The 144179-nt window shown below is 49.4% G+C and overlaps 1 protein-coding gene across 1 annotated transcript; it reads left to right on the top strand.

Moving 5' to 3' along the window:
- Window positions 1–68291: 68291 nt before the first annotated feature.
- On the top strand, window positions 68292–143604 carry LOC141108902 (class I histocompatibility antigen, F10 alpha chain-like). The gene is made up of 6 exons (XM_073600871.1): window positions 68292–68394; window positions 111675–111935; window positions 113309–113587; window positions 139936–140211; window positions 141916–142007; window positions 143554–143604. Exons 1-6 carry the CDS (start codon window positions 68292–68294, stop codon window positions 143602–143604), a joined length of 1062 nt encoding a protein of 353 aa, XP_073456972.1.
- Window positions 143605–144179: the final 575 nt, after the last annotated feature.

Below are 144179 nucleotides of genomic sequence, written 5' to 3'. Positions count from 1 at the left end.
TCAAACTTAGGCAGGATGGAACACTGGCCCTTGCAAAAGCAGATCTGGCCACGATGGAAAAGTCCAAGGACCCCCTACTGCCATCCTTACGATCTCCGCATACCAGGTTCTCCTAGGCCATGCTGGGGCAACTAGGATTACCAGCTTTCGTTCCTTTTTGATCCTGTGTAGAAGTCGTGGTAGCAGCTGAACTGAAGGGAACACATAACTCAGTGAGAACTGATTCCAATGAGTCATTAATGCATCCGTCCTGCAAGCGAGCGGATCCCTTGTCCTTGATACAAAGCTGTACAACTCTTTGTTGAACCTGGATGCCAATAGGTCTACGTCCGTGTGCCCCATTTCGGCATATGGCCAGAAAGATGTCGGGTTGTAGAGACCATTCTCCTGGGGCCAATTGTTGGTGGCTCAAGAAACCTGTCTGCCAATTCTCCACTCCCAGAATGAAAACTGCAGATATGCAAGGCACATGCTCTTCTGCCCAAGCCAGAATATGGTTCACCTCTTTCTGGGCTGCATGACTTCTGGTGCTGCCTTGGTGATTGATATAGGCCACTGCTGTGGCATTGTCGGATTGAATCCTGACAGGATAGTTCCGTAATCTGCCCGTCCAGGCCCTTAGTCCCAGACATGCTACCTGAATCTCTAGAATGTTGATGGGCAAGGCCTTCTCGGATTCTGACCACTTCCCCTGGATAGTGTTCTCTTCCAGGACTGCTCCCCAGCCAAAGAGGCTGGCATCGGTCGTAACTATCCTCCAGGTAACTGGTATGAAAGTTTTCCCCTTCTGCAAATTTTTGGCTATTAACCATCAATTGAGACTCTGGCAAGCGTTTGGAGGCAAGTACATTGGACAATCCAAGTCTTGGCTCTTTTTGTTTCAAGCAGACAGGATACTGTTTTGCGATGGTCTTGAACGGAATTGGGCATAGGGGACTGCTTTGAATGAAGCTACCATCTTTCCCAACAACCTCATGCAAAGGCAAACGGAAGGACCCTTCCTTGTCTTTACCATGTGAACCAGTTCTCTTATAGTGCTAAACTTTGCCTGAGGTAAAACACTCTTTTGTGGGCTGTGTCTATAACCAGACCCAAGTACTCCAGCCATTTTACTGCCCGTAAGGACAATTTCTCTAAGTTGAGAATTTAACCTAGATGTTCCAGATACTTGACCGTGCTGACCACACTTTGGTCTAACCATGCTATGGGCTGATCTATCAGCAGTAGGTTGTCTAAGTATACCATTACCCCTATACCCTGGGCCCTTAGTCTTGCCAGAAGCTCAGACAGAACCTTTGTAAACACTTGTGGTGCTGTAGCCAACCCGAAAGGCAAGGCCACAAACTAAAAGTGTTGTTGTTCTACTGCGAACCGCACAAACCTCTGGTGAGCGGGAAATATTGGGACATGTAGATATGCATCCTTGATGTATATTGACCCTAGAAGTTCTCCCCGTAGGGTGGACACTACTGACCGAATTGATTCCATGCGAAAAGAGCGGATTTTTAGGAACCGATTGTTAGAGAACTCACACAGCAAGTGCTCATCCTCACACAGCAGTAGGGTGCGCACATGTCCCGGATTGCCCAGGACATTCCCGCAATTTGCAGGTCTGTCCCGGGCACCATCATTCCGGGACAATACAGTGTCCTGGAATGAAACTGATGCAGCCGTTTGCAATTTTCCATTGACTGCCGAATGTCGATGTCATCCGGCTGAGCCAGCCCAGTGGTGTAGCATGGGGGTGGGCAGCCCAAGTGACTTCTTCCAGGCTCCAGCCCCTATAATCACCATACACCTCCAATGAGGCAGAATCCTCAGCACCCGGGTCTCCCCCTGCCCAGGGACTCCAGTGGTCCAGCCTGCCCTGTCCCTCATGATTCCTCAGATGCGTTCCACAGGCAGCCCGTGTGTGTGAGGGGGAGGGGCGGGGCTTGATGCAGATGAGCATACAGCGGCTGCTGGTGGAGTTCCCGGCCTGCGGGGGATACCGAGGAGAGACTGGGGGATAGCAGACATCTATGGATGATCTTCATGGAGTCCTGGCCTGGAGTGGTGAGTGAAATCCACCGATCTACCTTATGTTTGTGTGGGGGAGTAGTCAGTAGTGTGAGTAGTGCCGGAAGGAGTGTAGTGGTCAGGGGGGTCAGGTAGATCAGTGTAGTGGGCAGGTAGGTCAGTGTAGGGGTCAGTGTAGCGGACAGGTAGGTCAGTGTAGTGGACAGGTAGGTCAGTGTAGTGGACAGGTAGGTCAGTGTAGGGGTCATTGTAGTGGGCAGGTAGGTCAGTGTAAGGGTCAGTGTAGTGGGCAGGTAGGTCAGCGTAGGGTTCAGTTTAGTGGACAGGTAGATCAGTGTAGGGGTCAGGGTAATGGGCAGGTAGGTCAGTGTAGGGGTCAGTGTAGTGGGCAGGTAGGTCATTTTGGGGGTCAGGTAGGTCAGTGTAGTGGGCAGGTAGGTCATTTTTTTTTCTATAATCAAAATTTTATTTTCCATTTTGGTGATACAACATATCCAATCCTACTTGTACAGTTTACATCCATAAACCTTATATATATACAATTACATTACATTCATTCCACAATCCTACATACAAACCCCTTCCCCACCCAACTATACAAAAACCAACAAAAAAAATGTTTCCTTTCCCTTTCCTCTTCCCTTTCTTTCAAGGGGGGACTCTCTGTTCCCCTCCCCCCTTGCCCCAAGTTCCTCTGTTGCCAATCAAGGAGCCTGCTGGTTACTTCCCTCTATATCCTTGTGGATGTGCCCTATTCTCCACTCCTCTTACAAAAATCGAGAGGGAGAAACAGAAAAAAAAAATTCTCTTTTTTTTTTTTCCATATCAACCTCTTAATTTATGTGGGTTCCTGGGGACTGTTCCAGTGCACGATACTACACGTCACTGGGCTGACTCTTCCCAGCTCACCTTGTGTTCATGAGTCTGTCTGTCTGTCCGTCCGTCCGATTACATGTCTTGCAGCTTCTCCGTGCGTGGTGTTCGTCTGCGGTTCTCATTTGCTGTTGCAGGAATATTGAAGGAATCCCTGGGAGCATACTTCCACATCAGGGTCCCCGTTGCTGTGGGCTGCCTGTCTGATGAAGAGAGAGAGAGTTCGGAGGGTCCATCATCCTTGGATATTTCCACTACTAAGCCTGTTTTGACCCCCCTGAATAAGGGCAGTCGCAGGCTTTTCGGTAAGCCTTTAATTTTACCATTTGGTGGTGGGCCGCACGAGAGGTGGATCAAGTAATCCCGAACCCTGCAAAAACATCTTTTCTGGATTTGGAATTAACACATTGTTATCTGGGACACTTTTTAAACTTTTATTTCACATTTTTAATTTTAATTTTTCACATAACAATTTGCTTTTATATATCATTTTGGGTATGGACCCACACCAATAAGGAACATCACTCATAAGATTTTCACTATTTATCATATGTAGATAAAAGCCCTAGATGAGTAATCTATGTGTGTTTATAGTATACATTTTGGCATTGTATTATTAGTTTAATGCTGCACTTTTTATTATACATATATTTTTTCTTCACTGAGGATATCTTATTCATTGATATCTAGTAATATTAGAGATTGTGCACAATATCTTTTGGTCACTAGTCACATTGATTGTTTGTTTTTTATGTCCAGCGCTACACTGATTATTATGTACTTGGTCTTTGCCTTATATCGAGGTTTTAGTGCTTAGCAGCAGGATTTTTTCAAATTTTGTCATTCACGATTCACTTATCCTTTGTTTTCATTATTTATGCATGCAGCGCAGCTCTTTATTTATTTTTAGTTCCTGGGGACTGTACCATTTCTAATCTCCACTATTCAACGGTACTTCCCTACTACCCTATCTTCCTCTACCAGGGCTGGACTGGGACACAAATTTGGCCCTGGACTTCATCCAGACCGGCCCACTTTGACAGGTTTCTCAAGATTAGGCAGAAGTGAGAAACTCCCAGGCCATAGCTGTTGAGTCAGCTGTCTGTCCCCTTCCCCATGCTCCTTGTGGTCCCCCATGCTCCTCTGCCCCCCTATGCTCCTCTGGTCCTCCCCCTGCTTCTCTGTTCCCCCCCAAGCTTCTCTGTTCCCACCCATGCTCCTCTGTACCCTCGTGCTCCTCTGGTACCCCCCCTGCTTCTCTGGTCCCCCACATGCTTCTCTGGTCCCCCACATGCTTCCCTGGTCCCCCCCAAGCTTCTCTGTTCCCCCCATGCTCCTCTGTATCCTCGTGCTCTTCTGGTACCCCCCCTGCTTCTCTGGTCCCCCACATGCTTCTCTGGTCCCCCACATGCTTCTGCATTCCTCTCCTGATCTTCTGTTCCCCCCAGGCTGCTCTGGTACCCCTGTGCTTCTCTGGTCCCCCCATGCTTCGCTGGTCCCCCCCATGCTCCTCTATTCCCCCCATGCTGCTCTGGTCCCCCGTGCTCCTCTATTTTCCCCCCATGCTGTGCTGGTCCCCATGTGCTCTGCTGGTCCCCCACCTGCTCCTATGGTCCTCCATGTGCTCTGCTGGTCCCCCCATGCTCCTCCCTCCCCAATGCTGCTCTGGTCCCCTGTGCTCCTCTATTCCCCCCTTTTTCTGCTCAGGTCCCCATGCTCCTCTATTCCCCCCATGCTGCTCTGGTCCTCCGTGCTCCTCTATTTTCCCCCATGCTGCACTGGTCCCCCATGTGCTGCGCTGGTCCCCCATGTGCTGCGCTGGTCCCCATGTGCTGTGCTGGTCCCCCATGTGCTGCGCTGGTCCCCCATGTGCTCCGCTGGTCACCCGCGTGCTCCGCTGGTCCCCCATGTGCTCCGCTGGTCCCCCATCTGCTCCTATGGTGCTCCATGTGCTTTGCTGGTCCCCCCATGCTCCTCCCCCCCAATTCTGCTCTGGTCCCCCATGCTCCTCTATCCCCCCCCTTTGCTGCTCAGGTCCCCCATGCTCCTCTATCCCCCCCCCTTTGCTGCTCAGGTCCCCCATGCTCCTCTATCCCCCCTTTGCTGCTCAGGTCCCCCATGCTCCTCTATTCCCCTTCCCCCCATGCTGCTCAAGTCCCCATGCTCCTCTATTCCCCCCCATGCTGCTCAGGTCCCCATGCTCCTCTATTCCCCTTCCCCCCATGCTGCTCAAGTCCCCATGTTCCTCTATTCCCCCCTTGCTGCTCAGGTCCCCATGCTCCTCTATTCCCCCCATGCTGCTCTGGTCAGACCCCTATGCTCCTCTATTCCCCTTCCCCCCTTTCCTACTCAGGTCCCCATGCTCCTCTTTTCCGAATGCAGCTCTGATCCTCCATGCTCCTCTATCCCCCCCCATGCAGCTCTGATCCTCCATGCTCCTCAACCCCCCCAATGCAGCTCTGATCCTCCATGCTCCTCTATCCCCCCCATGCAGCTCTGATCCTCCATGCTCCTCTACCCCCCCCCCATGCTGCTCTGGTCCCCCGCAGCACTTACCTCCTCTCCCTGCCTAGTTATGAAGTGGACTGAATAATGACATGCTCCTCTGGAGTTGGCACTGAGAAGCTCATCATACGATCCAGAAGGAGGGCTCAGGGCAGCCACACACAGCTGTGACATAAGTTTCCTCTGCACTCGTTCTCCTGCTCTTTTCTTTCCCCACTCTCCATCTAGATTCTCCGCGGCAGCAGACAGGATGGAGAGTGGGGAAAGAAAAGAGCAGGAGAACGAGTGCAGAGGAAGCTTATGTCACAGCTGTGTGTGGCTGCCCTGAGCCCTCCTTCCGGATCGTATGATAAGCTTCTCAGTGCCGACTCCAGAGGAGCATGTCATTATTCAGTCCACTTCATAACTAGGCAGGGAGAGGAGGTGAGCGCGGCGAGGAGGGGGAGACAGATGAGCGGAGGGGTGGCGGTCCGCTGTCACTGAAGCCAGCCCACTGAGCCATCGGCCCACCGGGAAACTCCCGGTAGTCCCGATGGCCAGTACATGCCTGTCCTCTACCCTATCTCCATAACATAGAATATCCACCCTGCCCAGGTCTTTTCAAATTTATCTTGTTGGTCCTTTACTACATGTAAATCTCTCCCATCTCTCATCTTCCATTATTAAATTTACATCATTCTTCCATTCTAACAGTGTGGGACATCGGATCTGTCTCCAATATTTAGGCATAACTAATTTTGCTGCGTTTAATAAATGCGGAGTTAAACTCTTCCGATATACTTTAGTAGACCCATAAGAGTAGTCCATAAATCATCCTCAAGTGCGAGCAGACATCACGTTTGCAGAGAAGTGATTCAGGAAGCCCACCACCAAGATATAAGATGGCCTCTCACCTGATGGAATGGACCCTTTAATTACAGAGGGTCACAAAGCGCCTTTTCATATAACCAAGTGGGGTGCAGCATACATAGGCATCCGTCAGGGCTCCGGTATAAGACACTCCAATATGACCGTGATAAAAATAAAATGGCAGAAAGATAGTGCTCTCTGTATATACAGTTTTATTGTTAAATACATCTGCTGATGAAATCCCCGCCCACTGGGACGCAACGCGTCCAGAACGAGTATACGCCGTGACGTCACCCGCGGCCACTGCGCATCCACACTGCTGTACGGAGGTTCTCACCGCTCCTGTTTGTTTTTACTTGCACTAATCGAGTGCTTTACATGTGAGTGTCACATTTTTAGTATTTAACAATAAAACTGTATATACAGAGAGCACTATCTTTCTGCCATTTTATTTTTATCACGGTCATATTGGAGTGTCTTATACCGGAGCCCTGACGGATGCCTATGTATGCTGCACCCCACTTGGTTATATGAAAAGGCGCTTTGTGACCCTCTGTAATTAAAGGGTCCATTCCATCAGGTGAGAGGCCATCTTATACCTTGGTGGTGGGCTTCCTGAATCACTTCTCTGCAAACATGATGTCTGCTCACACTTGAGGATGATTTATGGACTACTCTTATGGACTTATTGATTTGACACTGTGGTGGATTTCATTGTTTGATTTGGTCTTAGCGCTGCACTATCTGATATTTGAGATCATATAGCAGTTTCTGGTCTGCACTAATATGTACCCCCAAGTAAACCATGGAATCTCTATTCCAAATAAATGGATATGTTTGGTGCAGTGACCTCGCCAATACTGAGGGAACATGACTAGGCAGGAGAATGGATTTTTCAAAATTAATTTTGAAATTTGATAGATTACCAAATCTCTTTACTTCCGACATCAGTGTTGGTAAAGATGTCTGTGTGGCAGAGAGAAAGAAGAGGAGATCATCCACATAGGCTGATACTTTATGTTCCTCAGAGCCAATGTACATCCCTAATATCTCTCTATTACACCTAATCTTAAGGAGTAAGGGCTCCAATAGTATAGCAAAAATTAATGGGGACAGTGGGCACCCCTGCCTCGTACCGTTTCGTATATTAAAGTAATCTGACAATGAGCCATTCACTTTGACCCTTGCTCTTGGTTCCATATACAGGGACATTATCCAACCCATCATCCGTTCCCCCAGGCCTACCCCCCTCAACACTTCTCTCATAAAGTCCCAGTTCACCCTATCAAACGCCTTTTCGCCATCCATTGACAGTGTGATCCTTGGGGCTTTATCCGGCCCATGTTGCATCCACTGAAGGACGTGAAGCGCACGAATAGTATTATCCCTCGCCTCACGTCCCCTTATGAACCCCGTCTGGTCTGGATGAAGTAATTCACCCATATGCTCTTAAAGTCTGAGAGCCAAAATCTTGGCTAGCAATTTAGTGTCTGAGTTGAGTAGGGAGATAGGCCTGTAATTAGCACAATATTGGGGGTCCTTCCCCCCTTTTGGAAGAACTGTTATATAGGCCAATAAGGCTTCTGGGGGTAATGGATTGGATGCAATAATTGAGTTAAAGTAGTTACATAATGGTACTGCTAATACTGAAAGAAATTTTTTATACTATAAATTCGTCAGATCATCCGGCCCTGGGCTCTTACCTGGTGGCAAGGCTGCTATCACCCCACTCAACTTCTCTACCGATATTGGGTGTTCAATTTCTTCTATAATTGTATTGGATAATGTGGGCATTGACGCGTTTTCAATGTAATCCCGTATCTCGTCCCTACGTCGTCCCTCTTTGTCCCCTAATTGCTGTGTGTCTGTCATTAGGATATTATATAGTGCCTTGTAGAATCTACAGAATTCTGACGCTATGGCTTAAGTTTCAACAATCTTTTTGCCCTGCGATAGTAAATTATGGACATGTCTGGATTCCTGCTGTTTTTTAAGTTGTTTAGCCAATAACCGCCCACACTTATTCCCCTGCTCGTATGACCTATTTACAAAATACCTAATTTTATTTTTAAGAGATCTGAACATAAGCTCTCCAGTTGCCTAATATCTGCAGGGTCAAGGTTTTTTGTGTCTCATCTCCAATACATTAATTTTCTCCAATAAATCCTTTATTTCTTTCTTCCTTTCTTTTTTAATATATGAGCCATATGCTATCAAATCTCCTCTTATAACTGTTTTATGTGCTTCCCACACCGCTTGCTCTGACACTTCTCCTGGCTCATTTATTTCAAAATAAGCTTTTATTTTAAGGAGTAATTCCTCCACTATATCCTTTTTATCCAATAATGACTCATTCAGTCGCCAAGTTCGCTCCATATGACCCGCTTGGATTGGATAAAGAGTCAAAATTATAGGGGCATGGTCCGAGATCGTTATGGATTCAATTGTACTCGTGAGGACATTCTCCAGGTAAATTTGATCTACCAAAAATAGGTCCAAATGCGAGTACATACCGTGTGTTTTAGAGTAGTAACTATAATCTTTAACGCCTGTATGTGTTACCCGCCAACTATCTACAAGATGTTGAGAACGTAGAAGTTGTTTAACATGTTTTAGAGCTCTAAATGACAACACAGTTCTACCTGTTGATGTGTCCATACTTGGGTCCAATGTAAGATTAAAAACCCCACCCAAAATCAAACATCCTTCTCTAAATTGTTCCAACAACCTCAAGGTCTTAGCCAGAAAATTAACAGTCTCTTCATTCGGTGCATGGATCAAAGCGAACATATATCGTACACCATGCAGTGTACCTTTCACAAATAGAAAACGTCCCTCTGGGTCGGCCTGCAACGACTCCGTTTTCCATGGGCACGATTTCCTAAAGGCAATCGTAACCCCTCTTGCTCTTGCAATCGGTGACACTGCATGGTACCATTGATTCATTATGTGTTTAGGCAAACTAGGTATGGAGCTTCCCCTAAAATGTCTCTCTTGTAAGAAAACCACATCAGCTGCGTGATGACGCAGTTCCAACCAGAGGCGCCACCTTTTATTTGGTGAGCGCAGCCCCCTTACATTATAAGATATGACCTTCAATACTGCGACCATTATTTACATTTTCCCCCCACCTTCCAGTACCACTCCCATAGAACCGCCCCCAAGACCCATCTGTCCCTTATGCTCTGTTTACTGATCCTACTATCCAATTTACACATAAAACATAATACAATAAAAAAACACAAAGCCCATCATAATCACCATACAAAAAAAAATTCAAAACCCTCTTTCACTACTATATACTACCCCCTGGAGTATGTCAACTACTCGGGGGTAAGACCTGTGCAAGGAAACACACCTCCTGCCTAGGACTCCCCCTTTCCCTGCCTTTTGCAGGTTACCTAATCCCTTAAATCCGGACCGACCTATTGACCATAAAATGGTCCCCATTTCCCACCGTATTCATTACCTCCCTCCTCCCCAGGCATATGCCTTTAGTTCCCTTCCCTGGATCTATATAATCTTATTCCCTCAAAAGGAGGAGAGAAAAGGGGGGAAAGGGGGCCAGGGGATACCGCCCATTTTCCTCACATACGTCTATATCTAATACATTACTTCACTTATTACATTTATATTCAATCTTGACACTCCCCCGCCCCCTCCCCCCCAATCCCAAACCCATGTCTCCCTTCAAGGAGAAAAAAAAAAAGAGGGGGGGAGGGGGAGAAAAATAAATAAATAAATAAATAAATAAATGTGCTAATGAAAGTAATGATCAAAAACCCCCCCTCCCTCCTCCCTCCACCATCAGATCCATTGAGATCCCCTTCTCCGTGTAGTCCCTATGCAAGCCTATCTATGTCTTCTTGAGCGATTTCCAAGATTGCTTTTTGCTGAAATCTCTTGCGATCGCTCAGGTCGCTGTACAGGGGATCCTAGATAGTTTATTCTCCAGTCTATAAAATCGACCATGGGAAGGTCCAAAATTTCCACAAACGATTTTAAGTCGTCTTTAGTGCGCAATATTGCTGTTTTACCATTCCTAGAGGCTGTAAGACTAAATGGGTACCCCCATCTGTATTTAACCTCCGCTGAGCGTAAGGCTTCCAACAAGGGTCAGACCAACCGACGCTGATACAGAGTCCGACGTGATATATCTGGGTACAATGCTATTTCTATACCATCAAAAAAAATTCCATGCTCACTACGGGCCATCTTCATTATGCTTTCTTTTACTGTATAGTTATGCATTTTACAAATGACATCTCTTGGTATCTCTCCTTTCTGAGCCTATTGGGGTGGGGTCCTGTGGGCCCGATCTATCTCTATAGTTTCTTGAGCATTGCCCCCCAAAATCTGACCGAATATTTTTTGGATTGTTGAATCCAACTTAGACATTTGAATTGATTCTGGCAATCCCTTTATGCAGATGTTTTGCCACTATGTGTACCATTGTCTCCTGGTCATTCTCTAATTTCTCTACTCTATGTCCCAGAGCCCGGGTGTCCTCCTTTAAGCCTTCCACAGCTTGCAAACAAGACTGTTCCACGGCACAAATTAATTTTTGGATATCCATTTTTGTGGGAAGGGCCCTCAATAATTCCCTGATGTCCGTTTCAGGATCTTCCAGTTTCTTATTTAGTCCTGGGGGCTGTCTTTCCCCATTTTTTGTGCTTAAGTTGTTTAAATTTAAGGTTTAATTATCCTCCTGCACACCAGGACAAGAGCCTGCATCCACCAATATTTGTTTGCCCTGTGCGTCCATCAAACCCATATTGGGGGCTGGGGCATCTCTCCCTGTTGTTCTTATGGCCTCTGTACAATATAGAGCCTCTAATGCCCCCTCCTCAGCCGCCAGGTGGCCCGGTTTTCCCTGACCCATTGTCACTGGATCTTGTTTGTTTAAAGATTTAAAGGAATTAGTATCCTCATGCCCTGTATTACCATAGTCCACTATTAGGGTTCCTATACCGGGACTTAAATGGCCCTGCTCCTTGGCCCTCGCCTCTTCTCCGGTCTTCCCAGGACCATGTCTGTCTCCTGGGGAACCCTGTTCGGGGGCTCTCTTCCCCCTTCCTGCTGCAGGGGATCTCCTACCATGCTCCACAATGCCTCTCCCCACCGCCTGGGTGCCATGGTTCCTTGTTGGGACTCCCCGCTCTACTCTGTCCATGCCAGCATTGTAGCTTGTTCCGCTGCATTTTTCTCCTCCTGCCTCTCCGTTTGCCATCCCACCCTGGGATCTGAAGCCCGAGGGGACAGATAGGCTCGGATTCCATCCGCCGAGCTCTGGCCTCCTCCAACAGGCTGCAGCGCGGCTTGTCTGCGCGTCGTCATAATCAGCTGACCGGCTGATCAGCTGCTTCGTTTGTGATTCTGCCCAGGAATCTTGAGGGGGGTGGAGCGCTCACACACGCTCCTCGCAGACTCTGCATCTCTGGAACATGATTTAATATCATATTTCTGGAGTTTCTTTCCGGTTGATACAACCAAGCCTTTGCTTTCTTGGTGGCAGTCTGGAATGTCTTTGTAGCATATCTGAAAGAAGAGATCAGGCCTCCATCAAAGCTGAACAACGCTTGGCTCAGGACTGTCTGTTGTTATAACACTGCAAGCAATCTTGAAAGGGACCATAGCTGACAAGATGATTGATGAATGTCCTGCTACAATAGATCAAAGGACCAAAAGGCATTGAAGATATATAGACAGGATACATGGACAATGCTGCCCCTAGAGGCCAATACAGCAGGACAGACGGTAATATAACATATTGAGGAGGACTGCCCCATAAGTATTGTGATTCATTAAAAGTCTAGATGGGATGGCAATGGGGTTGGGTACGGATGGTGTATGATTGAAGTATAAAGGGCTGAACGAGTCAGAGAGCTATCCCTCTCTACCCCTTTTCGCTCTTGGCTTGTGCCTGAGCCTCATGGCTCTCTTTTGCCATTCTGAGCCCAGCCAACGAAATAATATCTTGAGGAAAGCATTGTGATAAGTATCTTTGATGTATTATATGTTCTGTAGTTATATGCTTTGTAATATCTTTCTTTAGTATTTTCATGTTAGCGTTTTCCTATTTTCTTGGGAAATAAATAAGACTTTGTTTTATTAAGCAGTGTGCTTGGGTTCACAGCTAATCTTGTATTATTGTGAAATCAACAGTAACATGTAATCAGAGTTTTAATAGAGTAGCAACTATAGGAATAGGCAAGGTAATACATATATGCAATAAATAGAGGGAATCCGTAACCACCCTCGAATAATATTTATGGTACAAATTACTTCAGGTGGGCAGGGACCATTGCCCTAAATCTCTGTTTTTGATACATGAGGCGAGAAAGAGCGAGGCCCCAGTCGTGCTACTATCGATAGAGGCTGAAAAGGCTTTCGACAGAGTGGACTGGGGCTTTATGTTAGGGACCATAATGCCCCGTACACACGATCAGAAATTCTGCCAGCAAAAGACGGATGTGAGCTTTTAGTCAGAAATTCCGACCGTGTGTATGCTCCATCAGCATTTTGCTGGCAGAATTCCAGCCAGCAAAAGATTGAGAGCAGGTTCTCTATTTTTCGGTCGGAAAAAGTTCCTATCCGAAAATGCGTTCGTCTGTATGCAATTCGGACACACAAAAAAATCACGCATGCTCGGAAACAATTTACTTAATTTTCTCGGCTCGTCGTAGTGTTGTACGTCACCGCGTTCTTGACGGTCGAAAGTTCAGAGAACTTTTGTGTGACCGTGTGTATGCAAGGCAAGCTGAGCGGAATTCCATCGGAAAAACCATCCAAGTTTTTTCTGACAGAATTTCTGATCATGTGTATGGGGCATAAGACATTTGGGTATTGGGGAAAGCATGATGCGATGTATATCTGCATTTTACCATCACCCAACAGCTAAAATAAGAATAAATGGAAGTCTATCCCCTCACTTGAACTATTTAATGGCACAAGGCAGGGGTGCCCCCTCTCACCAATGCTATTTGTAATGGCGTTGGAACCCCTGTTAGCTGCGATTCGTAAGAATGCAGATATCAGGGGGGTGAGAATAGGGGAAAGGGAGTATAGAGTGGCTGTATATGCTGATGATGTGCTATTCTATATCTCCAATCCCAGGATAATAATACCAAATATACTAGAGGAATTGAGCCGATACGGGAAGTTGACATACTTTAAAATCAACATGTCTAAATCCAAGATCCTGAACATAACCTCCCCAAGGGAGGAACAGCAGGCAATTCAACCTAAATTCCCCTTTGTATGGTGTAGAGAGGAACTAGGATACTTAGGAATAAAACTAACCGCATCTCTAGAGACGAAATATAGGATCAATTATATCCCAATGCTCAATAAGGTTAAAGAACAACTAAACTACCTGAGACATAAACCCCTCTTTTGGCTAGGGAGAATAAACGCATTAAAAATGATAATTTTGCCAAAATGAACATATATATTTCAAATGATGCCAATAACACTACCTCAGGAATACTTTAGGAAATTAAGATCTATAGTATTAAAATGCATATGGGCACATAAATGTCCTAGGATCTCATATGCGACGCTTGTAAAAGCAAAAAAGACAGGGGAACTAGCAGCACCTGCTTTTAAGAAATATTACCAGGCAATCACTATATCACAGATAACAGACTGGATGAAAAATAAGGAAGGGAAAAGCTGGGTAGATATTGAGAAGTCACAAAGCAAAGTAGATTTAGGGAAGATGGTATGGATAGCAATTTTGAGAATTAGCCAGCAGCACAAATCCATTGACCAAGAACACTTTCAGGATATGGGATGAACTGGGTAGGCTATATCCCTGGGAAAGCACCTTTAATCTCTTTATTATACACAAAGGATTACGTATACTTCACTAGGTGGGCAAAAAAGAGAAAATATTATTGCAGGATGTGTTAAAAGGGAAAAGAATATGCATGTTTACTGAAATTACACAAAAGTGGGAAAATATGCCATTAGATAAATGGAGGTACACACAACTACAGCACTTCGCACAAACTTAACCACAGCCACTGTAGGGAAAAGGGAACATGAGGTTAATAGAGAAGCTGTTTAGTTCCCCTCTGTGTTTAAAGCAAAGTATATCCAAAATATATAAAATATTGGTAAAGGAAACATAACCTAAATACCCATTTTATCTGGGAAAATGGGAGGAGGAAATAGGAGTCCTCCGAGATGAGGAACATAAGAGGAGGATCTTAAGATTAGCCTGTTTTTCTTCGAGCGACGCTAAGACAATGGAGATGTGCTATAAATTACTAGCAAGATGGTATGTGAACCCACAGAGGGCGCGGAGGTTCGGAGGGGATGTGAAACCCTGGGGACCTAGTGCACCTGTGGTGGGAATGCACAAAAATCCAGCTGTATTGTGAGGGAACTATTAGGGTGATACACCAAATTTAAGGAGAACACATTCAGATGGACCCCTGGAAATGCCTGTTCCATGACAGGGGAAAAAACGGTAGCTCAGTACAAGAATACCCTAGTTCCACACTTATTAAACGCAGCAAAAAGCCTGATCCTGAGACGATGGAGAACCCCAGAAGTGCCGACTATGAAGGAATGGGTAGGAAAGGTCGAATTGTTGAGATCAATAGAGGAAACAATACATACTGTAGAGGATTCCCTAGAGGCATTCTTCATCATATGGAGGAAATGGCTGAAGTTCAAAAAACCTTTAGAATATACGATCATGGTAGATGCCTAAGGGGGCAAGTGAAATAAGGGAGATCAAAATGTAAAAAGAGAGACTGTATAACATGACTTGCATGAGGGAAGAACTGCCCTAGAGGGACGGGGGGGGGCCTAACGGGGCTGAGGAGAGAGAGAGAAAGAGATTGAATTATTGTTGTTAATTATTTTTTGGGGGGGGTGGAGTATGGGAAATGTATATGTTGTAATGAAATGATGCATTGAGTAAGCTGAAGAGCAGATATGTTTATCTGCTTTGCAATTGCTGTGTTTTTCTATGAATCTATTAATAATAAAAAGATAATATACAAAAAAAAAAAATGTTCTCTACTTAGTGGAAAATTGCATAGTGATACCAAAAGCTGATTCTTATGGTCTATCACAACAGGTTTATCCATATCTTCTCAATATGTTTTGTGGCAGTAATAGCTTCCCCAGGAGTATTTTAGAGAGCAAAATAATTTATAAGAAAACATTGAACATCAAAATACAGGAAAAATATACGATACAATATAGATAAATATGTCCAGATATAGAGATCCAGGTATACAATTGCGTGAGAGCTTACCAATCATCCATGAAGTTGGGCAGCATGTATAATGCCAAAAGGGTATGGGAGCACCAAAACAAGGGGTATGTGAATCCTACCTACTAGTGCCTAGTAGCTTAAGAGAACCTGTCATTAATTGAAATCCATTTGTTAGGAATGGTATAATCCTGAGCTAGAAAAACCCATAATTGGAAAATATAAGTGCACTTTCAAACAAAGCTCACTTAATATTTTTGCTTCCCCCCACTTTGCTAACCTATCCCCCTTCCCATAAGCATACTACTTATCTTAAAATTGTGCCTATGGTCTTCAGGATTTGTTAACACTCCATTGCTGATTTATGCCCTGTACACATGGTCGGACATTGATCGGATATTCCGACAACAAAATCAATTGGTTTTTCCGACGGATGTTGGCTCAAACTTGTCTTGCATATATACGGTCGCACAAAGTTGTTGGAAAATCTGATCGTTCTGAATGCGGTGACGTAAAACACGTACGTTGGGACTATAAACAGGGTAATAGCCAATAACTTTCGTCTCTTAATTTATTCTGAGCATGTGTGGCACTTTGTCCGTCGGATTTGTCTACACACGATCAGAATTTAAAGGATCGGATTTTGTTGTCGGAAAATTTTATAGCATGCTCTCAAACTTTGTGTGTCGGAAATTCCGACGGAAAAGGTCTGATGGAGCCCACACACGGTCGGAGTTTCCGACAGCAAGCTCCGATCGCATATATTCCGTCGGAAAGTCTGACCGTGTGTACAGGGCATTAGAATGTTCCAGCCATGCTTGTGGAGTAGCTTCCCATAGGGTTCTATAGGGGCATTTCCTGAGGCAAGCTGGCACATCTTGCAGGCCATGGGCATGATTTCAAATGGGGTGGAGGGTTAGGTGAGCACAAAAGGGTGGGTTGAAAGGATAAGTGCTCACGCTAAATTGCAACAGAATTTGAAATGTGTCACTTTCTCGCCAACACAGCTGACTATTTTCTATGTTTTATGCTCTAACCAGTATTTAAATATAGAATTTATGTCGAGATAATCAGCTTAAAGGGAATGTATAGTGTTTTCCATATATTTCTTTAATTATGCATTATGCTAAAAGGCATACTTGTTTTTTATTAGGATTACATAGGCACTCTTTTGCTTTAAGAAAGGCCTGGATTCTTTCCTAAATGTACATGATATAACTGGGTACTAACATTTATAGGTAAAGTTCCAGGGAAAATCTGATTGCCTCTCTGGGATCAGGAAGGAATTTTTTTCCCCTGTAGCAAATTGGATGCTGCTTTTCTCGTGTTTTTTTCGCCTTCCTCTGGATCAACTGTGGGTATAGGATTGGGTATATGGGATTGTATGATATTTTTTATTTTATTTATTTATTTATTTTTAATGGTTAAACTAGATGGACTTGTGTCTTTTTTCAAACTGACTAACTATGTAACTATATATGTATGTAACTCTTTTTCTGCCCCCATGTGGTGGTGCCTGAGCACCTCCTTACCAAGCACCAATCACGTGGGAGGAAAGAAAGCGAGTCACATGCTCCCCTATAACTAAAAGTACTGGAACTTCATTCCCAGAAGGGAATAGAGCAGTGTGGAACCAAGGGAAGCTGAGTATATTTAAAATGTGAGACTGGACATTAAAGTGAACCTTTAAAGTGTGCTAAAATTAAATCTGAGATTATTTTATTAGTAATACCTTAGGTGGACTAAAAAAGAAAAAAAAACAACCCTAAATTAAACTTATATTTAAAGCGGGAGTAAACTCCTATGGGTGATTTTTACCTACAGGTAAACCTGTAATAAGGCTTACCTATAGTTCAGTTGGAACTTGGTGGAACTCAGTTCCACCACTTCTGGCTCAGACCCTTTGGTGCCTGCTCACCACAATCACTTGTAAACACAGAAGTCTGGTTTCTGTTTTTACAAGTGACAGCTCTGCACTATGTATGTAATGCAATCCTGGTATTTATTGCCCCTTTAGGACCCTCCAACTGTTCATGAAATTTGACTGAACACACCCACTATTTAATGTGATTTGGAGGGTTTGTGTAGGGGGAGGGGTTTTGGGGGGGTCGTGGTTGAGTTCCAGCACCTATTGTTTGAGAAAAAAAAACCTGCACATACTTCATGTAATTAGATAATATTTTTTTGGTGTATTTTGTAGATGGAAAGTACTAGTGTACTTTCAGTAAGAGCATATTTTGAGTCATTATTGTAGTTGATGTTATTTCTCTATTTTACAACATATACAGATATATACATTATCCAGTAGAATCAGGGTACATTAGTGTTGATTGTGATGATTCTGCCTTACTGCTTATCAGCCACACAAGGAATTCACTGGCTTCAATCAGTAGGCCGACAGCATTTTGAAAAGGAGCGATAAAGCACAACTATTGTGTAGCACAGCAAAGAAGGAAACTATGACAGGAATAAGAAATATATAAGTAAAAATGGCTTTCCCCATGTATATATATAATTAGAATGATATAATTACAAACTATACAGAAACATAAGGTATTTTAAAAAAGTGACCCTAAACTCTGGTGTAAAAAATGATATTAAAGTATGTATTAGAGCTGCATGATTAATCGTTAAAAAATCGCAATCTCAATTCAACCCCCCTCACGATCTTAATCAGCCATTTCCACGTAAACAGTGCAGAGCCGAGCTGTCAAAAAAAAAGCCAAAAAAAATATTTAGCAACATTCCTCAGTGCTGAGAGATAGAGAAGAGAAGCGATACAAAGTATATTTTAGTTCTTTTAGATCAAAGAGAAGAACTTCGGTCTGTAAATGAGGTCAGTTTAACCACTTAACAAATTCCCACCCGGCCACTGCAGATGAACGGCCGGGTGGTCCTCAGAACGAGTGCTCGCAGCGCGGCCACGAGGCACACTGTGGTTCGATCATTCTGATCACAGGATCCAGCTGAGCAGTTGTGATTGGCCCTCCCGATCACCTGACGGCTGTGTCCAATCACAGCCGTCACAATGTAAACAGTACACCAAGCACCACTGATATACCCCTGTCCCTATACTCATTTATTGTCCCAATAAAAAATCTGTCTGTCCCACATCACTGCCAACACCAAATAAACACCGATTTGGGTTATTTTTACCAAAGAAATGTAGCAGCATCATTTTTGGACAAAATTTATCAAGAGAAATTACTTATTTGCAAAATTTTATAACAGAAACTAAGAAAAATGCATTTTTTTGGAAATTTTTCATTCTTTTTTTATTTGTAGCATAAAAAATAAAAACCCCAGCGGTGATTAAATACCAACAAATAAAAGCTCTATTTGTTTGAAAAAAATGATAAAATTTTTATTTGAGTGCAGTGTTACATGACCGCGCAATTGTCATTCAAAGTGTGACAGCGCTGAAAGCTGAAAATTGGTCTTGAAAGGAAGGGGGTGAAAGTGCCCAGTATTGAAGTGGTTAAAGACTTAAACCTTTTTTGACAGTTGTTACTTACAAGTTAAAATCAGCATTTTTTGGTAGAAAATTACTTAGACCCCCCAAAGATTATATATATATATATTTTAGCAGAGACCCAAGAGAATAAAATGGGGGTCGTTGCAATATTTGATGTCAAACTGTATTTGTGCAGTAGTCTTTTAAACGCAATTATTTTTTTGGGGAAAAATACACTTCAATGAATTAAAAAAAAATAAACAGTAAAGTTAGCCCAATTTTTTTGTATAATGTGACAGATGACGTTACCCTGCAAGAATCGTGATCTTTATTCTAAGAAAAAAAAATTGTGATTCTCATTTAATCCAGAATGGTGCAGCTCTAGTATGTATACATAACCCCTTCCCGCCGGCTGCCTTTAATGGTTATAAACGACCGGAGGCAGGCATTCGGGTTATATGACCGCTGTGATTGGCTGTCACAGAGGTCACATGATAGGAAAGCTCCTGATCGCTAGTATGCATCGGGAGCTTTCCGGTAACCGTTGGCTACCGTGCTGGAAGGGAGCGCACTCTCAGCATGGTAAGTGGTTTACACAGGGCTGCATACATGCGGCCGCTCAGGGTGAAGGCCTACACGCTGAGAGGCCGCATATGTGCATTCGGCGTGAAGAGGTGAACTCAAAAAAAGCACATTCTATTGCTCACAGACGCCTCCAAATCTCCAAATTTCTTTTTCTGTTTCAGTGATCTGACTTTCTGTTAAAGGGTAGCTTCATTTGTTTTCCATAGTCCTGTTGTGGACTATGGACCATGGGATTTGTAGTGTGCATAGATCAGAACACATTACCACTATGACCAATATGCACTGCTCGTTCTAAACAAACAGAAGTGAGGGAGGAAAAGGAGAGGATCAGGAGCCCATGGAGGACATCACAAGAAGGCAGAAAAAACAGTAAACTATTTAATGAAAAATAGATTACAGGGCCATTAAGTAGTGAATAATATAGATATTTTTTGTGTCATTTTAAGACACACTAATAATATTATTTATGCCAAGTTGGTCTTTTGTACATGCATATCATTAGATGTACAATACCTTTGACTGGAGATGGGCTTAAAGGATGATATTGATTTCTAGAGTGTAAGCATGTATATGCAGGGCTCTTTCTTGTATTCTTTTATTGCTGTGCATTTTTCATTATACAGTTGATGAACTTTTTATTTAAAAGATAATATTTTAAAATGCTTTTTACATATTTGTATTATCTATATTTGCCTTGTTTTCACCTAAAAGGTAAATAATTAAAGTTTTTGTAAAGGCAATTTAAAAAAAACAACAAGTCCAACCACCTCCGAGTAGACTATACAACAGATCCCCAACTTCAGGGACTTGAGGCCTCAGCTCCAACGTTTCCTTCCTGACGGCCATGGTCGCCGGGAACCATCAGTCAGGATATCCCACAGGGGGATTGGAGGGTACTCCCTGAGCACAGCATGATCCCCAAAAGGGGTGCCCAGAGTATTCCCCAGATCCCCTCAGTCGGTTTCCCAACAATGAAAACTGGAGCATCACAAGATTCTCAGGGCTAATCAGCTTGATTGTACCATGTCCATTTACACCACCTAAATGTATTCCGAACTTGTCTGATATTGTCACACAGCTATAAGTGTATGTATTATAATTTTTTTTATTTCATTGGAAAATAAAAACCTTTTGAAAGTAAAAAAAATAATAAACACGTCCTACTTACCTGCTCTGTGTAATGGTTTTGCACAGAGCAGCCCTGATCTTCTTCTTCTCAGGTCCCCTGCCAGCGTTCTGGGGCCCTCCCCCCTGCCGAGTGCCCCCATATCAAGCCACTATGGAGGCCCTCCTGCTGCTCTATCTCAACCAATTAGGAGGGAGAGACCTGATAGAGCTGCTGCTCTTGTGTACATCGCTAGATTGAGTTCTGGCTCAGGTAATTATTAGGGGGGGAGGGGGTGGGAGCTGCACACTGAAGGTTTTTTACCTTTCTCCATAGAATGCAGAAAGGTAAAAAAAACCTTCAGCCTTTACAACCACTTTAATATGTCTTATGCATAGGATGGCATATCTATATCTACATCTCCTACAATATTGCCAACTGCATAAAGAACAAACCGTGTACACTTTACATGAGATATGCCATAAACAAATCAAAACAATGATACTTTATTTAATAAGTACAAATATATTAAAAAGACATTTTGGATGATACATAGAATGTGTGTCATTAAAAAAAGAGACTCTTCTTTGCTATGTTTGTAGGCAGGTTGCCTACAGGTTTTAGTTAGTGGCTGGCCCAGGCTGAGGGCAAAAGAGTTAAAAGTGTGTGCTAAGCTTACCAAGCTTTTTGGATCCAGCCTACCCACTGGTGATATAAATATGTGGGAAGGCTGGATTCGGGTTTTTTGGATGGGACACATTGGGAAGGACATGCCATAACTAATGTGGAGGATGACTGCTGTGCCTTGTGGTCTGTCAGAGGCACTGGGGATCCAGAGATCAGCCAACACTTGGAGGATGCCAATATGGACTACTACCTTTCTGAGTATTGCCTGGGCAGCCAGCCAGGTATAAATAGGGAACTTCTAATGTTAATGTTCATCATGGACTGCAATGCTGCAAGACCTTTAAGTAAAGTTACATTAATCATTCTGAGCCTGGTCAGAAGATATTCAAAGGGATACTGTTGGTTTGGCGCATTAAAAGAACTTGGGTCAGTAAAGCACATGTGGGGTACGAAGACAAGTCTCTACTAACAGTCTTCTTGGCAAGGCAGACAAGAGGAACAAGGCAGTAGCTATGGGTAACCAAGGTCGAGAACAGGCTACAATGCAACCAGCATGGTACCTGGTATAGGTTACTGGTCCTCTTGTAGCGAGGGGGTTGATGTTCTGGCTCCCTCACTAGTGGTCAGTTTCCAGTAGCAATCGGAACTGAACCCGCATTACCGTGATCCATGATGTGGTCACATAGGTACGGGAAAGGAGTTATCAAGTGCACACATGAGGTCAGCGCTATGTACATAGCAGGCCCTCATTCTGTTACTGGGAGTGAGGTAATAGAGGTAAGCAGGACTGGTGGAGAGGTCATGTGCTCAGTGGTGTTCCTGTTAATGCAACCTACACTAAGTTACAGTGTGTAGTGACATAGGATGGTACTTTTCCAGATGAATTCTGCACTTTTTCTACACACAGTGTGATGGCTTATCTCTTAGTCAGGGAACTGCCTTTTCACATGACCGAAGTCTGACCGAAGGCATTGATGAGAGTGCTCCGCATGAAAGGTACCCCCAAGTGCATGTTCAGTTGACCCCTCCCACTGCCTTGTGAAGCCCAAGAACCCCTGTGTTTCTACAACTTGGAGAAGTAGGCAAGGATACGCCACCTGCCGCCCACATGTTGGACATGCTTGGGGACACATATGTCTGGTGCTTTACCATTGGGATATATTTGCCACCTTCTTCCATGATATGAAGTCATCATGACTCTGCTGACCCTGGTTTCTCAGCCCCCTCCCTCAGCTCCTGAGACAGACCTCTGCTGTTAGCCCTAAGAGTTGCTTTTTAGGCCTCATGTACACTGCTGCTGGTAAACAGACATTCAGAGGCAGTTGGCTGCTTTTTTCTGCTGTCCCTGAACTCATCCAATGTTATCTTATATGTACATGTACACAGGTTTGTTTAATGTAGTTTATAGGCAGTTGCCTGTAGAGGCTTTTCTTTGAAGGCAAAAAAATGAGTTTGGACGCCGAAGTTTGACATTTCAGACGCTAAACATGGTACCGGTGTTCAGCCGCGTTTAATTTATAGCCGTTTTTTCATTTTTGGCTATTTTGAAAAAAAATTAAAAATGTTTTTTTTCAAACGCTTCTAAACGCAAACGCGGCAAAACGCAGCTAAACGCCGGTGGACATGGCATGTAAATGCGGCAAAACAACGTCCCGTGTACATTAAGCCTTAGTCTTTACTTCTTTCTACAATATAGTTTACAATCCACCAGTCACATTTTCTCCTGATAAAATGAACTAGGATTCACGAAAAGCATTAAAGTGGTTGTTAACCACTTAAGGACCGAGCCTCTTTTTGAGATTTGTTGTTTACAAGTTAAAAACATTTTTTTTTGCTAGAAAATTACTTAGAACCCCTGAACATTATACATTTTTTTTCTAACACCCCAGAGAATAAAATGGCAGCAGTTGCAATACTTTCTGTCACACCGTATTTGCGCAACGGTCTTTCAAGCGCACTTTTTTTTGGAAAACATACACTTTTTTGAATTAAAAAATAAGACAACAGTAAAGTTAGCCCAATTTTTTTATATTGTGAAAGGTAATATTACGCCGAGTAAATTGATACCCAACATGTCATGCTTCAAAATTGTGCCCGCTCGTGGAATGGCGACAAACTTTTACCCTTAAAAATCTCCATTTAAAAAATTCTACAGTTTGCATGTTTTGAGTTTCAGAGGAGGTCTAGTGCTATAATTATTGCGCTCACTCTACCGATCGCGGTGATACCTCACATGTGTGGTTTAAACACCGTTTTCATATGTGGGCGCTAGTCACGTATGCGTTCGCTTCTGCACACGAGCTCGGCGGGACAGGCGTGTTTAAAATTTTTTTTTCTTATTTATTTTACCTTTTATTTTTTTATTTTTACATTGTTCTTTAAAAAAAATGTACATCCCTTGTAATAGAAAAAAAGCATGACAGGACCTCTTAAATATACACTAAAATGCAATAAAAAAAAATGTGTCATAAAAAAAAATGGCCCTCTAAGAGCTATGGGTGGAAGTGATGTTTTGACGTTGCTTCCGCCCTGCAATGTTATGGAAATGGGTGGGGGGGCCATCTTCCCCTCACTCGTCTCCATACCCAGCAAGGGGAAACATCTGATCGCCTCCGCCGCTGCCGACGGATCCGGTAAGAGGGCACCAGATCGTTGCTGGAGGGAGGGGGGCCCCTCTCCCGCCACTGATAAAAGTGATCTTGCAGCGAATCTGCCACAGAGACCACTCTTATCAGAAATCAGACCGCCGGCCGAAGAAGAGGATACCGGGGTTATGGCAGCTAGCTGCTGCCATAACAACGATATCCTTCTTCAAAATTAGGACGTATATCGGCGTGCGGTGGTCCATAAGTGGTTAAGCCACTCTAACCTGTATACACCATCAGCACTGCCTCCTATTGTAGTATCTCCCTCTGTGTGTGATTTATAAAAATAAATGCTGCAAATACCTAATTTCACTGCCAAGATTGCAATCACAGGACTGGCCAGCTTTCTCCTTTTCTCCTCTGAGAGATGGAGTGGGTGGGGCTGAGATTCCTCTGCTGATGTCAGTCTGGAGGGGAGGAGGAGAGAGCTGGCTGGTCATGTGATCGCAATCTTGCCTCTTAAATTAGGTATTTACAGCATTTATATTTATAAATAATTCACAGAGGGGGACACTGCAATAGGAAGCAATGCTAATGGTGTTAAAAGGTTAGTGTTATCAGAGTAACAGGAGGGGGGAGGGGCGGCTCACACACAGACAGAGAGGGGAAGGGGAGGAGGACACAGGAGCAGAGAGGAGAGCAGAAGGCAGGCTGCTGTTGACAGAGACACGTAAACTGACCACGGTGTCTGGTATCAGCAGCCATAATACACTGTGGTCAGTTTACAGAGGAGTGGGGAGAAACTGGCAGGATCAGCCAGGTTATTTAGGTGTTACAGGGGGCCAAATGACACAGGACAAGCACTGTGTCATATAACATGCTTTAAAGGAGCAGGATCCTTTTTTCTTTTTTGATGATGATGATGGGATGATGATTGCCTATATAATGGGTGGAATCCACTCTCCCCTGCGCACCTTACTGACACCCATTCATGACGTTGGCGGGGACACGCCCCCAGCCCGGGGCATATAGCGGTGGCCTCTGGCTGGTTCACTCCACATGCCGCCTTGGCCTGTGTTGGGATGGTTGGCTTGTGCACCACTTGCACCTCACAGGTAAATCCCCTCTATTTGTCCATTGCCATCCATGCTTTCATCATCCCATTATCACCCATTTGACATGCATACATTCTCTTCACTGATAAGTTTGTACCTCCTTCCATTTTCCACTCTTTTCCCTGCTCACTCACCATTGTTTGCTCAGCCATGGATGGCTTTTCCTCTCATACCTTCACTTTCACTCATATTTCTCCTTTCCCCTCACAGCATTCCACGTGTGTCACAGCCCGGTTCTCCCTCTCTTGCTTGATGTCCATCATGTGGGGTGTCCCGGCATAGATGGCTGCCTCTGTCCCTTGGTTTATTGGGGGCTGGTCCTGGCCTCAACCCCGGGGGAGACTTTGTTGACCCAGACCACCAGACAGTCCCATTGTAGTGGTTATTGTTCAATCTGTGAGTACTATCTTAGTCTATGTCTCTTTCGGTACCTATGTATCAATCATTAGACTAATGGCTGCCCTATTATTTTATTTATCTTTAGTTATTACGCATCTGAACTCCTGATGATTGGTTATAATCCAAGAAACGCGTTGAGTTAACAATTTATGGATGCCTATATCTTAACAACCATCTGTACTGTAACTGTATTTCTTGTATTTATTATGTCTATTGATTGATTTTATATTGATTCTTTCATGTCGAATGATGAATTAAAATGATATTTTTGATGAATACCAGATGTAAATCCTTTGTGATTACGCCCATTGTTTCCTATTGTCATTGACTTCTGAATTATAGATTTACATTGGATACAGGCCAACCCTATTTGAGCCTGACCAATTAATTGTTATTTACGTGCTGACATGTCTCATGCAAAGTCCCGCTTTTTGTTCTCTTTCTGCTTTTCATACCTTTGGGAAGAATTAGAGTGGAGACTGTGAGCCAGGCCTTTTTGTCAACATCACTGTCTGACCTCATTTTTAAATAGTTTTTCTCGCTCACAGGTGGAGAGGAGGAGGAGCCGGATGTGGGTGGGGTCGGGTCGGAGCTGAGCCTGGGCTGCTGGGTGTCCCTCACACCGTGATGCCTGCTAAAACAGGCCCGTGGACCATGCACTAGTCTCTGGCCGCCCCCCCCTTCGCCCCTGTCCGAACGGCGTTGTCGGTTCCGGCGGTCTCAGCTCCCGGTCTCTCGTCCTTGGGCTCCAACGGAGGAGGGTGGAAACGGGGGGAGCGGTGCCCTGACTCCTTAGCTACAGCGGCCGCTGCAGACGGGATTTTGGACGGCTCCACTGAACCTCCGCAAACGGGTGCCGGTATTTGCCGGGAGGAGGGGGGAGAGGAGGGGAGAGGAGAGGAGACATGCACGGACCATTACCCATCAGAACCTAATGGGACGGCTCGCCGGGATCGAAGGGGAGAGGAGGGATTGAGAGCAGCAGAGAGTGATAACCCGATACAGAACCTGATACAGAAGCTTGATGGTAAAGTCAAAGAAATCGCATGGAACAGGCGCATGCCCCAGGAGAGAAGAAAGTGGGTAAGACTCTGGTTCTTTTAGCTGCCTGAAGATGGGTAAGTGATGCATTAAATCACTTGTTGCTAAGGTGCAAGGATACCTGCTCATATTGTGTCTGTTACTGCGACTTTCCACTTGCGACTATATCGCATCAAAGTAGCATCAAGAATAACATCATTCCCTACACTAATCTTGGTCTGCTGTTGTATTTAAGATGGCTAAGTGAGGCCTCGGACTATTTCCAACATTGCTAATCTGCCAAGTTGTATAGAAACATTGCCTTATATGTGTCTTTATATTGCCTTATTAGTATACGTGACTCTACCATAACAAGACTCCTCTCTCATATGAAACTATTTCATACTAATAAGCTGGTTTATATCGGTGCTGGGGGGTGGGTAAGGGACGCAAAGAAGTACTCTCAGTAGTGTTAATCTGCATGGATACTGCACACTTCTGTTTGACCAGTACACCGCCGCACCTGCATATGCGACTTTGCTGCAACTTGAGATCACAAATACACAATATCACACTATAACAATAGGCTGACTTATTCCTGTGTCGGAAGTTGGGTGTATGATATAGCGGACTAATCCCATTGATGTAAGCGGTATGGAAATAATCGCATTCTAGGGGACTGCCGTACTGATCCACATACAAAAGTGACTGTAGTATAATAATATATCGCTAAAATATAACACTATAAGTGGAGTAACTACTACGGTGCAACGAATTAAATATTTTGGGGGATCAAGGTAATCCCCAGTGCCATAGGGAAAGTCAGAAAACACACCACACATAATAGAGGAGGAACCCCTAACCAGGTATAGGTAGAAAAAATGAGAGGAAAATCAACAAAAGGACCTGCAAATCCACCCAGAACAAGTGCAAGCCCGGGAACCATCAGAAAATATATGATGAATGAAAGTAACAAAGAAAGTAATTCAACAGGTGCAAAGAATAAAACGCCAGATCGAACGGCTAAAATGGGTACAAGAAAACAAATGGCGGAGATGGATTCAAGACCCCCCAGTAACGAGGTAGAAGTAGAAACTACAGAAGAGATCCAGCAGGCAAACCAGCTCCCTACCAAGGGAGAAATCGCTGAAATGTTTACGAAACTGGAGGCCTCAATCAGAGGTGAGATCAGCGCTGTAAATGAGAACATGAGCCACCTATTAACCAGAGTGGAGGAAGTTGAAACAACAGTGGACAAACAAGGAGAAGAAATAAGAAACTTGAGACAGCAGATAGAAGTGCTGCAGAAGGAACAGAGGTATATAAGGTACAAAATGGAAGACCAAGAAAATCGCAGCAGAAGAAAAAACCTCCGGATTAGAGGCCTCCCGGAAGCGCAAGGTGAAAAAGAAAACCTACAGGAAAAAATGGAGGAAATTTTCAAAGATTTGAAGAGCCCTTGCAATATCAGCGGTAATTTAAACCTAGACAGAGTCCATCGAATTAGGAAACCAGCCGAAATTAGGGGAGACACTCCGCGGGATGTAATAGTGCGATTTCATAACTTCCGGGACAAAGAACAGATTAGCATGAATTTAAGGAGAAACCCACAGGTGAAGTACGGTGAAACAAATTTACACATCTTCCAGGACCTAGCCACAGAAACTCTAAGCAGAAGAAGAATTTTGAAGCCATTACTAGCTGCCTTAAAGGCGAACGAGGTCCAATACTCCTGGGGCTTCCCTGCCAATCTTACTGGACGTAAGGACGGCCGAAAGGCGGTGCTGAGATTTCCGGAGGAGACCCAGAATCTCTGCGATCGACTTGGAATCCCAGTAATGGAGATCCCGGGGTGGTGGGAGAAAAGCGGAAGTCAGGAACACTTAGGGGACCCTGTCACTTGGAAACCAATACTAATGACAAAAGAACACAGGGACTGAAAGAGGCCTCGAATGTAAAAAGTGATTGAAAATGGATTTGTCTTTCTCTCTCTCTCTCTTCCCTCTTTGTTTCTCTCTCTATACGATCTATTGTCGGTGGGGGCGGGGGGGGGTGGGGTGGGGTGGGTGGAGGGTGTGTGGGAGGGATGGCTGGGATTACACCCAGGGGGAAGCTCTTGGCCAGACTAGACCCTCCTCCGAGCTCAACCTCTGGGGAGTAAACCGTGTGGCCAGGTGGAGTGGGTAGGCCAGGGTTTCTTTTTTCTTCATTTAGGGGGCTCATGTGGCACCCCAATACTCCCCCCAACTTGATGGGAAAGGGGAAAAGGCGAGGGGCTGGGCGGGAGGGATTTGGGGGGAGGGAGGTGGGCGGGCAGGAGGGGGGGGGGATGGGGGGGGGTACACGGGTGGAGAGGGAGGAGGGGGGGTTAAGGGTAGGACGAGACCAATCCAATCCTTGGTGGATCCGACTATTCAGACAGGAGGGGCTACGTAAAGGTGTAAATGGGGCTAAAATAACAGGATGGTTGGGATAAATATAGTCACATATAATGTGAGGGGCATCAACTCCCCCATAAAATGTGCGAACATAATGGGAGAATTGAGATCCCTGAAAGCAGAGGTGGTCTTCCTTCAGGAGACCCACCTATACCTAGGCAAAAGCAAGAGAATAGCTACAAGCGAGTTTCCGTACTGGATCTATGGAGACTCCCCGATAAGAGGGGCAAAAGGAGTGGCGATTGGTTTTGCAAAGGGAGTTGGGTTCACAATAGGAGAGAGTAATTGACCCGGAGGGTCGCTTCTTGTTCATAAGAGGTAGCTTGAAAGGGATGGAATGTTCCCTGGCAAATATCTACTGCCCAAATAATAACCAAGCAAGGTTCCTAGTGGGAATCTTGGCAAAGTTTGAAACCTTTAAGAGAGGAAGGGCCATTATCGCAGGAGACTTCAATATATGTTTAGAGCCAGGTAAAGACAGTACGTCGCGTGCTCGGGGGTCCGAAGGCAAGTGGATGAAAAAACTCAGGAAAAAACTGCGTCATCAGCAGCTGGTATATATATGGAGGATGCAACATCAGAACATAAGAGATTATACCTTCTATTCCCCCGTTCACGCGACATACTCTAGGCTGGACTTATTCTTCGTGGAGCATCGCTATGTGGAAGAGGTTGAGGGTACAAGCATAGGGCCAATGACGTTCTCGGACCACGCCCCGGTTAGCCTACAAATAAAATTAAGCAAGCATGAAACACGGAGCAGTAGCTGGATACTTAATGAGGACCTCCTACATGATGAAAAGATAGACAAACTTATTAAAGAAGAACTAGAATTTTACTTTAAAGTTAATACCGCTGAGGAAACATCAGAAACTATGGTCTGGGAGGCCCACAAAGCCTACATCAGAGGGATCATGATTAAGGCGGGTGTAGAGAAAAAGAGAAGCCAGGGAGAGACCTTTCGCGTGCTTCAGGAGGAAATCATTAAATTAGAGCAACATCATAAGAAAAAGGGGGATAGCGAAACACTGGCAAAACTATTTAGGAGCAGGGAGGCTATACGGCAGTTAATTGAACAGGAAAATAGGAAGAAGTATAACCTTGTTAAAAAAGAAAGGTATGTAGGCAGTAACCGACCTGGTAGACTCCTGGCAAAGATATTAAGTAAAAAAAAAAATAACAAATATATCGACAAGATAAGATCTAGAACAAACGAGATCCAATATAGGGATCCAGATATTGCAAGGACGTTCCAAGAATTCTACAGTGAGGTTTATTCCATAAATAGAAATGTAACAACTAAGGGAACAAAAACAAGCGAAGATCAAAAATTACCTAAGTGAAGTGGGAATGACTAAATTATCGGAAAATGAGCGTACCACACCGGAGTCCCCTATTACAGAGATTGAAGTTAGAAAGGCAATTAGAGAAACACAAGTAGGTAAGAGCCCAGGACCGGATGGGTTGACAGTGCTTTATTATAAAAAATACCAAGACTATCTAATCCCTAAACTGTGTGCCTATATGAACGACATAGGAGACAAGGGGGAAATGAGCAAAGAAGCCCTGGCAGCCAATATTACGGTTATTCAAAAAGAGAATAAGGACGCGACAGTCTGTTCAAACTATAGGCCTATTTCCCTGCTAAATGTGGATACTAAATTATTCGCAAAAGTGATTGCGAGCAGAATGAAGCAGGTAATAGAGAAGATCATACATCCGGACCAGGTGGGGTTTATTAGAGGTAGACAGGGACGGGATAACAGCATCAAAACCCTCCTAGTAGCCCAGGAAATCAAAAAGAGCGGAGTCCCAGGTCTACTTCTATCCATAGACGCTGAAAAAGCGTTTGATAGAGTAGACTGGGACTTCATGATGAGTACGCTTGAGGAGGTAGGCTGTGGGGAGAGGATGTGTAAATGGATTAGGGCCTTATACTCAAGACCATCGGCAAGAGTGAAAATAAATGGGACCTTCTTGGACCCAATCGACATGTACAATGGTACAAGGCAGGGGTGTCCAATCTCCCCCATGCTCTTCCTGTTGACGTTAGAACCCCTTCTAGCAAGGATAAGACAGAATAGGGATATTAGTGGGGTCGTAATAGGGAATATGGAATACAAACTGGCCGCCTTTGCAGATGACATCCTGCTGTATATAACCCAGCCAAGGATATCCCTACCAAATATCAAGGCTAACCTAGTAGAATACGGAAAGTTATCAAATTTCAAAGTAAACCCAACTAAATCTGAAGCACTTGAGATAAACCACTTCAAGGAGAGTGACCACTCCTACCAAAAACACTTCCCCTTTGTGTGGGGGAAAAAAGAACTGAATTACCTGGGGGTCAAAATCACTACATCAACCGAAACGCTATACCAAGCGAACTTTATAGCACTGTTAAACGAGGTAAAAGCTGAATTGAGTAGAATTCATCTGGGTCAACTATCCTGGGCGGGAAGAATCAACATATATAAAATGGTTATACTGCCGAAAATAACTTATAAAATGCAAATGATACCAATAACACTCCCACATACATACCTCAGAAGGCTACACTTAATGTTTTCAAAGTTTATTTGGAGGGGAAAGTCACCTAGATTAAAATTCTCACAATTGATTAATACTAAAGGTAAAGGGGGATGGGGAGCACCAGATATAAGGAAATATTACGAAGCTATCGCTATAGCCAGAGTGATTGAATGGGTCAAAAACATAGAAAAACAATGGGTAGTAATAGAAAATAAAATTAGTGACACTAAACTGGATAAGATTATATGGATTTCGCCTCAACAGAGAAAGTACAGCACTGAAACGCATGCAATCACTAAACACGCACTTAAGATATGGGACACCCTTCACAGAAAGGAACACTGGGAGTATAACTCACCCTTAATGCCACTTAAAGATTTAGAACAGTTTGCACCAGGGAAAGAGGAATGGTTTGGTAAATGGTTACTAGAAAAAAATATACAACTAAAAGACATAATGCATAGGGGTCGAATATGCTCATTCCAAGAGATGCAGGACAAAAGAGATATGTTAGTCATTAACCCCTGGCGCTATAGCCAATTAAAACACTATGTTGGTTCACTCCCACAGCCAATAAGATCGGTGGATAATTTAACACCACTAGAAAAAATATGCGTGGATAGAGAGGGGAGGGGGGGCTTCTCCCGGATATATAAAGTTCTAGTTGATTTAGAAAGGTTAGAAACCCCGGACTATATAGGGAAATGGGAAAAGGAGTTAGGGAGAAATCTTACAGATACAGAAGTCTCCCTGATCTTGAAAAGAGTCTCAGCTACTTCAGTTAATAGTAAACTCCTAGAATTAAATTTTAAATGCCTGACCAGAATGTACCTGACCCCCGATCGGGTGCATAAAATACATAGGGATAAGTCGCAATTTTGTTGGAGGGGCTGCTCAGAGATGGGGTCAATGGCCCATATCTGGTGGCTATGTCCGGAAATGAAAAGGTTTTGGGGCGAAGTAAGAAAATTTATCAAAGTGATCACAAACTTGGACGTCCCAAATGACCCTTGGATCTGTTTATTCCACTTGAGTGATATGCCGACTAAAACATATCTCAGAACACTTTTACCACATCTTATTGATGCAGCTAAGAGCTTAATCCCTAAGTATTGGCAAAGGAAAGAGAGGCCAAAGATGAGGGAATGGTTTAATAAAATTAATGAGATTCAGTGCTTGGAGTACCTAAGATTTAGCGAAGGGACAAAAATGGGGGCCTTTGAAACAAAATGGAAAGACTGGGAAAAATTTAAAGAATCCCCAAATGCGGTTGAGATGTGGTCTACATAAGTAGAGGAATGCAGAGGACTGGATGGGTATGGTCTCGGGGAGGGGTAGGGGGTGGGAGGGGGGGATGGGTAAGAGGGAAGCATTCGCTATCGTTGGGATAATTATGTATCCTCTTTTGTTTTGTAATATACTAAATTGGAGTACCAAGCAAATGTAAAGCCACGATGATGTGACGATAAGATAGGAAAGAAATTTGAATTTTAATATTTGAAAAATCTTTTCCCGGGAGAAACCTTCAAGCTGAAGTGGCAAAAAAAAATAAATAAATAAACATCAGTGTCTGACCTCACAAATGCGCTTCTGGATCAATGGTCAAACATTCCCATAGAGACACTCCTAAAGCCAACAAGATTTGGCTGCTTTTATGATATCCCTTGAACCCATGCTTCTTATGATTTCCTATAATATAGAGACCATATCAAACTGGTAAGAGGCTTATAAACTATATTACCAAAAGTATTGGGACGCCTGCCTTTACATGCACATAAACTTTAATGGCATCCCAGTCTTAGTCTGTAGGGTTCAATATTGAGTTGGTCCACCCTTTGCAGCTATAACAGTTTCAACTCTTTTGGGAAGGCTGTCCACAAGGTTTAGGAGTGTGTCTATGGGAATGTTTGACTAATTTTCCAGAGGCTTTGTCTGCGGAAAATCCGATCATGTGTACAAGGCTTAAAGCTTCGTACACACAGTCGGATTTTCAACAGGCATTTTGTCCGAAGGGTGTTGGCCAAAAACTTGTCTTGCATACAAATGGCAAGCAATTGTCAGCCAAGAAACACAAACATAGTGACGTACTACGAGCCGATAAAGAGGAAGTTCAATTGTCAGGTGCCACCCTTTGTGCTCCTTTTGCTAATTTTGTGTTAGTAGAAGTTTGAGTGTTGATTCGCGTTTTTCATTTCGCACTTTTCAGTTTGCACTTTTCAGTTTGTTTCTGAACGGCCGTTCGTCAACCAGCCATGTTGCGGAATCAGAGGAGATAACGTGTTATTTATTATTGGCCTTGGAGTTATTGCTTTGACCCAAGTCCAGTCCAGGAACAGGAGGAGGAGGATTTCTTGGACCAAAAATCGGTTGCTGTAATAATCGTGACCAATTATGTCATATGCCTTTGCTGCGGGAGCTCCAGGAGAATAATCTGGATGATTTTCGGAATTATCTCTGGAGGACGGACCCCTGCTTTTACCAAGTCTTGACATTGTTGACCCCTTTTATTAAGAAGCAGGACACATGCATTAGGCTTTTATTTTATTTTTTGGTTGAATAATGATTTGATTTGTTATATTTTCTATATTTTTGGATGCATATAATGCACTTTTTGGTTAAGTTCTATTGGCAGATAGCATGTCTAATTTTATTTGTTTTCTTTTTTTAATGCACAATATAAAAATTGTGGAGAATAAAACTTGGCTATGTGTTTTACTTCAAATAACAGTTTGGGAGTAGGCAGTTACATAAAAAAAAACAATGTACAATTGACAAGGGACACCAACATAGTTGGTGTCCCTTGTCAATACTCAAACATATCTTTGATCTTAAAAAGTACCGGATAATGGTGTTGTGGTAACTTGCACCAAAAATAAATAACAAGCATAATAATATTATTCTTGATATCACTAGAAAAAAAGCCTTTGAAAATTAGTTTGCAATAACTCCATCAGTATCAGCAGCAAAGCAGCTTCATTATTATCCCATTAAAGAAGAAGAGAATTGTGCTCTGCATTTCGAAATTTCATAATTTGCAGCGTCATGAATGTTAATTCTCCATTACGAACGCTAGTTTACAAGACCGAACACTTCTGGCTCGTCCTTGCTTCCGAGCATGCATGTTTGTACTTTGGACTTTTGTCTGACAGACTTGTGTAACACAATCGGAAAATCCGACAACAGACATTTGTCTGCAGAAAATTTATAAGCCTGTCATCCAACATTTGTTTGCGGAAAGTTGGCCGAAAATTGGCCAATGGAGCGTACAAACGGTTAGATTTTCCACCAACAGCCCGTTATCACACAATTCCTGTCAGAAAATCCAACCGTGTGTACGAGGCTTAAGACTGGGATGCCATTAAAGTTCATGTGCATGTAATGGCAAGTGTCCCAATACTTTTGAAAATATGGTGTGTATGTATATATATATATATATATATACATATACACATATACACACACACACATATATATATATATATATATATATATATATATATATATATATATATACATATATATATATATATATATATATACATATATACATATACACACACACTTTTTGTTTTCAAGCTGGTACCTTTTTTTTAACTTGTTAAATCATGTCATTGTATTTTGGTTAAAGAATATGTAAACCCAACATTTTATATTCCTGATATGTACCTGCTGTACCATGTACTTGTATGAAGAAGTATCCTGTTCTCTTTGTATTTCTTCCTTTATGTGAAATCCCTGGTGTTCCTGCCAGTCCCTCTTCTATTAAAAACTGACCACACCAAGCTGGAGAACACACCATGGTCAGTTCTCTAGCTATGCTGGGAACTCAGCCTGCTCTCCTCCAATGATCAGACTTGTCCTGACATCGCTACTGTTTCTTCTCCCCAGCTCTTATGCATCTGAGAACAGAGGGAATGTAATCACTTATAAGAAAGGGGGAAAGATATATAATATGTTTTTTTTTTTTATATCTGTACACAAATATTTTGCTTTTCATTTCTATTTTAAACTGAATAGATAGTTTTACAAGGTGAGGATTTCCAATCACTTTAAACAAACCAGGCCACAGCTAAATGTGGAAATGTGAAATGTGTAGCTTAGATGTAACTCAATTTTTGTACGTGGGTAATACAGGGAGGAAATGAGGCACTCACTTGTCTTATTAAGAGAACAAGCAATGACAATTATCTGCAAAAAAATAAGCTTTACCACTTCCTTCCTGTTATACCTAGCTTACACCATATATATATTTACTGTATACATATATATTATATAAGAGAATGTAAGGAATGTATTGTATATTTTTTTTCAGGACATAAATGGCATTGTAAGAAATTTCCCCCTTTTTAGTTATTTACAAGGGATCATATCCTTGAATTTGTTGATAAGAATAGTTTTATTAGTAGTAACCGGCATGGATTTAGGAAAGATTCCTGTCAAGCAAACCTATGAACATTCTATGAGGAAGTAAGCTGTAATCTGGACAAAGGACAACCTATGAATGTGTTGTATCCAGACATGCCAAAGCATTTGACATGGTACCCCATAAATGCTTAAACCACAAATTGAGGTGTACAGGAGAGTGTCCAGACAGTGGTGATAAATAGAGTTTATAGTCAGAGTCTTCACTTGGAAATGTGATAACCCTAACCACCAAGACCTGAGGTGTGCCTTGGCCTAGATCAGCGGTTCTCAACCTGGGGGTCGCGACCCCCTGGGGGGTTGATTTTTAATTCTCCAGGGGGTCGCTAATGCTGCCTGAGATGCTGGCCAAGACGGACCCGAAGTAACTGCCGGAGTCCGTCCGTCTCGGCCAGCAAGATGTCACTTCCTGGAGAGGAGAGACTGCACGGAAGTGACGTTTCATTGCCGCCATCTTGGTGCTCTCGTCCGCAGTAAGGCTTATGCCGCGTACACATGAGCGGACTTTCCGGCATACTTGGTCCAGCATACCGGAGTCCGTCGGACAATTCGATTGTGTGTGGGCTTCAGCTGACTTTTTTTCCCCAAAAGTTTGACGGACTTAGATTTGAAACATGTTTCAAATCTGACCGACGGACTCTGCTTTCTAGCGTACAAACCGGTCGTCTGTGTGCTAGTCCGACGAACTCAAACTCACGCATGCTCTGAAGTAAGTACAAGACGGAAGCGCTCGATCTGGTAAAACTAGCCTTCGTATTGAAGCTAGCACATTCCTCTTCTGTGATCTTTTAATACAGCGCTTTTTGTTTCTTTATAATGCGAGAGGAATAAAGTTGTTTTGCTGCTTTATATTCACACAAACTACTTTCTTCATGATTTATCCTCATGCCATGACTAATATAATATTTTTAAAAAGCCAGATCTCCAGAAATAATGTATTAAATTCGATTTTGGACTCATCTTTCTTTTTTTTAGATTTAAACACTTATCTATTTTACAATGTGAGCTAAATTATACAAAATGTAATTTTTTCTTTTTTTTAGTTTTGGAGTTTCAAGTTACCACAATAACCTTAATATTTTGTGTTGTTTTAATGAACCATAATGAGGTTGGTGTCCCTTGTTAATTAGACATAGGGGGGTTTATTTTCCAAAGGCGAATTCATTTTTCACTACAAGTGCAAATTGTACTTGGAATTGCACAGAAAGAGCATTTGGAAGTGCATTCGCTGTGGATCCGAGGGGCACATGCAAGGAACCACAAAAAAAACCTCTCTCTTGCACATGATTGTATGATAAAATCAGCAGAGCTTCCCCTCATTTCAGATCTTCCCCTCATATTTACAGCCAGGGCCGGACTGGGAATAAAAACCAGCCCTGGAAATAATTTCATACCAGCCCCATAGCATTTTAATATCAGCCCAACCGCATAACGTCGTTAATTTCTTGTTCACAAAAGGGAAAACCATGCATTTTAAAGCACATTTGAAGAGTGTATTATATATAGATAAGAGAGACATGGAATTTACAAACAGCAGCAATTTTTTTCTGGCAAAAATCATGGCATTTACTGGCACATTTTTTATTGACACTGCAAAAAAAAGGTGCCGTAAATGGCAGTTTTCAGGGCAAATATCAATATTTAAGCTATAAACTGCTATTAGCAATGTGTTAAGTTAAACAAAAGTCAAAAACCATATTTCTCCATTTACATGAAAGTCAGATTAATATAACCCAACACAGAGTCCCCCTATATATCAGGAGGATTCCCCTTTACAGTGCAAGGGAACTCTGACATAAAGGGGAACATTGCAGATCATTATCTAAGCGGGAACTCTAATATAAAAGGGGGGCACTGGTGACCAGAGACCCCACTTATATCAGAGTCCACTGCATTCCCCTTTACATAAGAGTTCTCACTTACATCAGGGTCTGCAGCATTCCCCTTTACATCAGAGTTCCCCCTTGCACTGTAAGGTGGAATCCTGCAGACTATGATGTAAAGGGGAACTCTGGGAATGTGGGGAGGACTCTGGTGACCAGAGACCACCTTCCGCAGAAAGAGAAAACACTAAGGTAAGGGGGTTTACTGATATAAGGGGGAAACCTTTATATCAGTGCCCCCTTACAATATTGTATTGACCCCCCCTCTCAGGCTGGCCTGGCGGCGATGTTACTGACCTCCTCTCAGGTGCACCGTACAAGGCTCAGTCCGTCGGCTCCAGCTTGTTGGCTCTGGTTTTATCCCATAGTTTCCTCTCCACAGTCCATACATGTCTGACTTCTCCCATGGCCCCCATCCCTGTGGCACTCCCACACTTGACTCCACTCCAGACTGCAGACGTGATATAAGACAAGAGATGGTCAGAGGCTGCGGATGGTACAGGAGAGGTCAGAGGCTGTGGATGGTACAGGGAAGGTCAGAGGCTGCGGATGGTACAGGAGAGGTCCGAGGCTGCGGATGGTACAGGAGAGGTCAGAGGCTGTGGATGGTACAGGGGAGGTCAGAGGCTGCGGATGGTACAGGAGAGGTCAGAGGCTGCGGATGGTGCAGGAGAGGTCAGAGGCTGTAGATGGTACAGGGAAGGTCAAAGGCTGCGGATGGTACAGGGAAGGTCAGAGGCTGCAGATGGTACAGGGGAGGTCAGAGGCTGCAGATGGTACAGGGAAGGTCAGAGGCTGCGGATGGTACAGGGAAGGTCAGAGGCTGCAGATGGTACAGGGGAGGTCAGAGGCTGCGGATGTTACAGGGGAGGTCAGAGGCTGCGGATGCTACAGGGAAGGTGAGAGGCTGCGGATGGTACAGGGGAGGTCAGAGGCTGCGGATGGTACAGGGGAGGTCAGAGGCTGCGGATGGTACAGGGGAGGTCAGAGGCTGCGGATGGTACAGGGAAGGTTAGAGGCTGCGGATGGTACAGGGGAGGTCAGAGGCTGCAGATGGTACAGGGGAGGTCAGAGGCTGCGGATGGTACAGGGGAGGTCAGAGGCTGCGGATGGTACAGGGAAGGTCAGAGGCTGCGGATGGTACAGGAGAGGTCAAAGGCTGCGGATGGTACAGGGAAGGTCAGAGGCTGCAGATGGTACAGGAGAGGTCAGAGGCTGCGGATGGTACAGGGAAGGTAGAGGCTGCGGATGGTACAGGAGAGGTCAAAGGCTGCGGATGGTACAGGGAAGGTCAGAGGCTGCAGATGGTACAGGGGAGGTCAGAGGCTGCAGATGGTACAGGGGAGGTCAGAGGCTGCAGATGGTACAGGGGAGGTCAGAGGCTGCAGATGGTACAGGGAAGGTCAGAGGCTGCGGATGCTACAGGGAAGGTCAGAGGCTGCGGATGGTACAGGGAAGGTCAGAGGCTGCAGATGGTACAGGGGAGGTCAGAGGCTGCGGATGCTACAGGGGAGGTCAGAGGCTGCGGATGCTACAGGGGAGGTGAGAGGCTGCGGATGGTACAGGGGAGGTGAGAGGCTGCGGATGGTACAGGGGAGGTCAGAGGCTGCGGATGGTACAGGGGAGGTCAGAGGCTGCGGATGGTACAGGGAAGGTCAGAGGCTGCGGATGGTACAGGGGAGGTCAGAGGCTGCAGATGGTACAGGGGAGGTCAGAGGCTGCGGATGGTACAGGGGAGGTCAGAGGCTGCAGATGGGACAGGGGAGGTCAGAGGCTGCGGAGGGGACGACAGGGGAGGTCAGAGGTTGCGGAGGGAACAGCAGAGGAGGTCAGAGGCTTTGGAGGGGACGACAGAAGGGGTCAGAGGCTGTGGGGGGGACAACAGGAGATCAGAACCTGCAGAGGGGATGACAGGAGAGGTCAGAGGCTGCGGAGGGGACGACAGGAGAGGTCAGAGGCTGCGGAGGGGATGACAGGAGGTCAGAGGCTGCGGAGGGGATGACAGGAGGTCAGAGGCTGCAGGGGGATGACAGGAGGTCAGAGGTTGCGGAGGGGACAGCAGAGGAGGTCAGAGGCTTCGGAGGGGATGACAGAAGGGGTCAGAGGCTGTGGGGGGGACAACAGGAGATCAGAGCCTGCAGAGGGGATGACAGGAGAGGTCAGAGGCTGCGGAGGGGACGACAGGAGAGGTCAGAGGCTGCGGAGGGGATGACAGGAGGTCAGAGGCTGCGGAGGGGATGACAGGAGGTCAGAGGCTGCAGGGGGATGACAGGAGGTCAGAAGCTGCAGGGGGATGACAGGTCAGAGGCTGCAGGGGGATGACAGAAGGTCAGAGGCTGCGGGGGGGACAGGAGGTCAGAGGCTGCAGGGGGGACAGGAGGTCAGAGGCTGCGGAGGGGAGGGGGGCGGACAGGAGGTCAGATGCTGTGGAGGGGAGGGGGGCGGACAGAGGCTGCAGAGGAGATGACAGGAGGTCAGAGGCTGCGGGGGGGACAGGAGGTCAGAGGCTGCGGAGGGGATGACAGGAGGTCAGAGGCTGCAGGGGGGCAGGAGGTCAGAGGCTGCAGGGGGGGCAGGTCAGAGGCTGCGAAGGGGATGACAGGAGGTCAGAGGCTGCAGGGGGGGCAGGAGGTCAGAGGCTTCGGAGGGGATGACAGGAGGTCAGAGGCTGCGGAGGGGATGACAGGAGGTCAGAGGTTGTGGGGGGGGCAGGAGGTCAGAGGCTGCAGGGGGGACAGGAGGTCAAAGGCTGCAGAGGGGATGACAGGAGGTCAGAGGCTGCAGGGGGGCAGGAGGTCAGAGGTTGCGGAGGGATGACAGGAGGTCAGAAGCTGCAGGGGGGGCAGGAGGTCAGAGGCTGCAGAGGGGATGACAGGAGGACTGAGGCTGCGGAGGGGACGACAGGAGAGGTCAGAGGCTGCGGAGGGGATGACAGGAGGTCAGAGGCTGCGGAGGGGAGGGGGGGGCAGGAGGTCAGAGGCTGCGGAGGGGATGACAGGAGGTCAGAGGCAGCAGGGGGATGACAGGAGGTCAGAGGCTGCGGAGGGATGACAGGAGGTCAGAGGCTGCAGGGGGATGACAGAAGGTCAGAAGCTGCAGGGGATGACAGGTCAGAGGCTGCAGGGGATGACAGGAGGTCAGAGGCTGCAGGGGGGGGGAACGGAGGTCAGAGGCTGCAGGGGGGACTGGGGGGGACAGGAGGTCAGAGGCTGCAGGGGGGGACAGGAGGTCAGAGGCTGCGGGGGGTGACAGGAGGTCAGAGGCTGCAGAGGGGAGGGGGCGGACAGGAGGTCAGACGCTGCGGAGGGGAGGGGGGCGAACAGAGGCTGCAGGGGAGATGACAGGAGGTAAGAGGCTGCGGGGGGACAAGAGGTCAGAGGCTACGGAGGGGATGACAGGAGGTCAGAGGCTGCAGGGGGGGCAGGAGGTCAGAGGCCGCAGGGGGGCAGGAGGTCAGAGGCCGCAGGGGGGGCAGGAGGTCAGAAGCTGTGAAGGGGATGACAGGAGGTCAGAGGCTGCAGGGGGGCAGGAGGTCAGAGGCTGCAGGGGGGCAGGAGGTCAGAGGCTGCGGAGGGGATGACAGGAGGAGAACTGACCACACCAAGCTGGAGAACACACCTTGGTCAGTTCTCTAGCTATGCTGGGAACTCAGACTGCTCTCCTCCAATGATCAGACTTGTCCTGACACCCTCCTGACCATTCACTGGGAAGATCAGTATGCTGCTGTTTCTTCTCCCCAGCTCGTATGCATCGGAGAACAGAGGGAATGTAATCACTTATAAGAAAGGGAGAAAGGTATATATTATGTTTTTTTTTATATCTGTACACAAATATTTTGCCTTTCATTTCTATTTTAAACTGAATAGATTGTTTTACTAGGTGAGGATTTCCAATCACTTTAAACAAACCAGGCCACAGCTAAATGTGGAAATGTAAAATGTGTAGCTTAGATGTAACTCAATTTTTGTACGTGGGTAATACAGGAAGGAAATGAGGCACTCACTTGTCTTATTAAGAGAACAAGCAATGACAATTATCTGCAAAAAAATAAGCTTTACCACTTCCTTCCTGTTATACCTAGCTTACACAATATATATATTTACTGTATACTAGGGATGAGCCGAACACCCCCCGGTTCGGTTCGCACCAGAACCTGCGAACGGACCGAAAGTTCGCACGAACGTTAGAACCCCATTGACGTCTATGGGACTCGAACGTTCGAAATCAAAAGTGCTAATTTTAAAGGCTAATTTGCATGGTATTGTCCTAAAAAGGGTTTGGGGACCCGGGTCCTACCCCAGGGGACATGTATCAATGCAAAAAAAACTTTTAAAAACGGCCGTTTTTTCGGGAGCAGTGATTTTAATGATGCTTAAAGTAAAAAAAAAAAAGTGAAATATTCCTTTAAATATCGTACCTGGGGGGTGTCTATAGTATGCCTGTAAAGTGACGCGTGTTTCCCGTGTTTAGAACAGTCCCTGCACCAAATGTCATTTTTAAAGGAAAAAAATCTCATTTAAAACTGCTTGCGGGTTTAATGTAATGTCGGGTCCTGGCAAACGGCATGGGTACCCCCCAGTCCATTACCAGGCCCTTTGGGTCTTGTATGGATATTAAGGGGAACCCCGCACCCAAATTAAAATAAGGAAAGGTGTGGGGCCACTAGGCCCTATATACTCTGAACAGCAGTATACAGGCGGTGCAAACAAGACAGGGACTGTAGGTTTGTTGTTAAGTAGAATCTGTTTGTAATTTTGAACGGGTACATTTTTAACGTGTTTAGCTCCAGCCAAAAAATCTTTTTTAAGCTTTTTGGAAAACATAGGGAAGGGTTATCACCCCTGTGACATTTGTTTTGCTGTCTTTCCTCCTCTTCAGAAGATTTCACCTCACTTTTTGTCCCAATGAAAAATGTTTTTTGAAAATTTGGGTTTTTTGTGGAACAAGGATTGGAAAGCATCAGTGGAAAGGAGAATTTTTTTTCCCATATTAACTCTTACAGGAGAGAATTTCCCTTCCTAGGGGTAGATTTCATCTCACTTCCTGTTGTCTCCTTCCGTTTGCAAGTAGGAGTCGTTTGTAAGTTAGATGTTTGAAAGTAGGGTCCTGCCCTATATACTCAGCAGAAATTTGGGCCTTAGGTGTTGCTGTGGCCACAACACTGTAAGCCCTCACAGGGCCCTGCTGTGAAATATTAGATCAAGAATTGTAATTACACGCCCCTGTTGAACAGGAGCTGAAAAATTAGGCCTTAGGCACTGGTGCTGGTGCCACAACACTGCAACCCCTCACAGACACTCTAGTTGGAACGCAGGAACGAGCCCTGCTGCAAAGTATTGCATCAAAAATTGTAATTACACGCCCCTGTTAGACAGGGGCAGAAAAATTGGGCCTTAGGCACTGGTGCTGGTGCCACAACACTGCAACCCCTCACAGACACTCTAGTTTCAACGCAGGAACGAGCCCTGCTGCAAAGTATTGCATCAAAAATTGTAATTACACGCCCCTGTTAGACAGGAGCAGAAAAATTGGGCCTTGGGCACTGGTGCTGGTGCCACAACACTGCAACCCCTCACAGACACTCTAGTTGGAATGCAGGAACGAGCCCTGCTGCAAAGTATTACATCAAAAATTGTAATTACACGCCCCTGTTAAACAGGGGCTTAAAAATTGTGCCTTAGGCACTGGTGGTGGCGCCCAGAACCAAAAATGTTCTTACAAGCTATCAGCATGATGATTGAGGAGGAAGAGGATAATTACTCAGGGATAGTCACTCAGCATCAGCATAGGCAGTCTTTGAAGGGATCTGAGATTTCAAAAAAAAATATTCGGTTACATCAGCATCAGGTGCTTGGTAGCTGGTGGTGATCCAAGACTGATTCATTTTTATGAAGGTCAGTCGATCGACCGAGTCGGTGGACAGACGCACCCTGTGATCGGTTACCACGCCTCCAGCAGCACTGAATGTGCGTTCCGAAAGAACGCTGGATGCAGGACAGGCCAGTAGCTCAATTGCATACTGTGCAAGCTCTGGCCAGTGATCCATCCTCAAGACCCAGTAACCCAGAGGATTTTCGGTGGGAAAGGTGTCCAAGTCTGATCTTGCCCCTAGGTATTCCTGCACCATGTAAAACAGATGCTGGCGATGGTTGCTGGAACCGATCATACCTTGGGGCTGCGGACCAAAAAATTGTCTGAACGCATCGGTCAGATGGCCACCTTCTCCACCGCTCCTTCTTTGACTGACCGAAGCCTCAGCAACACGTTGTCCAGAAACAGGAGTTTGTAACCTCCCAGTCTCTGGGAACGCGTTGCACAGACCTTTCTGCAAGGCCTCCCAAAGATGTTTCATCCTCTGCTCCCTCTGCGATGGTAAGATAAGGTCCGCAACCTTACCCTTGTAACGTGGATCAAGGAGGGTTGCCAGCCATTATTGGTCCTTCTCCTTGATACCACGAATACGAGGATCCTTCCGCAGGCTTTGCAGGATCAGGGAGGCCATGCAGCGTAGGTTTGCTGAGGCATTCGGTCCGGAGTCCTCTGGGTCACTAAGGACGACATGGTCCGCAGCCACCTCCTCCCAGCCACGTACAAGTCCATGTGTTTCTTGGGACTGATCCCTTAAAGACTGCTGCTGATGCTGAGTGCCAGGCTCCACCTCCATACTGACACAATCTTCCTCCTCCTCCTCCTCCTCGTCCTCTTCCTGTGTGATCGGCGGGCACGCAGGAACACTGTCTGGATAAAGGGGGCCTTGAGAGCTAAGGAAGTCCTCCTCTTCCTGCCTCTGTTCTGCCTCAAGTGCCCTGTCCATTATTCCACACAGCGTGTGCTCCAACAGGTGGACAAGGGGGACAGTGTCACTGATGCATGCACTGTCACTGCTCACCATCCTCGTGGCCTCCTCAAATGGTGACAGGACAGTGCATGCATCCCTGATCATGGCCCACTGGCGTGGGGAAAAAAAACCAAGCTCCCCTGACCCTGTCCTGGTGCCATAGTCGCACAGGTACTCATTGATGGCCCTCTGCTGCGTGTGCAGCCGCTGCAGCATGGCCAATGTTGAGTTCCACCTGGTGGGCATGTCACAGATTAGGCGGTTCTTGGGCAGGTTAAACTCCTTTTGGAGGTCCGTCAGCCGAGCACTGGCATTATATGACCGGCGGAAATGCACACAGACTTTCCTGGCCTGCCTCAGGACATCCTGTAAGCCCGGGTACCTGCCCAAGAACCGCTGCACCACCAAGTTAAGGACGTGAGCCAAACAGGGCACATGGGTCATTTGTCCCTGTCGGAGGGCAGAGAGGAGGTTGGTGCCATTGTCGCAAACCACCATTCCTGCCTTAAGTTGGTGTGGCGTCAACCACCTCTGAACCTGCCCCTGCAGAGCTGACAGAACCTCTGTCCCAGTGTGGCTCCTGTCCCCCGTGCACACCAGCTCAAGCACCGCATGGCATCTTTTGGCCTGCGTACTTGCGTAGCCCCTTGAACGACTACGGAGCACCGCTGGTTCCGAGGAAGAGGCCATGGAGGAAGAAGAAGAGGAGGGAGTGGAGGAGAGAGGTGTGTCACAATCATTAGCATTTTGGAGGCATGGTGGCGGAACAACCTCCAACACTACTGCACCTTGTCCTGCATCCTTCCCAGCTGCCAGCAGAGTCACCCAATGCGCCGTGAAACTTAGATAACGTCCCTGTCCATGCCTGCTGGACCATGAGTCAGCGGTAATATGCACCTTACCGCTGACCGCCCTGTCCAGCGAGGCATGGACATTGCCTTCCACATGCCGGTAGAGAGCCGGAATCGCCTTCCGTGAGAAAAAGTGGCGTTTGGGTACCTGCCACTGAGGAACCGCACATTCCACAAACTCAGGGAAGGGGGCAGAGTCTACCAACTGAAAAGGCAGCAGTTGAAGTGCTAGCAATTTTGCCAAGCTAGCATTCAACCGCTGGGCATGTGGATGGCTGGGAGCAAACTTCTTTCGGTGGTGCAGCAGCTGGGGCAGGGAAATTTGCCTGGTACAATCTGACGTTGGTGTACCAAAAGCAGATTGCCCACAAGTACTTGGCTGTGACACACCTAATTCTACACCTTCATTCCTCTCAGTGCAGGTCTCAGAGAGGACTGAAGGTCTAGCGGGGTTGGAAATCTCAGCTGATGAGGAGCAAGGAGAGGTCCTCTTTGTTCTTTGGTGTGGGTCTTTTAGATGCGCTTGCCAATGAACTGCATGGCAGGTCAACATATGTCTGGTCAAGCATGTGGTACCCAAGTGGGAGATGTTTTGGCCACGTGAGATACGCTTGAGACATATGTTGCAAATAGCAGCGGTGCGATCTGATGCACTCGTCTCAAAAAAGGCCCACACCAAAGAACTTTTTGAATAACGCGCAGAGACTGCAGCGCCCTGCACATGTGATGCAGTCAATGTGCTGCCCTTAGGCTGGCCCCTGGAGGGCATCCTGCCTCGTTGGTGATGTGCCGCCGCCTCCTCCTCCTCCTCCTCTCTCCTATCAGGCACCCACATTGAGTCAGTGACCTCATCATCCCCTCCCTCCTCATCACTGGAGCAAACCTGGCAGTATGCTGCAGCAGGGGGAGCATGACTGCCAGATTGCTGTCCTTCTTGGGCACCCCCTCTGTCCGTGCTCATGTTATTGCCTTCATCGAGCTCAGTATCATCATCAGAGCCTTCCAAACGCTGGGCATCCTCCTGGAGCATGTACCCAACACTGTGGTCAAACAGTTCGAGGGACTCCTCAGGAGGACATGGTGGCGCTAGGGAAGGAGTCACTGATGACATTGAGCCGAGGGAAGAGGCCGCTGCTTTGCCAGACAAAGCACCCTGGGCATGGGTGAGAGAGGATGAGGAGGATGAGGACGGCTTGGTCATCCACTCGACCAAGTCTTCCGCATGTTGTGGCTCAACACGGCCAGCTGCTGAAAAAAAGGCCAAGCGTGTCCCATGGCCACGCGCTGATGAGGATGCACCGTCTCCATGACCAGCACTAGACACAGAGCCTGCTTGCCCTCTCTTATTGGCTTGTGACTGTCTGCCTCTCCTTCTTGGCCTTCCAGACATACTAATGGCCTGTAGCTGCACTAAGCTGGGATATTATATATATATATATATATATATATATATATATATATATATATATACACTGCAGCTAGCAAAATCAACTGCCTGCCTGTAGTATGAGAACACCACCAACCTTCTACAGGTAGCTTTAGCTGAACACTGTGAGGTGGACGCACCCCACTAACTTGTAGGTTTAGCTGAACACTGTGAGCAGGACGCACTGCACTAACTGTAAATAGTCTAGCTGCCTGACCGTGGTACTAATAGGATCAAAAGAACACCAGTAATTTTCTTCAGGTAGCTTTATATACTGTAACAAAACAAGCCTGCCTGTCAGTAAGAAGATAACAGGAACGGATCTAGCTGAACACTGTGAACAGGACGCACTGTACTAAATGTAAATAGTCTAGCTGCCTGACCGTGGTACTAATAGGATCAAAAGAACACCAGTAATTTTCTTCAGGTAGCTTTATATACTGTAACAAGACAAGCCTGCCTGTCAGTAGGAAGATAACAGGAACGGATCTAGCTGAACACTGTGAGCAGGACGCACTGCACTAACTGTAAATAGTCTAGCTGCCTGACCGTGGTACTAATAGGATCAAAAGAACACCAGTAATTTTCTTTAGGTAGCTGTAAATACTGTAACAAGACAAGCCTGCCTGTCAGTAGGAAGATAACAGGAACGGATCTAGCTGAACACTGTGAGCAGGACGCACTGCACTAAATGTAAATAGTCTAGAAGATAACAGGAACGGATCTAGCTAAACTGAATACAGTGTATATATATATATGCAACACCTGGGATGCATATATATATACACAATACACTTTTAGTGCAGCTAACTGACTGACTGTCCTGTCTAATCTAGCTAACTCAAATGAAATGACACTGTCTCTCTCTCTCTCTAAGCACACCGGAACACACTGCACAGGGCCGCCGTGTAGGCGGCCTTATATAGTGTGGGGCGTGTACTAAATCCCCTGAGCCATAATTGGCCAAAGCCTCCTTGGCTTTGGCCAATTACGGCTTTCTGTTCAGGCGGCGCTGTGATTGGCGAAGCATGCGGGTCATAGTGCATGCTTGGCCAATCATCAGCAAGCAATGCACTGCGATGCCGCAGTGAATTATGGGCCGTGACGCGCCACACGAAATTCACAATTCGGCGAACGACCGAACAGCCGATGTTCGAGTCGAACATGGGAAGCTCATCCCTACTGTATACATATATATTATATAAGAGAATGTAAGGAATGTATTGTATATTTTTTTTCAGGACATAAATGGCATTGTAAGAAATTTCCCCCTTTTTAGTTATTTACAAGGGATAATATCCTTGAATTTGTTGATAAGAATAGTTTGATTAGTAGTAACCAGCATGGATTTTGGAAAGATTGTTCTTGTCAAGCCAACCTATGAACATTCTATGAGGAAGTAAGCTGTAATCTGGACAAAGGACAACCTATGAATGTGTTGTATCCAGACATGCCAAAGCATTTGACATGGTACCCCATAAATGCCTAAACCACAAATTAAGGTCTGTTGACATTGATGATAGTGAATGTACCTGGAAATAAAACTTTGTACAGGAGAGTGTCCAGACAGTGGTGATAAATAGAGTTTATAGTCAGAGTCTTCACTTGGAAATGTGATAACCCTAACCACCAAGACCTGAGGTGTGCCTTGGCCTAGATCAGCGGTTCTCAACAGGGGGGTCGATTGCCAATTCTCCAGGGCTCGCTAATGCTGCCTGAGATGCTGGCCGAGACGGACCCGAAGTTACTGCCGGAGTCCGTCCGTCTCGGCCAACATGATGTCACTTCCTGGAGAGGAGAGACTGCACGGAAGTGACGTTCCCTCGCCGACATCTTGGTGCTCTCATCGGCAGTAAGGCTTATGCCGCATACACACGGGCGGACTTTCCGGCATACTTGGTCCGGCGTACCGGAGTCCGTCGGACAATTCGATCATGTGTGGGCTTCAGCTGACTTTTTTTCCCCAAAAGTTTGACAGACTTAGATTTGAAACATGTTTCAAATCTGCCCAGAGGACTCTGCTTTCTAGCGTACAAACCGGTCGTCTGTGTGCTAGTCTGACGGACCAAAACTCACGCATGCTCTGAAGTAAGTTCAAAACGGAAGTGCTCGGTCTGGTAAAACTAGCCTTCGTATTGAAGCTAGCACATTCCTCTTCTGTGGTCTTTTAATACAGCGCTTTTTGTTTCTTTATAATGCGAGAGGAATGAAGTTGTTTTGCTGCTTTATATTCACACAGAGTTCTCACAAATTACTTTCTTCATGATTTATTCTCATACCATGACTAATATGATATTTTTAAAAAGCCAGATCTCCAGAAGTAAAGTATTAAATTAGATTTTGGACTCATCTTTCTTTTTTTTAGATTTAAACACTTATCTATTTTACAATCTGAGCTAAATTATACAAAATTTAATTTTTTTTTTTTTTTAGTTTTGGAGTTTCAAGTTACCACAATAACCTTAATATTTTGTGTTGTTTTAATGAACCATAATGAGGTTGGTGTCCCTTGTTAATTAGACATAGGGGGGTTTATTTTCCAAAGGCGAATTCATTTTTCACTACAAGTGCAAATTGTACTTGGAATTGCACAGAAAGAGCATTTGGAAGTGCATTCGCTGTGCATCCGAGGGGCACATGCAAGGAACCACAAAAAAAACCTCTCTCTTGCACATGATTGTATGATAAAATCAGCAGAGCTTCCCCTCATTTCAGATCTTCCCCTCATATTTACAGCCAGGGCCGGACTGGGAATAAAAACCAGCCCTGGAAATAATTTCATACCAGCCCCATAGCATTTTAATATCAGCCCAACCGCATAACGTCGTTAATTTCTTGTTCACAAAAGGGAAAACCATGCATTTTAAAGCACATTTGAAGAGTGTATTATATATAGATAAGAGAGACATGGAATTTACAAACAGCAGCAATTTTTTTCTGGCAAAAATCATGGCATTTACTGGCACATTTTTTTATTGACACTGCAAAAAAAAAGGTGCCGTAAATGGCAGTTTTCAGTGCAAATATCAATATTTAAGCTATAAACTGCTATTAGCAATGTGTTAAGTTAAACAAAAGTCAAAAACCATATTTCTCCATGTACATGAAAGTCAGATTAATATAACCCAACACAGAGTCCCCCTATATATCAGGAGGATTCCCCTTTACAGTGCAAGGGAACTCTGACATAAAGGGGAACATTGCAGATCATGATCTAAGCGGGAACCCTAATATAAAAGGGGGGCACTGGTGACCAGAGACCCCACTTATATCAGAGTCCACTGCATTCCCCTTTACATAAGAGTTCTCACTTACATCAGGGTCTGCAGCATTCCCCTTTACATCAGAGTTCCCCCTTGCACTGTAAGGTGGAATCCTGCAGACTATGATGTAAAGGGGAACTCTGGGAATGTGGGGAGGACTCTGGTGAATAGAGACCACCTTCTGCAGAAAGAGAAAACACTAAGGTAAGGGGGTTTACTGATATAAGGGGGAACCTTTATATCAGTGCCCCCTTACAATATTGTATTGACCCCCCCTCTCAGGCTGGCCTGGCGGCGATGTTACTGACCTCCTCTCAGGTGCACCGTACAAGGCTCAGTCCGTCGGCTCCAGCTTGTTGGCTCTGGTTTTATCCCATAGTTTCCTCTCCACAGTCCATACATGTCTGACTTCTCCCATGGCCCCCATCCCTGCGGCACTCCCACACTTGACTCCACTCCAGACTGCAGACGTGATATAAGACAAGAGATGGTCAGAGGCTGCGGATGGTACAGGAGAGGTCAGAGGCTGTGGATGGTACAGGGAAGGTCAGAGGCTGCGGATGGTACAGGAGAGGTCAGAGGCTGCGGATGGTACAGGGAAGGTCAGAGGCTGTAGATGGTACAGGGAAGGTCAAAGGCTGCGGATGGTACAGGGAAGGTCAGAGGCTGCAGATGGTACAGGGGAGGTCAGAGGCTGCAGATGGTACAGGGAAGGTCAGAGGCTGCAGATGGTACAGGGAAGGTCAGAGGCTGCAGATGGTACAGGGGAGGTCAGAGGCTGCAGATGGTACAGGGAAGGTCAGAGGCTGCAGATGGTACAGGGAAGGTCAGAGGCTGCAGATGGTACAGGGGAGGTCAGAGGCTGCGGATGGTACAGGGGAGGTCAGAGGCTGCAGATGGTACAGGGAAGGTGAGAGGCTGCGGATGGTACAGGGGAGGTCAGAGGCTGCGGATGGTACAGGGGAGGTCAGAGGCTGCGGATGGTACAGGGGAGGTCAGAGGCTGCGGATGGTACAGGGAAGGTCAGAGGCTGCGGATGGTACAGGGGAGGTCAGAGGCTGCAGATGGTACAGGGGAGGTCAGAGGCTGCGAATGGTACAGGGGAGGTCAGAGGCTGCAGATGGTACAGTGGAGGTCAGAGGCTGCGGAGGGGACGACAGGAGGGGTCAGAGGCTGTGGGGGGGACAACAGGAGATCAGAGCCTGCGGAGGGGATAACAGGAGAGGTCAGAGGCTGCGGAGGGGACGACAGGAGAGGTCAGAGGCTGCGGAAGGGATGACAGGAGGTCAGAGGCTGCATGGGGATGACAGGAGGTCAGAAGCTGCCGGGGAATGACAGGAGGTCAGAAGCTGCAGGGGGATGACAGGTCAGAGGCTGCAGGGGGATGACAGGAGGTCAGAGGCTGCGGGGGGGGGACAGGAGGTCAGAGGCTGCAGGGGGGGACAGGAGGTCAGATGCTGCGGGGGGTGACAGGAGGTCAGAGGCTGCGGAGGGGAGGGGGCGGACAGGAGGTCAGACGCTGTGGAGGGGAGGGGGGCGAACAGAGGCTGCGGAGGAGATGACAGGAGGTCAGAGGCTGCGGGGGGGACAGGAGGTCAGAGGCTGCGGAGGGGATGACAGGAGGTCAGAGGCTGCAGGGGGGGCAGGAGGTCAGAGGCTGTGAAGGGGATGACAGGAGGTCAGAGGCTGTGAAGGGGATGACAGGACGTCAGAGGCTGCAGGGGGGCAGGAGGTCAGAGGCTGCGGAGGGGATGACAGGAGGTCAGAGGCTGCGGAGGGGATGACAGGAGGTCAGAGGCTGCGGAGGGGATGGCAGGAGGTCAGAGGCTGCGGGGGGGCAGGAGGTCAGAGGCTGCGGAGGGGATGACAGGAGGACTGAGGCTGTGGAGGGGATGACAGGAGGACTGAGGCTGCGGAGGGGATGACAGGAGGTCAGAGGCTACGGAGGGGATGACATGAGGTCAGAGGCTGTGGAGGGGATGACAGGAGGTCAGAGGCTGCAGGGGGGGGCAGGAGGTCAGAGGCTGCGGAGGGGATGACAGGAGGTCAGAGGCTGCAGGGGGGGGCAGGAGGTCAGAGGCTGTGGAGGGGATGACAGGAGGTCAGAGGCTGCGGAGGGGATGACAGGAGGTCAGAGGCTGCAGGGGGGACAGGAGGTCAGAGGCTGCGGAGGGGATGACAGGAGGTCAGAAGCTGCAGGGGGGACAGGAGGTCAGAGGCTGCGGAGGGGATGACAGGAGGTCAGAGACTGCGGGGGGGACAGGAGGTCAGAGGCTGCGGAGGGGATGACAAGAGGTCTGAGGCTGCGGAGGGGATGACAGGAGGTCAGAGGCTGCAGGGGGGGGCAGGAGGTCAGAGGCTGCGGGGGGGGCAGGAGGTCAGAGGCTGCGGGGGGGGCAGGAGGTCAGAGGCTGCAGGGGAGGCAGGAGGTCAGAGGCTGCAGGGGGGCAGGAGGTCAGAGGCTGCAGGGGGAGCAGGAGGTCAGAGGCTGCAGGGAGGGCAGGAGGTCAGAGGCTGCAGGGGGGGACATAGGAAGAGGCCACCAGACGAGTACTCACTGCGGTGAGCGCTGTAACTGCTTTACTTTTAAAAATGGCGCCACTCGGCGCCTTCGTGTCACTGCGCATCCGCCCGGATTTCCGAGAATTGCTGAGTGTGTAAGGGCTTTCCCGAGCACGGCTAGCTCGGGAAAGCCCGTACACACTTCCGAGAACAATCCAAGCCCGCATTTCTGAGAACAGAGCTGGCGCCTGCGCAGTTGCATGCCCCACAGCCATATTTCTTTCAGGCGCCGCTGCCCTCACAGCGGCCCCAGGGGCAGCCAGACAGCCGGCCCACCGGGGGATTTCCCGGTATCCCGGTAGGCCAGTCCGGCCCTGTTTACAGCGACTGCACTTCCAACAAGTGCACTTGCAGTGCTATTTCTAAAGTGCACTTTTCACTAGTACTTTGCACTTGATGTTCAAAATGATTTAGCCTTTTGGAAAAAACCCACATAGTCTTTTTGACCTGTACCTGCCTACTCCCAAACCAAATGTTGTTTTTGAATCAAAACACATAGTCAATAATGTAAGGTAAAGAAAATATCCATTTATTTTGGAAAAAAAACAATGAGGAAGGCAACACTGGAGACACTTTTGGAACCTGTGAAGCCTTTCGTCCCCCAGGACACACATCAAGTTTTAGGACAAGAAAATTGGTCTCTTGCGACTAGGGAGCACAGGGAGCACAGTCAGACCAGACAGAAGCCAGGCAATCATTTTCAACTCTTCCATGGACCCTTCCCTGCATGCTTCTCTGCAGCCTTCCCTCCAGGCTTCTCTGCAGCCTTCCTCAGAGGCTGTGCCTCTGGTGGTGTACTTGGGGCAGGAGGAGGAGTGGCTTCATCTGCTAGATATGTTTTAGCAGTAAGCTCCCCTCTCAAGCCCTTCTGATACGCCTGAAAAATCAGACCCTCACAGGGGAGGCGTTGCCCCTTTTCGAGTTCCAGCAATCTGGTGGCCATATATGTCCCATACGCCTCCTTTGCATTGGGTGGTGTGCTGAGGATTTTGCTGGCTTCACGAATGAGGGCTAGTGATTCCTCCTCAGTTTGGGTAATTTTTCTGGGCCTTTTGGTTGTAATGTGTGTCAGTAGGGCAGTGGACAGTGTCAGTAGTTTTATTTTATTCTTTTTAAATTATTTTATTTTGTAACATTTATTTTTTGGATGAAATATTAGTGGTCTAAACAGGGGGGAATATGCACCACACAAGGTGATTAGGGTGTGCCCAGGCGGGGAGGCACCTGACACTCCGTTCGGCTTCTACTGGGCCCAGCCACAGCCTCCTCCTCTCTCCCACTGGGCAAGGCCTCCTCCTCTCTCCCACTGTGCAAGGCCTCCTCCTCTCTCACACTGGTCAAGGCCTCCTCCTGGCTGAGCTCATCCTGGGTAAAAAAAAGGGACATAGTTGTAATTTTGGGTTACGCAATCACACACAATTTTCAGCTCATGACTTGCAAATATTCTAAACAAATAGTAAAGGCTATCTATTTGACCCCACCATTATTCTAGCTGCTCACCAATATCTGAAGTACATAGGCGTGCGCACAGGGTGTGTCAGGTGTGCCTGGGCACACCCTAATCACCTTGTGTGGTGCATATTCCCCCCTGTTTAGACCACTAATATTTCATCCAAAAAATAAATGTTACAAAATAAAATAATTTAAAAAGAATAAAATAAAACTACTGACACTGTCCACTGCCCTACTGACACCATCAGTACATATACACATGCATATGTATTTGAGCTTTGGGGTGCACACCCTAATGCAATAGGCTGCACACACCTATGCGGAAGTATATTTTTGGCCACTACTGTCTAGTGATATGTCTACATATTAATATTTGTGATGAAGTCATTTTTGGTGAAGCACTTAAAAATTTGAGACGTTTACATCATTAATATTTACACAATCACAAATTCAAAAAAAAGTATACCTGGCTGAAGCTGGGCGCATCCATCAAGGATGAAAGGGCCCAGTTCTTCCTGGGACTTCTCAGCTGGGGTGGAGGTGGAGGGAAGGCTGGAGGGAAGGGTCGAAAGTGATTGCCTTGCTTCTGTCTGGTCATCCAGAAATCACATTTTTTGGTAGTACCACAGCTTGGGGACATAAACCTGGTCGGCTGCTGCTCTGTCAGGAGCCAGGGAGCGTCTCCGCTCGCCGGGCTCCGGTGCGCATGCGCACGGGACGAGCGCTTCGCCGCACACCCGTCCGCGGCCTGATGGTGCAGCGCGCGCGGGTGCACGGCGGTCCCTGTGTGCGCGCCGTAGCCCGTGCGGGTGCCCGGTAGCGCGTCACACTGACACGCTCGCCGGGCAGGGGGGCTATATCTGACGGCTCCAGCACCCAGTCGGGTTGCTGGTTTGTCGTCAGCTCTCCCCTGTTCTCTGAGCCTGTGTTTCCTTGTACCTCTGCCTGATCTGTGTACCGAACCTCGGCTAGCCTGATTAACCACTACTCTCCCGGATTGTCCCTAAGTACCTTTGCCTGATCTGTGTACCAAACCTCTGCTGACTGTTAACCACTACTCTCCCGGATTGTCCCTAAGTACCTTTGCCTGATCTGTGTACCAAACCTTTGCTGACTGTTAACCACTACTCTCCCGGATTGTCCTTTGTACTTCTGCCTGATCTGTGTACCGAACCCTGGCCTGTTTAACCACTACTCTGCTGGACAATCCTATCAATAACCTGCCTGATCTGTGTACCAAACCCCTGGCCTGTTTAACCACTACTCTGCTGGACAATCCTATCAATAACCTGCCTGATCTGTGTACCAAACCCCTGGCCTGTTTAACTACTACTCTGCTGGACTATCTTGTTTATACCTGCCAGATCTGTGCACCGAACCCTGGCCTGCTTAACCACCGCGCTGCTGGATCTTGTGACACCCTGATTATTACCTGCCTGTTCCCTAACCTCTGCTTGTGTTTTCAGCCCTGCTCCCTGCGGATCCCAGGACACCCGATTCCAGCTTCTGAACCTACTATCCTTCCGGAAGCCCGTGCCTCCGCATGCCCTCAGCCTCCTGTACCCATTTCGGGGGTCTGGGTGCGCGTGGTCGTAAGGGCGAGCCGCTCTCGGCATCTCGGCCTCGGTGAGTACTTGTCCGTGACATGCTCCTGATCTGAGCGACTCCTGGATCTTATTGTGTTTCCACTTGTGAATATTGCGCAAGATACCAATTTTCTTGTCCACAAACTTGAGGTCTGCCTGGGAGACTCGAGTCTTCACAAATTCCAAAAGTGTGCCCAGTGTTGCCTTCCTTACATCTCTATTGGAATATAATGGGTGTTTGACCTGCCAGAGGTTTTTGTTTTCCTGATACAAATCAATGAATCTTGACAAAAATTCTGCCTCCTTAAAGGGATTCATTTTTGCTGAAAGACAAGACACAAGATAAAAAAACGGTAATGTCAGTCAGAACTCCCAGGATTATTTTTGGCAGAATCTAGGGGACACATATACACACACACACACACACACACACAAAACACATTCACCAAACACACACACACACCCCCATGTTTAATCTTACCTTCGTTTCTAACGCTCGCTACTTCCGCACGGACATACGTAGGCCATCGTAATAGCTTTATAAACACTGCGCATGTGTCATGCTCCGCCTGCGTCGCCCCTGACGTTCTTTAGTATGATTTGTCCCCGCCCCTTCACTCTTCGTTGCGCAGTGGGAGTATATAGAGAAAGATGGCAGAGAGATTATCTGCAACTAGCGCGGAGGAAAGCCCGGAGCCACAACCATCCACAACCAGGAGGAGATATAAGGCCACCAACATGGCTTTTGAAGAGATGGTGGAGATGGTGTCCATATTGAGAAGGGAGGACTACAATGGGAAAAAAGGACCATACACACGACCCAATATGTGGAAGGACAAAATAATAGCCTCAGTTGTCACCGCTCTAGAAGAAAAATTTGGCACTAAACGGGCTAAAGAACAATTGAGGAAGCAGTGGTCTGACCTCAAAAGTAAGGAGCCTGAACAATATTGGCGAATAAAGAAGCTGCTTAAAAAAAGTAAGTACTGTATTTATTGGCGTATAACACTCACTTTTTCACCATGAAAATCGGGTGCAAATAGCGTGTGCGTGTTATACGCCAATACTTCAATTTCAGCTGCCTTGGAGGCAACGGGGGGGGGGACGAGTGCCATCAGATTACATACAGTGAGAATCTCCTGTTTACTTGGCGGCCTCTGTAATAGGAAGTCAATAGATGGCAATGGCGAGGCTGCTGCATTGATGGCAATGGTGAGGCTGCTGCATTGATGGCAATGGTGAGGCTGCATTGATGTGGACTAATAAGGCTACATTGATGGCACTTGTGAGGCTGCAGGTGGGCATTAATCAGGCTGCATTGATGGCAATGGTGAGGCTGCAGATGGGCACTGACCCTTATTTTGCTTCAAAGTTCCTTATTTAATATTTAAGTTTTTTCCTGAAACTTCCCTCTTAAAATGAATGTGCGTGTTATACGCCTGTGCGTGTTATATGCCGATAAATACGGTACTTGTTGTGTGTTCCTAGTGAGATACTTAACTTGCATGCTGATCCATATGTTTTTCATTTATACAGCATCGTACGTAAAGACCGTTCTTTGTAAAATACATATGATACTAAGAAAATTACGTTTTTTTTTCGCCAAAAAAGATGGTACAGGGTTGGACATACATTTAGGTCTTGAGAATTTGTCGTATTTCAAAAATGTGGTGATGTTGTGTAGATGTGTTTGAAAATATAATGGTTCTTAAAAAATGATTCAGTGTAATGTAAGGACAGGACACAGCAGCTGTTTCCACGTCTGGACTCACGAGCACTAGTGTACTATGTGACCCTAAAGAAATTTTTTAGGGGTAATACACATAGGAGATCATTGAGGTGTCTGCATCTGTGAAACTTGCATGAAAATGTGTATTGTTTATAATTTTTGTTCAGAGGGAATTTTCATCCTGTCTTCTAAATTTTTGTGTCAAAAAAATGACAATTGTCCCCAACTCCTAACCAACGTTTCATATTATTTAAAAAAAAAAAGAAATATCACTGTGTTTTAACTATACCTTTTGTTTAATTATCATAGGGGAGAAAAGACTCAGACAACAGTCCAAGGATCCCAGGACCCCCCAAGTCACCAGCCTGAAGCTGAATATGCCCCAAGCCCCAGCCCAAGACCACGCCCACCCGACAACCTGGAGTGACTGACACCATAGTTTAAGGTAATCTATTTAGGTGTGCATATTTTAACCAATTTTTTTATCCACACATTTTAGGTGAGGTTCTGGTTGTGGAAGGCCAAGCGGCGGAGCCATTTAGCACAAACAGTGCACAAAGAGTCATTGGCCAGATAATGGTGTGGAATGGCCAAATTGATCGAATGCGTGACCAAATTGACAGCATGAGAAATCGGCTGGACACCATGCAACAGGAAATGAAGAACATGATTGATGTTTTGGGCAGAATCTAATAACTTTTTGCCTAAAAACATCAATCATGTTCTTCATTTCATTGTCAAGTTTCTTTTTTCTTAAATTTTGTAAATTGAAAAAAAATAATTCAAACAATTTGCAGATGCACACGGTGTGTCATCATGTGCTATCTTCCATCAGGGGATATCAATGTACTTGTTTTGTGTTTGCAACCCCTTCATCATAAAAATGTTAGTTTGTGAGAGGAACAAAGGGATTGCACACACTAAACACGTACATTGCTCCCCCATGATGGGAGATAGCACATGTTAACTTGAACCTTTTTTAATCCCCAATTTTGAGCATCTGCAAATTTTTGGCTTTACATCACCAGCACCGTTATTAACATGTTAAACTTTGTAAGTTCCTTTTTTTTATGTATGTTTTTAAAAACCCTGTTGTTAATTTAAATTTTGTAAACAAGGTATATTTTTGTTGAAATATGCCTAAAATACCAAAAAAAAAAAAAAAAAAAGATTGTTTTAAAAAAAATAAAAAAACAAAAAAAAAATGAGCACGTTAACAAAAAATGCACCTTTCAATGTGCACACAGTAAAATATTTTTACTACTACAATGTGTGTGGCTGATTATTTATCAATAAGATTTTTGATAATTTTTGTGTGGTAACAGTGACAAAGGGCCTTATTAACTAAATGGAAATGCACTTGCCACTCCAAGTTCACTAGGAGACAGACAAAACTTAATGCAAACAAGAATAAAAACAAAATATTTTTGCAAAAATTTATTTTCTTTATTTTTGTAATAAATTATAGCTCTTGTTGCATTGCAATGGCCCCCCAACCATTAAAATAATTAACATATCGGTCGCGCACTTGAAGTGCGGTTTGGGGGACCAAGCCAATACAGCCACTTTCCAGGCCTGTGAGTGGTTGTTCAACTCCAAGTCCGGCCTCGGGCCCAACAGAGGTCATATATGTAGCATAATGTCTTCTCAAATAATTATGTAGAATGCAGCAAGCCATTATCACATGATTTATTTTATATTCAGCCAGATTTATGGCCGAAAGGAACAAATGGAACCGGCTGGCCAGAATCCCAAAGGCATTCTCCACAACTCTTCTTGCTCTGGCCAGCCGGTAATTAAATACCCTCCTCTCAGGGGTGAGTGTCCTTTGGGGGAACGGCCTCATCAAGTGCTCGCAGAGAGCAAACGCTTCATCAGCGATAAAAACTGAGGGGAGTCCATCCACATTCTGGTCATCAGGTGGCAATCCCAGGCCACCAGTCTGGAGACGCTGGTACAGCTCGGTCTGTGCAAAGACTCCTCCGTCAGACATCCGGCCGTTCTTCCCCACAACCACGAACATAAATTCCAAATGTGCCGAGACCACCGCCATCAAAACTACACTATGGAACCCCTTATAGTTATAGAAATAAGACCCCAAATGGGGTGGCGGCACAATGCGGACATGCTTCCCATCAATCGTGCTGACACAGTTGGGAAAGTCCCAATGGTCAGCGAACTGGGAGGCCACAGTCTGCCATTCCTGTGTACTCGAAGGAAACTGTGGAGTGAAACAAGAAAAAAAATAAGATAAGTAAACATAACTTGGATATCAGATTACACAAAAACATTCTTGAACAACAGCAGTCGAACATTATTAATATGTGTTTTTTTTCTAAAAATTAAAAAAAAACATTAGGCCCACTTATAAGATTACTCACCCCCTCTGATGGCCCATTGATCAATTTGAATGTGGGGGGAGGGGTTCTAATTTGGTTAAAAAACACACCTGACAGTTGCAAACATTTGTGGGGGTGGGGGAGGGGTACTAATTGGGGCCAAGAACGCACCTGACAGTTGCAAACATTTGAGGGGGTGGGGGAGGGGTACTAATTGGGGCCAAGAACACACATGACAGTTGCAAACATTTGAGGGGGTGGGGGAAGGTAAAACAGTACAATGGAGCTGACAATATACATTGTTCAAGGGACTATAGGCTAGAGATATAAATGGACCCAGGATTGCATGGTGGGGAGGTACATAGTTGCCAACAGTCCCGATTTTCCCGGGACAATCCCGATTTTGGGACCCTCGTCCCGATTGGAGAGTGTCCCGAATCGGGATTTTCCATAAGGAAAATCGGGAATGTTGGTTTTTTTTTTTTTTTTTTTTTTTGGAGCAGCGGGCTCCAGCAAAATGGCGGCCGGCGCTGCCGCTCTAGCTGCCTCTAGTGGAGAGGGGAAGGGGGCTCGATCCGTGCAGCCAATGAAGCGGCTTCTTTGGCTGCACGGCCCCTCCCCTCTCCACTGAAGCGAGCAGAAGACACGGCGCCGGCGCCGTGTCTTCCTGAAAGTTCCCCAGCCCCGTACTGCGCAAGCGCTGCGCCTGCGCAGTACAGGGGGTCCGCCATTGCCGAGGGGAACTTTCTCGGCAGAACACCGGCCGCTCCTCCACTGAGCGGGGGCCGGGCTGCATTGAGGGGGGGAGGCTGCACTAACTGAGGGGGGGCTGCACTAACTGAGGGGGGGCTGCACTAACTGAGGGGGGGGCTGCAGTGAGGGGGGCTGCACTAACTGAGGGAGGGCTGCAGTGAGTGGGGCTGCACTAACTGAGGGGGGGCTGCAATAACTGAGGGGGGGCTGCACTAACTGAGGGGGGGGCTGCACTGAGGGGGGGGCTGCACTGAGGGGAGGCTGCACTGAGGGGGGAGGCTGTACTAACTGGGGGGGGCTGCACTGAGGGGAGGCTGCACTAACTGGGGGGGCTGCACTAAGGGGGGGAGGCTGCACTAACTGAGTGGGGCTGCACTGAGGGGGGGCTGCATTAACTGAGGGGGGGGCTGCATTAACTGAGGGGGGGCTGCACTGAGGGGGGGCTGCACTGGCGGGGGCACCTGATGCAAGGACAGACTCTGGCGGGGGCACCTGATGCAAGGACAGACTCTGCTGGTGGCAGGCGACGTGGCTAGTGACACGCTCAGGGATCCCACTGATTCTGCATTATGGTGAGTTGAATGATTTAATTTTATATTACAATGTAATAATAGAAATAATGCGCTTCAATCATCCTGGCACCATAACAACCATGGTGCCGGGATGATTGAAGCGTTAACACCAGGTGTTTGGAGTATCTTTATCTGCTGATTGTTAAACTTTCTAGAATACACATATTTCTATTGTTGTGTAGGACCTGGGGCTGCTGTCCCGTCATTCCCCTCTCCCCCTTTCCCTCTCCCCCTTTCCCTCTCCCCCTTTCCCTCTCCCCCTTTCCCTCTCCCCCTTTCCCTCTCCCATTCATCTCAGACTCTAACCATACCCTCTTGAGCCACGCCCACTTTCCGCGTAAGCCACGCCCACTTTCCCCGTAAACCATGCCCACTTTCCGCGCAAGCCACGCCCATTTTTCACCGCGGCGCGCTTCGCGCGCCGCAACTATTATTTTTTACTAGGCCACGCCTGCAAACGAATGCCCCGCCTCCTAATTATTGATTGGCTCCGCCTACAGCAAAAAAAAGTGTCCCACATATTTTTTTTTCAATGTTGGCAACTATGGAGGTATTGAAGGTAAATATGGATGTAGGGCAAAAAATGATTAATGTAAAAAAACAGGCATGCATGAAGATAAAGGGGACATTCACAGCATATTCCAAGCATGGTAATTAGGTAACGAGGACATTTAGACAACACATTAGCAAACATTAAATACATATCATGTAATGTTAAAGGAGAAAAATTACCTTCATATAGTCCTTCTGCAGGACCTGAATAATGGCAGAACAAGTCTCTGGGATTATTATCCCCAGAGCCTGGGGGGAGATGCCTGTCGAGAACTTCAAGTCCTGAAGACTTCTCCCAGTCGCCAAGTAACGTAAAGTGGCAACTAGCCTCTGCTCCGCAGTGATGGCTTGCCTCATGCAGGTATCCTGCCTGCTGATATAGGGGATCAGCATAGCCAGCAGACGTTCAAAAACGGGGTGCGTCATCCTGAGATAATTCCTGAAATCCTCAGAATTATTCTCACGGATCTCACGGAGCAAAGGCATGTGACAGAACTGTGTAAAAAGTATCCTTCGCGCTATCACTACCGTGTACAAAAAATATTTAAATTGTTAAAATAGAATAAATGCAGCAAAATCTCAAATGTGTACTGTGACACATGTAAAAAATAAAAATACTTGAAAACCGTGATCTCGCGCAATAATCCTATACCCCGGGATCCTTCCTCTAGGTAAAATGGTGTTTGGAAAGGTGTATACAGTAAATTAAATGTTAATAAATGGTGGCGTGAAAATACTATTAATTAGCATAGGTGCTTAAGTATACCAACATTCTATCGTGAACTCTTAAGTGGTGAAACAATAATAATAAATTATATTGACTAATGATCAATAAATATGAGTGCAAAATAAGTGCTACCATACACAACAATACAGATACTCTGGTATATCATAGAAAGCCAATAATGGATAGAGAAATAAAGTCCTTAATAGTGGATGAATTATAGTGGAAAGTCCAAAATGCAGATATATTGTGAGTCCAATATTAATTATCTCAGTGGAATAATAATAATAATAATGGCCATCTGGAGTTTCTGTAAGTATGGTCTCTCAAAACTCTCACCTCAAAGCTGTGGTGTCATGGCTGTTTGGTGTCTGGGGACCCAGATGAAGACATGTGACGTGTCGTAACGCGTAGGGATTGGCCGGAGCAAGAAGAGCACAGGAAGAGAAGTGAGAGTGCGCTGAAAGCGCCACACTAACTCAGTTTTGCTGTATCTGCTTTTTAACTTTTGTTGAAATGTAAGAGTCTATTCTTATACTTAATAAATGTCCCCATTATTTAACATACTACACTAGTGGAGCAACCTTTCTTCCCTCACTTTTCCACCCCAATGCCGAGCTGATCTTACTGCAGCTATTTTAGAAGCTACAGCAGGCGACCCTAGAGGAGAGATCCATTACCAGCAGCATTTACCAACAGCGGTGACAACATCTATGGATTACTACTCACAAACAGCCATGACACCACAGCTTTGAGGTGAGAGTTTTGAGAGACCATACTTACAGAAACTCCAGATGGAAATTATTATTATTATAGTTCTCCACTGAGATAATTAATATTGGACTCACAATATATCTGCATTTTGGACTTTCCACTATAATTCATCCACTATTAAGGACTTTATTTCTCTATCCATTATCGGCTTTCTATGATATACCAGAGTATCTGTATTGTTGTGTATGGTAGCACTTATTTTGCACTCATATTTATTGATCATTAGTCAATATAATTTATTATTTTTGTTTCACCACTTAAGAGTTCACGATAGAATGTTGGTATACTTATGCACCTATGCTAATTAATAGTATTTTCACGCCACCATTTATTAACATTTAATTTACTGTATACACCTTTCCAAACACCATTTTACCTAGAGGAAGGATCCCGGGGTATAGGATTATTGCGCAAGATCACGTTTTTCAAGTATTTTTATGTGACAGAACTGGTCACGCTGGCACAACCAATTCTTGGTCCATGAACTCCTCCTCGCCCTGTTCATGGACTGGACTCGGGTCAAAGTATTAACCCCAACACCAAGTCCCCACGCAGCACGAACTCGAGAATGAAAACGGTCGGCTGGTCAAACAAACAAACTTATAACAAACGCACTAAAGAACAGCAAGGCCTATGAAGAGCGACCTGAAAATCAGGAACGTGCGGACCAGAACGGTCTGCTAGGCAGGTTACGAACTGACCAACAGGCACTGAAAAGCAGATGCAAACCTCACAAGCACAAACTGAACCGCAGAAAACAATCGAAATAAGCTGAAGTGTGAAAAGCGTGAATCGTCTCTAACCAACTTCTACTAACACGAGATTAGCAGAAGGAGCCCAAAGGGTGCCGTAGTGGGGCTTGAACTTCCTTTTTCTAGTCCCGTCGTACGTGCTGTACGTCACCGCGTTTAAAACCATCGGACCTTTGGAGTGATCGTGTGTGTCGAAGTCCATCCGTTTTTAAGTCCGGCGCACCTAGCGGACAAAGTCCGTCGGAAAGACCGCCGGACCAAGTCTGCCGGAAAGTCCGCTCGTGTGCACGCGGCATTAGACTTAGAAGTCGGCAAGCGGACATCTTTTTATACCCACCGAAGCCTGCTTGCTGCGGACGAGTGTACCAAGAGGGAGGGAACGAAACATTACTTGCTGAAGAAGAACACCTGTGACTTCTGGTAAGTCAGGCACACAGGAAAATCTGACAAGACAACATTTTTTTTTATTATGGTACTTAACATTTATATATATAAATGTCCCAGTTGGTTCCTCAAAAGTGGTTATTCCGTGCCAGTGCTAGATACATGTTTGGGTGCTATACACTTTGTATATCTAGCACTGACACGGAAAAACCACTTTTGAGGAACCAACAAACTGAAAAAATCAGAAAAAAAAACCCTATTAAAACGCTGCAACTGTGCCATCAAATGCAGCCACTGTGCCCATCAATTGTTGCCACTGTGCCAGCAAACGCCGCCACTATGCCATCAAATGCAGCCACTGTGCCCTTTAATTGTTGCCACTGTGCCAAACGTAGCCACTGTGCCCATCAATTGTCACCACTGTGCCAACAAACGTCGCCACTGTGCAGCCACTGTGCCCATCAATTGTCGCCACTGTGCCAGCAAACGCTGCCACTGTGCCATCAAATGCAGGAACTGTGCCCTTTAATTGTTGCCACTGTGCCAAACGCAGCCACTGTGACCATCAATTGTCGCCACTGTGCCAGCAAACGTCACCACTGTGCAGCCACTGTGCCCATCAATTGTCGCCACTGTGCCATCAAACACAGCCACTGTGCCCATCAATTGTCGCCACTGTGCCAGCAAACGCTGCCACTATGCCATCAAACGCAGCCACTGTGCCCTTTAATTGTTGCCACTATGCCAAATGCAGCCACTGTGCCCGTCAATTGTCACCACTGTGCCAGCAAACATTGCCACTGTGCAGCCACTGTGCCCATCAATTGTCACCACTGTGCCATCAAACACAGCCACTGTGCCCATCAATTGTCGCCACTGTGCCAGCAAACGCCACCACTGTGCCATCAAGTGCAGCCACTGTGCCCATCAATTGTCACCACTGTGCCATCAAACGCAGCCACTGTGCCCTTTAATTGTTGCCACTGTGCCAAACGCAGCCACTGTGCCCATCAACTGTCGCCACTGTGCCAGCAAATGCGACCAATGAAAATAATTTTACTGTTAGGGGTCCCCACAACTTGGGAAATTTTATCAAGGGGTCACGGCACTAGAAAGGTTGAGAACCACTGGCCTAGATGGTCAGTAAGCCTAAAAGAGGGCATACCCTGAATGTATGAATATGAAAAATGTACATTGTGTATATGTATATATGAAGGTTTGGGGGAAACGGGTGGGTGGGAACCATGAAAACAAGCCCTAGACAGAGGAGAAGGGATATATACCCTTCAGACTCCTCCTACAAATGCAAGCTAGCCTCCAGCCAGCCTTCTAACTTGTAGTCAGTGTCTTCATTTGGAAATGCGATAATCCTAACCACCAAGACCTGAGGTGTGCCTTGGCCTAGCTGGTCAGTAAGCCTAAAAGAGGGCAAAAAAGACACAAAAGTAGTTGTGATATGAAATCTTGATGAAAGGGCGCGTAACAACAATCAGTCTAGTGAAGTAGCAAATACCCGGATGACTTCAGTATAGGGTTCTGGTATGTATCAACATAACAGGAGGAACGCCAGCGCCCTATGTACTTAAAGATATGAAAAAGGGGCCCCTGTTTAGAACCAGCAAAAGCTGCCCCGATACTAAAGAAATGTGCAGAAAATGGTTTTGGACTTGAGCTTAATTTGGCGAGTAAACCTGAACATGAGAATGAACTGGTTGTAGTGAGAAGAAGCGTAGGAAAAGGGAGCAAGAGCTGTCCAGAGAAACCACTGCAAGATAATTGCAAAGATCAAAAACACTCCAATCGGACACCAGTCACTGTCGTTCTTGTAAATAATACCACTGACCCCTGGCCTGTCTCTCTATGCTTTTTATTGGGAAGTTGAGAGGGTGAGCCTCAAAAATGGATGGACTATCAGGAGTTTTCAGGGGCCTGAAGTGCTGGACCCTGATAGATACACTTGATAGTGTTGGCGGATAAACCTTCCCACCCTTGGTACAAGGGCCCAAGGGGAGATTAAGTCGAGATAATGCATCGGCTGCGCCATCGAGATTCGCACTGATAAACACTCTCAGGACGTGAAACCTGTACATCAGGCCTAATAAATAATGTGCCTACTGCACAAGAGAGGCTGCAACTGAGCTACACAGTTTAATGAACCCGTACCCCACAGCCTGGAGTGGACACATCAGAGATTACCTCTTTATACCTGTGGACATCTGAGCTCCGGTTTGCTTGTTGCATTACATCCCCTGTGATCTCAACTTGGCTGTCTTGGGAGGGAATACCTGCCCGAGGATATCGGTCCAGAGTCCATTCTACTATTTAAAAAAGCTTGTTTGACACGCAGAGCGTATGCCCTGACTTGTTCAAACTATCCGGTAAGCCTCCCTTTTAACCGGTGGTGGTTCTTCTCACATTCTGATATATTAACCGTTTTCAAGACTTATCTTTATCCCTATTCAGACGAGGAATCTGTTTATGGACATTTTTTTCAGTTTGTCTGTTGTATTGCAATCCCTGCATGCGACTTACAGGCTACATTCAGACTGAGATTATATATATTTTTTCACTATTTATAGATAATTCTGAAGGATTATTTATAATAATGTATTCATTATTTATGTACCTATTGTATTTATAATTGTCAGGTTTAGTGCTGTTTAAATTCACTTGTGCACACTGCACTAGGCACGTTATTTATTAGCACTACACTTTTGTTAAATTTGTTTCTAAATACCATTATTTCCATATGTGGTGTGTTAGCTGCTGTCTTTGGAGCAGCACAGAATTAATTGGTTTATATTCTGTACGTCAGGCCTGACCATGTCAAAACCTACGCATGAAGGACATGATAAGAAGGGACCCAAAACTACCTTAATAATAATGGCTGTGACCAAACCATCCGTAAGAAAAAAACAAAACACTGAGCTCCCCGACCAACCGGTCCCCATGTGACTGTTAGTGCCAGCATTGGTGCAAATAATACACAATGCCAAAGTATGCACAAACTAGGGCAAATGGAAAAACTCCCGGGGGGCCAACTACACACGTCCTAAGATGGCCGAAAACCAGCTGAGTCAGCGGCGTCTGAAACACTCAAGAGACCTTCTCGTTGATTGTGGAATGAACATGGAGATACCAGTCCAGTCACATAGGAACTGGTCCCAAGTGATGACTTTGGCCCGGAACTTCCACTTTGTGGGCAGCCAAGGGGACGTTAGCTCAGATCTGAGAGAGACTGCAGATCCCTGGGTGATGACCAAGGTCAAGCAGGAAATCAACTAGGAAAAATTATCCCCTGACTCCATGCCGTTACCCAAGATTCAATGGAGTAGGCAAAGGTGTCAAAAAAGGAAGGACTTCTTTGACCCGAAAAGTAGCCTGGTAGTAAAATAACGTTTGCGCCATTTACCATACCATACCAGAGGGCAGGTCTGATGGAAGTAGCTTCAACACATTGATAATATCAGCTTTGGACAGCCAAATATCCCCGCCTAACTGTAGAAAGAGCTGGATTGCCAGAGGCATGGACGAGTACTACCACAAACAACTTCCGCGGGAATGAGGGCAGCCAAATCGTAAATCAAAAGATCTTGGAAAACTTGCCACTGACCACCCCGGTTGGCCGACCCTACACATTCAGAAGGATGGAGATAGAAACGGACCAGTCACAAAACCCCTTGGAAATTCCTACCTCCAGTAACTGATCGACAAACGGAAACATGACTGTCTGCTGAAGCCAAGTTACTATATTCGAAAGACTCTGACAGAACAGTGACAAGGCCCATGAAGGCCTACTGAAAACTCCTCCAGCAGGAACTGTCTGAAGACCTGGGATAGGAGGTTTACTAAATAAGCCCCTATCAGAGAAACATACCTGGCTTAGTCATGACGAACAAGAAGACCTGGCAAAACAGGTAGCCTTGGGCGATGCCGACATTACCTGCAGGAGTGCTAAGAATAGCAGGAGCTGGGGGTGCGGCTGACACCTCAGCTCTAGCCGAGCGGGCTTCGATCACCTCGATCCTATCTTGCAACTGTAACATGGATGTGGAGAGCATATTTAGCACCACATGAGTTAAAGAATTATGATGGATGGAAGTGGCTCTGATGGAATTGGGAATAACAGTCTGGAGAGTCGTGCCTTCCTGGCTGTGCCTGAGAAAGGAACCCACCCCATGACGAAGCTCCACTGTGAGCTTAGGTATAGTCTAACGCCTTAATGACAGGGTGCTACCAAGCTCTGAAACCCCATGTGGGATGGATGGATGAACGCGAATTAGTCGCTTTCTGAAATGTACGACATGCCCAAATCTAAGGAAAGCACAAACTAGAGCACGTGACAACAGAACATGAAAAACAACAATACCCCTACGTGCCTACCTTCGTATTTGGACATGGGTGTAGTAATGACAAGACCAACAGCGCATGAACATGAACCTAATAACAATTACCACCCTAATGTGTGAAATAAGCGAGCCCGAGTAACCTGCAGCGCAAAGTCAGGTAACTATAAACGACACTCAGGGCTGATGTACCCACAGACCATGGTGGGTAGTTGTACAGGTGTAAGAAATGAACGTGCATCGTATGACGTATAGTATACGGGTTAGAAAATTGTGGTCCAACAATCATTTAAAAACGAAACCTCAGCCTGTATGAATCTGTAGACGTGACAGATCCTGAGATGTGAGCACTAGCTAACTAAACCCAGGTGAATGAATGAATGAATGAAAGATTTTGTATAGCGCTGCAAATGCGAACTGAATCGCCTCAGTTATACAAAAGGTATACAAAGAAACAACTGAACGAAAGGTATGATGAGACATGGAAATGCATGAAGATGGAAATGACCACTGGTATATATGCCGTAACTGCATGATACTCAAGACAAAACACAGAGATGAAATACGCCCAATGAGAACTGAGGATATGGGCCTACCCGTATACCAGCCCTGCATCTGTGGGATGCAAGATGCTGCCCCCCCCAGAACTAAGGGTGCACAGAAGCGAGCTACATGGGCCCACCACACCCTCATGACCGCATGGACGAATGGTACAGGAGATAAGGAGCTGTGAGCAACTGTGGCCAGTAGGACTACCAGTCCCAGCACAACCCATCCTGGTTGAAAGGAAACTGCGGCTAGCATCACCCCCCTCAGAGACAGATGAGGCCCCCGAAAGCCTGAGCAGAGGTCCTGACAACCCCCAGGACTGCTGAATGAAAAAGACACCAAAAGCAACCCCAGACTGACAGAAATGATTGCTATCAGCTTTAACTCAGAACGCATCTCGCTGACTATGAGGTAAAACAGATATCCACCTGTGAATATAACATGGTAAATGCAACTATAACCAGTAAGGAATCAAGCTGATAACAGAAATGATATGACCAAAATGATATGACAGAATAACATGACAAATCGCATGAAATGACCGTGACAGCAGAGCTGAGCCACCAACCAGCCTCCCTATTATTATTTCTTACAGCCTGAAGACATCTGGCCAACAGATTCATGACTTTCAGAGAGATGACCTGTGGTCTGCAGCCGCCCCCCTAGTGATCCATGCTGCAAGGCCCAGACCTGGATTACAGAAATGCTACAATCGAAATGCTACTACAGAAATGCTACAATCGAAATGCTACGGCAGAAATGCTATGATCCAAATTCTACAACAGAAATGCTACAATCAAAATGTTACGATTGAATGCTACGATTGAATGCTACGATTGAATGCTATGACAGAAATTCTACAATCAAAATGCTACTACAGAAATGCTTACAATAGAATGCTATGACAAAAATGCTACAATTAAATGCTACAATAGAATGCTACGACAGAAATGCTACGATCTAATGCTATGACAGAATGCAATGACACGATCGCGTGAAAAGACCATGACAACGGAGCTGAGCCACCAACCAGTACCTCCCCCGTTTTTTTGAAAGACATCTGGCAATCACACTTTACCAACTTATCAAGAGTGATAACTTGCGGGCCAATGACCCCCCCACGAGCCCTGACCACAAGGCATGACAGATCAATGACTGATGCTGCCAGATTGTGGACTCCAGTAAAAAGAGAACTGGGCATCTCTGCCCCCCAAGGCCTTGCCCCAGGAATGGAGGCATGCTGAGCGTGGGCAGACTCCCCTTAGTGGGTGGGTGGGCGGGCGGGTACTATATATTGATGAATAGTGTGTTTGAGACAGCCGCAATGCTTTATCTGAAAAAACCCACATCTATCCTTCCTGTAGCTAGCAACAGACATCAAAGCTTGGATCCAAAGTGGGCCCCCCATTGATGGCCTCCGCCCACACCTCTAGAACCGCAAGTACTGGGAGAGGGGAGCCAACATGAGACCCCTGCAGCCGACCTCTCTGCTAATGAAAAAACAGAAGTGACGCGATGACCTGTGAACCACGGAAATTACGTGTGTCAGCTAACCACGAAAACGAGCTGACGCAGCCCCAGAGGAGGAGGGATATATACCCGTCTGACTGCTCCTACAAATGCAGGCTAGCCTCCCGCCAGCCTTCTAACATCTTCTGAATGGTCTGGAGTTATAAGTACTCCAGGGCTCTGTCCTGGCACCGATTCCGTGTAACATATTCATACATAGAATAGAGATTGGGATAGATTGTTTAATCTCAGTGTTTGCTGATGATACAAAGATAAGCAGGGCAATAGCTTCACAACAGGATATAGAAACTTTACAGGAGGACCTCATTAAAATAGAGGAGTGGGCAAACACATGGCAAATGAGGTTCGATGTAGGGAAATGTTAAGTAATGCACTTGGCGGATAAAAATACGAATGCAAGTTACATGCTAGGGGGAGAAACTCTGGGGGAATCGAGGATGGAAAATGATCTGGGGGTCCTAGCTGATGACAAGAGCATGCAATGCCAAGCTGCAGCAAGCAGGGCCAGCAAAATATTAGCATGCAATGAAAAAGGTATTTACTCAAGAGATAAGACTATAATCCTACTACTTTACAAAACTCTGGTCTGGTCCCATCTTAGGTATGCTGTGGTCTGTTCTGATCACCAGTCCTCAGGAGGGATGTGCTGGAACTTGAAAGAGTCCAGAGAAGGGCAACAAAACTGATAAGAGGACTGCAGGACATCAGTTATGAGGATGGAACGACTACAAGCCTATTCTCCTTGAAGAAGAGGGGATATGATAGCAATATGCAAATATCTTAATCGTGATTCCAACATTGGGAGGAAACTATTCAGTCTCAGGTCACTTAAGAAGACACACGGCCACTCAATGGTGTTGGATGAGGAATAGTTTAACCTTGAGATTCTTTCCTGTTAGAGAGGTATGGATGTGGAACTCCCTTCTACAATCAGTGTTTTCAGCGGGAAGTGTCGCTAATTTAAAAAACAAACTTTTAGGTGGGCATCTTATTGAACACAATATACAGGGATAATTGATAGACCCATAAATACACAACACACAAACAGACACACAGGTTAAACTGGATGGACTGCTGTCTTTATTTAACCTTACCAACTATGAAACTATGAAACATTTAAGGCCAGAATACATGGCAGAGAGGGTGACATCACTTCTTCCTCAAGGTATTGACACTAGTGGATAATGGGTATGTGGTGCCAGCTTTGATGGAAGAATGAGCACTGGGGAAGTACCAGTGGGTCAGGGGGGCTTTTTACACTTCAATACCATGTAGGCAGGTGCCTAGCAAAGGTTTGCTGCTGTTGTATATAGTTACTGGGCTTCTGGGGTCAGGAGGGGGTTAATACGAGTTCTGCATTTTCCCAGGCTTTTCTGGGTTCTGCCCTCCACCCTGCTCTGTATCTAAATAGAGGGAAGGCAGAGCTCTGAGAGCAGAGAGGGGACTGCATGGGAAAGAAATGAGAAGTCAATCAAAGAAGATCCAGCCTCCAGCAGCCCACAAACTTCCCAGCACAGTAATCTACCTCACAAAGGACTCTTCCAATTATGGACTACTACCTGGAAAGCTGGAGATTAGTTAGTTAGGGACAATCCGTGTCCTGCACTTTGAGACTGTATACTGAAAAAAGTTCCAGTAAAGGTTATCAACTGTTTCATGCCTGGTCTGGAGTTATTCAAAAGTGTGCATGCTGGTACATGGTGTATATAGAAAAACAGGGCCTGTAGAACACATACGTGGTTAGAGAGAATGGAAGACCACCACAAAGGTTTAACTCTGCAGGAGAACTGGCAGAAGGAGAGAAGTTGCTATGGGTAACCGTAAACTGGTGAGAATGTTTAGCAGCCAGACAGCGAAGAGTGGTACTGGGTTTGGTTGAAAAGTCATCTGGTAGCGAGGGAGTCAGTGCTCTGACTCCCTCCCGAGCAGTCGGTTCCCCCAATGGTAATTGGGACTGAACCCGCAGTAAAGAAACCCCATGAACCTGGACACATATTACAGAAGATATGAAGAAATTAACAAGTGCATCTGGATGCATGGGCAATGTCCAGTAAGGGTGCATGGGCACTGTGTCCCCTATCCATGGGTCCAGCCCCTTGCATGACACCGGGCGAATGAATTACAGTAATGGGGGCGTTTTTTGAAGCACTGATTAGAGCCAAAGGCTCTAATAGGCTTCAAATTAGGGTGGACTCCAAACGCAGAGAATGCGCTCACAGCCCACCCAGGTGTGTTAGAATAGCGAATGAATATTCGCCACTGAAGTGCATGTATGTCTGTGCTAGTGCACGGCAGGACCTCATTCTGCAACTGGGAGTGAGGTGGCAGAGTTATGCTGTTCTGATGGAGCGGGACTAGGGTTCATCAGTGTCCTCCACATATTGCTATATTCAGAAAGCAAGGTGTGCTGTGATATGGGGCAAATAGACTGTGCACTTTGCAAGAACAGTTGCTCCAGAGCTTAGTAAATGTGCAGAAGCTCTGCTGACTTCCATCAGCCAGTCATGTGCAAGCAAAAGTGCTGCTTTTCTTATTTTCCTGGCACGTGATTGGGTATTCTTTGCAAAGTGAAGCTTTACCTCAGTTACTAAGCTCTGGAGCAACTGCACTTGCAGAGTGCACAGTCTAGTTGCCTTTTAGTAAATCCACCCCAAAGTGTTTCACAGAAGGAATCTGTATGCTTTTACACAGCTGCACACAGGCCCGGATTTACTCCCTTTGCCGCCCCAAGGCCGGGTCCTTCAATGCCGCCCCCCCCCACACTCACACACACACACCACCATTGTCCTTTATCGATGACTGCTACAATAGATCAGTTAAAAACATATCTCTACACACGAGAACACTGAAAATAACTGACTTTAATTGTACACACTAAAAATACTTCAGGGTAAGCGCGCGAGGGGTAAGGATTTTTTGCAGGCAATTTTTCAGGGCAATGGCTGGTGTTAGTGCTTCAATCATCCCCGGCACCATGGTTGTTATGGTGTCAGGATGAATGAAACACATTATTTCTATCATTACATTGTAATATAAACTGAAATAGTTCAACTCACCATAATGCAGAATCATTGGGAGCCCTGAGTGTGTCACTTGCCACTATGCCTGCCACCAGATGGGGATGTCACTTGCCACGCTGCCACCAGATGGGGATGTCACTTGCCACACTGCCACCAGATGGAGATGTCACTTGCCACGCTGCCACCAGATGGGGATGTCACTTGCCACGCTGCCACCAGATGGGGATGTCACTTGCCACGCTGCCACCAGATGGAGATGTCACTTGCCACGCTTCCACCAGATGGAGATGTCACTTGCCACGCTGCCACCAGATGGAGATGTCACTTGCCACGCTGCCACCGGATGGAGATGTCACTTGCCACGCTGCCACCGGATGGAGATGTCACTTGCCACGCTGCCACCGGATGGAGATGTCACTTGCCATGCTGCCACCGGATGGAGATGTCACTTGCCACGCTGCCACCGGATGGAGATGTCACTTGCCACGCTGCCACCAGATGGAGATGTCACTTGCCACGCTGCCTGCCACCAGATTGAGATGTCATTTGCCACGCTGCCTGCCACCAGATGGAGATGTCACTTGCCACGCTGCCTGCCACCAGATGGGGATGTCACTTGCCACTATGTCTGCCACCAGATGGGGATGTCACTTGCCACGCTGCCACCAGATGGAGATGTCACTAGCCACGCTGCCTGCCACCAGATTGAGATGTCACATGCCACGCTGCCTGCCACCAGATGGGGATGTCACTTGCCACGCTGCCTGCCACCAGATGGAGATGTCACTTGCCACACTGCCTGCCTGCCACCAGATGGAGATGTCACTTGCCACACTGCCTGCCTGCCACCAGATGGAGATGTCACTTGCCACGCTGCCACCAGATGGAGATGTCACTTGCCACACTATGGAGATGTCACTTGCCACACTGCCACCCTATGGTGATGTCACTTGCCACACTGCCACCCTATGGAGATGTCACTTGTCACGCTGCCTGGCTGCCACCAGATGGAGGAGGGTGGAACAGCGGTGCGGGCAATGAGAGATGTCATCTCTCTCCCCCGCCGCCGCACCGCTGACATTACTCCTCGATCTTTTCAAAAATGGCGCCGGGCAGCGTAATCACGCTACTGCGCATGCGCCGCCCAGCCGAGCACGTACGAGCTTTCCCGAGCCCGGCCGGCTTTGGAACGGCGCATGCGCAGTAGTGGGCGGCTCGCGGCCATCATTTCTAAGGGCACCGGTGCCCTTAATCGGCTCAACGGGCAGCCTGAAGGGGGGGTGGCCGCGAAGTCACCGCAGGAGCGGCGCCGCCCCTGCACCACTGCCGCCCCGAGGCCTGGCCTCGGTGGCCTTGTGCCAAATCCGGCCCTGGCTGCACACAGTGTACAGCACATCTCTAAGCACTTTACAGAGTATACCCAAACACATACAAGGAAAAAAAAAAAGCATTTTTGCTTGCACGTGATTGGATAATGAAGTCATCAGAGCTTCTGCTCATTTACTAAGCTCTGGAGCAATTACTGTACATTTGCAGTGTGCACAGTTTACTTGCCTTTAGTAAAATCATTGGCTGAAATCCAGTGGCGGCTAGTGATTTTTAGTTTGGGGGGGTGGCTAACAACCACTTACCCCATCGGCGGCGTGGATCAGTGGGCACATCAGGCAGGGATCAGCAGGCAGAACGGCGGGCACATCAGGTGGGCATCAGCAGGCGGGTCGGCAGGCACATCAGGATCAGGCTGCGGCTTCCTCTTCTCTTCCCTCGTGCATCTCCTCCCCTCCTCCTATAGGCATCCATTAGAATCGCCTGTCCTATTAGCCAATCGGGTGATGGGTATCAGACCCACTTCTTGATTCGCTGGGAGGATGATCAATGATGAATATTCGCTGTTGCAACACACCTGGGTGGGCTCTGAGCCCATCTTATTTTGAAGCCTATTAGAGCCTCTCAGGTCTCTAAAGCTATAAAAATGCAAAACTACTTCAATGAAAATGGATGCCCTGATCCTGCCTGTGAAGTGGTGCACCTCTATGATGTCTAAGGGTTATGGGGTCCGAGCAGTATATGTCAAGCAACTCTGCAACAATGTTATACTTTGACATAATTTTTATGTGTTTTGTTAGATTTTAAAAGCAAAGACCAATTGCAATAGTTGCAATACCGAAGGAAGCCTTCTACTTCCTTAGTCCTATGGTGGCCAAACACAATTACATTTTTTTTTTGTCTAGTCAATGTGCAATTTAATCCAAATAATCTAATCAGCAAACACAATCGAATAGACAAAACCACCTCCTGATCTATTTAGTCTCAATTTGCATTGCATTCAATCCAACCAAGTCGATCAGTCAATATGGAATATTATCGATTGTTTTGCATTGATCTGCCACACTTTGTTTATGAATACAATCATGTTTCAAACGATCAGATTATGAGTTTACATGGTGGAAACAGAAATGTTATCGATAATTTATGATTGCAAGCTAGGATTGTATCTTAAAGCAGAGCTCTAGGCTCCTTCAGTAAAAATTAAAAGTCAGTAGATACAAATACTGTAGGTGTTAACTTTTATTATTAGTACACATACCTATCCACAAATCCCAGCGGTGTCTTCACCTGAGCCGATTTTCTGCCGCCGCCATTTCGGGTAATGGAAACCATCAGTGAAACCTTGCAGCTTCACAGCCGGTTCCCTACTGCACATGCGCAAACTTTGTGAATGGCCCGGCAGAGGAGAAAGGAGGAGGGGGGGCTGAACCTCCAGATGTTCTTCATAGTGAAGTCATTCGGAAGTGGGAAAGGGCACCTAACAACACCAGGTACCTGCTCCCCCCCCGAAAGGTGCCAAATGTGGCAGCAGAGGGGGGAGGAGGCAAATAAGTGAAGCTTCCCCTTTTGGGTGGAGCTCTGCTTTAACCACTTAAGGACTAGCCTTGTTTTAGAATTTAGGTGTTTACATGTTTAAAACAGGTTTTTTTTGCTAGAAAATTACTTAGAACCCCCAAACATTATATATATTTTTTTCTAACACCCTAGTGAATAAAATGGCGGTCATTACAATACTTTTTTTCACACCGTATTTGTGCAGCAGTCTTTCAAGCGCGCTTTTTTTGGAAAAAATTCACTTTTTTGAATAAAAAAAGAAGACAACAGTAAAGTTAGCCCATTTTTTTTATATTGTGAAAGATAAGGTTACGCCAAGTAAATTGACACCCAACATGTCATGCTTCAAAATTGCGCCCGCTCGTGGAATGACGTCAAACTTTTACCCTCAAAAATCTCCATAGGCGACATTTAAAAAATTCTACAGGTTGCATGTTTTGCATTTACAGAGGAGGTCTAGGGCTAGAATTATTGCTCTCGCTCTAACGATTGCGGCGATACCTCACATGTGTGGTTTGACCACCATTTTCATATGCAGGCGCTACTCACGTATGCGTTCGCTTCTGCGCACGATCTTGTCGGGACGGGGGTTTAAAAATTTTTTTTTAATTTTTCTTATTTATTTAAAATGATTTTATTTATTTCTACACTGTTTAAAAAAAATGTGTCACTTTTATTCCTCTTACAAGAAATGTAAACATCCCTTGTAATAGAAAAAAGCATGACAGGTCCTCTTAAATATGAGATCTGGGGTCAAAAAGACCTCAGATCTCATATTTACGCTAAAATGCAATAAAAAAAAGTAATTTAAAAAAATGACATTGAAAAAAATGTGCCTTTAATACGCATGGGCGGAAGTGAAGTTTTGACATCGCTTCCGCCCTGCAGTGTCATGGAGACGAGTGGGTGCCATTTTCCCCTCACTCGTCTCCAGGCACAACAAGGGGACAGACGCGATCGCCTCTGCCGCTACCGACGGCTCCGGTAAGCGGCGGAGGGCACTGGATCACGGCGGGAGGGGGAGGCCCTCTCCCGCCACTGATAAAAGTGATCTCGCAACGAATCCGCCGCAGAGACCACTTTTATCTGAAAGTCAACCGCCGCAAGAAAACGGGGATACCGGGGTTATGGCAGCTGCAACAAAAATGTCATTTTTGGTGAGATATTTCCAATAGGAAAACGTCTAAAGGGATGCAGGCCCAGCAGCTTCCTCATTAGTGCCCTGCAGCTGCCACAACTGACAGATAATTATGAAACCACTCCCATTAGACCCACTCTGTGCAGAGGCACAGACAAACACACATGGATTTCTTCAGAATAACAAAAGGTAGGCATATGCAACAAAGGTTGTTATAATCCTTGCAATATACTTACAGGTAGATCACCCAGAGGGGAATGTTTTTTTTCTCAACAAAAGTGGAGTTACCCTTTAAGTATTGATTGAAGTCCACCTCCAGTCTGTGGTATATCAACTGAGTGGGATGTAAAACTTTAGATCAATTATTCCAATCAGAAGAAATTGATCATTTATCGAAGTGTATTTAACCACCATTAGAGTAAAGCTGGATATACACTATACTACCAAAAGTATTGGGACGCCTGCCTTTACATGCACATGAACTTTAACCTCCCTGGTGGTATTCCTGAGTGTGGCTCGGGGTGAATTTTCAGTACCAAGAGCGGTAACCTCGAGCCACACTCGGGACTGCATCAATATCCTGGTACAGGTTATTTACCTTGTCCCCAGAATCTTGCGATGTCCCCCCACTGTATCCTCCGCCCGATTCTTCAATGTTCTGGGCTCTGTTCCCTGCGAGCGTCGCAGCGTATGGGGCGGAGCCCGGCGGCAAATTAAAAAAATTGCACAAAACATAACACATACAGTACACTGTGATCTGTAAGATTACATTACTGTATAAAATCATTTCACATCCCTTTTGTCCCCAGTGCTTGGTCCAGTGCCCTGCATGCAGTTTTATATTATATATACTGTTCTTTATACCTGGAAACTGGAGATTGTCCATAGCAACCAAAAAGTGTCCTTTTAGGTTAAAAGCTGTTTTAGACCAGCTAGAAAACAGCGATAGTAAATTAGAATCACTTGTAGAATTGAGCGATAGTGAATTGTGGGGAAATTTGTCATCAGACACTGAAAGTAAGGACAGAGACGATTCTGCAAGCAAATTTCAGTGTTTTTGATTTGATTACATTATTGAATAAAATGTATAATTATTATATTATTATATTTTTTATAAATACCGTATATACTCGAGTATAAGGCCACTTTCAAACGATCGGACCGTTCAGGTCTGCCTGTCAGTTTTGACGGCGGACCGTTCAGGTCCGCCTGTCAGTTTTGACGGCGGACCTGAACGGGCGCTCCATGTTAGTCTATGGAGCGTCGGATGTCAGCGGAGACATGTCCGCTGACATCCGACCCGGTCCGATCCGCTGAAGAGCAGACGGATGGCCCTACGTCCAGGTCCATCGCTGGCGGATCGGATCGGGGGAGATCTGACGAAAACGGACACGCTGTCTGTTTTCGTCCGATCCCTCCATAGGCGGCAGCGGCACCTGACAAGCCCCTCCCCGCTCAGTGAGCAGAGAGGGACCTGTCATCCGCCGGCTCAGCGGAGATTAACGGACAGATCTCCCGCTGAGCCGGCGGACCAAGGCGGGCTCCATAGAAACGGAGTCCGCCTCATGTGAAAGGGGCCTAAGTCGAGTTTTTCAGCACATTTTTTTTGTGCTGAAAGTGCTCCCCTCGACTTATACTCGAGTCAAGCACTTTTCTGCAGCAAAAAATTTCATTTTCTGGACTGACTTTGGGGACCCGTATCTCAGGGCCACTTGGTGCTAGGAACCCCAAATGTGGTTTGCATACCCAGTGGACCTGATACCATAACATATCCAAAGCTGGGGTTCCTAGTCCCAAGTGGCCCTGAGATACGGGGCCCCAAAATAGGTTCTGAAAATGTCATTCTCTGCTGCAGAAAAGTGCTTGACATTTTCTGAACCGATTTTTGGGGCCCTGTATCTCGGGGCCACTTAGTGCTAGAAATCCCAGCTTTGGATATTTTATGGTGCTACTTCCACTGGGTTTGTACACCAAATTTGGGGTTCCTAGCACTAAGTAACCCCGAGATACTGGGACCCAAAATTGGTCAACTGTGTCCATCTGCAGCAATGTCATTTCGGGACACTTTGGGTTCAGAGACCCCAAATTTTGGCTGCAGCTAGGGGGCATCTAGGAACCCTTAACTACCGAGTTTGAAGTTCGGGGGACCTGTGGCTGAAAATGGGCACAGTGAGGCTGCAAATGGGCAGAGTGAGGCATGCAAATAGGCACAGTGAGGCTGCAAATGGGCATTGTTGACCCTCTTTTCCACTTACAGTAGCTGTGCATTTCTCACCCTCTTCTTATACTCGGGTCACTAAGTTTTTCCCGTTTTTTGTGGTAAATTAGGGCCTCAAATTATACTCGGAACGACTTATACTCGAGTATATATGGTATTTATTATATTGTAATTTATGATTTTGTGTTTAAAACTTTATCATACCCGGGATATCTACTAGACTCTGGTTTGAACAGATTTAAGTGTGTTATTCCTAAGAATTACAGGCCTACAATATAAAACGCCAAATTTCCATGCAAAACATGCTTTGACATTCAAAAATCTGACATAATCATACCGCCAGGGAGGTTAATGCCATCCCAGTCTTAGTCCGTAGGGTTCAATATTGAGTTGGCCCACCCTTTGCAGCTATAACAGCTTTAACTCTTCTGGGAAGGCTGTCCACAAGGTTTAGGAGTGTGTCTAAGGGAATGTTTGACTATTCTTCCAGAAGCGTATTTGTGAGGTCAGGCACTGGTGTTCGAGGAGAAGGCCTGGCTCGCAGTCTCCACTCTATTTCATCCCAAAGGTGTTCTATCGGGTAGAGGTTAGGACTCTGTGCAGACCAGTCAAGTTCCTCCACCCTAACCTCACTCATCCATGTCTTTATGGACTTTGCTTTGTGCACTGGTGCGCAGTCATGTTGGAACAGGAAGGGGCCATCCCCAAACTGTTCCCACAAAAGTTGGGAGCATGAAATTGTCCAAAATGTCTTGGTATGCTGACGCCTTAAGAGTTCCCTTCACTGGAACTAAGGGGCCAAGCCCAACCTCTGAAAAACAACCCCACACCATAATCCCCCTCCACTAAATGATTTGGGCCAGAGCACAAAGCAAGGTCCATAAAGACATGGATGAGTGAGTATGGGATGGGGGAACCCCAGTTCTGACCTCAACCCGATAGAACACCTTTAGGATTAATTAGAGTGGAGACTGTGAGCCAGGCCTTCTCATCCACATCAGTGCCTAACCTCAGAAATGCGCTTCTACCGAAGCTGATCATTAGACCAGCTTCTGTAACGTGGCCCTGCTGGAAAACCAACATTCTATCAGCCACTGCCATTGGATGCAGTGCTGATCAGTGTATTTGAATGGAGGAGAGTCCCCGTTGTCAGATTACAATAGCATAGCAGGGGAGAACCCTGTTTTTACATCGCTTGTGTGGATTCAGTGATCTGTGAGTTTTTTTTGTTCAACCTGCTGCTTGAATGAAAAAAAAAATACCCAGCTTTATTAAAGAAAAAAAAAGGGTAAAAAGAGGAGCAGGCCATGCTGTGTTTGTCCTCTTAGTGCCGGTTCACACAGGGGCGACTTGTCAGGCGACCTAGCCGCTTGACAAGCCGCCTTCCGTTCTGTACAATGGAACCGTTCTAATCGGAGCGATGCAAGTCACTCCGACTTAGAAAAAGGTTCCTGTACTACTTTGGGGGCGACTTGAGGCGACTTGCATAGACTCGCCCTGGAAGTTGTGTGCAGGTGTGCCGCCCCTGTGTGAACCGGCACTCACTGTCCTGCCTAGTTCTATTCTTAGTGCAAATATTCCACATATCCCTTTCACTTTTGTTTCTAAATGAAAAACACACACCCACACACACGCCCCTCCCATCTGCAGAGAGCGTCAGACACACTTCAGCATTTTTCCTGACTCACTGGGAGTGTTCGGCTGGGCCTAAACTATATTACACCCGGAGAGTGAAGATGACCCCCCTTATCCCAATTATCCTGATTACTGTACTGTTGTCAGGAGTGTGCGGTGGTGAGTATGTGGATCAGTGACAGAATATTGACAAACTACAAGATATAACAGTCTGTATGCCTCTCTCTCTGACAGTCACACTGTGCGGTTTATATATAACAGTCTGTATGTCTCTCTCTCTGACAGTCACACTGTGCGGTGATATATAACAGTCTGTATGTCTCTCTCAGACAGTCACACTGTGCGGTGATGTATAACAGTCTCTATGTCTCTCTCTCTCTCTCTCTCTCTCTCTCAGACATTCACACTGTGCAGTGATATATAACAGTCACTGACTAGGCTGCATTTAATTGGCACTGGTGATATATAACAGTCTGTATGTCTCTCTCTCTCAGACAGTCACACTGTGCGGTGATATATAACAGTCTCTATGTCTCTCTCTCTCTCAGACATTCACACTGTGCGGTGATATATAACAGTCTGCATGTCTCTCTCTCTCTCAGACAGTCACACTGTGCGGTGATATATAACAGTCTCTATGTCTCTCTCTCAGACAGTCACACTGTGCGGTGATGTATAACAGTCTCTATGTCTCTCTCTCAGACAGTCACACTGTGTGGTGATATATAACTGTCTGTATGTGTCTCTCTCTCAGACAGTCACACTGTGCGGTGATATATAACAGCCTGTATGTGTCTCTCTCTCAGACAATCACACTCTGCAGTCCAGACATCTCAAGTCTCCAGCGTTTGGCTGCGGGCTCCCGGACAGCCGCAAACGCAGGGCGATCTCCCGGCTGGGCTAGGGTTGCCACCTTTTCTTCAAGCCAAACCCAAACACTTTAGCGGCACATGGCAATTTTTTTTAAGGGGAAACATTGTGGAACTCTGATGTATGGGGGTTTCACCAAAGCGCCCACTTGCATCAGAATTGTTAGCATTCCCCCTTAAATCATGGTTCCCAAAGCCACCCTTACATCAGAGTCCACAGAGCACCCCTTACATCTGAGTCCCCCTTACCATAGTGCACTCACTTGCTCAGAGTCAGGAGAAAGAAGGGAGGAAGGCAGCCTATGCACTTGGCGTTGTTGTACTTGGTTAGTTGGGGAGCATACTGTAGGTGTGTGCAACCCAAGCAGAAGAGGGAACCACACTGGGTGATTAGGGTGTGCCCAGGCACGCCTAAGTTGGGGGGCCACAGTCTAGTCTGAATAATGTGTCTGGGTTTCAGGGAGTCTGAATCCTGGACACATGAATCAAAACCTGGACTGTCTGGGTGAATACCAGACAGGTGGCAACCCTAGGCTGGGTCTGTGAATAGAGTATGGCCACTCTGTCTGTGGCTGAGTGACAGGCAGATGTAAGGCGCTGCGAGCTTATATATATATATATATATATCCTGGGGCCCTTTACTACAATCCCACAATGGGCCCTTTCACATGTTCTGCATTGAGCTCTCTTCCTACTGTTTTGGGGCCCCCCAGGGTGGCAGAAAACAAGAGATATTTGTCACCAGCATACCAAGAAAATATAAGGGTTCAAAACAGTGGGAGAACTATCAGGGTTGCAAAGGTTGTCTTGCCACCGGACCCTGGTGTTCTGCCACTGTGGGGTTCCCCAGCCTTCTCTTGCTGTCCTGCCCCTGCTATTGACAGCACTGGTCTGGCATCTCTTGGAATTTACAGGCTCGTTCTTCTGTCCTAAGGACAGGAGAAATCAGTCTGTTTTTTCAGTAACTGAGAGTCCTGGTGGAGACCTTCCTGCAACTCGCTCTTCTTCCTGCCAATGAGGATTCAGGGGAAGGAGCAGATCGGGTGGCCATGGTCGTGTGAGCGCTCGCATTATGCAGTGTCAGCGAGCAGAGGGAGGGGGGAGGAATCACCCGCAGGAGCTGACTGGGGATGCTCTCCCTCTCAATAGAGACTGTGTTACTCCAGTGGCGGCCCGAGTAAGATGTGGCACATCCGCTACGAATGCAAACAAAAAGACATAGCCTTTTTGTTAAAAAAAAAATTTAAATTGGGGGGGGCACATGGTGAGGCACAGCATAATGTTGGGGGGGGTCAAGGCCCCCTCTGGCTTCCCCCTAGGGATGCCATTTCCGCAGCCAGATACCTGGCCCCAGCAGCCAGATCCCTGGCCCCAGCAGCCCAGCTCCAGCAGCCTGACCCCTGGTCCCAGCTGTCAGACACCAGGCCCCAGCAGCCGAACCCAAGGCCCCAGCAGCCAGACCCCAGGACCAGCAGCCCAGCCCCAGCAGCCAGACCCCTGGCCCCAGCAGCCAGACCCCTCGGACCAGCAGCCCAGCTACAGCAGCCAGATCCCTGGCCCCAGCAGCTAGACCCAAGGACCAGCAGCCCAGCTCCTGCAGCCAGACCCCTGGCCCCAGCAGCCAGAACCCTGGCCCCAGCAGCCAGACCCCAGGGCCAGCAGCCCAGCTCCAGCAGCCAGACCCTTGGCCACAGCAGCTAGACCCCTGGCCCCAGCAGCCAAACCCCAGAACCAGCAGCCCATCCTCAGCAGCCAGACCCCTGGCCCCAGCAGCCAGACCCTCAGGACCAGCAGCCCAGCTCCAGCAGCCAGACCCCTGGCCCCAGCAGCCAGACCCCTGGCCCCAGCAGCCAGTCCCTTGGCCCCAGCAGCCAGACCCTTGGCCCCAGCAACCAGGCCCCATCCCCAGCAGCCAGACCCCAGGACCAGCAGCCTAGCTCCAGCAGCCAGACCCTTGGCCCCAGCAGCCAGACCCTTGGCCCCAGCAGCCGGACCCTTGGTCCCAGCAGCCAGACCCCAGCAGCCAGACTTCAGGACCAGCAGCCCAGCTACAGCAGCCAGATCCCTGGCCCCAGCAGCCAAACCCCTGGCCCCAGCAGCCAGACCCAAGGACCAGCAGCCCAGCTCCTGCAGCCAGACCCCAGGCCCCAGCAGCCAGACCCCAGGCCCCAGCAGCCAGACCCCAGGCCCCAGCAGCCAGACCCTTGGCCCCAGCAGCTAGACCCCTGGCCCCAGCAGACATATACCAGGACCAGCAGCCCAGCCTCAGCAGCCAGACCCCTGGCCCCAGCAGCCAGACCACAGGACCAGCAGCCCAGCCCCAGCAGCCCGACCCTTGGCCCCAGCAGCCCGACCCTTGGCCCCAGCAACCAGGCCCCAGCCCCAGCAGCCAGACCCCAGGACCAGCAGCCTAGCTCCAGCAGCTGGACCCTTGGCCCCAGCAGTCGGACCCTTGGCCCCAGCAGCCAGGCCCTTGGCCCCAGCAGCCGACCCCTTGGCCCCAGCAGCTAGACCCCAGGACCAGCAGCTCAGCTCCAGCAGCCAGACCCTAATGGGGCTTTGGACAGCAGTGTGGGCATAATCAAATTTATAACCAATGTATGGAAAATTATTTATTCAAGAATTTATCAAGAATCACAGTATGGTTAAAATCCAATGTAAAAAATCTGGCCAATGGTGTAATACATATTCCACAACATGATAAGCAATCAACATATACAAAAAATGATAATGAACATGATTACATAGCAGAGGCTATGGGTAGTTGTATCCCTCACGCGTTTTGACCATAAGGTGGTTATCTTCAGGGGGATCGTAGACTCTAAGAGACATACAAGTTATCTTCAGAATTTTTAAACATATCCTACATCACAATATGGTTTACCGTGGTAGTATATTTACTGTATAGTTGTGGAGTAGATGATCACATGACCTAAGATGTTGAAGGACCATGAGATGATCCTGGGGGCCACGTAACTGCCCCCACCTCCCCAGAGGGAAAGGCGGAGGAGAGTAGGGGAGAGAAACAGCACCTGCAACAAGTCTCCAATTGATGACCCTATATAAAGTAGAGGGATTTGGTAAGATTGACTCTTTGCTATTTGTATGAAAGATAAATTGAGATATATTTTAATATATGGGCAGGCAGCAACATATTGTTATGTGCACAACAGTTTATTGTAGGATTCTGGGTGTGGGATTAACCAATGTATGTCTATTTGTAGGAAAATTGAGGATATTGGAAATGGTGATGAATGTTGTAAGATGTGGGCAATGTTGAAATAATATTAGTAATAGCAGTGCAGTTCAGTGCATTTTAACCATACTGTGATTCTTGATAAATCCTTGAATGAAAAAATTTCCATACATTGGTTATAATTTTGATTATGCCCACACTGCTGTCCAAAGCGCCATTAGGGAAAAAAACTATTTTCTATACCAGTATTCCGGGGTGTGCAGCTCATACATCTCTCCGTTATGTGTTTTTTTTTCTTTTTTTTTTCTTTTTCTCAGCAGCCAGACCCTTGGCCCCAGCAGTCAGACCCCAGCAGCCAGACCCCAGGACCAGCAGCCCAGCTCCAGCAGCCAGACCCCTGGCCCCAGCAGCCGGACCCTTGCCCCAGCAGCCGGACCCTTGGCCCCAGCAGCCGAACCCCTAGCCCCAGAAGCCGAACCCCTAGCCCCAGAAGCCAGACCCTTAGCCCCAGCAGTCAGACCCCAGCAGCCAGACCCCAGGACCAGCAGCCCAGCTCCAGCAGCCAGATCCTAAACCCTGCAGCCAGACCCCTGGCCCCAGCAGCCAGACCCTAGGACCAGCAGCCCAGCTCCAGCAGCCAGACCCTTGGCCCCAGCAGCCGGACCCTTGGACCCAGCAGCCGGACCCTTGGCCCCAGCAGCCGGACCCTTGACCCCAGCAGCCGGACCCTTGGCTCCAGCAGCCAGACCCTTGGCCCCAGCAGCCGAACCCTTGGCCCCAGCAGCTAGACCCCAGGACCAGCAGCTCAGCTCCAGTAGCCAGACCCTTGGCCCCAGCAGCCAGACCCCAGGACCGGCAGTACAGCCCCAGCAGCCAGACGCTTAGCCCCAGCAGCCAGACACTTAGCCCCAGCAGCCAGACCTCTGGCCCCAGCAGCCAGACCCTTGGACCCAGCAGCTGAACCCTTGGCCCCAGCAGCCAGACCCTTGGCCCCAGCAGCCCAACCCTTGGCCCCAGCAGCCAGACCCTTGGCCCCAGCAACCAGACCCTTGGCCCCAGCAACCAGGCCCCAGCCCCAGCAGCCAGACCCCATACCAGCAGCCCAGCTCCAGCAGCCAGACCCCAGCAGCTGGATCCTTGGCCCCAGGAGCCGAACTCCTGGTCCCAGCAGCCAGACCCTTAGCTCCAGCAGCCAGACCCTTAGCTCCAGCAGCCAGACCCTTAGCCCCAGCAGCCAGACCCTTAGCCCCAGCAGCCAGACCCATGGCCCCAGCAGCCAGACCCCAAGACCAGCAGCTCAGCTCCAGCAGCCAGACCCTTAGCCTCAGCAGCCAGACCCCTGGCCCCAGCATCCAGACCCCAGGACCAGCAGCCTAGCTCCAGCAGCCAGACCCTTGGCCCCAGCAGCCGGACCCTTGGCTCCAGCAGCCGGACCCTTGGCTCCAGCAGCCGAACCCTTGGCCCCAGCATCCAGACCCTTATCCCCAGCAGCCAGACCCCTGGACCCAGCAGCCAGACCCCAGGACCAGCAGCCCAGCTCCAGCACCCAGACCCTTGGCCCCAGCAGCCAGACCCCAGCAGCCACACCCCAGAACCAGCAGCCCAGCTCCAGCAGCCAGACCCCTGGCCCCAGCAGCCAGACCCCTGGCCCTAGCAGCTGGACCTTTGGCCCCAGGAGCCGGACTCTTAGCTCCAGCAGCTGGACCCCTGGCCCCAGCAGCCGAACCCCTGGCCCCAGCAGCTAGACCCTTAGGCCCAGCAGCCAGACCCTTAGCCCCAGCAGCCAAACCCCTTGCCCAGCAGCCAGACCCCAGGACCAGCAGCTCAGTTCCAGCAGCCAGAACCCTGGCCCCAGCAGCCATACACTTGGCCCCAGCAGCCAGACCCCAGGACCAGCAGCCCAACTCCAGCAGCCAGGCCCCAGCCCCAGCAGCCAGACCCTTGGCCCCAGCAACCGGGCCCCAGCCCCAGCAGCCAGACCCCAAGACCAGCAGCCTAGCTCCAGCAGCTGGACCCTTGGCCCCAGCAGCCAGACCCTTGGCCCCAGCAGCCGAACCCTTGGCCCCAGCAGCCAGACCCTTGGTCCCAGCAGCCAGACCCCAGAACCAGCAGCCCAGCTCCAGCAGCCAGACCCCTGGCCCCAGCAGCCAGACTCCTGGCCCCAGCAGCTGGACCCTTGACCCCAGGAGCCGGACTTTTGGCTCCAGCAGCTGGACCCTTGGCCCCAGCAGCTGAACCCCTGGCCCCAGCAGCCAGACCCTTAGGCCCAGCAGCCAGACCCTTAGCCCCAGCAGCAAGACCCCTTGCCCCAGCAGCCAGACCGCAGGACCAGGAGCCCATTTCCAACAGCCAGACCCTTGGCCCCAGCAGCCAGACCCCTGGCCCCAGCAGCCAGACCCCAAGACCAGCAGCCTAGCTCCAGCAGCCAGATCCTTGGCCCCAGCAGCCAGACTGTTGGCTCCAGCACCCGAACTCTTGGTCCCAGCAGCCAGACCCTTGGTCCCAGCAGCCAGACCCCAGGACCAGCAGCCCAGCTCCAGCAGCCAGACTCTTGGCCCCAGCAGCCAGACCCCAGCAGCCAAACTCCAGGACAAGCAGCCCAGCTCCAGCAGCCAAACCCCTGGCCCCAGCAGCCAGACTCTTGGCCCCAGCAGCTGGACCCTTGACCCCAGAAGCCGGACTCTTGGCTCCAGCAGCTGGACCCTTGGCCCCAGCAGCTGAACCCCTGGCCCCAGCAGCCAGACCCTTAGCCCCAGCAGCCAGACCCCTTGCCTCAGCAGCCAGACCCCAGGACCAGCAGCCCAGTTCCAGCTGCCAGACCCCTGGCCCCAGCAGCCAGACCCTTTGCCCCAGCAGCCAGAACTTAGGACCAGCAGCCAGACCCCTGGCCCCAGCAGCCAGACCCTTGGCCCCAGCAGCCAGACCCTTGGCCCCAGCAAGCAGGCCCCAGCCCCAGCAGCCAGACCCTTGGCCCCAGCAACCAGGCCCCAGTCCCAGCAGGCAGACCCCAGGACCAGCAGCCCAGCTCCAGCAGCCAGTCCCTTGGCCCCAGCAGCCACACCCCAGGACCAGCAGCCCAGCTCCAGCAACCAGACCCCTGGCCCCAGCAGCTGGACCCTTGACCCCAGGAGTCGGACTCTTGGCTCCAGCAGGTGGACCCTTGGCCCCAGCAACCAAACCCCTGGCCCCAGCAGCCAGACCCTTGGCCCCAGCAGCCGGACCCTTGGCCCCAGCAGCCAGACCCTTGGCCCCAGCAGCCAGACCCTTGGCCCCAGCAACCAGACCCCAGGACCAGCAGCCCAGCTCCAGCAGCCAGACCCTTAGCCCCAGCAGCCAGGCCCCTGGCCCCAGCAGCCAGACCCCAGGACCAGCAGTCCAGCTCCAGCAGCCAGACCCTTAGCCCCAGCAGCCAGACCCCAGGACCAGCAGCCAGACCCTTGGACCCAGCAGCTGAATCCTTGGCCCCAGCAGCTGAATCCTTGGCCCCAGCAGCCCGACCCTTGGCCCCAGCAGCCCGACCCTTGGCCACAGCAGCCAGACCCTTGGCCCCAGCAGCCAGCCCCTTGGCCCCAGCAAGCAGGCCCCAGCAGCCAGACCCCAGGACCAGCAGCCCAGCTCCAGCAGCCAGACCCCAGCAGCTGGATCCTTGGCCCCAGGAGCCGAACTCCTGGCCCCAGCAGCCAGACCCTTAGCTCCAGCAGCCAGACCCTTAGCCCCAGCAGCCAGACACTTAGCCCCAGCAGCCAGACCCTTAGCCCCAGCAGCCAGACCCTTAGCCCCAGCAGCCAGACCCCTGGCCCCAGCAGCCAGACCCCAGGACCAGCAGCTCAGCTCCAGCAGCCAGACCCTTAGCCTCAGCAGCCAGACCCCTGGCCCCAGCATCCAGACCCCAGGACCAGCAGCCTAGCTCCAGCAGCCAGACCCCAGCAGCTGGATCCTTGGCCCCAGGAGCCGAACTCCTGGCCCCAGCAGCCAGACCCTTAGCTCCAGCAGCCAGACCCTTAGCCCCAGCAGCCAGACACTTAGCCCCAGCAGCCAGACCCTTAGCCCCAGCAGCCAGACCCTTAGCCCCAGCAGCCAGACCCTTAGCCCCAGCAGCCAGACCCCTGGCCCCAGCAGCCAAACCCCAGGACCAGCAGCTCAGCTCCAGCAGCCAGACCCTTAGCCTCAGCAGCCAGACCCCTGGCCCCAGCATCCAGACCCCAGGACCAGCAGCCTAGCTCCAGCAGCCAGACCCCAGCAGTTGGATCCTTGGCCCCAGGAGCCGAACTCCTGGCCCCAGCAGCCAGACCCTTAGCTCCAGCAGCCAGACCCTTAGCCCCAGCAGCCAGACACTTAGCCCCAGCAGCCAGATCCTTAGCCCTAGCAGCCAGACCCTTAGCCCCAGCAGCCAGACCCTTAGCCCCAGCAGCCAGACCCCTGGCCCCAGCAGCCAGACCCCAGGACCAGCAGCTCAGCTCCAGCAGCCAGACCCTTAGCCTCAGCAGCCAGACCCCTGGCCCCAGCATCCAGACCCCAGGACCAGCAGCCTAGCTCCAGCAGCCAGACCCCAGCAGCTGGATCCTTGGCCCCAGGAGCCGAACTCCTGGCCCCAGCAGCCAGACCCTTAGCTCCAGCAGCTAGACCCTTAGCCCCAGCAGCCAGACACTTAGCCCCAGCAGCCAGACCCTTAGCCCCAGCAGCCAGACCCTTAGCCCCAGCAGCCAGACCCCTGGCCCCAGCAGCCAAACCCCAGGACCAGCAGCTCAGCTCCAGCAGCCAGACCCTTAGCCTCAGCAGCCAGACCCCTGGCCCCAGCATCCAGACCCCAGGACCAGCAGCCTAGCTCCAGCAGCCAGACCCCAGCAGCTGGATCCTTGGCCCCAGGAGCCGAACTCCTGGCCCCAGCAGCCAGACCCTTAGCTCCAGCAGCCAGACCCTTAGCCCCAGCAGCCAGACCCTTAGCCCCAGCAGCCAGATCCTTAGCCCTAGCAGCCAGACCCTTAGCCCCAGCAGCCAGACCCTTAGCCCCAGCAGCCAGACCCTTAGCCCCAGCAGCCAGACCCCTGGCCCCAGCAGCCAGACCCCAGGACCAGCAGCTCAGCTCCAGCAGCCAGACCCTTAGCCTCAGCAGCCAGACCCCTGGCCCCAGCATCCAGACCCCAGGACCAGCAGCCTAGCTCCAGCAGCCAGACCCTTGGCCCCAGCAGCCGGACCCTTGGCTCCAGCAGCCGAACCCTTGGCCCCAGCATCCAGACCCTTATCCCCAGCAGCCAGACCCCTGGACCCAGCAGCCAGACCCCAGGACCAGCAGCCCAGCTCCAGCAGCCAGACCCTTGGCCCCAGCAGCCAGACCCCAGCAGCCACACCCCAGAACCAGCAGCCCAGCTACAGCAGCCAGACCCCTGGCCCCAGCAGTCAGACCCCTGGCCCTAGCAGTTGGACCTTTGACCCCAGGAGCCGGACTCTTAGCTCCAGCAGCTGGACCTTTGGCCCCAGCAGCCGAACCCCTTGCCCCAGCAGCTAGACCCTTAGGCCCAGCAGCCAGACCCTTAGCCCCAGCAGCCAAACCCCTTGCCCCAGCAGCCAGACCCCAGGACCAGCAGCTCAGTTCCAGCAGCCAGAACCCTGGCCCCAGCAGCCATACACTTGGCCCCAGCAGCCAGACCCCAGGACCAGCAGCCCAACTCCAGCAGCCAGGCCCCAGCCCCAGCAGCCAGACCCTTGGCCCCAGCAACCGGGCCCCAGCCCCAGCAGCCAGACCCCAAGACCAGCAGCCTAGCTCCAGCAGCCAGACCCTTGGCCCCAGCAGCCGGACCCTTGGCTCCAGCAGCCGAACCCTTGGTCCCGGCAGCCAGACCCCAGAACCAGCAGCCCAGCTCCAGCAGCCAGACCCCAAGACCTGCAGCCTAGCTCCAGCAGCCAGATCCTTGGCTCCAACACCCGAACCCTTGGTCCCAGAAGCCAGACCCTTGGTCCCAGCAAGACCCCAGGACCAGCAGCCAGACCCCAGGACCAGCAGCCCAGCTCCAGCAGCCAGACTCTTGGCCCCAGCAGCCAGACCCCAGCAGCCAAACCCCAGGACAAGCAGCCCAGCTCCAGCAGCCAAACCCCTGGCCCCAGCAGCCAGACTCTTGGCCCCAGCAGCTGGACCCTTGACCCCAGAAGCCGGACTCTTGGCTCCAGCAGCTGGACCCTTGGCCCCAGCAGCTGAACCCCTGGCCCCAGCAGCCAGACCCTTAGGCCCAGCAGCCAGACCCTTAGCCCCAGCAGCCAGACCCCTTGCCTCAGCAGCCAGACCCCAGGACCAGCAGCCCAGTTCCAGCAGCCAGACCCCTGGCCCCAGCAGCCAGACCCTTTACCCCAGCAAGCAGGCCTCAGCCCCAGCAGCCAGACCCTTGGCCCCAGCAGCCAGACCCCTGGCCCCAGCAGCCAGACCCCAGGACCAGCAGCTCAGCTCCAGCAGCCAGACCCTTAGCCTCAGCAGCCAGACCCCTGGCCCCAGCATCCAGACCCCAGGACCAGCAGCCTAGCTCCAGCAGCCAGACCCTTGGCCCCAGCAGCCGGACCCTTGGCTCCAGCAGCCGAACCCTTGGCCCCAGCATCCAGACCCTTATCCCCAGCAGTCAGACCCCTGGACCCAGCAGCCAGACCCCAGGACCAGCAGCCCAGCTCCAGCAGCCAGACCCTTGGCCCCAGCAGCCAGACCCCAGCAGCCACACCCCAGAACCAGCAGCCCAGCTACAGCAGCCAGACCCCTGGCCCCAGCAGTCAGACCCCTGGCCCTAGCAGCTGGACCTTTGACCCCAGGAGCCGGACTCTTAGCTCCAGCAGCTGGACCTTTGGCCCCAGCAGCCGAACCCCTTGCCCCAGCAGCTAGACCCTTAGGCCCAGCAGCCAGACCCTTAGCCCCAGCAGCCAAACCCCTTGCCCCAGCAGCCAGACCCCAGGACCAGCAGCTCAGTTCCAGCAGCCAGAACCCTGGCCCCAGCAGCCATACACTTGGCCCCAGCAGCCAGACCCCAGGACCAGCAGCCCAACTCCAGCAGCCAGGCCCCAGCCCCAGCAGCCAGACCCTTGGCCCCAGCAACCGGGCCCCAGCCCCAGCAGCCAGACCCCAAGACCAGCAGCCTAGCTCCAGCAGCCAGACCCTTGGCCCCAGCAGCCGGACCCTTGGCTCCAGCAGCCGAACCCTTGGTCCCGGCAGCCAGACCCCAGAACCAGCAGCCCAGCTCCAGCAGCCAGACCCCAAGACCTGCAGCCTAGCTCCAGCAGCCAGATCCTTGGCTCCAACACCCGAACCCTTGGTCCCAGAAGCCAGACCCTTGGTCCCAGCAAGACCCCAGGACCAGCAGCCAGACCCCAGGACCAGCAGCCCAGCTCCAGCAGCCAGACTCTTGGCCCCAGCAGCCAGACCCCAGCAGCCAAACCCCAGGACAAGCAGCCCAGCTCCAGCAGCCAAACCCCTGGCCCCAGCAGCCAGACTCTTGGCCCCAGCAGCTGGACCCTTGACCCCAGAAGCCGGACTCTTGGCTCCAGCAGCTGGACCCTTGGCCCCAGCAGCTGAACCCCTGGCCCCAGCAGCCAGACCCTTAGGCCCAGCAGCCAGACCCTTAGCCCCAGCAGCCAGACCCCTTGCCTCAGCAGCCAGACCCCAGGACCAGCAGCCCAGTTCCAGCAGCCAGACCCCTGGCCCCAGCAGCCAGACCCTTTACCCCAGCAAGCAGGCCTCAGCCCCAGCAGCCAGACCCTTGGCCCCAGCAACCAGGCCCCAGTCCCAGCAGGCAGACCCTTGGCCCTAGCAACCAGGCTCCAGCCCCAGCAGCCAGACCCCAGGACCAGCAGCCTAGCTCCAGCAGCTAGACCCTTGGCCCCAGCAGCCGGACTGTTGGCTCCAGCAAGCAGGCCTCAGCCCCAGCAGCCAGACCCTTGGCCCCAGCAACCAGGCCCCAGTCCCAGCAGGCAGACCCTTGGCCCTAGCAACCAGGCTCCAGCCCCAGCAGCCAGACCCCAGGACCAGCAGCCTAGCTCCAGCAGCTAGACCCTTGGCCCCAGCAGCCGGACTGTTGGCTCCAGCAGTCAAACCCTTGGCCCCAGCAGCCAGACCCCAGGACCAGCAGCCAGAACCCAGGACCAGCAGCCCAGCTCCAGCAGCCGGTCCCTTGGCCCAAGCAGCCACACCCCAGGACCAGCAGCCCAGCTCCATCATCCAGACCCCTGGCCCCAGCAGCTGGACCCTTGACCCCAGGAGTCGGACTCTTGGCTCCAGCAGGTGGACCCTTGGCCCCAGGAACCAAACCCCCAGCCCCAGCAGCCGGACCCTTGGCCCCAGCAGCTGGACCCTTGGCCCCAGCAGCCAGACCCTTGGCCCCAGCAGCCAGACCCCTGGACCCAGCAGCCAGACCCCAGGACCAGCAGCCCAGCTCCAGCAGCCAGACCCTTAGCCCCAGCAGCCAGGCCCCTGGCCCCAGCAGCCAGACCCCAAGACCAGCAGCCCAGCTCCAGCAACCAGATCCTAAGCCCTGCAGCCAGACCCTAGGACCAGCAGCCCAGCTCCAGCAGCCAGACCCTTGGCCCCAGCAGTCGGACCCTTGGCCCCAGCAGCCGGACCCTTGGCCCCAGCAGCTGGACCCTTGACCCCAGCAGCCGGACCCTTGGCTCCTGCAGCCAGACCCTTGGCCCCAGCAGCCGAACCCTTGGCCCCAGCGGCTAGACCCCAGGACCAGCAGCTCAGCTCCAGTAGCCAGACCCTTGGCCCCAGCAGCCAGACCCCAGGACCGGCAGCCCAGCCCCAGCAGCCAGACGCTTAGCCCCAGCAGCCAGACGCTTAGCCCCAGCAGCCAGATGCTTAGCCCCAGCAGCCAGACGCTTAGCCCCAGCAGCCAGACCTCTGGCCCCAGCAGCCAGACCCCAGGACCAGCAGCCAGACCCTTGGCCCCAGCAGCTGAATCCTTGGCCCCAGCAGCTGAATCCTTGGCCCCAGCAGCCCGACCCTTGGCCCCAGCAGCCCGACCCTTGGCCCCAGCAGCCCGACCCTTGGCTCCAGCAGCCAGACCCTTGGCCCCAGCAACCAGGCCCCAGCAGCCAGACCCCAGGACCAGCAGCCCAGCTCCAGCAGCCAGACCCCAGCAGCTGGATCCTTGGCCCCAGGAGCCGAACTCCTGGCCCCAGCAGCCAGACCCTTAGCTCCAGCAGCCAGACCCTTAGCCCCAGCAGCCAGACACTTAGCCCCAGCAGCCAGACACTTAGCCCCAGCAGCCAGACCCTTAGCCCCAGCAGCCAGACCCCTGGCCCCAGCAGCCAGACCCCAGGACCAGTAGCTCAGCCCCGTTACAGCAGCCAGACCCTTAGCCTCAGCAGCCAGACCCCTGGCCCCAGCATCCAGACCCCAGGACCAGCAGCCTAGCTCTAGCAGCCAGACCCTTGGCCCCAGCAGCCAGACCCTTGGCTCCAGCAGCCAGACCCTTGGCCCCAGCAGCCGGACCCTTGGCTCCAGCATCCAGACCCTTATCCCCAGCAGCCAGACCCCTGGACCCAGCAGCCAGACCCCAGGACCAGCAGCCCAGCTCCAGCAGCCAGACCCTTGGCCCCAGCAGCCAGACCCCAGCAGCCACACCCCAGAACCAGCAGCCCAGCTCCAGCAGCCAGACCCCTGGCCCCAGCAGCCAGACCCCTGGCCCCAGCAGCCAGACCCCTGGCCCTAGCAGCTGGACCTTTGACCCCAGGAGCCGGACTCTTAGCTCCAGCAGCTGGACCCTTGGCCCCAGCAGCCGAACCCCTGGCCCCAGCAGCTAGACCCTTAGGCCCAGCAGCCAGACCCTTAGCCCCAGCAGCCAAACCCCTTGCCCCAGCAGCCAGACTCCAGGACCAGCAGCTCAGTTCCAGCAGCCAGAACCCTGGCCCCAGCAGCCATACACTTGGCCCCAGCAGCCAGACCCCAGGACCAGCAGCCCAACTCCAGCAGCCAGGCCCCAGCCCCAGCAGCCAGACCCTTGGCCCCAGCAACCGGGCCCCAGCCCCAGCCCCAGCCCCAGCAGCCAGACCCCAAGACCAGCAGCCTAGCTCCAGCAGCCAGACCCTTGGCCCCAGCAGCCGGACCCTTGGCTCCAGCAGCCGAACCCTTGGTCCCGGCAGCCAGACCCCAGAACCAGCAGCCCAGCTCCAGCAGCCAGACCCCTGGCCCCAGCTTCCAGACTCCTGGCCCCAGCAGCTGGACCCTTGACCCCAGGAGCCGGACTCTTGGCTCCAGCAGCTGGACCCTTGGCCCCAGCAGCTGAACCCCTGGCCCCAGCAGCCAGACCCTTAGGCCCAGCAGCCAGACCCTTAGCCCCAGCAGCCAGACCCCTTGCCCCAGCAGCCAGACCCCAGGACCAGGAGCCCATTTCCAACAGCCAGACCCTTGGCCCCAGCAGCCAGACCCCAAGACCAGCAGCCTAGCTCCAGCAGCCAGATCCTTGGCCCCAGCAGCCAGACTGTTGGCCCCAGCACCCGAACCCTTGGTCCCAGCAGCCAGACCCTTGGTCCCAGCAGCCAGACCCCAGGACCAGCAGCCAGACCCCAGGACCAGCAGCCCAGCTCCAGCAGCCAGACTCTTGGCCCCAGCAGCCAGACCCCAGCAGCCAAACCCCAGGACAAGCAGCCCAGCTCCAGCAGCCAAACCCCTGGCCCCAGCAGCCACACTCCTGGCCCCAGCAGCAGGACCCTTGACCCCAGAAGCCGGACTTTTGGCTCCAGCAGCTGGACCCTTGGCCCCAGCAGCTGAACCCCTGGCCCCAGCAGCCAGACCCTTAGGCCCAGCAGCCAGACCCTTAGCCCCAGCAGCCAGACTCCTTGCCTCAGCAGCCAGACCCCAGGACCAGCAGCCCAGTTCCAGCAGCCAGACCCCTGGCCCCAGCAGCCAGACCCTTTGCCCCAGCAGCCAGAACTTAGGACCAGCAGCCAGACCCCTGGCCCCAGCAGCCAGACCCTTGGCCCCAGCAGCCAGACCCTTGGCCCCAGCAGCCAGACCCTTGGCCCCAGCAAGCAGGCCCCAGCCTCAGCAGCCAGACCCTTGGCCCCAGCAACCAGGCCCCAGTCCCAGCAGGCAGACCCTTGGCCCTAGCAACCAGGCCCCAGCCCCAGCAGCCAGACCCCAGGACCAGCAGCCTAGCTCCAGCAGCTAGACCCTTGGCCCCAGCAGCCGGACTGTTGGCTCCAGCAGTCGAACCCTTGGCCCCAGCAGCCAGACCCCAGGACCAGCAGCCAGACCCCAGGACCAGCAGCCCAGCTCCAGCAGCGGGTCCCTTGGCCCCAGCAGCCACACCCCAGGACCAGCAGCCCAGCTCCAGCAGCCAGACCCCTGGCCCCAGCAGCTGGACCCTTGACCCCAGGAGTCAGACTCTTGGCTCCAGCAGGTGGACCCTTGGCCCCAGCAACCAAACCCCTGGCCCCAGCAGCCAGACCCTTGGCCCCAGCAGCCAGACCCTTGGCCCCAGCAGCCAGACCCCTGGACCCAGCAGCCAGACACCAGGACCAGCAGCCCAGCTCCAGCAGCCAGACCCTTAGCCCCAGCAACCAGACCCCAGCAGCCACACCCCAGGACCTGCAGCCCAGCTCCAGCAGCCAGGCCCCAGCCCCAGCAGCCAGACCCTTGGCCCCAGCAACCGGGCCCCAGCCCCAGCCCCAGCAGCCAGACCCCAAGACCAGCAGCCTAGCTCCAGCAGCCAGACCCTTGGCCCCAGCAGCCGGACCCTTGGCTCCAGCAGCCGAACCCTTGGTCCCGGCAGCCAGACCCCAGAACCAGCAGCCCAGCTCCAGCAGCCAGACCCCTGGCCCCAGCTTCCAGACTCCTGGCCCCAGCAGCTGGACCCTTGACCCCAGGAGCCGGACTCTTGGCTCCAGCAGCTGGACCCTTGGCCCCAGCAGCTGAACCCCTGGCCCCAGCAGCCAGACCCTTAGGCCCAGCAGCCAGACCCTTAGCCCCAGCAGCCAGACCCCTTGCCCCAGCAGCCAGACCCCAGGACCAGGAGCCCATTTCCAACAGCCAGACCCTTGGCCCCAGCAACCAGACCCCAAGACCAGCAGCCTAGCTCCAGCAGCCAGATTCTTGGCCCCAGCAGCCAGACTGTTGGCCCCAGCACCCGAACCCTTGGTCCCAGCAGCCAGACCCTTGGTCCCAGCAGCCAGACCCCAGGACCAGCAGCCAGACCCCAGGACCAGCAGCCAGACCCCAGGACCAGCAGCCCAGCTCCAGCAGCCAGACTCTTGGCCCCAGCAGCCAGACCCCAGCAGCCAAACCCCAGGACAAGCAGCCCAGCTCCAGCAGCCAAACCCCTGGCCCCAGCAGCCACACTCCTGGCCCCAGCAGCAGGACCCTTGACCCCAGAAGCCGGACTTTTGGCTCCAGCAGCTGGACCCTTGGCCCCAGCAGCTGAACCCCTTGCCCCAGCAGCCAGACCCTTAGGCCCAGCAGCCAGACCCTTAGCCCCAGCAGCCAGACTCCTTGCCTCAGCAGCCAGACCCCAGGACCAGCAGCCCAGTTCCAGCAGCCAGACCCCTGGCCCCAGCAGCCAGACCCTTTGCCCCAGCAGCCAGAACTTAGGACCAGCAGCCAGACCCCTGGCCCCAGCAGCCAGACCCTTGGCCCCAGCAGCTAGACCCTTGGCCCCAGCAGCCAGACCCTTGGCCCCAGCAAGCAGGCCCCAGCCTCAGCAGCCAGACCCTTGGCCCCAGCAACCAGGCCCCAGTCCCAGCAGGCAGACCCTTGGCCCTAGCAACCAGGCCCCAGCCCCAGCAGCCAGACCCCAGAACCAGCAGCCTAGCTCCAGCAGCTAGACCCTTGGCCCCAGCAGCCGGACTGTTGGCTCCAGCAGTCGAACCCTTGGCCCCAGCAGCCAGACCCCAGGACCAGCAGCCAGACCCCAGGACCAGCAGCCCAGCTCCAGCAGCGGGTCCCTTGGCCCCAGCAGCCACACCCCAGGACCAGCAGCCCAGCTCCAGCAGCCAGACCCCTGGCCCCAGCAGCTGGACCCTTGACCCCAGGAGTCAGACTCTTGGCTCCAGCAGGTGGACCCTTGGCCCCAGCAACCAAACCCCTGGCCCCAGCAGCCAGACCCTTGGCCCCAGCAGCCAGACCCTTGGCCTCAGCAGCCAGACCCTTGGCCCCAGCAGCCAGACCCTTGGCCCCAGCAGCCAGACCCCTGGACCCAGCAGCCAGACACCAGGACCAGCAGCCCAGCTCCAGCAGCCAGACCCTTAGCCCCAGCAACCAGACCCCAGCAGCCACACCCCAGGACCTGCAGCCCAGCTCCAGCAGCCAGACCCCTGGCTGCAGCAGCCTGACCCCTGGCCCCAGCAACTGGACCCCTGGCCCCAGGAGCCAGACTCTTGGCTCCAGCAGCTGGACCCTTGGCCCCATCAGCCAAACCCCTGGCCCCAGCAGCCAAACCCCTGGCCCCAGCAGCCAGGTCCTTAGGCCCAGCAGCCAGACCCTTAGCCCAGCAGCCAGACCCCAGGACCAGCAGCCCAGTTCCAGCAGCCAGACCCCTGGCCCCAGCAGCCAGACTCTTGGCCCCAGCAGCCATACCCCAGGACCAGCAGCCCAACTCCAGCAGCCAGACCCCTGGCCCCAGTAGCCAGACCCCAGGACCAGCAGCCCAGCTCCAGCAGCCAGACCCCTGGCCCCAGCAGCCAGACCCTTGGCCCCAGCAGCCAGACCCAAGGACCAGCAGCCAGATCCCTGGCCCAGCAGCCAGACCCTTAGCCACAGCAGCCAGACCCCAGGACCAGCAGCCCAGTTCCAGCAGCCAGACCCCTGGCCTTAGCAGCCAGACTCTTGGCCCAAGCAACCAGACCCCAGGACCAGCAGCCCATCTCCAGCAGCCAGACCCCTGGCCCCAGTAGCCAGACTCTTGGCCCCAGCAACCAGACCCCAGGACCAGCAGCCCAGCTCCAGCAGCCAGACCCCTGGCCCCAGCAGCCAGACCCTTGGCCCCAGCAGCCAGACCCCAGGACCAGCACCCCAACTCCAGCAGCCAGACCCCTTGCCCCAGCAGCCAGACCCTTGGCCCCAGCAGTCAGTCCTCAGGACCAGCATCCACACCTCTGGCCCCTGCAGACAGACCCTAGGCCCCAGCAGCCAGACCCCAGGATCAGCATCCCAGCTCCAGCAGCCAGACCCCTGGCCCCAGCAGCCAGATCCTAGGCCCCAGCAGCCAGACTCCAGGACCAGCAGCCCAGCTCCAGCAGCCAGAACCTTGGCCCCAGCAGTCAGACCCTAGGCCCCAGTAGCCAGACCCCAGAACCCCAGGACCAGCAGCCCAGCCCCAGCAGCTGTGTGATCAGGCTGCATTTCATGGGCACTGGTATAGTTGCATTTAATTGGCACTGACTATGCTGCATTTAATTGGCACTGGTGATATATAACAGTCTGTATGTCTCTCTCTCTCTCTCAGACAGTCACACTGTGCGATAATATATAACAGTCTGTATGTCTCTCTCTCTCAGACAGTCACAGTGTGCGGCAGTGTTGCCAAATGCCCATATTTTTACGGGCAGCCCGTAAAAACTGGCACTTTTTTCCCTGCCCATAAATGCCCGTAGTAGCGGGAATGTGCCAAAAAAATAGCTGCGACCGGTCCGAATTGGAACTGTGCATGCGCAATTCTGGAGCTTGCCAAACAGATCCTGTATTTGGCGGGTGGGGGGGCGGATCTCATAGAGTGACAAAGGCTGTGCGTTAAAATTTGTAACACTAACTAGGAGCACTGGAGCAGCAGGACTCGGAGGCTGAACAGCATGCGGCGGCGGAATGGAGGAGCCCTGCATCCAGGACCAGGCAATCCAGATTCCAGAGTCCACGGGGACCGGGAGGGTCTCGGGGATGAAGTGACTGACAGCCCAGCTGATGGTGACAGCAGGTGATGATGGCAGGGGGTGATGGACTGTGGCAGAGGGGAATGGTGGCAGAGGGGGGTGGTGGCAGAGGGGGATGGTGGCAGAGGGGGATGGAGGCAGAGGGGGATGGTGGCAGGTGGTGTTGGTGACAGAGGGGGATGGAGGCAGGTGGTGTTGGTGGCAGAGGGGGGTGGTGGCAGGTGGTGTTGGTGGCAGAGGGGGATGGAGGCAGGTGGTGTTGGTGGCAGAGGGGGATGGTGGCAGGTGGTGTTGGTGGCAGAGGGGGATGGAGGCAGGTGGTGTTGGTGGCAGAGGGGGATGGAGACAGAGGGGAATGGTGGCAGAGGGGGATGGAGGCAGGTGGTGCTGGTGGCAGAGAGGAATGGTAGCAGGTGGTGTTGGTGGCAGGTGGTGTTGGTGGCAGAGGGGGGTAGTGGCAGGGGGGATGGAGGCAGGTAGTTTTGGTGGCAGAGGGGAATGGTGACATAGGGGGATGGAGGCAGGTGGTGTTGGTGTCGGACTCATGGCTCCAGCAGCTGGACCCTTGGCCCTAGCAGCCGAACACCTGGCCCCAGCAGCCAGACCCTTAGCCCCAGCAGCCAGACCCTTAGCCCGAGCAGCCAGACCCCTTGCCCCAGCAGCCAGACCCCAGGGTCAGCAGCCCAATTCCAGCAGCCAGACCCCTGGCCCCAGCAGCAAGACCCTTGGCTCCAGCAGCGAGACCCTTGGCCCCAGCAGCCAGACCCCAGGACCAGCAGCCCAGCTCCAGCAATCAGACCCCAGGACCAGCAGCCCAGCTCCAGCAGCCAGACCCTTAGCCCCAGCAGCCAGACCCTTAGCCCCAGCAGCCAGACCCTTAGCCCCAGCAGCCAGACCCCTTGCCCCCTGCAGCCAGACCCCAGGATCAGCAGCCCAATTCCAGCAGCCAGACCCCTGGCCCCAGCAGCGAGACCCTTGGCCCCAGCAGCGAGACCCTTGGCCCCAGCAGCCAGACCCCAGGACCAGCAGCCCAGCTCCAGCAGCCAGACCCTTGGCCCCAGCAGCCAGACCCTTGGCCCCAGCAACCAGGCCCCAACCTCAGCAGCCAGACCCCAGGACCAGCAACCTAGCTCCAGCAGCCAGACCCTTGGCCCCAGTAGCTGAACTGTTGGCTCCAGCAGGCGAACCCTTGGCCCCAGCAGCCAGACCCTTGGCCCCAGCAGCCAGACCCCTAGCCCAGCAGCCAGACCCCAGGACCAGCAGTCCAGCTCCAGCAGCCGGACCCTTGGCCCCAGCAGCCAGACCCAAGCAGCCACACCCCAGGACCAGCAGCTCAGCTCCAGCAGTCAGACCCCTGGCCCCAGCAGCTGGACCCTTGATCTCAGGAGTTGGACTCTTGGCTCCAGTAGCTGGACCCTTGGCCCCAGCAGCCAAACCCCTCCCAGCAGCCAAACCCCTCGCCCCAGCAGCCAGACCCTTAGCCCCAGCAGCCACAACCCAGGACCAGCAGCCCAGCTCCAGCAGCCAGACCCCTGGCCCCAGCAGCCAGAATCTTAGCCCTAGCAGCCAGACCCCAGGACCAGCAGCCCAACTCCAGCAGCCAGACCCTTGGCCCCAGCAGCCAGACCCCAGGACCAGCGGCCCAGCTCCAGCAGCTGGACCCTTGGCCCCAGCAGCCAGACCCCAGCAGCCACACCCCAGGACCAGCAGCCCAGCTCCAGCAGCCAGACCCCTGGCCCCAGCAGCTGGACCCTTGACCCAAGGAGCCGGACTCTTGGCTCCAGCAGCTGGACCCCTGGCCCAAGCAGCCGAACCCCTGGCCCCAGCAGGCAGACCTTTAGGCCCAGCAACCAGATTCTTAGCCCCTGCAGCCAGACCCCTTGCCCCAGCAGCCAGACCCCAGGACCAGCAGCCCAGTTCCAGCAGCCAGACCCTTGTCCCCAGCAGACAAACCCCAGGACCAGCAGCCCAACTCCAGCAGCCAGACCCCAGGGCCAGCAGCCCAGCTCCAGCAGCCAGACCCCTGGCCCCAACAGCCAGACCCTTAGCCCCAGCAGCCAGACCCCAGGACCAGCAGCCCAACTCCAGCAGCCAGACTCCTGGCCCCAGCAGCCAGACCCCAGGACCAGCAGCCAGACCCATGCCCCAGAAGCCAGACCCTTAGCCCCAGCAGCCAGACCTCAGGACCAGCAGCCCAACTCCAGCAGCCAGACTCCTGGCCCCAGCAGCCAGACTCCTGGCCCCAGCAGCAAGACCTTTGGCCCCAGCAGCACGACCTTTGGCCCCAGCAGCAAGACCCTTGGCCCCAGCAGCAAGACCCTTGGCCCCAGCAGCCGGACCCCAGGCCCCAGCAGCCAGACCCCTGCACCCAGCAGCCAGACCCCAGGACCAGCAGCCTAGCTCCAGCAGCCAGACCCGGGCCCCAGCAGCCGGACTGTTGTCTCCAGCAGCCGAACCCTTGTCTCCAGCAGCCAGACCCTTGGCCCCAGCAGCCAGACCCTTGGCCCAACAGCCAGACCCCAGGACCAGCAGCCCAGCAGCCAGACCCCAGGACCAGCAGCCCAACTCCAGCAGCCAGACCCCAGGACCAGCAGCCCAGCTCCAGCAGCCAGACCCTTGGCCCCAGCAGCCAGGCCCATAGCCCAGCAGCCAGACCCCAGTACCAGCAGGCCAGCTCCAGCAGCCAGACCCTTGGCCCCAGCAGCCAGACCACAGGACTAGCAGCCCAGCTCCAGCAGCCAGACCCCTGGCCTCAGCAACCAGGCCCCAGCCCCAGCAGCCAGACCCAGGACCAGCAGCCTAGCTCCAGCAGCAGACCCTGGCCCAAGCAGCCGGACCGTTGGCTCCAGCAGCCGAACCCTTGGCTCCAGCAGCTGAACCCTTGGCTCCAGCAGCCGAACCCTTGGCTCCAGCAGCCGAACCCTTGGCCCCAGCAGCCAGACCCTTGGCCCTAGCAGCCAGACCCCTAGCCCAGCAGCCAGACCCCAGGACCAGCAGCCCAGCTCCAGCAGCCAGACCCTTGGCCCCAGCAGCCAGATCCCAGGACCAGCAGCCCAGCTCCAGCAGCCAGACCCCTGGCCCCAGCAGCTGGACCCTTGACCCCAGGAGTCAGACTCTTGGCTCCAGCAGCTGGACCCTTGGCCCAAGCAGCCAGACCCTAGGACCAGCAGCCCAGCTCCAGCAGCCAGACCCCTGGCCCCAGCAGCCACACCCTTGGCCCCAGCAACCAGGCCCCAGCCCCAGCAGCTAGACCCCAGGACCAGCAGCCTAGCTCCAGCAGCCAGATCCTTGGCCCCAGCAGCTACCCTTGGCCCCAGCAGCCAGACCCTTGGCCCCAGCAGCCAGACCCTTGGCCCTAGCAGCCAGACTCCTAGCCCAGCAGCCAGACCCCAGGACCAGCAGCCCGGCTCCAGCAGCCAGACACTTGGCCCCAGAAGCCAGACCCCAGGACCAGCAGCCCGGCTCCAGCAGCCAGACCCCTGGCCCTAGCAGCTGGACCCTTGACCCCAGGAGTCGGGCTCTTGGCTCCAGCAGCTGGACCCTTGGCCCCAGCAGCCGAATCCCTGGCTCCAGCAGGCAGACCCTTAGGCCCAGCAGCCAGACCCCTTTGCCCCAGCAGCCAGACCCCAGGACTAGCAGCCCAGCTCCAGCAGCCAGACCCCTGGCCCCAGCGGCCAGACCCCAGGACTAGCAGCCCAACTCCAGTAGCCAGACCTCTGGCCCCAGCAGCCAGACCCTTGGCCCCAGCAGCCGGACCCCAGGCACCAGCAGTCAGACCCCAGGACCAGCAGCCCAGCTCCAGCAGCCAGACCTCTGGCCCCAGCAGCCAGATCCTAGGCCCCAGCAGCCAGACCCCCCGATCAGCATCCCAGCTCCAGCAGCCAGACCCCTGGCCCCAGCAGTCAGATCCTACGCCCCAGCAGCCATGCTCCAGGACCAGCAGCCCAGCTCCAGCAGCCAGACCCCTGGCCCCAGCAGCCAGACCCCAGAACCCCAGGACCAGCAGCCCAGCCTCAGCAGCTGTGTGATCAGGCTGCATTTCATGGGCACTGGTATAGCTGCATTTAATTGGCACTGACTAGGCTGCATTTAATTGGCACTGGTGATATATAACAGTCTGTATGTCTCTCTCTCTCTCAGACAGTCACACTGTGTGGTGATATATAACAGTCTGTATGTCTCTCTCTCTCAGACAGTCACACTGTGTGGCAGTGTTGCTAACCGCCTGTATTTTTACGGGCAGCCCGTAAAAACTGGCACTTTTTTCCCTGCCCGTAAATGCCCATAGTAGCGGGAATGTGCCAGTAAAAAATAGCCGTGACCAGTCCGGCTTGGAACTGTGCATGCGCAGTTCCGGAGCTTGCCAAGCGGATCCTGTATTCGGCCAGCGGGGGGGTGGATCTCACAGAGTGACAGAGGCTGTGCGCTAAAACTTGTAACACTAACTAGGAGCACTGGAGCAGCAGGACTTGGAGGCTGACCCCTGGCCCCAGCAGCGAGACCCTTGGCCCCAGCAGCCAGACCCCAGGACCAGCAGCCCAGCTCCAGCAGCCAGACCCCTGGCCCCAGCAGCCAGACCCCAGGACCAGCAGCCCAGCTCCAGCAGCCAGACCCTTGGCCCCAGCAGCCAGACCCTTGGCCCCAGCAACCAGGCCCCAACCTCAGCAGCCAGATCCCAGGACCAGCAACCTAGCTCCAGCAGCCAGACCCTTGGCCCCAGTAGCTGAACTGTTGGCTCCAGCAGGCGAACCCTTGGCCCCAGCAGCCAGACCCTTGGCCCCAGCAGCCAGACCCCTAGCCCAGCAGCCAGACCCCAGGACCAGCAGTCCAGCTCCAGCAGCCGGACCCTTGGCCCCAGCAGCCAGACCCAAGCAGCCACACCCCAGGACCAGCAGCTCAGCTCCAGCAGTCAGACCCCTGGCCCCAGCAGCTGGACCCTTGATCTCAGGAGTTGGACTCTTGGCTCCAGTAGCTGGACCCTTGGCCCCAGCAGCCAAACCCCTCCCAGCAGCCAAACCCCTCGCCCCAGCAGCCAGACCCTTAGCCCCAGCAGCCACAACCCAGGACCAGCAGCCCAGCTCCAGCAGCCAGACCCCTGGCCCCAGCAGCCAGAATCTTAGCCCCAGCAGCCAGACCCCAGGACCAGCAGCCCAACTCCAGCAGCCAGACCCTTGGCCCCAGCAGCCAGACCCCAGGACCAGCGGTCCAGCTCCAGCAGCTGGACCCTTGGCCCCAGCAGCCAGACCCCAGCAGCCACACCCCAGGACCAGCAGCCCAGCTCCAGCAGCCAGACCCCTGGCCCCAGCAGCTGGACCCTTGACCCAAGGAGCCGGACTCTTGGCTCCAGCAGCTGGACCCCTGGCCCAAGCAGCCGAACCCCTGGCCCCAGCAGCCAGACCTTTAGGCCCAGCAACCAGATTCTTAGCCCCTGCAGCCAGACCCCTTGCCCCAGCAGCCAGACCCCAGGACCAGCAGCCCAGTTCCAGCAGCCAGACCCTTGTCCCCAGCAGACAAACCCCAGGACCAGCAGCCCAACTTCAGCAGCCAGACCCCAGGGCCAGCAGCCCAGCTCCAGCAGCCAGACCCCTGGCCCCAACAGCCAGACCCTTAGCCCCAGCAGCCAGACCCCAGGACCAGCAGCCCAACTCCAGCAGCCAGACTCCTGGCCCCAGCAGCCAGACCCCAGGACCAGCAGCCAGACCCGTGCCCCAGAAGCCAGACCCTTAGCCCCAGCAGCCAGACCTCAGGACCAGCAGCCCAACTCCAGCAGCCAGACTCCTGGCCCCAGCAGCCAGACTCCTGGCCCCAGCAGCAAGACCTTTGGCCCCAGCAGCAAGACCCTTGGCCCCAGCAGCAAGACCCTTGGCCCCAGCAGCAAGACCCTTGGCCCCAGCAGCCGGACCCCAGGCCCCAGCAGCCAGACCCCTGCACCCAGCAGCCAGACCCCAGGACCAGCAGCCTAGCTCCAGCAGCCAGACCCGGGCCCCAGCAGCCGGACTGTTGTCTCCAGCAGCCGAACCCTTGTCTCCAGCAGCCGAACCCTTGGCCCCAGCAGCCAGACCCTTGGCCCCAGCAGCCAGACCCTTGGCCCAACAGCCAGACCCCAGGACCAGCAGCCCAGCTCCAGCAGCCAGACCCTTGGCCCCAGCAGCCAGACCCCAGGACCAGCAGCCCAGCTCCAGCAGCCAGACCCCTGGCACCAGAAGCTGGACCCTTGACCCAAGGAGCCGGACTCTTGGCTCCAGCAGCTGGACCCCTGGCCCCAGCAACCAAATCCCTGGCCCCAGCAGCCAGACCTTTGGGCCCAGCAAACGGACCCTTAGCCCCTGCAGCCAGACCCCTTGCCCCAGCAGCCAGACCCCAGGACCAGCAGCCCAGTTCCAGCAGCCAGACCCTTGGCCCCAGCAGCCAGACCCCAGGACCAGCAGCCCAACTCCAGCAGCCAGACCCCAGGGCCAGCAGCCCAGCTCCAGCAGCCAGACCCTTGGCCCCAGCAGCCAGATCCTTGGCCCCAGCAGCCAGACCCTTGGCCCCAGCAACCAGGCCCCAGCCCCAGCAGCCAGACCCCAGGACCAGCAGCCTAGCTCCAGCAGCCAGACCCTGGCCCCAGCAGCCGGACTGTTGTCTCCAGCAGCCGAACCCTTGTCTCCAGCAGCCGAACCCTTGGCCCCAGCAGCCAGACCCTTGGCCCCAGCAGCCAGACCCTTGGCCCCAGCAGCCAGACCCTTGGTCCAGCAGCCAGACCCCAGGACCAGCAGCCCAGCTCCAGCAGCCAGACCCTTGGCCCCAGCAGCCAGACCCCAGGACCAGCAGCCCAGCTCCAGCAGCCAGACCCCTGGCCCCAGCAGCTGGACCCTTGACCCCAGGAGTCGGACTCTTGGCTCCAGCAGCTGGACCCTTGGCCCCAGCAGCCGAACCCCTGCCCCAGCAGCCAGACCCCTAGGCCCAACAGCCAGACCCTTAGCCCCAGCAGACAGACCTCTTGCCCCAGAAGCCAGAACCCAGGACCAGCAGCCCAGCTCCAGCAGCCAGACCCCTGGCCCCAGCAGCCAGACCCCAGGACCAGCAGCCCAGCTCCAGCAGCCAGACCCCTGGCCCCAGCAGCCACACCCTTGGCCCCAGCAACCAGGCCCTAGTCCCAGCAGCTAGACCCCTGGACCAGCAGCCTAGCTCTAGCAGCCAGACCCTTGGTCCCAGCAGCTAGACTGTTGGCTCCAGCAGCCGAACCCTTGGCCCTAGCAGCCAGATTCCTAGCCCAGCAGCCAGACCCCAGGACCAGCAGCCCAGCTCCAGCAGCCAGACCCTTGGCCCCAGTAGCCACACTGCAGGAATAGCAGCCCAGCTCCAGCAGCCAGACCCCTGGCCCCAGTAGCTGGACCCTTGACCCCAGGAGTCGGACTCTTGGCTCCAGCAGCTGGACCCTTGGCTCCAGCAGCCGAATTCTTGGCTCCAGCAGCCAGACCCTTAGCCCCAGCAGCCAGACCCCTTGCCCCAGCAGCCAGACCCCAGGACCAGCAGCCCAATTCCAGCAGCCAGACTCTTGGCCCCAGCAGCCGGACCCCAGGCCCCAGCAACCGGACCCCAGGCCCCAGCAGCCAGACCCTTGGACCCAGCAGCCAGACCCCAGGACCAGCAGCTGGACCCTTGGCCCCAGCAGCCAGACCCCAGCAGCCACACCCCAGGACCAGCAGCCCAGCTCCAGCAGCCAGACCCCTGGCCCCAGCAGCTGGACCCTTGACCCAAGGAGCCAGACTCTTGGCTCCAGCAGCTGGACCCCTGGCCCCAGCAGCCGAACCCCTGGCCCCCAGCAGCCAGACCCTTAGGCCCAGCAACCAGACCCTTAGCCCCTGCAGCCAGACCCCTTGCCCCAGCATCCAGACCCCAGGACCAGCAGCCCAGTTCCAGCAGCCAGACCCCTGGCCCCAGCAGCCAGACCCTTGGCACCAGCAGCCAGACCCCAGGACCAGCAGCCCAACTCCAGCAGCCAGACCCCAGGACCAGCAGCCCAGCTCCAGCAGCCAGACCCTTGGCCCCAGCAGCCAGACCATTGGCCCTAGCAGCCAGGCCCATAGCCCAGCAGCCAGACCCCAGTACCAGCAGGCCAGCTCCAGCAGCCAGACCCTTGGCCCCAGCAGCCAGACCACAGGACTAGCAGCCCAGCTCCAGCAGCCAGACCCCTGGCCTCAGCAACCAGGCCCCAGCCCCAGCAGCCAGACCCCAGGACCAGCAGCCTAGCTCCAGCAGCAGACCCTGGCCCAAGCAGCCGGACCGTTGGCTCCAGCAGCCGAACCCTTGGCTCCAGCAGCTGAACCCTTGGCTCCAGCAGCCGAACCCTTGGCCCCAGCAGCCAGACCCTTGGCCCTAGCAGCCAGACCCCTAGCCCAGCAGCCAGACCCCAAGACCAGCAGCCCAGCTCCAGCAGCCAGACCCTTGGCCCCAGCAGCCAGATCCCAGGACCAGCAGCCCAGCTCCAGCAGCCAGACCCCTGGCCCCAGCAGCTGGACCCTTGACCCCAGGAGTCAGACTCTTGGCTCCAGCAGCTGGACCCTTGGCCCAAGCAGCCAGACCCTAGGACCAGCAGCCCAGCTCCAGCAGCCAGACCCCTGGCCCCAGCAGCCACACCCTTGGCCCCAGCAACCAGGCCCCAGCCCCAGCAGCTAGACCCCAGGACCAGCAGCCTAGCTCCAGCAGCCAGACCCTTGGCCCCAGCAGCTACCCTTGGCCCCAGCAGCCAGACCCTTGGCCCCAGCAGCCAGACCCTTGGCCCTAGCAGCCAGACTCCTAGCCCAGCAGCCAGACCCCAGGACCAGCAGCCCGGCTCCAGCAGCCAGACACTTGGCCCCAGAAGCCACACCCCAGGACCAGCAGCCAGACCCCAGGACCAGCAGCCCGGCTCCAGCAGCCAGACCCCTGGCCCTAGCAGCTGGACCCTTGACCCCAGGAGTCGGGCTCTTGGCTCCAACAGCTGGACCCTTGGCCCCAGCAGCCGAATCCCTGGCTCCAGCAGCCAGACCCTTAGGCCCAGCAGCCAGACCCTTAGGCCCAGCAGCCAGACCCCTTGCCCCAGCAGCCAGACCCCAGGACTAGCAGCCCAGCTCCAGCAGCCAGACCCCTGGCCCCAGCAGCCAGACCCCAGGACTAGCAGCCCAACTCCAGTAGCCAGACCTCTGGCCCCAGCAGCCAGACCCTTGGCCCCAGCAGCCGGACCCCAGGCACCAGCAGTCAGACCCCAGGACCAGCAGCCCAGCTCCAGCAGCCAGACCTCTGGCCCCAGCAGCCAGATCCTAGGCCCCAGCAGCCAGACCCCCCAATCAGCATCCCAGCTCCAGCAGCCAGACCCCTGGCCCCAGCAGTCAGATCCTACGCCCCAGCAGCCATGCTCCAGGACCAGCAGCCCAGCTCCAGCAGCCAGACCCCTGGCCCCAGCAGCCAGACCCCAGAACCCCAGGACCAGCAGCCCAGCCTCAGCAGCTGTGTGATCAGGGTGCATTTCATGGGCACTGGTATAGCTGCATTTAATTGGCACTGACTAGGCTGCATTTAATTGGCACTGGTGATATATAACAGTCTGTATGTCTCTCTCTCTCTCAGACAGTCACACTGTGCGGTGATATATAACAGTCTGTATGTCTCTCTCTCTCAGACAGTCACACTGTGTGGCAGTGTTGCTAACCGCCTGTATTTTTACGGGCAGCCCGTAAAAACTGGCACTTTTTTCCCTGCCCGTAAATGCCCATAGTAGCGGGAATGTGCCAGTAAAAAATAGCCGTGACCAGTCCGGCTTGGAACTGTGCATGCGCAGTTCCGGAGCTTGCCAAGCGGATCCTGTATTCGGCCAGCGGGGGGGTTGATCTCACAGAGTGACAGAGGCTGTGCGCTAAAACTTGTAACACTAACTAGGAGCACTGGAGCAGCAGGACTTGGAGGCTGAGCAGTACGCGGCGGCAGAATGGAGGAACCCTGTATCCAGGGCCAGGTAATCCAGATTCCAGAGTCCACGGGGACCGGGGGGAGTCGGGGATGAAGTGACTGACAGCCCAGCCGACGGTGATGATGGCAGGGGGTGGTGGACGGCAGGGGGATGGAGCAGGTGGTGTTGATGGCAGAGGGGGATGGTGGCAGAGTGGGATAGAAACAGGTGGTGTTGGTGGCAGAGGGGGATGGTGGAAGAGGGGGATGGAGACAGAGGGGGATGGTGGCAGGTGGTGTTGGTGGCAGAGGGAGATGGAGGCAGGTGGTGTTGGTGGAAGAGGGGGTGGTGGCAGGTGGTGTTGGTGGCAGAGGGGGATGGTGGCAGAGGGGGGTGGAGGCAGGTGGTGTTGGTGGCAGAGGGGGATGGTGGCATAGGGGGATGGTGGCAGAGGGGGATGGAGTCAGGTGGTGTTGCTGGCAGAGGGGGATGGTGGCAGAGGGGGATGGAGGCAGGTGGTGTTGGTGGCAGAGGGGGATGGAGGCAGAGGGGGATGGTGGCAGAGGGGGATGGATGCAGGTGGTGTTGGTGGCAGAGGGGGATGGTGACAGAGGGGGATGGAGGCAGAGGGGGGTGGTGGCAGGTGATGGAGACAGGAGGTGATTGGAATAGATAATTCGCCCTTATTATGTCGAAAATAACAAAAATATGTTTTTGTTACCTTAATATATACCTTAAATCACATTGCTATTTGCCTAGCGTACTTGTTTGTAGCCTAAATACTGAAATTTGCACCTAAAAATCTAATTTTGGAACTTTTGTGAAATGCCAGCAAAAACTTGTCAGGACAGTAAATTTCAATCTAGTTGGCAACAAACTCTCTCTCTCTCAGACAGTCACACTGCGCGGTGATATATAACAGTCTGTATGTCTCTTCCTCTCAGACAGTCACACTGTGCGGTGGTATATAACAGTCTGTACCTCTCTCTCTCTGACAGTCACACTGTACGGTGATATATAACAGTCTCTAAGTCTCTCTCTCAGACAGTCACACTGTGCGGTGATCTATAACAGTCTGTATGTCTCTTTCTCTCAGACAGTCACACTGTGCGGTGATATATAACAGTCTGTCTCTCTCTTTCTCTCAGACAGTCACACTGTGCGGTGATATATAACAGTCTCTATGTCTCTCTCTCAGACAGTCATACTGTACGGTGATATATAACAGTCTCTAAGTCTCTCTCTCAGACAGTCACACTGTGCGGTGATATATATCAGTCTCTATGTCTCTCTCTCAGACAGTCACACTGTGCTGTGATATATAACAGTCTCTATGTCTCTCTCTCAGACAGTCACACATTGCAGTATTATTGCACAGCGGCCTCAGCCTCAGAATTTGGTCAGCCAGAATTTTCGATAGTTGGATACATAGATGATGTACAGATTATGCGGTATATGAGTGACATTGGCCGAGATATTCCGGTGGCTAACTGGATGAAGAAGGAAGATCAAAAGTACTGGGACCGTCAGACACTGATTTCTAAACAATTGCAAGATTTATTAAAAGAGATGGTGAAGAAAACTATGGGACGCTTCAATCAGACAAGAGGTGAGATACATGTTACACTGTACAGAGGGAAACACTGATCTGGGGACATTACTAGACCATTCCAACATCAATCGAAGAGGGACCTGCAGCCAGTGACCCATAGCCGGCATTCTATAGCAACCTCCTTTTCATTCAGACCTGAGATCACAGTGCCTGGCAAAGTTAGTCCCCTGGCTGTACATGATCACTAAACACATACTAATATGAGGGTACAATATTATTATTATTAATATACAGGATTTATATGGCGCCAACAGTTTGCGCAATGCTTTACAACATGAGGGCAGACAGTACAGTTACAATACAATTTAATACAGAAGGAATCAGAGGGCCCTGCTCGTTAGGACTAACAATAAGTGCTCTACTGCCCTTGTCTTGTCGAATTCAGTCCCCTATCCAAAAGTGTCCGCCCTGTACTGCGCAGGCGCAGTACGGAGGACAAACGAGACGCCGAAAGTCTCCGAAGTTCAACAGCTGATTGTCAGCTGTACACGGCGCCTGCGCATTTATTCTTACCCTATGTCCAGGATCATTCCCTACTATCCAAGTGGACATAGAGTTAGAATAAATATTTGCCGAGTGCAGCGAGGCCGTGCCCGAAGCGTGGCGAGCGAAGCGAGCCCGCGAGGGGCCCTCTTACACAGCCATCGCTAACAGGTGCCCGAGCGCCGTGTACAACTGATGGTCAGCTGATCAACTTCGGACATTTTCGGCATCTCCTGCTCCTCCGTACTGCGCAGGCGCTGCGCCTGCGCAGTACGAGGCGGACACTATCTGATACGAGGACACTATATGGCAGAACACCCTCAGCAAAATCTGGATTGCTGCAGCTGATCGTGAAGCAGGCGTGAAGGAAGAGGAAACAGAGAGGGATCTGATGAATAGTGGCCTATTGGTTAGCACTTCTGCCTTGCAGCACTAAGAAGCCCAGTTTGTATAGCAGTCAGAATGTTACCTGCATGAAGTTTGAATATTCTCCCTGTGCTTGTATGGGTTCCTCTAAGTACTCCCGATGCAGTCTCCTAAAGACATGTTGATAGGTTAAATAGCTCCTGTCCAAATTGGCCTCAGTGTGAGTTTGCATGTATATGAGGTAGGGATCTGGGATTGTAAGCTCCTTGAGGGCAGGGACTGATATGAATGTATAGTATGTAAAATGCTTAGTAAATTGTTGGTGCTATAAAAAAAAAGCTGTAGTAAATTAGCACAGGATACAGAGGGGCCTAAGTTGATTGTGGACCCTTGGGAGAATAGGTTGAGATGGAGCTGAGCATGGTCTTGGTTTTGTCATGCTATATATAAACAGTATATTCAATGTGATGCACAGATGACATGTGCTTCTCTCATGGACCATCTTCATGTTCACTGTACAGGGATCCACTATTGCCAGTTGATATCGACATGTGAGCTGAGAGATGATAACACCACGTCAGGGACTACGTATATTAGATACGATGGGAGAGAATTCATCTACCTGGATAAAGAAAGGGAGATCTGGATGTACACCATGTATGAGGCTGAGCTCACCGCACAGGAATGGAACAGTCCTGGGAAAAGATGGGGGGATTTACAGAGCAGATATCTGGACAATGAATGTATACATTATTTGAAAGCATTCCTTGAACATGGGAGAGAAGATCTGGAGAAAAGAGGTAACTGCACTATACTGTATACTGTATATATTTGCAAAAGAGGAAAGGTGCATGTCCTTGTGTATGGGACCAACAAGCTTTAGTCGGTCACATGCAAATAACCAGTAGTATCACGCACTCCTTTTTTCTTACCCAAAGTAAAAGATATTTTATTTTCAGTGCATAGGTTTGTACAAAGGTGTACAACAGTTGCAAGCTTCCAAAAGCTCCATCGCGCTCCATCTACTCCACCTGATGAAGAACTGGGAGGATTGAAACTGTTGTACAGCTTTGTACAAACCTGTGCACTAAAAATAAAATATTTTCTATTTTGTTCACTTGTCATTTACTGACTGTTTGCAGGACAAAAAGTTACAAAGAAATATAACCAATGTTAAAGCTGAATTCCAGGAAGAGAAGATACACTAATGCCGCATACACACGATCGGATATTCCGACAACAAATGTTCGATAGGAGCTTGTTGTCGGAAATTCCGACTGTGTGCAGGCTCCATCAGACATTTTTTGTCGGAATTTCTGACAACAAAAATTTGAGAGCTGGTTCTCAAATTTTCCAATAACAAAATCTGTTCTCGTAAATTCCGAGCATGTGTAGACAATTCCGACGCACAAAGTTCCACGCATGCTCTGAATGAAGTACGAAACAGAAGCACTCGGTCCGGTAAAACTAGCGTTCGTAATGGAGATAGCACATTCGTCACGCTGCAAATTTTTTAATGTTTCAATGTAGCGCATTCTCTTCTTCTTTGTAATGCTAGAATTATGAAGTTGTTTTGCTGCTGATATTCACACAGCGTTCTGACAAACTGATTTCTTTATTATTTCTTGTGATTTACTGAATAATATTTATTATTTTTTTCATCAGATCTCCATAATAATGTTTATAATTTATTTTTATAGTGATCTCGTTTTTTTTTTTTTAAATCAAGATCTCCTGTTTTTTTTTTTTTTCTAGTGATCTCCATAATATTTTAAGTCGTTTTGTGTGTTAAGTTACCACAACACCATTATGATCTTGTATTTTTTAACCTCAAAGAGGTTGTTTGATGTTGGTGTCCCTTGTTAATTTGGCCTTGTATTTTTAAAATGTGCCTGCCTACTCACAAACAAACTGTCCTTTTTTAATTCAAACACATAGCTAATGATTTGTGCAAAAAAATAGACATTTATTAAGGGGTCATAACAAAATAAAAAAGCGCAATGCTGGATAAACTGGTGAAATTAGCGAAGCCTTTGTACCCCAGGGCACACATCAACTATTTGACATGCAAAATTGGTAGCCTAAGGAGTCCATTTAATAGGGAGCACAATCCGGTCCAGGACTCCGAGAGATCAGGAACAGCAGCAGATGATATCCATGTCCCCAGGCTGTGGTCAGACAACAGCCTGCGTCTTTTGTCAGACCAGACTAAACCCAGGCCATCATATTCTTGTCTTCCTTCCACGCTTCCTTCCACGTTTGCTTCCGGGCTGTGGCTCTGGTGTTGTAGTTGTGGCAGGAGGTGGAGGAGGAGTAGGATGGTCCAACTAACACAGGTGGGTTTTGCTTGTGAGTTTGCCCCTCAAACTCCTATTTAGGGCAAGATATATCACTTCCTCACAAATGAGGCGTTGGCCTACCTTCATTTCCTGAATTTTGTTGGCAGCCATGCAGGCATAGGCCTCAAGACTGGGGGCGCAGTGGGAGAGCACATGGCGGAGAAAGAACAAGTGCATGCAGACAGCAGCAGCAATGATGAAAGGCCGGAGCCACGAATGTCCCGATCCCGGAGGAGATTTAAGGCCTCAAATATGTCCTTTGTAGAGATGGTGGAGATGGTGGACAACTTGAAGAGGGCTGACTATGATGGGAAGTATGGACCGTACCCAAACCCAAATGTGAGAAAGGCCAAGATCATGACTAAAGTTGTGAGAAGTCTGCACAAGAATTTTGGGGTACGATGATCCAAGGATCAATTGAGGAAACGCTGGTCAGACATGAAATTGAGGGAGCACGATCAGTATAGAAGGATCAGCAAACTGCTTCTAAAAAGTAAGTAGTTGTCGTGTGTTCATATTATTGTTATTACTTTAGTGCTGCTTCATGTGCTTTTCTTTACTGTTGTACAGTTTAAAATGGCAACTTTCAGGTTTGTGGGCACAGTAATCATTCATAGTAAACATTGTTCGTTCGCCCACTAATAAGATGTTTTTGGCAGATGCAGGTTATGCCTATTTGTATTCAAAGAAGTTTATGACATTGTTGTCTAGATGGGTTTGTAACTAGAATGAAATGCAAACTTGAATCAGTGTAGGAGAGGACACTCAGCAGCTGTTTACACATCTGGACGCAGGACCACTAGTGTGGGACACCAGAACAAGGGTGTCCCACACAGGTGCTCCAGTGGATAATAGGGGTCTCTACATGTGTGATACTTTACCAAAAAAGGTAAGTAATCCAGCTTTAAGAAAGGGATAAAATCATGTATTTCAGCTTGGAACTCTGCCAAAACAGACAATTGTACGACACTTCCAAGCAATGTTTCATATTCCTATTTCTGCCCTTAAATATCTGTGTGCTAAGTATACCTTTTTTTTATTCACATAGGGGAGAAAAGACTCTGGATATCTGAGGACACCAGGGACCCACAACCTCCTAAAGAAGTGGAACTGAGCACACCACAACCTGAGGATGTATGGGAAGGAGAGGTTTATGAAGTTGGCGAAATAGTGACCACAACAGGTGAGTGTCTGAGACCACAGCTTCAGGTAATAGATGTATGCCTGCATATTTATAATACATGGTGTGTTTTTTTATTTTAGGTGATGTGGATGTTGTGGAAGAAGAAACACATTTCACAAGTGGAAGTGCACATATCCTCATTGGGGAGATCATAGTGTGCAATAGGGATTTACAGACGATCAAGGAAAACATCAATGATGTGGAAAAAAGACTCAAAAACATCATTGATGTTTTAGGCAGAATATAAACACACCAAAATTTTACTAATTGTTTATATTTTTCTTAATTTTTATAAAAGTTTTGAAAGCCAAATTTTGAAGATGCACACAGTGTGTCAACATGTGCTATCTGCTATTTCTAAAAATATGTTGGTTTGTTCAAAAACCCTTTTCTAAACACACATGTGAATATGCACAGAGTAAAAGATTTTCTACTCAACAATGTGTGGCTTCTTCTTTCAATGCTCAATAGCAGTTTTTTGAGTAAGTTGTTGTTTACAGTGACAATGGGGGTTATTCACTTAACCACTTGCCGACTGCCTCACACAGATATACATCTGCAGAATGGCACGGGCAGGCAAAATCATGTACCTGGTGCCCGAGGCGGTCGGCTTTGATCTGGCAGCGATCAGAGATGAGGGGGAGGCCAACCATTCATGGCCCCCCCTCGCGATCGCTCCCAGCCAATGAGAATCGTCCCCTGCCTCTGTGTAGTACACAGAGACAGGGGATGTGATGTCATCTCTCCTCGGCTCTGCAGTTTCCGTTCCGGCGCCGAGGAGAGAAGACATCTGAGTGAGTTGCACAACACTACACCTCACAGTAGAACATGCCAGGCACACATTACACCCCCGATCCCCCCTGATCGCCCCCCGATCACCCCCCAATCACTCCTCCCCCCCGTCACACTGACACCAAGCAGTTTTTTGTTTTTTTTCTGATTACTGCATGGTGTCACTTTGTGACAGTTAGAAGTGGTAGGGTAGTTAGTGGTAGCCCCCTTTAGGTCTAGGATACCCCCCTAACCCCCCCTAATAAAGTTTTAACCCCTTGATCACCCCCCATCACCAGTGTCGCTAAGCGATCATTTTTCTGATCGCTGTATTAGTGTCACTGGTGACGCTAGTTAGGGAGGTAAATATTTAGGTTCGCCGTCAGCGTTTTATAGCGACGGGGACCCCCATATACCATCTAATAAATGTTTTAACCCCTTGATTGCCCCCTAGTTAACCCTTTCACCACTGATCACCGTATAACCGTTACGGGTGACGCTGGTTAGTTCGTTTATTTTTTATAGTGTCAGGGCACCCGCCGTTTATTACCGAATAAAGGTTTAGCCCCCTGATCGCCCGGCAGTGATATGCGTCGCCCCAGGCAGTGTCAGATTAGCGCCAGTACCGCTAACACCCACGCACGCAGCATACGCCTCCCTTAGTGGTATAGTATCTGAACGGATCAATATCTGATCCGATCAGATCTATACTAGCACCCCCAGCAGTTTAGCGTTCCCAAAAAACGCAGTGTTAGCGGGATCAGCCCAGATACCTGCTAGCACCTGCGTTTTGCCCCTCCGCCCGGCCCAGCCCAGCCCAGCCCACTCAAGTGCAGTATCGATCGATCACTGTCACTTACAAAACAAAAAAAAATAGTTGTCGTTTTATTGTTCTCTCTCTCTCTATTCTCTCTCTATTGTTCTGCTCTTTTTTACTGTATTCTATTCTGCAATGTTTTATTGTTATTATGTTTTATCATGTTTGCTTTTCAGGTATGCAATTTTTTATACTTTACCGTTTACTGTGCTTTATTGTTAACCATTTTTTTGTCTTCAGGTACGCCATTCACGACTTTGAGTGGTTATACCAGAATGATGCCTGCAGGTTTAGGTATCATCTTGGTATCATTCTTTTCAGCCAGCGGTCGGCTTTCATGTAAAAGCAATCCTAGCGGCTAATTAGCCTCTAGACTGCTTTTACAAGCAGTGGGAGGGAATGCCCCCCCACCATCTTCCGTGTTTTTCTCTGGCTCTCCTGTCTCAACAGGGAACCTTTGAATGCAGCCGGTGATTCAGCCAGCTGACCATAGAGCTGATCAGAGACCAGAGTGGCTCCAAACATCTCTATGGCCTAAGAAACCGGAAGCTACGAGCATTTTATGACTTAGATTTCGCCGGATGTAAACAGCGCCATTGGGAAATTGGGGAAGCATTTTATCACACCGATCTTGGTGTGGTCAGATGCTTTGAGGGCAGAGGAGAAATCTAGGGTCTAATTGACCCCAATTTTTTCAAAAAAGAGTACCTGTCACTACCTATTGCTATCATAGGGGATATTTACATTCCCTGAGATAACAATAAAAATGATTTAAAAAAAATAATGAAAGGAACAGTTTAAAAATAAGATAAAAAAGCAAAAAAATAATAAAGAAAAAAAAAAGCACCCCTGTCCCCCCTGCTCTCGCGCTAAGGCGAACGCAAGCGTCGGTCTGGCGTCAAATGTAAACAGCAATTGCACCATGCATGTGAGGTATCACCGCAAAGGTCAGATCGAGGGCAGTAATTTTAGCAGTAGACCTCCTCTGTAAATCTAAAGTGGTAGCCTGTAAAGGCTTTTAAAGGCTTTTAAAAATGTATTAATTTTGTTGCCACTGCACGTTTGTGCGCAATTTTAAAGCATGTCATGTTTGGTATCCATGTACTCGGCCTAAGATCATCTTTTTTATTTCATCAAACATTTGGGCAGTATAGTGTGTTTTAGTGCATTAAAATTTTTAAAAGTGTGTTTTTTCCCCAAAAAATGTGTTTAAAAAATCGCTGCGCAAATAGTGTGTGAAAAAAAAATGAAACACCCACCATTTTAATCTGTAGGGCATTTGCTTTAAAAAAATATATAATGTTTGGGGGTTCAAAGAAATTTTCTTGCAAAAAAAATAATTTTTTCATGTAATCAAAAAGTGTCAGAAAGGGCTTTGTCTTCAAGTGGTTACTTGATTTGATTGTAGCCGTATTAGTGCAATTGTGACAGAGAACTCAATACTCAATTTTCTTCAAGTGTTTAGAAGAGTGGGTGATGTGTGACATAAGCTTCTAAATGTTGTGCATAAAATGTCAGGGCAGTTCAAAAACCCCCCAAATTACCCCATTTTGGAAAGTAGACACCCCAAGATATTTGCTGAGAGGCATGTCGAGTCCATGGAATATTATATATTGTGACACAAGTTCCGGGAAAGAGACAATTTTTTTTTGTTTTTTTGCACAAAGTTGTCACTAAATGATATATTGCTCAAACATGCCATGGGAATATGTGAAATTACACCCCAAAATACATTCTGTTGCTTCTCCTGAGTATGGGGATACCACATGTGTGGGACTTTTTGGGAGCCTAGCCACGCACGGGACCCCGAAAACCAAGCACCGCCTTCAGGCTTTCTAAGGGCATAAATTTTTGATTTCACTCTTCACTGCCTATCACAGTTTTGGAGGCCATGGAATGCCCAGGTGGCAAAAACCCCCCACATAACCCCATTTTGGAAAGTAGACACCCCAAGCTATTTGCTGAGAGGTATAGTGAGTATTTTGCAGACCTCACTTTTTGTCACAAAGTTTTGAAAATTGAAAAAAGAAAAAAAAATGTTTTTTCTTGTCTTTCTTCATTTTCAAAAACAAATGAGAGCTGAAAAATACTGACCATGCCTCCCAGCAAATAGCTTGGGGTGTCTACTTTCCAAAATGGGGTCATTTGGGGGGGTTTGTGCCACCTGGGCATTCCATGGCCTCCGAAACTGTGATAGGCAGTGAAGAGTGAAATAAAAAATTTACACCCTTAGAAATCCTGAAGGCGGTGATTGGTTTTCGGGGGCCCCGTACGCGGCTAGGCTTCTAAAAAGTCCCACACATGTGGTATCCCCATACTCAGGTGAAGCAGCTAAATGTATTTTGGGGTGCAATTCCACATATGCCCATGGCCTGTGTGAGCAATATATCATTTAGTGACAACTTTGTGCAAAAAAAAAAAAAAATTGTCACTTTCCCGCAACTTGTGTCAAAATATAAAATATTCCATGGACTCAACATGCCTCAAAGCAAATAGCTTGGGGTGTCTACTTTCCAAAATGGGGTCATTTGGGGGGGGGGGTTTATGCCATCTGGGCATTTTATGGCCTTCAAAACTGTGATAGGTAGTGAGGAGTAAAATCCAAAATTTACGCCCTTAGAAATCCTGAAGGCAGTGATTGGGTTTCGGGGCCCCGTATTCAGCTATTCTCCCAAAAAGTCCCACACATGTGGTATCCCCGTACTCAGGAGAAGCAGCTGAATATATTTTGGGGTGCGATTCCACATATGCCCATGGCCTGTGTGAGCAATATATCATTTAGTGACAACTTTTTGTAATTTTTTTTTTTTTGTCATTATTCAATCACTTGGGACAAAAAAAATGAACATTCAATGGGCTCAACATGCCTCTCAGCAATTTCCTTGGGGTGTCTACTTTCCAAAATGGGGTCATTTGTGGGGGTTTTGTACTGCCCTGCCATTTTAGCACCTCAAGAAATAACATAGGCAGTCATAAATTAAAGGCTGTGTAAATTCCAGAAAATGTACCCTAGTTTGTAGGCGCTATAACTTTTGCGCAAACCAATAAATATACACTTATTGACATTTTTTCTTACCAAAGACATGTGGCGGAATACATTTTGGCTTAAATGTATGACTAAAATTGAGTTTATTGGATTTTTTTTATAACAAAAAGTAGAAAGTATCATTTTTTTCAAAATTTTCGGTCTTTTTCCGTGTATAGCGCAAAAAATTAAAATGGCAGAGGTGATCAAATACCATCAAAAGAAAGCTCTATTTGTGGGAAGAAAAGGATGCAAATTTCGTTTGGGTACAGCATTGCATGACCGCGCAATTAGCAGTTAAAGCGACGCAGTGCCAAATTGTAAAAAGTGCTTTGGTCAGGAAGGGGGTAAATCCTTCCGGGGCTGAAGTGGTTAAGGCAAATCTACTTTGCACTACAAGTGCAGTTTCAGTGCACTTTCAAGTGCACTTTTGCAGTGCACTTGTAGTGCAAAGTAGATTTTCTTTTAGTAAATAACCCCACAGTGCTTTATAATTTGCAACAATCAGGCCATTTTTGTCACTCCAAAAAATTAATTCATGGTGCTGAAAATGATGAATATTTTTAGCATTAATGCATTACATACATTAACAAAAACAAGGTGTGTGTGTAGCAGACCCACAACATAATAGTTAGCTGAAGAAGAGATTGTCACCTCATGTATCAAATAAATTACATTAGCACTATTGAAGAAAATGACCAAAAAGAAAAGCCCATTGGATAGTTAAAAGAAACACAAGCAGTAAATCAAAGGAAATATTATTCAGTTTAAAATACAAATTTATTTAAAAAATGTTTGTTAAACATTTTCTAGACATGTGCACACTGAAATATTTTGTTTCGGAATTTCGTTTTCGTCCGAAAAATAAATTTAGTTACTCTCGAAAATCGTTTTTATTTATTTTGTTTTTCGTTAAAAATTGCATTCGTCCGAAAATCCAAATTAATTGAGGTCGAATCTGTCATTGAAGGTTTATGGTGTCTGTCGAATGTTCAAAGAAGATTCGACGGAGCAGCTAAACTGTACGTGTACATTTCCGGTCGAATTTTGCGCCTACAAGCTAGATATAGTAGAATTCTAATGTTGTATGACTAGTAATAATTATATTTATTAATTATTTTACTAGTCAACCAACATTAGAATTTTTCTACAGCCTATGGGCGGATGCATTTGACCGGACATGTACGATTGCAGTGTCGTACAGTTTAGCTGCTCCGTCAAATCTTCTTAGAACTTTCGACAGACACCATAAGCCAAAGATTCGATATTTGTATGTTTTTCGTTGCTTTGTTGAATCTTTGCCGTTCATGTTGAATGGTCTACTCTACCCCAACAGTCAGCCAACTTTCACATTCGTTTCTCAACCTCCAAGTGCAATGGCGGGCGCGGCATCCGACGTTGTGTCAGATATTGATATGGCATTATAATATAGAATCTATAATAATAAATCCCCCCCACAACTTGGTGCAGCCTCTGAGGCTATCACAACACTAGCAACACTAGTATCACTATCAAGTTCACAACACTAACACAATAGCAGCAGATTATTATGAAAAAGTTAAGTTGAACTGTAGCTTGCTTCACTATTGTTCTGCTGCTGTGATTATGCTTAATTGCTAAATAATTCATGTTCTCTGACAAACGGACCAGCTAAGATTGACTGTCTTCTGAAATGATTCAGTGTGTGTGTATCTCTCTGCTAGCAAATTGAAAGTGAAAATAAGTTGGCTGTATGTATGTACTTAGTTCTAGCTATTTTACTGCCCCTCCGTTTTGGTTACAATTGGCCAATAACATTCATCATCATCATTATTTTTATTTTACTTCCCCCACCCAATTCCAGCAGCGATCTTTTCTCTCTATGTCGAAACTTTTCTCTCTATGTCGAATCTTTTCTCTCTATGTCGAATCTTTTCTCTCTATGTCAAATAATCTTGGACTAATAGAGTTAAGGTTAAGCACATTCGACCACAGGTTCGATAGACACAGATTGTTATTGTCAGCGTCATGTCGAATCTCCTATCTATATCGAACTGTTGTCGCAACGAAAACGAAAATAAAGCATTTGTTTATGTTGGATCTTTAGTTTTTCGTATTCTGCACGCACTTTCGTTATCGTTTGTTAAAATGGAAATACCTGAAATTCGGACGAAAATGCATTCTGCCGAAAACGAATGCACATGTCTAACATTTTCTGGCATATCAATGGCCCCCCTACCCGCAAAGTACTCCATATATTTTAGACGGACCTTGCGGGCGCTTTGGGGGGCAGGCCAGGATGGCCAGCTTCAAGAGCCATCAGGGTTTGGTCTTAAAATCCAGCCTCAGGCCCAACTGAGGCCACATAGTTCATTGAATTTTTCCTTAAAAAGTTGAGTAGAAAACAGCATGAAAGGATTATATGGTTAAGTTTATATTCTGCCATGTTGATTGGCATAAGGAATAGGCGGAACCGGCTGGCCATTATTCCGAAAGCATTCTCTACCACTCTTCTGGCTCTGGCCAGCCGGTAGTTAAAAACCCTCTGGTCTGGGGTGAGGGTCCTCATCGGGAACGGCCGCATTAGGTGATCACCCAGCCCAAACGCTTCATCAGCGACTAAGCCAGCCATGTTGTCTTCTGGAGGTGGCAATCACAAGCCACCACTCTGGAGCCATCCGTAGAACTCGGTCTGGGTGATGACTCCGACATTTGCCCATTCTTCCCTACATCCACATAGAGAAACTCATATGTCACCGACACCACCGCCAACATCACAATACTAATAAACCCCTTATAGTTGTAATAGTATGACCCTGAGTTGGGGGGGTGGGACTATGTGGATGTGTTTCCCATCAATTGCCCCTCCGCAGTTAGGAAAGTCCCACCGCTGGGGAAATTGGGAAGCCACAGTCTGCCATTCCTGTGGCGTTGAAGGAAACTGTGGAGTGAAACAAGAAAAAAAATAGTACTTTTGCATAGGTGTTCTGCTTCATAATATAAGGGGACAGCAAAGCCAACAAACAGTGAAAAACAGGGTCCATCATCCAAAGTTTAATTCCTGAAATCATCAGGATTATTCTCAAGGATCTCTCACAACAGGGGCATATGAGAGAATTGGTCACGCTGGAGCAACCAATTCTTTATCCATGAACTCCTCCTCGCCCTGTTCATGGACTGGACTTGGGTCAAAGCAAGAACTCCAATACCAAGCCCCTGCACAGCACAAACTCTATGATGAGTACGTACCCGTAACATGGCTTCAAAACGGTTGGCTGGTCAGCACGAACTAACAGAACGCACTGAAAATCAGAAAGGCCTGAGAAGAGCGAGCTGACAATCAGAAACGAGTCGGACAGGAATGCACTGAAAATCAAATATGTAATATAAAAATACGCACTGAAAACCTGATGCGAACTGTCTTCACGCACTGAAAACCAGATATGAACCCACAAGCACAAACTGAAGAGCAGTATCGATCTGAAAAGCACGAGGCTGAAAAGCGCGAAACGTCTCTCACCAAACTTATACTAACACAAGATAAACACGAGATTAGCAGAAGGAGCCCAAAGGATGGTGCACTGGCTATTGAACTTCCTCTTTATAGTGCCGTCGTATGTGTTGTACATCAACGCTTTCTTGACGTTCGGAATATCCAACAACATTTGTGTGACCGTGTGTATGCAAGACAAGTTTGAGCCAACATCCGTCGGAAAGAAATCCAGGATTTCGTTGTCGGAATGTTGGATCGTGTGTATGCGGCATAAGGGTTAAGTCAAAGGAGCTGCATAAATAAAAAAAAAAAAAAAAGGAGCTGCATGACATCTCCTGGGCGTATCTTTATTATTTACATTTCCAGGTTTGCTCTGCTGAGAGACATATTGGGAATCTGAGAGGTGAGAAACACACAGAGCAGAGCATGTCCCTTTTTCCTCTCCCCTCTGCTGCCCATTCACAGAAGTCTTTGTATTTTGTGAATGCTGTTGTGTTACACTATGTGATTTATTATGCTCTGTGTCTTTAAGATTTGTTCCCTCTGTCTATCTGAACTCTTTCTCTCATCGTAGTTCTGTATATTCTCCTCCCCTTCCTCTCTCTGATTCATTGTGCACAGTATACCTCATTGCTGTAACATCTTACATGTGGCTTACAACTGCAACGTTTTTCTACCTATGAATATCCATCATTAAACGGAACATTCGAGAGGATTCATCGTCTGTCTTTCCATACAGTGAGTTATTCATTGAGTTAAGCTGCCTGAATTGATGCAAGGGATAAATAGATCACCAGGTCATGTAAGCTCTATGTGAAGCTGAGGATAACATTTATAGCCTTGTAGTTGAGTCAGAACAGTAGAAAAACGGAGTTCCACAGCCTAATTACAAGATTTCTGCATATAGTACTGTTACAGACAAGATTTACTGCCCCCATTGCAAGAAAGAATGAGACAGCAGCACATGAAATCTTCATAACCTCAGACCAGGCTGCTGGGGGTCATATTACAGCACACAGATCCTGCTTGCTTATCACTGAGACATTGTCTGCCTGTGTCAGCCATGAGTCACCACAGCTCTCAATGTGAATATACAGCCACTCCAACACAAGACACTGACCCAACTGACTTACCCAAACGCTCAGTCAAACCCACCTGGAAAGTGATGGAGAATTATGAAGCCTTAAGAACTGAATTGTTTAATAGCTTGAAGCTAATTTGGGACAGGATTGCCTTTGAATCAAATACAGTGTCTGTTGAAGGTGAATTACTGACACTACAGGGCGCCATTAAACAACTCTCTATCTCTTATGAGCTCTATCAGCTTACCAGTGACAAGTTCATTAATGTCTTACAAAATATGAACACAGAACTTTCACTCGAGGAATTAAAGAATTTCAAGGCTCTTAATCTGGAAAGAGACAGTTTTATCCAGCAAACCAAATTAAAGGCAGAAGCAAAGATAGAGCTGCTACAGGACACTGCATCTCACAGATCTGTTTCCACCAGACATTCTAAAAGGTCTTCTAGAAGTCATAGTTCAAGATACTCAACACTCAGTGAGCGACTTATTAGTGCCCGCGCTGAAGTGGAAGCCAGCAAGGTGCAGGTCGCATACGCAGAAAAGACAGCACGTCAAAGAGCAACAATAGAAATCTTAAATGAACAGTGTAAACATGACGCAGCTATGGCAAGGCTAAGAGTTTTAGAGCAAGCTATCAGTGCAGACGAAGGTGCAAGTGAGAAAGACAGCATCAACCTAAACATAGCAGATATGGAAGATCCCCTCAAACGCACTAAAGACTATGTCCTAAGCCACTGCAGTATACACTCCATTGTCTCCAATGCTCCTGGCAACTTAGAAACTCCTTCACAGCTCCAAGTTAAAGAGGTTCCAGCGACTTCCTGCATGCAAAATCACTCCAATGCATTTCCTGCCTGCCTACCTAACCTTCCTTCTTATGCCACAGAGAATCAGAGCAAGCTGCAAGAAAGTCATCAATTTCCTGTCATCGGTACAGCATTGAGTCTACGTACCATTGGAACAACCGACTTCAAGCAAGCAACTCATCTGAACGCATCTGCTGCACCATATTTACCTGTGTCCTTTAACAATAATGTCAAAGATAGTGCAATCAGCACCATTCAGCCAACAACACCTCACATAAAGGCAGAGACAACTGAGACAGCAGAGTTTGTGAGGTACATACTTCGCAGAGAGCTCACAAAGACTGGTCTTACAAGTTTTGATGACCAACCTGAGAACTACAGAAGTTGGAAATGTGCTTTCAGAACTGCAATCAGCGATCTTGGCATTACAGCGGCTCAAGAATTGGATCTCCTGATTAGATGGCTTGGTCCTCTATCTGCTGCACGTGTTAAGCCATTAAGATCAGTTTTCATGGACAATCCTACAGCAGGCCTCACAGCTGCATGGGAGCGACTAGAGCAAAGTTATGGCAGCCCAGAAGCTATAGAAAATGCCTTGTTCATGCGCCTGGAAACTTTCCCAAAGATATCTGGTAAGGACAGCAAGGAGTTCCAGAGACTGAGTGACCTTCTCCTTGAGCTTCAGCTAGCCAAGGCAGACCCAAAACTACCCGGACTCAGTTACCTTGACACTGCAAGAGGGGTAAACCCAATTGTCTCCAAGCTCCCGTATGGTGTACAAGAGAAATGGTCTGCACTAGGATCATCATACAAAAAAGAGAACAAGGTTTCCTTCCCACCATTCTCTTTCTTCTGCAACTTCATCAGGAGAATCGCAGAGACCAAGAATGATCCAAGTTTTTCCTACGGTGAGTACAGTCTCTTCTCACCATTTCCTAAGAGCACCAGTCTTCAAGGCAACTATAGAAGCCGTAGAGGCCCAGTATCCGTGAAAAAGACTGGCATCCTTCCCACTCCTACCACAGTTGTTGCCACGGACAGACAGAGTAGGAAGATTGAAAACCCTAACAGAGAGTGTCCCATTCACAAGAAGCCACACCCCCTCAAAAAATGTATCGGCTTTAGGAAAAAGCCTCTTGAAGAGCGTAAGGAGCTTTTAAAGACATTTAGGGTATGTTTCAGGTGCTGTGCTTCTACCGAACATTTTGCAAGGGACTGTAATGTATCCATCAAGTGCATAGAGTGTGGCTTCGAAGAGCATGTGCAAGCCCTACATCCGCTTGAGCCCAGCTCTGCACAACCTGCTAACTCTCCTCCCAGGTTAACGCATGGCGGGGAGAATACAGACCAAGTGCCTAATTCTACCATCATTTCTTCATCCTGCACTGAAGTTTGTGGAGAAGACCGCTGCGATAAGTCCTGTGCTAAAATATGCTTGGTGAACATATATCACAAGGACCAACCAGAAAAGACTCTAAAAGCCTATGCTATCTTAGACGATCAGAGCAATAGATCGCTTGCAAAATCAGAACTGTTTAATCTATTTGAAATAAAAGGCGAAGCTCATCCTTACACCTTGGGTACCTGTAGTGGAACTACAGAGGTTTCTGGAAGAAGGGCTCATGGACTCATGGTATCTTCTTTCAAAGGTAACTTGCAATTACCTCTACCTACTCTTGTCGAGTGCAATCAGATACCTGCTAACAGGGAAGAAATCCCTACTCCAGCTGCTGCTTTCCATCACCCTCACCTGAAGGTAATAGCAAATGAGATACCGCCGCTTGACAAAGATGCTCAGATCCTTCTTCTGTTAGGAAGAGACATTCTAAGAGTTCACAAGGTACACAAACAAGTCAGTGGACCCCCAGATGCCCCATTTGCTCAGCGCATGGATCTAGGGTGGGTCATCATAGGCAACGTCTGTATAGGCAAAATGAAGAGGCCTACCAACATTTCGTCATTCAAGACAAATGTTCTGCCAAATGGCCGAAACACTTACTTTGAGCCATGCCCACATCACTACTGGGTGAAAGAGAAGATAGCCAGCCATGGATGGCAACATGGTATCTCAGGTAACACAAGCCCTTTCTCGTGCCACGATGACAACTTTGGCTCTACAGTGTTTAATACAACCAGTCAAGATGACATACTGGCTCCTTCAATGGAAGACAAAGAATTCATCAAGGTAATGGACAATGAGTTCTTTCAAGACGACTCCAATAACTGGGTAGCACCCCTACCTTTTCGTCTCCCAAGAGAGAGACTGCCCAACAACTTGCAACAGGCCATCAGTAGATTCTCCTCCTTAAAACGCAACTTAAGCAGGAAACCAGAGATGCAAAGACACTTTGTCGACTTTATGCAAAATATATTTGACAGAGATCATGCAGAGCCTGCACCCCCACTAAAGGAGGGAGAAGAATGCTGGTACCTACCATCCTTTGGCGTGTATCACCCACGTAAACCAGACCAAATCAGAGTTGTCTTTGATTCCAGTGCTCAGCATGAAGGTGTTTCTCTCAACAACATGCTCCTTACAGGGCCTAACTTGAACAACAGTCTAATAGGAGTCTTGATTCGCTTCAGACAAGAACCTGTAGCAGTTATGGCAGACATTCAACAGATGTTTCACTGCTTCATTGTCAGAGAAGACAACAGAAACTTCCTCAGGTTTCTATGGCACAAAGACAATGACATCCACAAGGAAGTTATAGACTTTCGAATGAAGGTACATGTCTTTGGTAACAGTCCTTCTCCTGCAGTGGCAACTTATGGGCTAAGGAGAACAGCTCAGACTGGAGAAGAAGAATATGGATCTGATGCTCGTCAGTTTGTTGAAAGAAACTTCTACGTTGATGACGCACTCAAGTCTTTTCCAACCGCTAAAGAAGCGATTGATCTCCTCACCAGAACAAAGGAGATGCTGGCTACAGCAAACCTTAGACTGCACAAGATTATATCCAACAGCCAGGAACTTATGAATGCCTTTCACTCTGAGGACTATGCCACCAGTCTAAAAAACCTTGATTTGGGTACAGATGTGCCTCCTGTACAGCGAAGTCTGGGTTTGTTGTGGAACATCGAACTAGACACATTCACCTTCCAAGTGTCAACTTGTGACAAACCCTTCACTAAGAGAGGAGTCCTGTTGGTGGTGAATAGCATCTATGACCCACTCGGTTTCCTTGCTCCAGTTACCATTCAAGGTAAGATTCTGCTAAGACAGTTATCTACTGAGAACATAGACTGGGATACTCCCTTACCTAGTGAGAATCAACACAAGTGGGAAAGGTGGAGACATTCTTTGAAGTCACTAGAAAAACTTCAGATTTCCCGTTGCTATGTTCCAGGTTCTATTTCAACTGTTTACCGGAGGGAAATTCATATTTTCTCTGATGCATCAGTTGAAGCTATTGCTACTGTAGCCTATTTGAAAACTTCTGAAATGAATGGGGAATCACACTGTAGTTTTGTTCTAGGCAAGGCAAAACTCACTCCCAAACCTGCACATACCATACCAAGACTCGAACTTTGTGCAGCCGTGTTAGCAGTAGAAATTGCCGAAGTCATACGAAGTGAAATGGACACTAGAATTGATTCTTTCACCTTCTATACAGACAGTAAGGTAGTACTTGGTTACATATACAATCAAACAAAACAGTTTCATGTGTATGTCAGCAACAGGGTTGAACGTATTAAAAGATTCTCCCTACCAAGTCAATGGCATTACGTTCCCACTGAACTCAATCCAGCTGACTGTGGGACCAGAGCCGTGTCATCTGATGTTCTTCAGGACAGCTTATGGCTGTCACCTCCAAGTTTTTTGTGTGAGGAGTCATACTCACCCCCTGTTGACTCCATGTTGCAGACTCACAAGTCTTTACCACTCACCCATGATACTTTGTCTACCTTTCTCGCTGAAGTGTGTGCTATAGTGAACGCAAGACCTTTAGTGCCGGTATCTTCAGATCCTGATGCTCCAGTGATCCTTACTCCAGCTTCGCTCCTTACTCAAAAGATTGGGACTGCTGTAATATCTTCAAGTGAGATTGAACCCAAGGATATCTACAGGCGTCAATGGAAGCAGGTGCAGCATCTCGCCAATGCGTTTTGGCATCGCTGGAGGAAGGAGTATCTTCATCACCTTCAAGGTCGTAACAAATGGCAAACATCTAAGCCTAATCTTAAGGTTGGAGATCTCATCCTTCTAAAAGACAAGGAAGTTTGTCGGAATGAGTGGCCTATGGGTCTTATTACCAAGGTTATGCCCAGTGACGATAACAAGGTCCGGAAGGTAGAAGTCAAGGTAACCAAGGGAGGATCCACATGAACCTTCACTCGACCAATTACAGAGTTAGTACTCCTTTTGCCAGGTTAGTGATTTATACAAGGACTAGCCATGCTGTTGGCACGGCGGGGAGTACATTGCTGCTATCTACAGGTTCTACCTTGAACTTTGGAATTCTTTGAAGACGTCATACTTCGGACTACATGTTCTTCAATCCTGTTGGACTTATGTTTATACTTGCTTGTTGCATGTTTTTCATTACAGGTTCCAGAACATTTAACAGTATTGGACTTATTGAATATATATATAATTGTTTATGGTTATGAAATCTAAAGATTTCAGACGGGGAGTGTTGTGTTACACTATGTGATTTATTATGCTCTGTGTCTTTAAGATTTGTTCCCTCTGTCTATCTGAACTCTTTCTCTCACCGTAGTTCTGTATATTCTCCTCCCCTTCCTCTCTCTGATTCATTGTGCACAGTATACCTCATTGCTGTAACATCTTACATGTGGCTTACAACTGCAACGTTTTTCTACCTATGAATATCCATCATTAAACGGAACATTCGAGAGGATTCATCGTCTGTCTTTCCATACAGTGAGTTATTCATTGAGTTAAGCTGCCTGAATTGATGCAAGGGATAAATAGATCACCAGGTCATGTAAGCTCTATGTGAAGCTGAGGATAACATTTATAGCCTTGTAGTTGAGTCAGAACAAATGCATTTACATAATACCAAGGCTCCTGTGATTGGGCAGGAGGAAGGGAGGGCCTGGCATAGCAGCTCAGAAGCTAAATGTATGAGAATAAAAGAGGAGGTAAAAATCAATGATAAACCCCTTCAGCCCCGAAAGGATTTACCCCCTTCCTGACCAGAGCACTTTTTACAATTTGGCACTGCATCACTTTAACTGCTAATTGCGCGGTCATGCAATGCTGTACCCAAACAAAATGTGCGTCCTTTTCTTCCCACAAATAGAGCTTTCTTTTGATGGTATTTGATTACCTCTGCGGTTTTTATTTTTTGCGTTATAAACGGAAAAAGACCGAAAATTTGGAAAAAAACTGATATTTTCTACTTTTTGTTGTAAAAAAAATCCAATAAACTCAATTTTAGTCATACAATTAGGCCAAAATGTATTCGGCCACATGTCTTTGGTAAAAAAAATGTCAATAAGCGTATATTTATTGGTTTGCGCAAAAGTTATAGCGTCTACAAACTAGGGTACATTTTCTGGAATTTACACAGCTTTTAGGTAATGACTGCCTATGTCATTTCTTGAGGTGCTAAAATGGCAGGGCGGTACAAACCCCCCCAAATGACCCCTTTTTGGAAAGTAGACACCCCAAGGAAATTGCTGAGAGGCATGTTGAGCCCATTGAATATTAATTTTTTTTGTCCCAAGTGATTGAATAATGACAAAAAAAAATTACAAAAAGTTGTCACTAAATGATATATTGCTCACACAGGCCATGGACATATGTGGAATTGCACCCCAAAATATATTCAGCTGCTTCTCCTGAGTACGGGGATACCACATGTGTGGGACTTTTTGGGAGAATATCCGCGTACGGGGCCCCAAAAACCAATCACTGCCTTCAGGATTTCTAAGGGCGTAAATTTTGGATTTTACTCCTCACTACCTATCACAGTTTCGGAGGCCATGGAATGCCCAGGTGGCACAAACCCCCCCCCAAATGACCCCATTTTGGAAAGTAGACACCCCAAGCTATTTGCTGAGAGGCATGGTGAGTATTTTGCAGCTCGCATTTGTTTTTGAAAATGAAGAAAGACAAGAAAAAAAATGTTTTTTTCTTTTTTCAACTTTTAAAACTTTGTGACAAAAAGTGAGGTCTGCAAAATACTCACTATACCTCTCGGCAAATAGCATGGGGTGTCTACTTTCCAAAATGGGGTCATTTGGGGGGGTTTTGTGCCACCTGGGCATTCCATGGCCTCCGAAACTGTGATAGGCAGTGAAGAGTGAAATCAAAAATTTACACCCTTAGAAAGCCTGAATGCGGTGCTTGGTTTTTGGGGTCCTGTACGAGGCTAGGCTCCCAAAAAGTCTCGCACATGTGGTATCCCCATACTCAGGAGAACCAACAGAATGTATTTTGGGGTGTAATTTCACATATTCCCATGGCATGTTTGAGCAATATATCATTTATTGACAACTTTGTGAAAAAAAATAAAAAATTTGTCTCTTTCCTGCAACTTGTGTCACAATATAAAATATTCCATGGACTCAACATGCCTCTCAGCAAATAGCTTGGGGTGTCTACTTTCCAAAATGGGGTCATTTGGGGGGGGGGTTGAACTGTCCTGGCATTTTATGCACTACATTTAGAAGCTTATGTCACACATCACCCACTCTTCTAACCACTTGAAGACAAAGCCCTTTCTGACACTTTTTTGTTTACATGAAAAAATTTAATTTTTTTTGCAAGAAAATTAGTTTAAACCCCCAAACATTATATATTTTTTAAAGCAAATGCCCTACAGATTAAAATGGTGGGTGTTTCATTTTTTTTTTCACACAGTATTTGCGCAGCGATTTTTCAAACGCATTTTTGGGGGAAAAAACACACTTTTTAAAATTTTAATGCACTAAAACACATTATATTGCCCAAATGTTTGATGAAATAAAAAAGATGATCTTAGGCCGAGTACATGGATACCAAACATGACATGCTTTAAAATTGCACAAAAACGTGCAGTGGCAACAAAATAAATAAATTTTTTAAAAGCCTTTAAAAGCCTTTACAGGTTACCACTTTAGATTTACAGAGGAGGTCTACTGCTAAAATTACTGCCCTCGATCTGACCTTCGCGGTGATACCTCACATGCATGGTGCAATTGCTGTTTACATTTGACGCCAGACCGACGCTTGCGTTCGACAGGGGTGCTTTTTTTTTTCTTTATTATTTTTTTGCTTTTTTATCTTATTTTTAAACTGTTCCTTTCATTTTTTTTTAAATCATTTTTATTGTTATCTCAGGGAATGTAAATATCCCCCATGATAGCATAAGGTAGTGACAGGTACTCTTTTTTTGAAAAAATTGGGGTCTATTAGACCCTAGATCTCTCCTCTGCCCTCAAAGCATCTGACCAGACCAAGATCGGTGTGATAAAATGCTTCACCAATTTCCCAATGGCGCTGTTTACATCCGGCGAAATCGAAGTTATAAAATGCTCGTAGCTTCCGGTTTCTTAGGCCATGGAGATGTTTGGAGCCACTCTGGTCTCTGATCAGCTCTATGGTCAGCTGGCTGAATCACCGGCTGCATTCTCAGGTTCCCTGTTGAGACAGGAGAGCCAGAGAAAAACACAGAAGACGGTGGGGGGCATTCTCTCCCACTGCTTGTAAAAGCAGTCTAGAGGCTAATTAGCCGCTGGGATTGCTTTTACATGAAAGCCGACCACTGGCTGAAAAGAATGATACTAAGATGATACCTAAACCTGCAGGCATCATTCTGGTATAACCACTCAAAGTCATAAATGGCGTACCTGAAGACAAAAAAATGGTTAACAATAAAGCACAGTAAACGGTAAAGTATAAAAAATTGCATACCTGAAAAGCAAACATGATAAAACATAATAACAATAAAACATTGCAGAATAGAATACAGTAAAAAAGAGCAGAACAATAGAGAAAGAATAGAGAGAGAGAGAACAATGAAATGACAACTATTTTTTTTTTTTTTTTATATTTTTTTTATAACTGTAACCGGTTCCAGGTTCGGGTCTCTCAAAATGCGATGGCATCTTGGGAGACCCTGTGAAAGTGTGCCTAGTCTGTGGAATGCTGTACCCTACGCTAATACTCAACTAGTGTATGGTAGCGTTCAAAACATTCACCAATGCAAAGACCAGGATCGTCAGGACAGGAGGGACAATAATAGCGGGTGTCACGCCTATATCCACGCTGGCTGCAGACACAACATCTTTTTTGGGGGGTTCGTTGGGTAGGGGTACTCGGGAGGACATAAAAATGCCTCTCATGCAGCCGACTGCATTTGGTTGGGGATGTGAATGGGGGAAGTACGGGTGCTGCAGAAGTGGTGGGTTCCCAATTAGGATTGGTGAATGCAGCAGGAAGGGCATTATGGGCATGACGGGCCTGTGTTTGTCTTCTTGGTGGCAGCGGGACACTACTTTTGCTTGCCACCTCACCAGCTTGAACTGCACTTATGGGACTCGTCACGTCACCAAGTGTTACTGCAGTGCTGGTTTGACTACGACCGGGGTGTACTAGGCCGCTGGCGCTTGCCAGTTCACCAAAACGCTACCAAAAAAACTGTTAGCGATTGCAGGGATCAGGCCTGACTCTGCGAACGCTGCAGTTATGCGTTTACTGTTTTGTAAGTGACAGTGATCGATCGATACTGCACTTGGGTGGGCTGGGCTGGGCGGAGGGGCAAAACGCAGGTGCTAGCAGGTATCTGGGCTGATCCCGCTAACACTGCGTTTTTGGGAACCCTAAACTGCTGGGGACGCTAGTATAGATCTGATCGGATCAGATATTGATCCGTTCAGATACTATACCACTAAGGGAGGCGTATGCTGCGTGCGTGGGTGTTAGCTGTACTGGCGCTAATCTGACGCTGCCTGGGGTGACGCATATCACCGCCGGGCGATCAGGGGGCTAAACCTTTATTAGGTAATAAACGGCGGGTGCCCTATCACTCGGAGGCGTAACTAGAAACCTCAGGGCCCCGGTGCAAGAAATCATGAAGGCCCCCCCCCAAAAAAACATGATTTTGATACTATATTTTTTCCACTGTACAACAAAGTAAAACATTTCTGTTTCTGATTTTTAACTTACCGTAACTGTCCCCAGTGCAGCCACTGTCACCAATGCAGAAAGTGTCACCAATGTAGCCTGCCCGTGTCCACCTGTGTCCCCAGTGCAGCCGGTGTCCCCAGTGCAGCCGGTGTCCCCAGTGTCCCCAGTGCAGACAGTGTCCCCAATGCAGACAGTGTCACCAATGCAGCCTGCCCGTGTCCACCTGTGTCCCCAGTGCAGCCGGTGTCCCCAGTGCAGACAGTGTCCCCAATGCAGACAGTGTCACCAATGCAGCCTGCCTGTGTCCACCTGTGTCCCCAGTGCAGCCGGTGTCCCCAATGCAGCCTGCCCATGTCCACCTGTGTCCCCAGTGCAGCCGGTGTCCCCAGTGCAGCCGGTGTCCCCAGTGCAGTCTGCCCGTGTCCCCAGTGCAGTCAATGTCCCCAGTGCAGTCAATGTCCCCAGTGCAGTCGGTGTCCCCAGTGCAGTTGGTGTCACCAATGCAGTCTGTGTCCCCAGTGCAGCCGGTGTCCCCAATGCAGCCTGCCCGTGTCCACCAGTGCCACCTATGTCCCCAGTGCAGCCTGTGTCATCGGTGCAGCCTCAAGGAGGTGGTGGTGGTACTGGAGGGGGGTGGTGGTGGCACTGGAGGGGGTGGTGGTGGCACTGATTTTTAACTTACCGTAACTGTCCCCAGTGCAGCCACTGTCACCAATGCAGAAAGTGTCACCAATGTAGCCTGCCCGTGTCCACCTGTGTCCCCAGTGCAGCCGGTGTCCCCAGTGCAGCCAGTGTCCCCAGTGCAGCCAGTGTCCCCAGTGCAGACAGTGTCACCAATGCAGCCTGCCCGTGTCCACCTGTGTCCCCAGTGCAGCCGGTGTCCCCAGTGCAGCTGGTGTCCCCAGTGCAGACAGTGTCCCCAATGCAGACAGTGTCACCAATGCAGCCTGCCTGTGTCCACCTGTGTCCCCAGTGCAGCCGGTGTCCCCAATGCAGCCTGCCCATGTCCACCTGTGTCCCCAGTGCAGCCGGTGTCCCCAGTGCAGCCGGTGTCCCCAGTGCAGTCTGCCCATGTCCCCAGTGCAGTCGGTGTCACCAATGCAGTCTGTGTCCCCAGTGCAGCCGGTGTCCCCAATGCAGCCTGCCCGTGTCCACCAGTGCCACCTATGTCCCCAGTGCAGCCTGTGTCATCGGTGCAGCCTCAAGGAGGTGGTGGTGGTACTGGAGGGGGGTGGTGGTGGCACTGGAGGGGGTGGTGGTGGCACTGCAGGGGGGTGGTGGTGGTACTGGAGGGGGACCTCTTACTGATCCCATCCCCCCACCACCACCGATCTCATCCCTATCCCCCCACCCCCCATCTCCTCTGTTGTAGAGGTGATGGGGGGTGGGAGGGATAGGGATGAGATCAGTAGTGGTGGAGGGGGGATGGGATGAGTAAGAGGCAGAGCCGCAGAGGTGGTGGAGGTTGGGATAGATCGATTGGAGTGCAAATGGGGACTTACCGCCAATCAATCGATCGATTCCCCCTCCTCAGAAGTCAGAAACAATCCTTCGGAACCGGCGCTCCTCCAGCCCAGGATGCTTTGCTTGCCTCAGGACAGGTCACACGCCGCCGTAGGTACTGCACACTGCGCAGAGCTCCTCCCCCACCTTCAGTGAATTGGTGAGCCCACACAGTCCCTCAGGCCTCAGCTCAGCGCTTCTCGTGCAGCCGGCGTAGCGGGTGAAAGCCCCCCTCCCTCCCGACACAGTGAAACATGATGGAGACACACACACACCTCCGGACAGTCAGGTGGGCCCCTCACACGGCGGGCCCCTCACACGGCAGGCGGGCGGGCGGACCCCTCACACGGCGGGCGGGCGGGCGGCTGATGGGCCCCCTGAAGTGGCGGAGAACTATAGGGCCCAGTCGCACTTGCGACTGTTGCGACCCCTATAATTCCGCCACTGCTATCACTATAAAAAATAAATGAACTAACCACGTCACCCGTAACAGTTATACGGTGATCAGTGGTGAAAGGGTTAACTAGGGGGCAATCAAGGGGTTAAAACCTTTATTAGGTAGTATATGGGGGTCCCTGTCGCTATAAAACGCTGACGGCGAACCTAAATATTTACTTCCCTAAATAGCAACACTAGTGACACTAATACAGCGATCAGAAAAATGATCGCTTAGCGACACTGGCGACGGGGGGTGATCAAGGGGTTAAAACTTTATTAGGGGGGGTTAGGGGGGTATCCTAGACCTAAAGGGGGCTAATACTAACTGCCCTACCACACTAACTGTCAAAAACTGACACCATGCAGTAATCAGAAAAAAAAAACTGCTTGGTGTCAGTGTGACAGGGGGGGGGAGGAGTGATTAGGGGGTGATCGGGGGGGATCGGGGGTAAAGGGGGGTGTAAAGTGTGCCTGGCATGTTTTACTGTGTGTGTTGTGCAACTCACTCAGATGTCTTCTCTCCTCGGCGCCAGAATGGAAAATACCGAGCCGAGGAGAGATGACATCACATCCCCTGCCTCTGTGTACTACACAGAGGCAGGGGAAGATTCTCATTGGCTGGGAGCGATCGCGAGGGGGGAAGCGAATGGATGGCCTCCCCCTCATCTCTGAACACTCCCAGACCAAAGCCAACCGCCTCGGGCACCGGGGGGGGTCCGATAGGACCCCCCGCCCACGGGAAGGCAATCACGTACCAGGTATGTGATTTTGCCTGCCCGTGCCATTCTACCGCAGTATATCTGCATTAGGCAGTCGGCAAGTGGTTAAAAAAAAAATTGGATTATTTTTAATTTAAATCAGATTCTTTTGATTTTTATCCAATTTATTTTAATAAAATGCTTTCGGAGTAAAAATCTATCTAAAGATAGTTTTCTATAGTTTTCTATTTAAGATACATTATTAAATTAGTTTATTACGCATGAAATGGAGTTTAGTTATGTAGCATGAGGCTGTATATTCTGCAATATTTACATTTTTTTTGGTAAACTCATTCAATGAATCCAAGCTCTACAAGCTGAGATAACATGCACTGCATTGATGCATTCACACAATGTCACAGTAACCATGAGATAAAACAAATTTCAGGAATATTCCAAACTGTATGATTGAATCGGTACCTGACAGCTTATTATTCTAATTAGCAAGCCTTCATTTTGTTTGCAAATATTAAAGATTCTAACTACCAGCAAGAATAAGTACTTACATTTAAAGAGCACCTGTCATTTCAGATCCATCATGGCAGCGCCTGTTAGCGGGCATCCACTCACCTGCTGCCGCCACGTCCCTCACTTTGTTGTGTCACCGATGATGATAAGTCAGAGGAGGAGCCGCTGCGGGACAGAAATGACAGTTGCTCTTAAAGAATTATGATTCAAATTGAGTTGATTTAAATAAAGTCTTTTTACTAGTGATTTAAATTGTGAATTAAATCGTGTTTTAAATCGACTTGATTTAAATCAAATCCGCCCTGGAAAAAATATTATTTAACCACCTCAGCTCCGGAAGGTTTTACCCCTTAATGACCAGCCCATATTTTGCTATTTAGCACTGCAATATTTTAACTGGAAATTGCGTGGTCATGCAATACTGTATGCAAATGAAACTTTTATCATTTTTTTTCACACAAATAGAGCTTTCCTTTGGTGGTATTGGATCACCACCGTTTTTGTTCTTTTTAGTAAATAAAAAAAAAAAAATGTTAAAAAAAACAATATTTTCTACTTTCCGTTATAAAAAATGTCCAATAAAATCGAATTTTGTCATAAATATAGCTAAAATGTTTTCTGCTACATGTCTTTGGTAAAAGAAATCCCAATAAATGTATATTAATTGGTTTGTGTGAAAGTTATAGTATCTACAAACTATGGGATTGGTGACAGCATGTTACAATAAATTTAAAAAAAAACTTTTTTTTTTTTTTACAATTTTTGTACATACTTTCATCAGAGTTCAGTAACACTATACTACTCTGAGGGGTGATCAGGGATTTTTTACATTTTTTTTTTTTTTACATTTTGTTTGCTGTTACAATGAAGATCATTATAACAGCAATGTTTTCAACTGTTATGAATGTGTTAGTGTTGAGTGTTGAGTGTTGGTACATTCATAACAGCTGTGATCACTGGTGATCTGCCATTAGCTACAACTAATCATGGTACAGGGTGCTGCAATTGGGCCAGGTACTATGTGATAGCTGTGGGCCAATCACAGCATAGGAAACACAACTGTTATGAATGTATTCATAACAGCTTTGTTGACATTGTGATGCAATCATATGATCACTGAGCCCTGGGTACCGGGATCCGCAATCTGCAGTGTCCGGTGAACACAGCAGTCACGGGGGGCAACCTAAACTGGAGCAGGCACAATGACGCACATGTATTTGATTTTGCCTGCATGTGCTGCCCCCCCCCTCCCATATGATGTGTGCTGTGGTAGGTCGACACGTGGTTAAACCAGCAAAGAAAATATCAAATTAGATCAAATTAAATAGCTTCTCACACATGAAACTCTTATAGACCTTTTCACCAGCAATTCAATTTATCTTTGGTTTTATTTTCTCCACAGTTCGTCCAGAGGTGAAGGTGTGGGACCAGCAACTTTCAGACGGAATGACAAGACTTCAGTGCCTGGTGTACGGGTTTCACCCCCGACCTGTGGATGTGAAGTGGGTGAGGAATGGGGAGGATGATGTTCCTTCAGATGAAATGAGTCCAATTCTCCCCCATCCTGATGGCACCTATCAGATCAGAGTCAGTGTGGAAGTGCAAACAAGATGGCTGGACTCTTACTCCTGTCATGTGGACCACAGCAGTCTGAAGGAGATTCTCATTGTGAATTGGGGTGAGTAAAACCGAGAACACTAAAAAAGCCAAAATGATATCAAAGTATGTTTTCATATACTCAGTCCTACCAATAAGACCATACCTCATTGAGTTAAAAAAACTAAATTGAGTTCATCTCAATGTAAGCAGGGCTCAGATGCCCTCATAAATGGCCATCTAACTCTGTCATTAAAATTACTCAGTTGCTAATGCATAAAACAAAACTGTCTCTGCAAAGAAGAACTTAAGCTTTGTACACACGATCGGATTTTCCACAGACAAAGCCTCCGATTTTTGTCCGAAGGACGTTGGCCAAAAACTTGTCTTGCATACAAACGGTACACAATTGTCTGCCAACAAACACAAACGTAGTAAAGTACTATGAGCTGATAAAGAGGAAGTTCAATTGTCAGGCGCCACCCTTTGGGCTCCTTCTGCTAATTTCGTATTCGCGCTTTTCATTTCGTGCTTTTCAGTTTGTTTTTGAAAGGCTGTTCTTCAGCCAGACATGTTGCGGAATCGGAGGAGATAAAGTGTTATTTATTATAACCTCTGGCAACCCATCACAATCGCTGCCTGATCTGATACAGTAAACTGATTTTAAGTCTAGCTATTTATTGTATGTCTCAAAGCAGGTAAGAGTGAAATTGCATGGGGGGGGGGCAAGAAAATTTTTGCCCAGGGTCCAATCAATATTAAAGACAGCCCTGTCTGGGAGGTGTATGTCTGCTGCAGGCAGCGCTTCCTACTGGAGCCGCCTCTCCCGACTTCTGTCTGCACCTCCTACTATGCTGGAGCCCGAACCTGCTTTAAGGCATGTCTGTGGTGGCCGGCCCAGTCAGCCTCTGCCAGGTGGCCCTGGCTTTGCCCTAGGCGGCAGTGCTCCCTAGGCAACTTGCCATGCCCCTCAACTTCCCACATTCCCCTGAGATTTAGAGCTCTCACATTGCCCTCAACTTCCCACTGTGCCCTCAAGCCTGCTGCAGAGCCTTCAGCCCACCAGAGTTCACTCAAACTCCCACAGTGTCCCTCAGTCCCTACAGGGAGCACCGTGCCTCTGGACAGCCTTCAGCATACTGGAGAGACCTACAGCCCCCAACAGAGACCACCACCCCCCCCCCACAGTTGCCGCCAGCTCCCTTCCAAAACCTCATCCCTCCTTTATGACACCCAGCTCCATCCAAAACCCTACAGCATTTCAGTACACAATGTTTTTTAATTGTATTAGTATAAACATTTTACTGTTGGGGCATGGGGGGTTTTGGAAGAGTTTACTGGGACCTGGCCTCAATGGAACCACTGCTCTAGAGGGTAAGTGTTTAATGAATACAGAACTTCTTTCTTTTGAGTCTTTTAAATGTGTCTAGAGTTCAGCTTCAACAAACGTCAATGGGGCTTATTTACTAAAGGAAAATCCACTTTGCACTGAAAGAGCACTTGGAAGTGCAGTCACTGTAGATCTGAGGGGGACATACAAGGAGAATAAAAAACAGCATTTTAGCTTGCACACGATTGGATGATAAAATCAGCAGAGCTTCCCCTCATTTCAGATCTACCCCTTAGATTTAGAGCGACTGCACTTCCAAGTGCACTTGTAGTGCAAAGTGGATTTGCCTTTCGTAAATAACCCCCAATGTGTTAACCAGAACATATATGAGTACCTTTTGGTGTGGACTTCCAGTATAAACACTATTTTATGTTTTCCCTTGTGTTTCTCCTTCAGAACGCTTCCAAATCCATGTCGTGGTTCTTCCTGTTGTGATTGGTCTTGCTGTTTGTATTGGGATAGCAGTCTATTGTTGTGTTAAAGTAAAAGTAAGTGTCACACGTTCTTGATTTTTTTTTTACTGGAATTGTATTGTCTAATTATAAACTAATGATCTATATGAAAACTACCTTGATGCTTTTTTTTATATTGGGCCATCTACAAACAGAAGTCATCAAATTTTTGATTAACATAAGTACTGTAGCTGCACTACCTAAGACCCCTTTAACATGGGGTGGAATCCACTTTGCTCAGCGGGGATCTGTCCACTGATCCAATGCTGAGCAGGGCAAAGCGTGTGGATGACAGGTAGGTGTTCACTCAGTTTATGTAGAGCAGACACAGACAGAGCCCACTCTGCTCTATGGAAAGTCGGGTATAAACGGACTAGTGTCCATTTACACCAGATTGCAATAAGTGGACCGGATCAGATTGGAGGTAGGCGAGTGTAAAGGAACACAAGCCTGTGTACACCCACCGGTCCATATAGATACATGGACCATCTGATCAGGTCCACCTGAAAAACTGACAGGCAGACCTGATTGGATCACCCGTGTAAAAGGGACCTAACATAAAGCTTTGTGTTCAGGTCCATTTATAATGAGACATTGACTGTTTTAGAAACATTCTATTAGTTAAAACCAGGGATGATGTTAGAAATCATGGGGCCCTTATACAGCCTACCTGACAGCCCCCCCCCCTCTCCCATCTGAAAGCGGCTGAGGACATAGATTTATCAGTCTTTTTCTCTGTAGCCCCAGCTGCACAGATGAATGAATAGGAAGCACTCCAAGTCTTCCTGCTCATTCACAAACTGAAGCATAGTGCACCGTTTACTATGCTTCAGTGAGGAATGGACACAGGAGTGATTGGTACTGATCACTCACTGTATTCATTCAGGAAATGAAGGGGCCCCTAAATGACATATTTACTGGCTCCTTCTCCCACTTTCCATCTTGAAACATCCCCCTGTGTTCCCACAGCAGCTGCCAGCAGAATAGGAGATGAGGGAATCCAGCAGTGCTGCAGGGGAAAGGGGCACACAGGAGGTCCAGGCAGCAGATGGAAGGGGCGCATGTGTGGGGGAAAAGAAGAGGATAAGCTGGCAGCGCTGCAGGGGGGGGGCAGAATAGGATCGGTGTCTGCAATAAAACAGTTCAGCCAGACCTCCTGCTCAACAGGTGCTCGGCCCACCCTGTTGAACTGATGAGGCCCGGGCCTAGTACAGGAGTGCTGGCTGTACAGCCTTATCAGCAGCCCTGGTTAAAACCCCATATAATAATCACAGCCAGAATGTTCTGGAGGTCTGAATTTTTTCAAAAAAGTCTGTGAAGATTTTGTATGCAGTTTTTTTTTTCCTCGCTGTAATTTCCCCTTGTATTTCTTTCAGAGAAAAAGAGAAGGAGAACCAGTAGTAAGTATTTCATTATGAGCTGTTCCTTTGTATAATTACAGTATAGTATGGGGAGTCTGTTGATTGTGTGCAAATCTTGCTACAATAATTAAAGTGTATGTAAAATATTCGTTTTTGTTTTGGGCAGAGTGTGAAAGAGTTAAAAACCTTAGTAATGTCCTCTACTGTCTGTGTCCCATTAGGGAGATTTCTCTTTGCGTCCTGTCTTGGAGATGCAGCAGGAAGTCAGATGAAATCTCAACAAGTGTGGGGAACTATCCTTTAGACCAGTGGTCCCCAACCTTTTTGGCACCGGGGACCAGCATTGTGGATGAAAATTGTGCCGAGGCGGGCGGGCGGGGGTGGGGGGTCTGGGTGATGATGCGGTTTTTTGCTGCCAATTTGTCAGGACACTATGGTTAATAATGTGTCAGGATGATTGAAGCACATTATTTTTATTATTATATTGTAATCTAAAATTAAATAGTTCAACTCACCATAATGCAGAATCTGCCACCAGATGCAGATTGCCACCAGATGCAGATTGCCACATGCCACCAGATGCAGGTTGCCACATGCCACAGTCACATGCCACCAGATGCAGATTGCCACATGCCACAGTCACATGCCACCAGATGCAGATTGCCACATGCCACCAGATGCAGATTGCCACAGTCACTTGCCACATGTCACCAGATGCAGATTGCCACAGTTGCTTGCCACATGCCACAGTCACATGCCACCAGATGCAGATTACCACCAGATGTAGATTGCCCCATGCCACCAGATGCAGATTGCCACAGTCGCTTGCCACATGCCACAGTCACAT

This window comes from Aquarana catesbeiana, linkage group LG09, assembly GCF_042186555.1.
Source record: "Aquarana catesbeiana isolate 2022-GZ linkage group LG09, ASM4218655v1, whole genome shotgun sequence".
Lineage (NCBI taxonomy): Eukaryota > Metazoa > Chordata > Amphibia > Anura > Ranidae > Aquarana > Aquarana catesbeiana.
Note: the sequence above shows the minus strand (reverse complement) of the source record. Positions and strands in the feature narration are given on the sequence as shown.

Bases quoted from the DNA above. Each gene is read 5' to 3' on its own strand.
- LOC141108902 (XM_073600871.1), top strand. From the start codon at position 68,292: ATGGATGGAAGTGGCTCTGATGGAATTGGGAATAACAGTCTGGAGAGT. The intron at 111,936-113,308 runs GTGAGATACATG...TTCACTGTACAG, and splicing joins ACGCTTCAATCAGACAAGAG to GGATCCACTATTGCCAGTTG. The intron at 113,588-139,935 runs GTAACTGCACTA...TTTTCTCCACAG, and splicing joins AGAAGATCTGGAGAAAAGAG to TTCGTCCAGAGGTGAAGGTG.